Below are 144179 nucleotides of genomic sequence, written 5' to 3'. Positions count from 1 at the left end.
TCCTAGTTTGTGCTCCAGTGGATGATGAGAGTCAAACCTTATGTACTGATCAGTATGTGTTGGTTTTGTGGTAAACATCAACAATCAAATGTCCCCAATCACCAACTGCAATTTCACAGTCTAAGAAGGCTAACTTGTTGTTTTTCACATCCTCCCTGGTGAACTTGATGTGGTTGTCCACAGAGTTAATGTGGTCGGTGAAATGTGGTATGTCCTGAGATCTAATTCTAACCCAGGTATCGTCCACAAATCTGAACCAAGTGCTAGGTGGTGTCCCTGGATAGGACATCAGAACCCTCTTTTCCACGAGCTCCATATACAAGTTGGCCACTACAGATGAGACTGGGGAACCCATAGGAAACAGCTTCAGGAACAGACACACTTGGTCAGTTTTAAGGGTCATCCTATTGCTAAGGGTGGGGTCATTTTATAATTTCATACGGACTACCTCCACTGCTTCAACAGGAACACATGCAAAGACAGACATAACATCATATGAAACCATTGTTTTATCCCCTCCATATTTAATTTTGATTGTAAACATTCCAAAATCCTCTGTGAATAGTACGCATGGCCTTGAAACTCTAGTTAATGGTCACGCCTATCGTTGGTTTCGGTCATTATACCACTGTATTGTTTATAAGGGCGGGGATACCTGCAGTCACTTTAGACTGAATAGGTCACTTAGATGAGTGATGAAACATATCTGCCAATAAACTTTGTATCCAGATAAACTGATTCAACTTTCTTTGACTTTCTTACCTGGATCATTGCGCATACATAAATACATATAGAGTGGGTCAGAAGGAGTTACATTGTGTCTTTGTGGATGTAGAGCAAACATATGATGGTGCCGTGAGAGAAAGTGTGGTATTGTATGAGAAAGTCGGGAGTGGCAGAGAAGTATGTAGGAGTGGTGCAGGATATGTATGAGGGCAGTGTGACGGTGGTGAGGTGTGCAGTAGGAATGACAGATGGGTTCAAGGTGGAGGTGGAATTACATCAAGGATGGGCTCTGAGTCTTTTCTTGTTTGCAACGGTGATGGATGAGATCAGGCAGGAGTTTCAGTGGACCATGATGTTCGCAGATGACATTGTGATCTGTAGTGAGAGTAGGGTGCAGGTTGAGAGCCCGGAGAGGTGGAGGTATGAACGTCAGTAGGAGCTAGACAGAATACATATGAGTGAATGAGATGGAAGACAGTGGAATGGTGAGGATGCAAGGAGTAGAGGTGATGAAGGTAGATGAGTTTAAATACTTGAGGTCAACTGTTCAAAATAACGGGGAGTGCAGCAGAGAGGTGAATAAGAGAGTGCAGGCAGGGTGGAGTGGGTGGAGAAGAGTGTCAGGAGTGATTTGCGACAGAATGGTACCAGCAAGAGTTAAAGGGAAGGTTTACAAGATGGTTGTGAGACCAGCTATATTGTATGGTTTGGAGATGGTGGTACTGATGAAAAGACAGGAGGTGGGTCTGGAGGTGGCAGAGTTGAAGATGCTAAGAGTTTCATTAGCAGTGACGAAGACGGACAGAATTAGGAATGAGTAGAGGGACCGCTCCGGTTGGACAGTTTGGAGACAAAACAAGAGAGGCAATATTGAGATGGTTTGGACATGTGCAGAGGAGAGATGCTGGGTATATTGGGAAAAGGATGTTGACGATGGAGCTGCCAGGCAAGAGGAAAAGAGGAAGGCCACAGAGGAGGTTTATGGATGTGGTGAGGGAGGACATGCAGGTGGTTGGTGTGACGGAGGAAGATGCAGAAGACAGGAAGAAATGGAAACGGATGATCCGCAACCCCTAACGGGAGCAGATGGAAGAAGAAGAACACATTTACACACACACACACACACACACACACACACATGCACACACACACACACATGCACACACACACACACACACACACACACACACATACTATATACAGTATATATATGTTTATCAGTCAGTCAGAGCCAGAGTGCAAGTTCCCTATCACTACATTATAAAGTCTATAAACATATATGCAATGTAACACTCACAAGGTGTGACGCACTATGTTGTGCACTACCCCAGCACCCAGAAGACTTTATATAATTATCAGTGAGTGAAAGTCAGCGATTTATGGAAAGCAGCCGATAGTGTCTGTCCGGTAAGTGAATGGACGATGGGTGTAGGCCTATGTGTGTGTTACTACAGCTCTCTGACTGTCTGTGCATTTCGTGTGAGGCGCAGTAGGTTGACAGTAACGTGCAGTCAGCCCATTAAGGGGGAAATGACAAGCGATCACTGGACGACACTACTAGATAGGGTGAGACACCTTGTGGCCTCAAAGTGCAACACAGCAATGTCAAGTCAGCAACGTCCCAGGCCAATTTCCCTCTGGGGCAAAATGCAGTAGGATGCAAGTCTTAATGATCATCAGCTGTCACTATCAGCATCCCCCTGGCCAACCAAACCTTCTCTGGGTATGCATCAGTACTGTGGGTGCTTGCAGAACGGCTCTTCTCCGCATTGGTCCCTGGCAGAGAAATGGCAGGTATGAAAATGTGCCAGCAAATTCTAATCAGAGAGAAAGGCTGCACTTTAATTTGGAGTCCAAAAATAAAAACGGGAAGGGGGAAGAAAAGCTTATGGGTTTAGTTTAGTTTCACCATAGACGCAGAAGGAAACTGCAGAATATGTTCCACCCAGCGGGCTTAGCTTGTAGAGTTCTTCTGTTGTCCAAGTAGGCATGTAGATTACTGAATGCATCACAATGAAACAGCACAAAAGATTTGGTCTGGATAAGATACTGTGACATAATCAGAATCAGAAACAGAAATAATAGCGTCTGGGAAGTAGAAGTAATTACTCTATGTGTGGTGGTGGAGTGGGTGGGTGAGGTAACTGACCCTGGAGGATTTTTTTAAAATGTTTTACATTTTTGATTTTGATATACTCTATTGATCCCTGTGGGGAAATTACGCGCTGCATTTAACCCATCCTAGCTGTATGTGGCTAGGAGCAGTGAGAAGCCACCGTGCAGCACCCGGGGACCAACTCCGGTTCGTCTTGCCATGTCTTGGTCAAGGGTACAGACAGGAGTACTAACCCTAACATGCATGTCTTTTTTGATGGTGGGGGAAACCGGAGCATCCACAGAAAATCCACTGCAGACATGGGGAGAACATGCAAACCCCACACAGAGGACAACCTGAGATGACCCCCACCCCCCAGGTTGGACAACCCCAGGATTTGAACCCAAGATCTTCTTGCTGTGAGGTGACACTGCTAACTACTGTGCCACCCAAAAAATTTGGTGTCCAACGTGGGGCACGAACCCACGTCCCTGAGATTAAAAATCTCATGCGCTACCAGCTGAGCTAACCAGGTGGTTATGATATATGTATCTTAACATCAGACACATAGATACTCTCTTATGACACCAGAAACAGACAAAGACTGGTATCAAGAATAGGTCTCAGATGCATCCATCCACCCATCTATTATTCATACCAGCTCAATTGAAATCAGGGTCACAGGGTTTTAAATACCATCATCAGAATGTATTTAGCCAGATAACTTTGCTGAGATACTTTGCTAATAATTCATGCCCTTGGCAGTAAACAATGTGCTGGTAAAAACCATTAAAAAAAACAGTCTGTAAATTTGCGTCGCCCTGCTGTTACTGTTGCACATGGACTGTTTCTCTTTTAGTCTTTAAGTTGTTTTTACTTTTGGGTCTTTTTAAAAAAATTCTATTTAGGCTGTTAAGACTTTGGAGAACTTTTGTCTCAAACAATCTTCTGTCGAAGTGTGAGACAATAAAGCTTTCTGAAATTTGAAATCTGAAAATAAAAGTAATTGGCATACTTTCACTTATTGGCATACTTTTACCTAATTCCTGAATGGATATTTAGCCTTAAAATGTCTTGCTGAATGAAGAGTTAGTAGAAACATAACCATGCCAGCCCTGGCTGATCCAATAAGAAAGAGTGATTTATATTGTCTCAATTTTAATTCAATGCAGATTGGTGGATGTGTTTACATTCCAGTAAATGCTAGTGTAAGGAGAAAGCCATGCCAAGATAGAAAAGCATTGGGCAGGACTGGGCTGAAAATGTGAAAGGTTGTTTGTCAAAGAGGATGTCAGGCGAAGTAGCCAGTTTGAGCTCCTACCAAGGCCCCTCTGGGACAATGCATTAGGCCACAGTCAGCTGTCTATGCATGACAATGCAATTTAGGGCAAATCTGGAAAATCTGTTACGGGCAATCACACTCTTCATCTGCCTTCATGCCACTCATAATGTACAATCCTCTGATTTGTTACCACATCAGCAGATGACACAGTAATCAAAGCAAAGGGTATCTATCTAAACAGCCACGTTATTTGTGACACCTTATTATATTTTATGCAAAGACTGCCCCACCTCAAGAATCAGGTGGTTTATCACAAGGTTATCACACTGCTGTTAACAGCCAAGGGTGTCCAACTGAAAACACCATAAATGTAATCTTGGGCAAAGAAATATGCCAAAAAAAAAAACAGTTAGGTGTGCATTTGCTCTGCATAAGCTTCAGCCGTTAGCAGTGGTTGAATTGGGACAGGAAGGTGAGGCTGAGCTGCTCTTTTGTAAATTTGAATTCCAATGTAGTGGTTATGGGGATACATAATTCCCCTTATTGAGCTGGTAGGAACGTTTGTTTACAGTTGCTGTTTTCTCAGTTTGGGTTTACAGCTGTACACTTCCGCTGCGCGGGTTTTTTGTTATTGTAATGGTGGAAGGAATAAATGGTGCACGTTGTGTAGCCGAAAGAGAAAGTTGTCACGACTCCTGCTTGAGCTCCTCTACACTGGTGACCCCGACGTTTGTCTCTTGGTAGTTATCAGAGACAATCTGTCAGACGAACATGGTTGACGAAATCAACGCGGTTTCTCTCAAATTGCCAGAGTTCTGGGAGTCATCGGCAACGACATGGTTCGCCCAGGCGGAAGCACAGTTTGCTATCCGCAAAATAACGGATGATGCTACTAAATACTACTACGCGGTATCGGCGCTCGGGTGTTCGACTGCAACTAGAGTGGTGAGTCTCCTTACAAATCCTCCGGCGGCAGACAAATACAAGGGGCTCAAAGATCACCTCTTGCATATTTTTGAACTTTCTGACGCCGAGAGGGCCCACCGTCTCTTTTCTCTGCAAGGCTTGGGTGACAGCAAGCCATCCGAGCTCATGGACAAAATGCTGAATCTGCTGGGACCGGCGCACACACCTGATTTCCTCTTTGTCCAACTGTTTCTGCGACAACTGCCTGCTCAGGTGCGGACCGCTTTGGCTAACACCAGCATTACCGATTGCCGCAAGCTAGCTGAAGAAGCTGACAAGTTCTTCCTGGCCAGCCAACAGCAGCACTGCGCGTCCGTGCTCACCCCTGCCCACCCCCACACGCCACCACCTGGTGACTCAATGGTGGTCGCCGCGGCAACCCCCGGTAGGCGGCAGGAGCCTGGCCTGTGCTTTTACCATGCAAAGGTTGGGGCCAAGGCGAAAAAGTGCAACTCCCCGTGCAATTCAGCTCGTCGGGAAACGCCAAGGCCGGCGCTCACTAGTGGCCATGGGCGTCGGCGTGGAGGACAACAGGCGTTTCCTATGCGATACTGGGGCGCAGAGGAGTGTCGTACCTGCATCGAGGGTGGACGCCCTGTCGGGCGCTCATGGCCCTCCCATGGAAGCTGCTAACGGCAGCTCTATCCGTACGTACGGCACGAGGCGTTTTAACGGACAGCGGTTCAGCTGGGATTTTGTCACTGCCGACGTGGCATTTCCCCTCATCGGTGCAGATTTCCTTTGTGCTCATGGGCTGCTGGTGGACGTCAGGAATCGACGCCTGATTGACGCCGTCACCTTCGCTTCACACGCGTGTGCACTCAGCGATACAGGCTCCGTCAGGCTGTCCAGCATGCTCTCCAACGAGGACGTGTTTCTCCATCTTCTCTCTGAGTTCCCTGACCTCACTCAGCCCACATTCTCGTCATCTACGACCAAACATGGGGTTGAGCACCACATCGTCACCACTGGCCCGCCGGTGCACGCCCGAGCTCGGCGCCTCGACCCGACTAAGCTCTCTGTCGCCAAGGCGGAGTTTGAGAACATGGAGCGCCTCGGCATCATCCGCCGCTCCAGCAGCCGGTGGGCTTCACCCCTCCACATAGTGCCTAAGCCTGGCGGTGGGTGGCGTCCATGTGGTGACTACCGTCGGCTCAATGACGCAACAACACCGGACCGCTACCCGGTCCCTCACATCCAAGATTTCTCCGCCCACCTGGCTGGGAAAGTGATCTTTTCCAAGGTGGACCTCGTCCGTGGATACCACCAGGTGCCCGTCCATCCCGCTGATGTCCCCAAAACGGCTGTGACAACTCCGTTCGGACTGTTCGAGTTCCTGCGCATGCCGTTTGGGCTCAAGAACGCCGCGCAGTCCTTCCAACGCCTCATGGACTCAGTGTTGCGGGACCTGCCTTTCCTCTTTGTGTACCTGGATGACATTCTGGTCGCTAGCACCTCCGTGTCCGAGCACTTGTCCCACCTCAGAGCCCTTTTCGAGAGGCTCAGCCTGCACGGGTTGATAGCTAACCCGGCCAAAAGCCAGTTTGGTCTGAGCACCATCGACTTCCTGGGCCACCGGGTCACCAAGGACGGGGCGGCCCCCCTTACATCTAAGGTGGAGGCCATCGCAGACTTTCCACGCCCGTACACGGCCCAGTCCCTCCGGGAGTTCATTGGCATGGTGTCCTTCTACCACCGGTTCATCCCCCGGGCTGCCGATCTCCTCCGCCCCCTATATGAGGCTCTGAAGGGCACAGCCCCCAAACACGCCGTGGACTGGTCTGCAGAGAGGGACAAGGCTTTTAAAGATGTGAAGGCCGCCCTGGCTGACGCGGCGATGCTGGCACACCCTGTGTCTGGGGCGCCCATCGCCATCACGACAGATGCTTCGGACTACGCTGTCGGCGCGGTTTACGAGCAGTGGGTGAGCGGCGCGTGGCAGCCGCTTGCCTTCTTCAGCCGGCAGTTGAACCCGAGAGAGCGCAAATACAGCACCTTTGATCGTGAGCTGCTTGGCCTTTTCCTCGCTGTTAGGCACTTTCGTTTCCTACTGGAGGGCCGTCAGTTCACGGCTTTCGTCGATCACAAACCGCTGGTGTTCGCGATGGCCAAGGTGGCAGAATCGTGGTCAGCCCGCCAGCAGCGACAGTTGGCCTACATCTCAGAGTTTACTACCGACGTGAGGCATGTCGCTGGGAAGTCCAACCCGGTCGCCGACTGTCTCTCCCGGTCCATCGCTGGTGCCGCCCATTTGGGACTCGACTATAGCCAGATGGCGGCTGACCAGGCCGCCGACCCAGGAGTGCAGGCATGCAGGACCGCCGTCACAGGGCTGCAGTTGGAGGATGTGGCTTTCGACGACGCCGGCGCCACGCTCCTGTGCGACATCTCTACGGGTCAGCCCCGCCCCGTCGTTCCGACTGCTTGGAGGCGGCGGGTCTTCGACGCAGTCCATGGGCTGTCTCATCCTGGCAGAAAGCCTTCACAGAGGTTGGTGGCGGCAAAGTTTGTCTGGCATGGACTCAAAAAGGATGTGAGGGACTGGGCTGACACCTGTGTGGAGTGCCAACGCTCCAAAGTGCTCCGGCACGTCAAAGAGCCCCTGATACCTTTCACGGTACCTGAGAGGAGGTTCGACCACGTGAATGTGGACCTGGTAGGCCCCCTACCCCCCTCCCGTGGTTTCACATACCTGCTCACCATGGTCGACAGGACCACGCGATGGCCAGAGGCCGTCCCACTTTCGTCCACGACAGCGCCTGAGGTTGCCCGAGCGTTCATCGGAACCTGGGTCGCCCGCTTTGGCACCCCATCTGACCTCTCCTCGGACAGAGGGCCGCAATTCACGTCAGCGCTCTGGGAGGAGATCGGGTTTAGGGGTGAGGCTCCATCGCACCACAGTGTATCACCCTCAAGCGAATGGATTGGTCGAGAGGTTCCATCGCTCGATGAAGGCCGCATTGCGGGCTACCCTCAAGGACGACCGCTGGGTCGACAAACTGCCTTGGGTCATGCTTGGGCTCAGGGCGGCCCCCAAGGAGGACCTCCAGTCCTCATCCGCCGAACTGGTCTACGGACAGCCACTTCGGGTCCCGGGGGATTTCCTTCCCACCGCCACAGCTCCCTGGTCCCCACGGAGCTGCGGTCGGCGGAATATGTTTTCATCCGTCACGACGCGCACCGCGGTCCCCTGCAGCCACCCTACGACGGCCCATTTCGGGTACGGGACACTGGAGATAAGCACTTTGTGGTGGAGGTTGGCAGCAGGCTGGAGCGGGTTTCTGTGGACCGCCTCAAGCCTGCTCACCTGGACTTAGACCGCCCTGTTGGTCTTGCCCTGCCCCCACGGCGGGGGCGCCCCCCGGCCCTGCCCCCCTCCCCCAGCGAGCCGCCCCCTGCTTCCCCAGCCCCTCCCTTTCCCCGATCCAGCTGTGAGGACTCTGCTGCTTTGCCTGCGGTTAACCAGCCCCCAGCTCCTGTTCAGAGGAGCCGTTGGGGCAGAGAGATCCGCCCCCCTCGCCACACTGACTTTTCGTATTAAGGCGAATTCTGGGGGGACGTGTAGCGGTTATGGGGATACATAATTCCCCTTATTGAGCTGGTAGGAACGTTTGTTTACAGCTGCTGTTTTCTCGGTTTGGGTTTACAGTGGTACACTTCCGCTGCGCGGGTTTTTTGTTGTTGTTGTAATGGTGGAAGGAATAAATGGTGCACGTTGTGTAGCCCGAAAGAGAAAGTTGTCACGACTCCTGCTTGAGCTCCTCTACACCCCCTTTTTTGTCTTCCCAATTGGCCAGGAGAGGGCTGCAGACTACCACGTGTCTCCTCCAATACATGTGGAGTCGCCAGCCACTTCTAGGCGCTAGTTCAGTGACCAGGACACATACCCACATCCAGCTTCCCACCTGCAGACACGGCCAGTTGTGTCTGTAGGGACGCCCGGCCAAGCCGGAGATAACACGGGGATTTGAACCGGCGATCCCTGTGTTGGTAGGCAATGGAATAGACCACTATGCTACCCAGACGCCTCCTGTGAATATGAATTTTAAGTCAATAAGATTTTATTGGTTCTGTCTGACAAGGGTACAGCTTCTTACACTGATGGTGGCACAGCTCAGCACAGTTTTTGGTGGCGCTTATCCAACTTTACCTCTGGTAATCTAAACCATTTTTTCTATTCATCTCAGTATGTTATAATGTGCTCTGGCACGCTCATCATTTTGTAACACTTCTTATGTTTGCATTCAATTGTCAAGCAAATTTTAACTTGGGAGATCATACACCTCACTGTCATTGGTAGGGCTTCCACAACTCCTGTCACCCATGGCAAACAGGATGGCATGGGTGGGTGTTGTCAGGGGGCAAAGGAAACACTGGGCAACAAACATTTTCAATGTTTTGCTTGCTGAAAAAAAAATAGAGATTATGATAGACAATGTCTGTGATGGCCAGGAGGCCTGTCCAGGGTGTCTCCCCACCTGCTGCCCATTGACTGCAGGGATAGGCTTCAGCATCCCGATGACCCTGGGTAAGGATAGGTGGTTTGGATAATGGCTGGATGATAGATAATGTCAAGCTGAACACAGAAATAATTTTAGATTTGCTGTATGAATTTGGAGAAACATTAAAATAACTTTTATTGAATTTAACATGTTGAATCACATAACGATGCTGACACATTGTGTTAGTTCAACTGAGAGTAAAATGTTTTGCAGCTGATTTTCGTTTGTACTCAGCATCTGGTTCCTCTCGTGTCAGTGTCCAACAACAGTCGGCCAGCATTGGTGGACTCCAATTGACCTGATACCGCTTTTCCATGGACGCAATGTCCTGGTGAAACCTTTCACCATGTTGTAATGTTCTGTTATGTAATAAATCAAGCTGAAAAGTAAATCTTGTCTCCGTGTATTTAATCACGTCTTGTCTGTTCAATGGCTGTAACATGTTCTGACCCTAGGCCACTGTCATTCTGGTTTGAGGAATTCCGTGTCTGACAAAGATGCTTTTCAAGTGAGTAATAACACTGCTTGCAGATGTGCTGTTTAGCTGGGCAATTTCAGGATAGTTTGAGTAATAGTCTATTACTAAGCGAAAGTCCTATCCATTCAGATGGAAGAGATCTGTTCCTACATTTTTGCCATGGCTTGGCTGGCTGTCTTGAATCAGCATCGGCTCTTTGGTTTGCTTGTAACAGTGTCTTTGACATGTGTCACATTTACTAATCAGTGTCTCAATATCTCTATTGGTGTCTCAATATCTCTATTGATACCTGGCCAATAAACAGCTTCCCTAGCCCTTCTTTTGCGCTTTTCAATGCCAAAGTGACCCTTGTGGATCCAGCTGAGCATCTCTTGGCACATAGACTCTGGAATGATAATCCTGTTTTGCCTCAGCAGTAGGCAATTGACCACACTCAGCTCTACCCTGATAGGATAGAATTGTGACAGTTTACCTTTCGTCCACCCATGTTGGAGGTTGGCCATCACTGTCTGCAATGTCACGTCTTTTTCCATTTCTAGTGCAATCTTTTTGTACATCGTGTCTGACACTGGGAGGGAGGTAGCAATCGAGTTAGCACGCATTTCCACATCCACCGAGATGGTGCTGACATGTGTCTTTGTGACTGGTGCAGGTGCTCGGGACAGTCAGTGCATCAGCCAGAATGATGCATTTAACTGGCGTGTACACTAGATCCATATCATATCTTTGCAGCCTCATCATCATCCGCTGGATCTGGGGAGACATGTCGTTCAGGTTTTTTTTCTAAAGATTGAAATAAGTAGTTGGTGATCTGTTTCTGTTGTAAAGGTGGGTAGTCCATAGATATAGCCATGCAACTTCTCAAATCCAAACACTAGCCCTAGGGTCTCCTATTCAATTTGGGCACATCGTGTTTCAGTCTCTGTCATTGCTCTGGACATATATGCCACTGGTCTCCAGTCGTTATCATTGTCAGCCTGGAGATGCTTCTCCAGCCGAATGACGGCTGAATTGGACGGCGCCCAATCCATCTTTGGATGCGTCCTTGGAGATTTTTATTCTGCATGAGGGATCGAAAAAGGTAAGCACTGGCTCTGTGGTAACTGTCTCTTTCCATTCTCTGTCATGTCTGGCAGTCCACTTGAACACTTTGCCTTTGTGTAGCAGATTGCTGATACAGACCGTTTTTGCAGAGATTCGGGATGAACTTGCCTAGGAAGTTTACCACACCCATGGCTTGCAGTGCTCCCTTCTTGTTTGTAGGTGGGGGCATGTCCAGAATGGCCTGTAATTTGGAGCGGTCTGGTTCCACTCCTTCTCCAAACAGCTTGCCACCTAAGAAAGTGATCTCTGTTGCCCCGAACTGACATTTGTTTTTGTTCAGTTTCAGACCACTCAACTGGATTCTCTGCAGGAGGTTCAACAGTCTCTCGTTGTGTTTGTAGTGTAGAGCCCCACAGAACTAAGTCATCAATGTAAACCCTGGTTACTTCTAGACCCTCAATGATCATTTCCATTTCTCTGTGATAGATTTTGGGAGCTGATTTGATTCCAAATGGAAGTCTAAGAAAACAGTATCTGCCAAACGGTGTATTGAATGTGCAGTACTTGCTACTCTCATCCCCCTATTTCAGTTGTCAGAAACCATGAGATGCATCTAGTTTACTGAAAAATTTGTCCCCTGATATTTCACTAGTGATTTCTTCACATTTCGGTATCTGGTAGTGCTCTCTTTTAATGTTCTCATTAAGGTATTTAGGATCTAGGCACACCCTTAACTCACCACGGGGTTTCTTTATATTACACATGTTATGGAGTTCACCGAGTTGACTGATCAATGCCAGCTGTTTCCAGCTTCCGCCTTCGTGAGCGGCGGCTTCGTGAGATCGACAACTTTTATTTTCTTACTAGTTCTTCTCTATATTCTGCCCTGACCTCATTTTGTTCGGATTTAGCTATTTTCTGTGCTTAGTTCGCTTATCGTTAGATTCTCTAGTTTTCTTTCTTATACAAATCTTGTGTTTAGTAGGTAGCTTCTCGTTCCTAGTTTGTTACTAGCATTGAGCTTAGCCTAGTTTAACAGTTAGCTCTATTACATTCGCAGTCAAAGCAGCCTCGTTAAAACGATGGTTTGTGTTGACTGCTCCGTAGTTACAGATAGGTTGTCTCTACTAGAGAGACGTGTCCGTGAGTTAGAGCAGCTGCTTTCGGCTAGGATTACGTTAGATGTGACGGGCACTCCAGATAGCCTTAGCTCCGGGCCTGACAGCAGACCTGCTATTGTTAGCACTAGCTCGCCTTCGTTGGCAGGTGCGGCGGAGTTTGTCTCCGTTTACCGGCGTGGTAAGGCTCACAAGAGCAAGCCATCGGTCATGTGGCCCGGTCTGCAGTCACCTCTCCCGACTGGTTTTCTCCACCCACCAGCCCTGTTGGTAGTTCTACCGGCCATCGTGCTTCTCCCCTCCTGTCGACAGAGTAAAGCAATGCACGCTAGTGATAGGAGACTCCATTACCCGCAATGTTAGATTAACTTCGCCAGCCTTGGTTCACTGTTTACCCGGGGCCAGAGTCTCCGACAGAGAGGATAATCTTAGGGTGCTGGCATCACGGAGGGGGAGTCAGGGAACCCAGGCACAAAGCACCACTACTTTCAGCAACATTGTTATTCATGTCGGCGCCAATAATGCTAGGATGAAGCAATCAGAGATCACAAAAGCCAGCCTAGTCAGAATCCTTGAGTTTGCCAGAAAGATGGGTCGGCATCGATTAATTGTCTCTGGTCCCTTACCTGTGAGAGGTAATGATGAGATGTACAGTAGGCTCACCTCAATGAAATGCTGGCTGGCTCGTTACTTTAATGAGCAGGGATTCGGCTTTGTTGATAACTGGTCTTCTTTCTGGGGCCGCCCTTACCAGCTGAAAGCGGACGGCATTCATCCTACTGGGGACGGCACCGCTCTTTTGTCTAGCAATATAGTACATAGATAGCTGTTTACGGTTAGTTTGACACTAGGGACTTATCATTCAGCAGGTTGCAGGTGATTAGAGAGCCTGCTAGGTTTAAACCTAGTGCAGATGTGGAGCCAAGTAGTTTAATTAATATGATTATTCAGGGAATTTCTCATAGTGTAGATTATCAGTCTGATAGCTTGGTCTATAACATTGAGACTGTCTCCCTACCCTGCTGTATTGCTCCCAAGCTCTCCTCTCCTAAATGTGTGAATCACAATAATCTAGTAATTATTCCTACCACTGGTAGTGGTGAAATGTGCAACAAAGTACCTAATAATCTACAGAACCAAACAGCTAATGTTATGAAGAATGTGACCACATATCGTCCAAAGCGTTGGTTGCCCAAACTGTCAATAAGGTATCTAATTCCAATTAAACTTTCACCTACTGGTAGCGCTAAAGTTCTGCCTACTACTGATCACTTCCACAAAACGCTTAAATTTGGTTTCATAAATATCAGACCACTGTCTACCAAAGCCTTACTAATAAATGATCTGATTCTTGAACATTGTTTCAATATGATTGGGTTATGTGAAAAATGGCTGAAACCAAATGTTTTCCTTCCCTTAAATGAAGCTTTCCCACCTGACTATACTTATGCCCATGTAGCTCGGGCAAATAAACAAGGTGGGGGTGTTTCCTTAATATATAGTAAATCTATTTTCAATCTGACTTCTAGACTCGAGTCTAAATTCCAGTCTTTTGAGGCTCTTGTTCTTGGTCCATCTCCCTCAGCCGTGAATAGACTTGGCTCAGTCCAAATTGTGATACTCGGGCTCCTGGCTGTTGTTATGTCTGCACACATCGACAGTGCTGCATTTGATTTGGTGCTGTTCTATTGCGCTGGGATCGATTGGTGATGCCTGCGGGCTCTGGGTTGTTTGATCGGGTCTGCCTGTGATGCTGTGTCAGTCTAAATAAAGAATGCAACGTAGCGGTTGTGTCGAGCGACAGCGCTGTGTCCTGACGTGATTTTTAAATACAATATTGGCGACGAGGATGGCTGATATCTCTCTCCCACCACCTGCCCCCTTCCTGGCATTACCTGGCGAGCCTCCGGTACCATGGACTCGCTGGCTACATAGTTTTGAAAATTACATCATCGCCTCAAGGCTCGACGACGTGAGCCAGGCTAGGAAGACGGCTCTGTTGCTACACTGCTTGGGAGCAGAGGGTCATCGTGTGCTCGGGACTCTGGGGAACGTCAGAAACTTTGACGAAGCTGTGGGACTTATGAGCACCCATTTCGCTGCTCCACAGAGTGCCCTCCTTCGGCGATTTATATTCCGTCAGCGACACCAACTGCCTGGTGAGTCTGTGCAGCAGTATGTAGCTAATGTGCGAGGGCTAGCTAGCTCATGCAAGTTTGGCGCGCTTCAGGACGAGATGGTTCGCGACCAGCTAATCGAAAACACCAACAACGCAAAGGTGCGTGAGACTCTCCTGCTGGAAAAAGACGATCTGCTGCTGTCCAGAGCAATTACCATCGCACTACAGGTTGAGGGAGCAGCTGAGTGTGCTGCTATGCTAAATACACAGCAAGTGGCCACCTCCAGTCAAGCTGCCAACGACTCCTCCCTCTACTCACGGCTGCCCCTCGGGACGCAACCCAGCCAGAGCGAGGCGGGCGCCGACTCCACTGGGGACGTCTTGCAACTGCAACGACGGCGTTCTCGGCCCCGCCCTCAACAGTCCTGTGGTAACTGTGGATCTCGGTCTCATGTTTCAAGGGCTCAGAACTGCCCTGCCCGTGGCCAGACATGCCGTAGCTGCGGTAAGCAAAATCACTTTGCCAACGTCTGTCGATCTTCCCCGGCTGGGTCAGAGGGCCACACCCCCCAGTCTTCAACCGCCGTCATTCACAAGGTGAGCTCTGGGCCAGTGTCATTCAAATCATGCACAGTCAACATTAATGATGTGTGCATCCCCCTGCTGTTGGACACCGGTGCAGGTGTGTCTCTCCTGAATGTTGATACCTACAGTCAATTTTTCGGTTCACTGCCACTGTCCACACCCTCAGCTGTCCTCTGTGGGTATGGTGACTCCAAAATCGATCTGGTTGGCTCTCTCCAAGTGACTGTCCGCTATGGAACCAAGCTGGTGCCCAATGCAGTTTTTCATGTGGCATGCCGTGGGGCCAACCTGATGGGCCTGGACCTGTTCTCCGCTCTGGGGTTCTCCCTCTTAGACACAAGGGGGGCAGCAATCCTGACTGTTGCCACACCTTGGCAGCAGAAGTGTCCATCGCTGTTTATGGGGCTGGGCTGCCTCTCCGCCTTCGCCCATCAACCTCTCCTCAACCCTGCTGTGAAATCTGTCATCCAACCACTGCGCCGCATCCCGTTGGCTCTCCGTGATGGGGTCTCTGCCGAGCTGCAACAACTGCTGGAAGCTGGCATCATTGAACCGGTGGACGCGTCACCTTGGGTCTCAAACCTCGTGGTGGCTAAGAAGAAGTCGGGGGGCCTGCGTGTCTGCGTCGATCTACGTGCCGTAAATAAGGCAGTGGTCCCTGATAAGTATCCACTGCCCACCTCAGAAGAACTCACTGCTCAGTTCTATGGCTCTGAGGTGTTCTCCAAGCTCGACCTCAGACAGGGGTACTTACAGGTGCCCCTCCACCCCAGCAGCCAAAACCTCACAGCCTTTGTGACACATGCAGGAGTGTTTCGCTACACTAGGATGCCTTTCGGTCTCAGCTCCGCCCCTAGCTGCTTCCAGAAAATCATGGTCTCCGTGCTGGCTGGCATACTGGGCATGGCCATTTATCTGGACGATATAGTGGTACACGGGCCCACCAGTGAAATCCACGACAAGCGCCTCAACATGGTCTTCGCAGCCCTGTCCAAGCACAAGCTAACTCTCAATGCTGAGAAATGTGTCCTCTCTGTGCCAGCCATCGAGTTCGTGGGGTTCCGGCTGTCAGCGAGCGGTGTAACTCCACTACAATCCAACGTGGACGCCATTCAGGCCATCCCTGAGCCCAGCTCGGCCGCCCAGGTCGCCTCCTTCCTGGGTATGACAAGTTACTACCTGAGGTTTCTTCCCCAGTACTCTGCGACCACAGCCCCCCTGCGCCAGCTGCTGCGTAAGGATGAGCCATGGGTGTGGTCAAAGGCATGCAGTGACGCTGTGCGTGATCTCAAGACTCAACTGACTTCACCACCAGTGTTGGCTCACTTCGACATCTCCAGCTCCACCTTTGTCACCTGTGACGCATCAGCCACAGCGGTAGGGGCTGTGCTGTCTCAAACCCAGAATGGTGTGGAGAAGCCCATCGCCTTCACCTCCCGTGGCCTCAAACTGACCGAGCAGCGGTACTCCGTGGGTGAGCGTGAGGCATTAGCCTGTATCTGGGCTTGTGAAAGGTGGCACCTCTACCTCTATGGCCGCTCCTTCACCCTCAGGGCAGATCACCAGGCCCTGACAACGCTGCTGTCCACATCTGGGACAGGCCACAAACCCCTGAGGTTGCACCGCTGGTCTGACCGCCTCCGCCAGTACAACTTCAGCCTGCAGTTCACCCCAGGCAGAGACAATGTTGTCGCCGACCTGCTCTCTCGCTCTGTCTCCGCCCCAGCTCCACAGACGGACACTGACTGTGTGGAAAAGGACATTGTCCAAATGCTACACACACCCCTTCAGGCCACTGTCTCTCTGCAGGAGCTGAGGGCAGCCTCCGAACAGGACCCTGTCCTCTCCCAGCTCCAAACCTACATCCAGAACTCTGGGCTCTGGGTTGTTTGATCGGGTCTGCCTGTGATGCGGTGTCAGTCTAAATAAAGAATGCAACGTAGCGGTTGTGTCGAGCGACAGCGCTGTGTCCTGACGTGATTTAAAAATACAATAAACGGTACGCTAACCGTCTTTTTTTAGAGCGATCTGTATGTACGGCCTCTCATTCATGAAGATCCAGCAAGCCAAACTAGCTAATGGTGTGAGAACACAACCTCACGGAGCTCACAAAGGGTGAAATAATACATTTGCCGTCCGTAATGGTTGGGAAGATGACGTAAAGAAGTGGCCTCGTATCACTTATGGTAGCATTTTTAGCTATTTTGTTGAGTCCATTGCCTGTGATGGTAAGGCGATGAGCAATTTAAAAAGCTTAGAGACGTACCAATATCTACACAGCAAGAAAGTCGGCGGGTGTTATTTAAAGATGTTGGAAACGACCTTGTCTACGTAAAAGCAGGCATAGTGTTATGGCTCGCTCACCCCGCGCCGTGGCCCGCCCACCCCGCGCCGGCAGCCAATCGGCTCGTCAGGGCTGGGCTTAAGTTTGGTGGCCTCCCACGTGCCCGTTGTCAGTTCGTGTTGTAACCTCCCCGCAGTAGCGGCTACTCTCCTCCCACGGTCCTTTTCTCTACGAACTCACCCCAGCCCTTGGTTCATGTTTTTCCCTTGCAAAGTTTCCCCGTGGAAGTATCCTGCCGTGTTCCCGTTTGGATTACCCGCGAGGTTTTCCCCTTGGACTTTCCGTTTTTTCCTTGTCGCTCATTGCCTTCCTATGTTTGACTATTTGTACGCGTGAGGAATGAAGTACGCCAGTTTTCGGCTAACCCCATCTCTGTCTGGTGTCGTGCGCTTGGGGTCTTCCACAAACCCTAACAGTACGAACTGACCATGACGACCCCAGCCGACACAGAGAGCGTACCGGCCAGCCCGCTTCGAGCGGCTCTCATCGAACAGATCCAACTGACTAACTCCCACACCCAGCAGCTAGAGGCGGCCTCCGCCGCAGTGAGAGATCTTCAGACTCGGGTCCCGCCCCTCCCGGCCTGTGTGGGTAACCTAGCGAGCCAGCAGGCGGCGTTGGCGAGCCAACAAGCAGAGATCCTGCGGCAGTTGCAAACCATCACGGCGGCTCTCACCATCCAGCCGCCGGGCCAGCCTGCCCCTGGAGTCGTGGGTAACCCGCCCCCTGGGCCCGCTGCCCCGGTTAACCCTGTGGGGCTCAACCCAGTTCCCCGGGAGCCCTGCCTCTCCAGCCCACGACCGTTTGATGGCGACTTTGAGACCTGTGCCACGTTCATCATGCAGTGTGAGCTGGTCTTCCTGCACCAACCCAGCATGTTCACGTCTGATGCTGCCCGGGTCGCTTACGTGACCAACCTGCTCACAGGCCAAGCAGCTCAGTTGGCCACTGCTTCCTGGTCCATGAAGGCCAGTTTCTGCCTCACCTACGAGGCCTTTGAGGCGGAACTACGGAAGGTTTTCCACCATCCAGTCGGTGGCCAGGACCCTGGTGCTCGGCTGAGCAGTATCCAGCAGGGCAGTGGCAGTGTCACAGACTACTCGTTGGAGTTCAGGCTGGCCGCAGCTGAGAGCGGCTGGAACGACCGGTCACTTCGGGTCACCTTCCGGAGAGGTCTCAGCGAGGCTGTCAAGGACCAGCTAGCCACCCGGGAGGAGCCCACCTCCCTCGAGGACCTGATCAAGCTCGCCATCCGCATCGACGGCGCCTCCGGGAGAGGAGGCGCGAGCGAGCCCTGTGTGGATCCCCGTCCATTCCCCAGTCGTCCAGCACTCCTAACAGGATCCCTACTCCTGTTCGCCCCACTTTCCCTGTGGCCGTTTCTCCCCCCGCGCCCCAGACCACGACGGGGGAGGAACCTATGCAGCTGGGGCGCACGCGCCTTAGTCCGGCCGAACGTGAGGCCCGGTTCAAGGCGGGTCAATGCCTCTACTGTGGCCAGAAGGGACATCTGATCAGCGGCTGCCCCACTCGGCCAAAAGACTAGGCTCACTAGGGCCCCGGGAGATCCTAGTGAGCCGACTTTCCTGTTCCCGCCGTCCTGCCCCACGGAACCATCTAGTTAGCGTTACCTTGGCCTGGGCTGACTAGCGGCTCACGGTGGGTGCACTCCTCGACTCGGGGGCTGATGAGTGTTTCCTGGACTCGGAGTTTGCTGCCCAGGCTAACATCCCGCTAGAGACGCTGGAGAAGCCCATGGAGGCCTTCGCGCTGGACGAGCGCTGCCTGGCCAGCGTCACCCAACGCAGCCACCCTGTCTCTCTCACCATAGCAGGTAACCATGTGGAGAGACTTCGGTTCTACATCATCCAGTCCCCGTTAGTCCCTGTGATCCTAGGGCGCCCCTGGTTCGCGCAGCATGAGCCACACATCGCCTGGGCCTCCAGTACCATCATGGAGTGGAGCTCCTCCTGTCATGCCCAATGTCTCCAGGCTGCTCCCGCCCCATCCCCCCAACGTGCCCCTAGTACCCCGCCTCCCGACCTCTCCTCTGTTCCCCCTGAGTACCACGAGTTAGGTGAGGTTTTCAGCAAGACCCAATCTCTTCCTCCTCATCGGCCTTATGACTGTGCTATCGACCTCCACTCTGGGGCACCCCTTCCCAGCAGTCGTCTGTACAGTCTGACCATCCCCGAGAAAGCTGCGATGGACGAGTACATCTCCGAGTCCTTGGCAGCGGGGCTCATTCGGCCCTCGTCCTCCCAGGTGGCAACTGGATTCTTTTTCGTGAAGAAGGACGGGGGCCTCCGACCCTGCATTGACTATCGCCAACTCAATGAGATAACCATCAAAAACAAGTACCCCCTCCCTCTCATGAGTTCCACCCTTGAGCCCCTCACCCAGGCTACAGTCTTCACTAAGCTGGACCTCCGGTATGCCTATCATCTGGTCCGGATCCGGAAGGGAGACGAGTGGAAGACAGCCTTTAAGACGCCCCGGGGTCATTATGAGTACTTGGTCATGCCGTTCGGCCTCACCAACACCCCGGCGGTATTCCAGGCTCTCATGAATGACATTCTCCGTGACATGCTCGACGAGTTTGTGGGGGTGTACCTCGATGACATCCTCATCTTCTCCAGGACCCTCGAGGAACATGTCCAGCATGTCCGCCGGGTACTCGAACGTCTCCTCCGGAACCGGCTCTTCGTCAAGGCAGAGAAGTGCCGGTTCCATTCCCCTTCCGTTGACAACCTGGGCTTCGTCGTTGAGAGGGGACAGACCCGGGCCGACCCCCGCAAGATCCAGGCTGTGGTGGACTGGCCCGACCCCACATCACGGAAGGAATTACAGAGCTTCCTCAGGTTTGCGAACTTCTATCGGAGGTTCATCCGGATCTACAGCTGCGTGGCAGAACCTCTCACCAGGCTGACCTCCCCCTCCCAGCCGTTCATCTGGTCCCCGGCTGCCCGCTCTGCGTTCCAGTCCCTCAAGGAGAGGTTCACCAGCGCCCCGGTCCTGCTCCACCCCGACCCCAAGAGGCAGTTCATCGTAGAGGTGGACGCTTCGAACACCGGGTTGGGGGCTGTCCTCTCCCAGCGGTCAGCGTCTGACCAGAAGGTCCACCCATGCGCCTTCTTCCCTCGCCGGTTCCTCCCCGCCGAGGAGAACTACGATGTCGGGAACCGGGAGCTGCTGGCAGTGGTGGCTGCTCTGGAGGAGTGGCGCCATTGACTGGAGGGGGCGGAACAGCCGTTCACCATCTGGACGGATCATAAGAACTTGACGTTCATCCGGGCAACCAAGCGCCTCAATGGTCGGCAGGCACGGTGGGCCAGCTTCCTCAGTCGGTTTGACTTCACGCTGACTTATCGCCCCGGGTCCCACAACACGAAGGCAGACTCCCTGTCCCGACAACACCCGAGGAGGGAGCCAGCTACAGAGGAGCCGACTCCCATCCTTCCTGAGACCAGGGTGGTTGGCGTGGTTACCTGGGGCATCGAGACCGTGGTCAGGCAGGCGTTGCGCTCCCATCCCGCCCCGAGCCACGTCCCTCCACGTCGCCTATTCGTCCCCGATGTAGTCCGGCCCCGGGTTCTCCAGTGGGGCCATGCCAGTCAGTTTGCTTGCCACCCGGGTGTCCACCATACCTTCACCTTTCTGGCTCGGCGTTTCTGGTGGCCCACCATGAGGAACGACGTCAGGGACTTCGTAGGGGCCTGCTCCGTCTGTGCTCGCAGCAAGGCCTCTCACCAGGCACCCGCGGGTCTGCTGCAGCCCCTCCCAACTCCAAGCCGGCCCTGGTCCCATGTGGCGTTGGATTTTGTCTCCGGACTGCCTCCCTCCCAGGGTAACACTGTGATCCTGACAGTGGTGGACTGCTTCAGTAAGGGAGTGCACCTGGTGGCCCTCCCCAGACTCCCATCGGCTTCTGAGACGGCGGACCTCCTGACGAGCCACGTGTTCCGTCTCCACGGCCTTCCCCTGGACGTCGTCTCGGACCGAGGGCCCCAGTTCGTCTCCCAGGTATGGCGGGCCATTTGTAAGGGGTTGGGTGCCTCTGTTAGTCTCTCCTCTGGCTATCACCCACAGACTAACGGACAGACAGAGAGGATGAACCAGAGCGTGGAGTCTGCCCTCCGGTGAGTGGCCGCCAAGAAGCCCAGCTCCTGGAGCCGGTTCCTCCCCTGGGTCGAGTATGCCATCAACTCCCTGGTCAGCTCTGCCACCGGCCTCTCACCTTTTGAGGTGTCCCTGGGCTACCAGCCGCCTCTCTTTGCTGCGCAGGAGTCGGAAGTGGCGGTTCCCTCCGTGCAGGCCCATCTGAACCGGTGTCGTCGCGTCTGGGACCAGAGCTGCTCTGCTCCGGGCAGCTGAGCGCGCCAGTCGGGGAGCCAACCAACGCCGGTCCCCAGCACCTACGTACCAACCAGGCCAAAGGGTGTGGCTGTCCTCGAAGGATCTCCCGCTTTAGTCCACCGTGAAGAAGCTGAACCCCCGGTTTGTCGGGCCCTTTGAGATCAGGAAGGTTCTCAGCCCCGCGGCGGTGAGTCTTAAGCTTCCGGCTTCCTTGAAGACCCATCCCGTGTTTCATGTGTCTCGGGTTAAGCCTGTCTCCCACAGTCCTCTGATGCCTCCGGCCCCGGCTCCGCCTCTCCCTGAGATCGTGGATGGGCAACCCCAGTGGAAGGTCCGCCGGCTGCTGGACGTCCGGCGCCGATGACGGGGGTTCCAGTATTTGGTGGACTGGGAGGGCTACGGTCCGGAGGAACGTAGCTGGGACTCCCGCCAGCTCATCCTGGACCCTGGGCTGCTCACTGAGTTCCATCATTCCCATCCCGACAAGCCGGGCAAGTCGCCTAGTGGCTCCCGTGGAGGGGGGGGGTACTGTTATGGCTCGCTCACCCCGCGCCGTGGCCCGTCCACCCCGCGCCGGCAGCCAATCGGCTCGTCAGGGCCGGGCTTAGTCATCAGGGCTGGGCTTAAGTTTGGTGGCCTCCCACGTGCCCGTTGTCAGTTCGTGTTGTAACCTCCCCGCAGTAGCGGCTACTCTCCTCCCACGGTCCTTTTCTCTACGAACTCATCCCAGCCCTTGGTTCATGTTTTTCCCTTGCAAAGTTTCCCCGTGGATGTATCCTGCCGTGTTCCCGTTTGGATTACCCGCGAGTTTTCCCCCTTGGACTTTCCGTTTTTTCCTTGTCGCTCATTGCCTTCCTATGTTTGACTATTTGTACGCGTAAGGAATAAAGTACGCCATTTTTCGACTAACCCAATCTCTGTCTGGTGTCGTGCGCTTGGGGTCTTCCACAAACCCTAACACATAGAGCCGAGTCAGAGCCTGCACACATCTCATCATAAGGGTTGGGTGCTAGCATCAGTGACAGGTGACATACCGACAGCGGGTTGCTCGTGTATTGCAGGGCCAGGACACTCTTGTAGTCATGCAGCAGCAATTCTGTGGAGGGTCCGTAAAGTAATCATATGAAAAGGCATGACAAATGTGATTTTATTGTGATATTTTTACAAATAAATTTACTGAACCGAAAATTGCACTGTACTTCAATTAATTCACCGCTTAATATGTTGTTGTTGTTGTGGCACACAACCTCAAATCTCACAACTAACTATGTACATTTAGTCAAGTACTGTGCTTGAGTACAATTTTGAGGTACTTATACGTTACTTGAGTATTTACATTTTATGCTATACTATAATATACTTAGTGCCACCTCGACCAACTACAACATTAAAGTTGCCTACTGCTTACATATTAATGCATGAATATGATTCATTCATTCATCCATTCATTCATCTTCAGCTGCTTCTCCGGGGTAGGGTCGCGGTGGCAGCAAGCTAAGTAGGGCACTCCAGACTTCCCTCTCCCCAGCAACGCCCTCCAGCTCCTCATCGGGCATCCCAAGGCGTTCCCAGGCCAGATTGGACATGTACCCTCCGGCGAGTTCTGGGTCTACCCTGGGGTCTCCTCCCAATTGGCCGTGCCCGGTAAACCTCCAAAGAAAGGCGCCCAGGAGGGATTCTAATCAGATGCCCGAACCGCCTCAACTGGCTCCTTTTGATGTGAAGGAGCAGCGGCTCTACACCGAGCTCCCTTTGGATGTCCGAGTTCTTCACCCTATCTCTAAGGCTGAGCCCAGACACCCTACAGAGGAAGCTCATTTCAGCCGCTTGTATCCTCAATCTCACCCTTTCGGTCACTACTCAAAGCTCATGACCGTAGGTGAGGGTTGGAACGAAGATTGACAGCTTTGCCTTCCAGCTCAGCTCCCTCTTCACCACCATGGACGGCACAATGTCCGCATTACTGCTAATGCTGCACCAATCTGCCTGTCAATCTCCCATTCCGTCCTCCCCTCACTCGTGAACAAGACCCCGAGATACTTGAACTCCTTCACTTGAGGCAACAACTCATCCCAAACCTGGAGGGAGCAATCCGCCATTTTCTGGTACAGAACCCTGGCCTCAGACTTGGACGTGCTAACTCTCATTCCAGCCATTTCTCACAGCTGCAAACCGACCCAGTGTGCGCTGGAGGTCGCGTTCTGATGAAGCCAACAAAAGCACATCATCTGCGAAGAGCAGAGATGCAATTCTGAGATTCCCAAAACAGACACACTCCTCACCTTGGCTGCGCCTTGAGATCCTGTCCTTGAATATCACAAACAGAATCAGAGACAAGGGACAACCTTGGCGGAGTCCAACCCCCACTGAAAACGTGTTTGACTTTGTGCCGAGAATGCAGACAAAGCTCTCACTTTGGTTATACAAGGACCGGATGGCTTGTAGCAACTGCCCCGGTACCCCATACTCCCGCAGTACCCCCCACAGAGTGTCCTGGGGCACACAGTCATAAGCCTTCTCCAAGTCCACAAAATACATGTAGACTGGCTGGTCAAACTCTCATGACCCTCAGCACTTCCGCAAGGGTAAAGAGTTGGTCTGTTGTTCCACGGCCAGGACGGAATCCACATTGTTCCTCCTGGATCCGAGCTTCGACAATCGGTCGGCGCCTCCTTTCCAGCATCCTAGAGTAGACTTTACCTGGGAGGCTGAGCAATGTGATGCCCCAATAATTGCAGCACACCCTCCAGTCCCCCTTTTTAAATAAGGGAACCACAACCCCAGTCTGTCACTCCACAGGAGATGTCCCCGACCTCCACGCAACACTGAAGAGGCGTGTCAACCAAGACAGCCCAACAATGCCCAGAGCCTTCAGCATCTCAGGGCGAATCTCATCCACACCCAGCGCCTTGCCACTAAGGAAATTTTTAACTACCTCAGACACCTCTGCCAGGGACATGGGTGGGGCTTTCCCTGACTCTTCAGACTCTATCTCCTCCACTGAAGACGTGTTAGCCGGGTTCAGGAGCTCCTCAAAGTGTTCTCTCCACCGCTCGACAATATCCCCAGTCTGTGTCAACAGTTCCCCTCCACAGCTGAACTCAGCTCGAGTCAAGCCCTGCTTCCCCTTCCTGAGTCACCGGATGGTTTGCCAGAACTTCCTTGAGGCCAACCAAAAGTCCTCCTCCATAGCCTTACCGAACTCCTCCCACTCCTCCTCCTTTGCTTCCACGACCACCGAAGCGGCAGCCGTTCTGGCCTCCCAGTACCTGTCTACTGCTTCAGGAGACCCCTGGGCCAACCAAGTCTGAAAGGTTTCCTTCTTCAGCCTGACAACTTCTCTTACCGCCGGTGTCCACCAGCAGGTGCTTAGGTTGCTGCCTCGACAGGCACCGATGACCTTAGGACCACAGCTCTTGCCTGCTGCATCTGCAATAGAGGCTTTGAAATTGGCCCACTCAGACTCCATGTCCCCAGCCTCCCTCGTGTTACATGGGAACTTCTTTTGGAGGTGGGAGTTGAAGACCTCACAAACAGCAGCCTCCACCAGATGTTCCCAGTTCACCCTCACTACACGTTTGGGTTATCCAGGTCTGTCCAGCAGCCTTCCCCGCCATCTGTTTCAACTCACCACCAGGTGGTGATCAGTTGACAGCTCTGCTCCTCTTCACCCGAGTGTCCAAAACATACAGCCGCAGATCTGATGCTATGACCACAAAGTCTATCATTGATCTTCGGCCTAAGGTGTTCTGGTACCAAGTACACTTATGAACTACCTTATGTTCGAACATGGTGTTTGTTATGGCCAATCCATGACTCACAGAGAAGCCCAATAACAAGGCACCGCTCGGGTTCAGATCAGGGAGGCCGTTCCTCCCAATCACGCCCCTCCAGGTTTCTCTATTATTGCCCACATGAAAGTTGAAGTCCCCCAGCAGAACAATAGAGTCCTGAGGCGGAGCCCTATCCAGGACACCACCCAGAGACTCCAAGAAGCCGGATACTCGAAACTGCTGTTTGGTGCGTAAGTACATACAATAGTCAGAGCCTTCCCCCCAGCAACTCGCAGTCGTACAGAGGTGACCATCTCATTCCCCGGGGAGAACTCCAACATGGCGGCGCTCAACCGGGGACTTGCGTGTATCCCCACACCTTCAATAACCATATAATATAATAGAACTGACAGTAGCCACTATGCATTACTGAGTACTTTTACTATTGATTCTTTAAGTACAGTTTGTTGCTGATAATTCTGTGCTTTTATATTTTGAATTTTGAATGCGGAACTTTTACTTGCAACAGGGTATTGTTATACTGTGGTATTGCTACTTTTACTTAAGTAAATGATCTGATTACTTCTTCCCCCACTGTTGGATGATGAACTAAGGTTATTTCATTCAATCTAGTTTGAGGGTACAGTCAGGCAGGGCAAGACAGGAATGTCATGCACTGATGAGCAAAGGAAGTGGAATTCTGGTGTGAGGAAGAATGTAGGGCTGAGGAAGGTGAAACACATCAACTTTAAACACAACCAACCACACTATGCATACCCAGGCCCATCAAGAAATTCAGTGGAAGATTCCTCCCCCCCCGCAACTTTTTAAGAACCATGCAGAGTTCATAAGCAACAGATAGTGAATTCTCAGGGGATGGTGTTGTTGTCAAGCCAGATGTAATGGTTGCTCCTTTGGAGTAGCTGTGGTCCTCCATTGCTGGGTCTGCCCACTGTGTTTGGGCATCATGAAAAGTCTTTGAAATGGGACCTGGCTCCTCAGAAATCTCCATCTCACCAAACTCATCTACAGGTAATACATTAAGTGCATATTTAGGTCACAACATTTAAAAAAAAACAAAAAACTTTATTTATACAGGCAATACCATTGAGACAATGGGGTCTCATTTTCAAGAGAGACCTGTCCTGGAATAAACATAAACAATACAATACAAGACTGAGTTACAAACAGACAGGTTGATCAGTACAAAACACCAAAAAACAAAACAAAACATGAGATGTATTGCTTCAGTAGTTATCAATTCAAGCAGATGGAAAAGTACAAAAAGATTGACAGAAATTAGTTGTACACAAATTTAAAGTACAATGCTCATAATATGAATTCATGATTAGTTCATGATATTATTTGTGAAGGATCTGGAAAGGCAAATAATAATAACAAATTAGCACTACTTTAAATAAACAATTTTAAACACTGTCTTACTTGTAGCTGTTGTCAGACTATTCTCTACTGCAAATAAGTACTCTAAACCCAGTGGTGTTGTGTGAGGGGCTAGGGTTGGCTAATCAGAATCTAACTTGCACACAGACATCAGGATACATAGCCTAGGTTTAATATTTTCAAAATAAATATTCTGTATCTGTTGGTTAAAACAGGGAATGAAATTAGCACCTGCCAAATAAAGGGTAATGTTAAATGTTTGTGGCAAGTAAACACCTCAGGTCACCTGCCTGACACCATGGCAGACAGGTTTTTCTTATACTAATAACATTTTAAAAAACAATGCTTAAGTTAAGAATAGCAGGGATAGTCAGATTCTGAAAACTGAAAATGCGTGGTGTAAACAAAGCTAGCAAACTAATCGACATCACAATAACTTACCTGTTGTTGTGACATGAGGAGTCCTGATGAGTCGGTGTCTCTTCTTCTCAGGTGGCCTCTCATAACCCAGAAAAAGTGTTGGGTAAGAGTTATCCAGCGTTGGCGTCTTATCAACAAAGTCAAACGAGCAAACACAAAGAGTTTAAGGGGCTTTTTAAAGTTTAAGTTCTTTAGCTAATTGACCGTTTGCTAAGCCCCGCCCTAGATTAGCCACTGTCCAATCCTACATTAGTAACCGTTACTAAGCAGGGGGGGCCTGGCCAGCTATCGAGGAAATGCCGAAGCGGTGCGCTTATGGTACCTGAAAATCAGACAGCAGATATCCTAAAAGTTTGGGGGTGGGGTCGTATTTTGGGCTTTTCCTAAGCCTAAAACAAAAGAGGAAAAATTTCGAATGTGGATCAAACAGTGTAAAAGACCTCACTCACAGCTGACTCCATCAAGGATAAACAAAAACACATTTTTTATACAGTTTATAACTGTATAACTGTGTATAATTTGGCCAAGAGGTGTAATGTAAAGAGAGAAAAGTAGAGGGCCAAGTACTGAGCCCTGAGGCAAAACATATTTAATGTCAGAAAATGTTGATATAATATTATCATAGCAGACACAGTGTGTTCTTCCAGATAAGTAGGGCTTAAGCCAAGAGAGAGCTACGCCAGAGACACCAAAATTACAATTTAATCTATCTAAAAGTATACAGTGATCAAGGGTGTCAAAGGCTGCACTGAGGTCCAGTAGTAGAAGCACAGAAGTGGAATCAGAGTCGATAGCCAGTAGAAGATCATTTACCACTCTGGTCAGAGCAGTTTCAGTGGAGTGACAGGGCCTGAAAGTCGACTAAAAAGGTTCATATAGATCGTTTTCTTTTATATGGGTCAAAAGTTGTTGATACACAACTCTCTCTAGTACTTTAGAGAAGAATGGAAGATTAGAGACTGGCTGATAGTTATTAAGAGACCCTGGATCAAGGTGCGGTTTTTTAAGTAGATGTTTAAAACTGCTGGGAACAATGCCAGTAGTAAGAGATAAATTAACGATGTCTTGCATTGGACGTCCAAGAAAAGGCCAGAGGTCTTTAAAAAGTTTTGCTGGTAAGGGATCAAGTAGGCAAGCAGTTGGTTTAGAAGCTGACATGAACTTAGTCAAAGTATCAAGTGAGATGGTCTCAAAAGCTGTAATAACTGGAACTGTCAGTGACTCGTTGTGTAGATATGAATTTAGTATGACAGGATCTGCAGGAGTAGATGGAGTTGAAGAACTAATTTTGTTTAAGATCTCATCAATCTTATTGCAGAAAAAATCTAGAAATTCATGGGCTGTGAATGGTGAGCAGCTAATAGACGACTGCTTTTTAGTAAGTTTAGATACAGTGTCAAAGAGAAATCTGGGGTATGTTTACTAATATTTATTAAGTGAGAGAGATACGATGTTTTTGCAGTAGATAAAGCACGCTTGTATTTCAATAAACACTCGTGCCATGATAGGTAAAAAGCTTCCAATTTTGATTTTCGCCATTTACATTCCAGTCTCCTGCAGGTCCGCTTAAGAGCACGTGTCTCATCATTAAACCAGGGTGTAGGCCTCTTTAGCCGCCTAGCTCTGGTAGTTAGAGGTGCAACTGAAACGAGGAGACTACAGAGGGCCACATTTAAGTCACTAGTGAAATTTTCAACAGAGTCATTTACCGCAGTGAAAGGAGCCAAGACTTAAGGCAGCTGCTGGCCAAATGAAGCTACAGTGGAGGGACCACTATGGCGAGTGGCAATTACATCTGTGCTGACATTAACTGGACAGGCCAATAATGCTTCAAATTTGATGAGAAAATGATCAGACACAGCAAATGTGGTTGGTAAGACAATCAGATCAGAAACAGCTATCCCTTTAGATAAAACCAAATTAAGGGTGTTACCACTGCAATGAGTCGACTCTTGAACAAACTGATTGAACCCAAAAGTATCAACTAGTGCCAGAAAGGCTTTACTTAGAGGATCAGCAGCCTTATTCAGATTAATATTGAAATCACCTAGAATTAGAATCTCATCAGAGTGAGTAACAAGGCCTGAGACAAATTCTCTAAATTCTTCAAGAAATAACGAGTAAAAGCCAGGAGGCCAGTACAGTATCACAATTTGGACTGAGCCGAGTCTATTCATGGCTGAGGGAGATGGACCAAGAACAAGAGCCTCAAAAGACTGGAATTTAGACTCGAGTCTAGAAGTCAGATTGAAAATAGATTTACTATATATTAAGGCAACACCTCCGCCTTGTTTATTTGCCCGATCTACATGGGCATAAGTGTAGTCAGGTGGGGAAGCTTAATTTAAGGGAAGGAAAACATTTGGTTTCAGCCATGTTTCACATAACCCAATCATATCAAACCTATGTTCAAGAATCAAATCATTTATTAGTAAGGCTTTGGTAGACGATGATCTGATATTTATGAAACCAAATGTAAGTGTCTTGTGGAAGTGATCAGTAGTAGGCAGAGCTTTAGAGCTACTAATAGGTGAAAGATTAATTGGAATTAGACACCTTGTTGAGAGTTTTGGCCACCAACGCTTTGGACGATATGTGGTCACATTCTTGATAACATTAGCTGTTTGGTTTTGTAGATTATTAGGTACTTTGTTGCACATCTCACCACTACCAGTGGTAGGAATAATTACTAGATTATTGTGATTCACACATTTAGGAGAGGAGAGCTTGGGAGCAATACAGCAGGGTAGGGAGACAGTCTCAATGTTATAGACCAAGCTATCAGGCTGATAATCTACACTTTGAGAAATTCCCTGACATGTACCTGTCCTATAATACAGATACATGTCCATTACATCCTTTTTCATGTTTCTTTAGTCATATTAGTCCTATGTAATATTGTATGATACTAACCTACTTGAAATTACTTGTACACTATTGCCTATGTAACAAGTGACTTTTGGATACCAAATAAATACTTATGTTGACTCAGTCAAATCCTTTTTCATTTACCTGTTGGCTCAAACCACTTCCAAGGGGTTACTTGTTTTCCCCTATAGTTATATCGATAGGCGGTCTGTTAGCCAAGTAGCTGATGGGTGCTCCCGTCTGCTGTCTCAATAGTGCCAAATCCTCGTCCGTTATTGAGGGGGTCCTTGGAAAATAATATCAAAACATTATTAATATCAATATGGACTATTGCTGAATATGTAAAGTATGTCATTTTGGGGGGAATATGACAGGTCATTCCAGGTAGTCAGTGACAGTCCAGTTAATTTACCTGCTCCTAGTGTAGTGACAGTCAACTGGTCTCCGCTTTCGATCCTGTCTAGCCTTTGCGACCACCACCGATGATATGGGCACAGCCTTTATTTTTCCACCTCTTGGTTTGTGCCATTGTTGTGGCAAACTTGTGCAGGACTTAGCTGACTCTTCTGTTCTTGCCTTTATAAGATCCAGTGTATGGATCAAGCCCACGATGTGTGAGCAATATCCTGGTGCACTTTAAACAAACGGGAAAGTGTATGTGAGCTCCCCTGATCCAGCTGGCTAGCCTGGCTAGCTAAAACATAGCCTAATGTTAGCTAGATCTGAAAGCTAGTTTGTAGGCTATATGGACTCATAACTAAATGTCAGCTTAAAATACAGCTATCTATATTGTCTTACCCTGCTGTACACGAGCATTGTTGTTCATTTATCTCCTTGTCCTTAACGTGAATAGTTAAGACGTGGGGTGCCTGGGTCTTATATTGGGACCTGTAGGCTTTAGCCTCGATTTTAATTTCCCCTTCATTCAGACGCTGACAAATTATATCATGGATGTAGCTTTCAAATGCATATTGCAAGCCTTTCTGTCTACTCCTCTCTGATATGTCCTTGCTTTTCCAGAAATTGGATGTCAATTCACCTGGAATATCTGTCACTGACATGACAGTAAACACCATGTTTAAATTTCGCGGACGGACGATAGCTTGCCAGGCATAGCAACAGTAACCAAGGGGAGCGGGACATCGCGAAGGGTGAATTTCTTTTTGCTTCGTCGCGTCGTCTTGTGGGAGGCAATGGAAAGTGTACCATCGCTGTCAGGAACAGTCTGATTTAGTTTTAGGCATATGATCGAAGCACTCCCATTTAAGCCACTCATTAATTTTCGTCTGGTTGTACGTACAACCACGAACAGCATCCCGAGCTCCGTAACGACATTTTATATGTAGGTTAGCAACTTTTACCGTTTTTTTTTATTTTTCTTAAACACGAACACCAATAGCTAACACTTTCTTTTTTTTTAGCTAACACTTCTTCGGCCAAATCTGCCGCCGGTCTGTGATACCGCTTCTGCCGAACACCGGAAGTATTACCCATAATCGTTTCCCCAGTGACCCCCCCCCCCAGGAAACTTGTGGATAGCCGCAACATACAGCTTGAACTGCTTGAAATTGATCCAGTTTGCGTCTACATTTCCAGTTAACTTTAAAGTCCCCGGTGATTTTATTGCATCCGTTTTACCATGTTCTATTATGTAATAAATCAAGCTGAGAAGTAAATCTTGTCTCTGTATTTAATCACGTCTTGTCTGCTCAATGGGTGTAACATTTTCTGACCCAAGAACGTTCTGTGCATGAACCTTAACCCTCTGAACAAGATATACCAATACTGCCACCTACGGGCCTGGTGGGCACACATCATTACACATGTTCGTCACCGACTGCACCAAGATCAGCAGGGAAGAAGTCCCAAGTGTGAATGCAGAAATTGAAATTTCAATGACATGTTTTTTTGTTTTTGTTTTTTATCATGTACAGTTTCAGTACAGAGGAGACTCAAAGCATAAAAAGTAGTAATTATAGTCTAAATATAATACAATGCAAAAAAGAAAAAAGAAAAGGAACAAAATAAAAATAAATAAATAAACAAGGAAAGGTCAACACAAAAATAAACGTATGAGGTCGATGATCAGATGATGATAATAAGAGCCACTATGTTAGGAGTCTTTCAGAAAGAAACAATGTAAAATTAAGCAGTTTATTTTTCTAATGTGTTTAATATTTTTTTTTCCAAGATGAGAGATGTTTTCGTTGCCTTTTGTCATAAGTTATTTTGGTGAAGGACTTGAAAAAGAATATCAGATCAATGTAAAACAAGCAAATATTGGGCTTGGAGCCCATCACATTGGATTTGTGAATGTGAAATTTACCAAACAAACATGGAATTTTGACAGCATCGTCTATAGGAGATGAGCCAGTGTTGCACTCAAGGAACAATGCCATGCTTTCTTTTATACTAAGTAGTTGGTTAAAAGTATAAAAAATGAGTAATGCAATATCTGTCAATTGCTTAGAGGAATTAAGTTACTGACATTGTCAAGAGATTTAAGAGTAAGAAGTCAACAGACTGCAATGGTATTGAAATGTAACTAATTAAAGATATAATTGAGTGTTTGGTGAAACCTCTTACATACGTATATGCAATCAATCTCTGAAAACTGGTGTTTTTCCATGTAAAATGAAAACAGCTAAAGTCATACCCATATACAAGGCTGAAGATTGACACACACTCTCAAATGACAGACCTGTTTCTTTGCTTTCAAAATTCTCTAAAATACTGGAAAAATATTCTACTCAAGGTTGGATTACTTTATCACAAAACATAATGTACTGTGTGAACAACAGTATGGATTCAGAACCAATAGGACTACATCATCTGCACTCACTGATTTTGTGGAAGAGATAACAACTGCTATAGAAAAGAAAGAATATGCTGTAGGAGTATTATTAGATCTAAAAAAAAGCATTTGATACAGTTGACCATGACTTATTATTAATAAAACTACAAAAATATGGAATCAGAGGAGTAGCTCTTTCTTGGCTATCCAGTTACCTAAATAATAGGAACCAATATGTGCAAATTAATAATCATAAATCACAATTAATGATGGTTAAGTGTGGAGTTCCTCAAGGCTCAGTGTTGGGGCCATTGTTGTTTATTTTGTACATTGTGAGGTTTCAAAAGCACTGAAAATAATTTTATTTGCAGATGACACAAACCTAATTTGCAGTGGGGACAACTTGGAACAACTTTTGGATACAGTGGGAAATGAACTGAAGAAACCAAAGAGTTGGTTTGATTCAAATAAACTAACACTAAATCTAAGCAAAACGAAATTCATAATATTTGGGAATCGGTCAACAAACTCAAACAAGAAGCTCATGATAAATGATGTAGAAATCGAAAAAGTGTCGGAATTCAAATTTCTTGGAGTAATAATAGACAATAAATTATTTTGTAAATCACATATAAAGTATATTAAAGCAAAAATATCAACGTCAATGGCAATACTATATAAAGCCAAAGATCTCCTGCATCAACCAGCACTATACACCTTGTCTGTGAATGTTCCCATTCATCCAGGTCATGGTTATCCAAAGGACTTGAATCAAGTGCAACTGGAGTTGGTATATATCCGTGAAGACGTTTCGCCTCTCATCCAAGAGGCTTCCTCAGTTCGTGCCTTTCTGACTAGACGAAGCTAGTCAGACTGGCTGGTGATGATACTCAGAATTCATCCTCTTGGAGTCATTGTCAGAGCTATAGATGTCCATGGCTCTTTGTGTCCCGATGTTTACCAACGCCCGTCGCTAACAGAGCCATAGATATGAGTGGCTCTTTTGTGTACCGATGTTTGGCCGCGCCCGTCGCCATCGGAGCTATTGATTTGCATTGTTTAGCAGCGACGGTCGTTGGGGGTGTTAGTTTCGACTTCATTATTCAGTGGTCATGAGAGTCGTTGGAGCCGTTAGTGACCGACTGTTGTTCTTGGAGGCTGGGCTTCTTGAGTCTCCTGGGTAGAGATTAAAGGACGGCATTGTAAGTGGGAGATATGTGGTGTCGCAGACCTCCTCCTCTGTTGAGGGATGGTTTTTCCAGTTTCGCATATATGGCTTCCTTCACCCCTCTTTCAAACCATCTATCTTCCCTGTCCAAAATGTGTACGTTGCTGTCCTCGAAGGAGTGTGTCTTCTCCTTTAGGTGTAGATAGACTGCTGAGTCTTTTCCTGAGGAGTTTGATCTTCTGTGTTGGGCCATTCGTTTGTGTAGTGGTTGTTTGGTTTCTCCTATGTATAGGTCAGTGCAATCCTCATTGCATTGTACAGCATACACCAGATTGCTTTTTTGGGTGTGTGGTACACGGTCTTTGGGATGAACCAGTCTTTGTCAGAGTGTGTTGCTAGGTTTGAAGTATACCGGGATGTGGTGTTTGCTGAAAATTCTCCTGAGTTGTTCGGAGACCCCAGAAACATACGGGATGACTGTGCTATTCCCTCTGTTCCTTTTCTCCTCGTCGCTCACCTGGTTGGTCTTTTTGGAACGTGTTGCAGTTTTCACAAAGGTCCAACTGGGGTAGCCGCAGGTTTTTAAAGCTCCCCTCAGGTGTTTGTGTTCTTCTTGTTGGGCCTGAGTGCTGCTGGGCACATTGTCAGTTCTGTGTTGCAAAGTTCTGATGACGCCAGTCTGACTAGCTTCGTCTAGTCAGAAAGGCATGAACTGAGGAAGCCTCTTGGATGAGAGGCGAAACGTCTTCACGGATATATACCAAGTCCAGTTGCACTTGATTCAACTCCTTTGGATCACTATACTCCTTGTACTGCTCTTTCATACTTCCATACATCATCTACTGTGTGGAAGTGTGGGGGAACACATACAAAACAAACACATCCAATTTTCATCCTTCAAAAAAGAGCCATAAGATATATAAAACCACTCACAGAGAGCCTACAAACCCACTCATTATCAAACTGAAAGCACTACAATTTAAGGATTTGGTTGACTTCAAAACAATTCAAATCATGTACAGAGTAAAAAATCAGCAGTTACCAAACAGTGTCCAAAAGTTTTTCCAAAGGACGGAAAGTAAACAAGATCACAGAGGAATATGTATATTAAAAAAACAACTAGTGAGGAAAATGCAAAACTTCTTTGTATATCCATGAAAGGAGTCAATCTATGGAACAACTGTACAAAAGAAATTAAGATTTGCACATCAATAAGTAAGTTTAAATAACTCTTTAAAAACAACATATTGAATTGGTTGAATAGGATGGATGAACAAAGAGGTGGACTGGAATAACATGACATGATACATGACGTGTAAGGTGCCTTGTTTGACTTGTACTGTTTTGTTTATTTTAATCTCTATGTATTGGCATTTCTTTTCTTTTTTTCACTTTTGTTTTGTCTTGAAAGTTTTGTTTTGTTTTGATTTGATTGATTAAGTATAAGAAAGGGGTAGGACCAGAAAAGTTTTTTACTTCATCCTACGCCCTTTTCGAACATGGTCTAGTTATTACTTGTGTTGTTACAGAGAGTTTGCAAAATATGTTCACTATTATTTGCATTTGTAACGTGCATGGATAACAAGACACGCTGGCCACTGGCAGGCGAGTCTGAGGCTTTAGTCGAGCGGTTAGCAATGTCTCCTGCGGTGTGGGCGACACAAGTTCGCTTCCCGGCCGCGGCAGTTCTTGTGGTTGCGTTGTCCCCCGAATTCGCTACACATTGGCCTTGTATTCCTGCCTATGCATTTTATTTTGTTATTTTAGCAAGTTCGAAATGAACGAAACGAAATGAAACGAATAAGGCCAATTAAAGAATAATGTAAAATAATTCTGTGGTACAAAATGAACATTTTGCTGAGATTTCCTCTTTAAATTTGCATAAAATGTGTTACATGGGTAATATTTATGTAGTATCTTGAAGTGAATTTCTTTGACTTTGTTGGGTATGAAAAACTTGTTAGACTCAGACCATATATTTTCACTGACAGACATTGGGAAAGACAGCTTGCAAATATATAATGCTTAAGGAACACAGCTTTCGTCTGACGTAAGTGTCCTCCTGATGTATATATTATTACATTTGCGATCAAGCAAGTTTATGCCCCCTATTTTAATTTTGGGGAGTTCTCCATAAAAAGGGCCATCATGTAAAGGAGCCTTTACAAGATGAATCAGTCCTGTAGATATACTCTTGACAACATTTTTTTTCATATTCCTTCTTAGAAAGGTCTACACCAGTTTTTTTGGATGACATCCTCATAACTGTAAAGTCCACCCTGGGAGTTTATCAGATCCAATACAAATATTATATCATTGTCCACCCAGTTCTTAGAAAATATAGTATTGTTTCTAAATAGCACATACTGGTTGCTCCAAATAGTACAGGTATGGGGGGAGAAAATGTGTTTGAATGCCAATTTCCAGGCTTCAAGAGCTTGTTTGTAAAAGTTTGCTAGTTTATGGGGCAATTTACTGCATTTGACATGTTGCACTTCATGGTTTTGTATGCTTTAAGCATGTTGTCAAGTGGTTCAATGTAGTTTGGTGCTCTGCAGTTGCCAAGAAAATTCTCAACAACATCCTTAAATGCCTCCCATGCTATTTTCTCTGGCCCCACTAGCAGATCTTCTAACTCCTGTCAGTGATGACCCGTCTGATTTGTAGACCAACAAAAATGTCTTCCTTAATCTTGGCATCAGTTATTCTTGGAAACATCTGGCTAAAATAGCAAAATCCATCACCTTCTTTGTTCATTGCTTTCACACAATTTGCCATCAATTTGAGTTTTATATGAAGAGGAGGCAGAAATATCGTTGTTGGATCGACAAGTGGTTTATGCACCACACTTTTCTGCCCTGGAATGAAATGCTTACGGAGCGGCCAGTTCTTTTTAATGTAATGTGACTCTTTAGCACGGCTATCCCATTCACAAAGGAAACAACAGTACTTTGTACCGAGTTGCATTCCTAGTAGCAGTGCCAATACTTTTAGTTCACCACAGATGTTCCAGTCGTAACTGTTGTACTGTATGTGTTTCAACAACAGTTCCATGTTATTGTAGGTTTCTGTCATGTGTACTGCATAGCCATGTTATCAGATTTTCACTTGAAAACATCTACATCGACCTCATGAGGTCAGTGTTGGGATGGGATTCAGCAGCAGGCCCTGAATATCTGTTGTGGAGCCTTTACAACTACCCCAGGACCAATCTGACAGAAAGAGATGCTTTTAGAAATGAGAAGAAAACCAACAGTTAATTTCTAGGTCAGTCATAAAGGAGAGAGAGCATGACACATGCTGAGAGAAAAGTGAGGAGAATGGCCAAAAGTTGTGTGTGGATGTATGAAAAAGATGCCTAGGATATGATAAATTGAAGAAACACAGTTTGGTGTTTGCTTTACTTTACTGTGCCATCATGCCTTCTGCTAAATTCAGAGCTTCTTGACATGATCAAAAAGATAAGGAAACAAAGGAAAGTATGATGTCTTTTCCTATAGTCTCAAACTATTATGATTTTGTCTTTATCTTTTCAAATGATACCAAAAGAAAAAATACACAGAAAGGGAGCGGCCTCTGTGATACCTGAATCTAAAATTGAAATCAAGAAAAGGTTTGCTGAGCATCTTGCAGCATATATGGACATGGTTTCTCTCCACTGTCTTTATAACGGCCAGAATAAGCGAGACTCTGTTTAGTGTTGATTTGTTTCAAGTCATGTTCAGATATGGAAAATCAAGAATGAGGCATCTATTAAGGGAAACATTAGTTGTTGCTTACAATTTAGAGGATGTGATGACGTCTATGTTGATTGCAGCTCATTCGGGACTTATATTAGATTAATGATATAAGATATTGAGTTTAGGGCATCTCTAGATGCAAAAGGAAGTTGGAGAAACAAGTTCAGGACTTTTCAGAAAGGATGAATCAGTGGGGATTGGGGATGAGTCATGGCCTCATGAGTCATTGCCTCAAGTGAAGGAGTTCAAGTATCTCAGGATCCTGTTCACGAGTGAGGGTAGGCTGGAGTGGGAGATTGACAGGCGGATTGGTGCAGCATTAGCAGTAATGCAGACATTGTACACACACACACACACACACACACACACACATAACAAATTAAACTTATATAGCGCTTTTCTAACACTCAAAGTAGCTTTACAATAAACGGGGTGAAACAAGACAACAGATGAACATAGCACAGAGGGTGGATGGGAAGGGGGGGCTACGAGAGGGAGAAGCGGTAACTACACACAACGCCAGTAGTACTCTCCGACTTAAACACATACAAAAGGGCAAGAAAAAACAGCACTGTAGACGTTGATTTTCTGTAGGGGTTTACTCCCGTAGCCTCTCCCGAGGTATCCACTAGGCAGTGGCACTATTTAACCCATAGCTGGGGGCTGGTTCATGGGCATCAGGGAATATCCACACACCGGTGGGCTTGCGTACAGCACGTCTAGGGGCCAGACCTCCTCCGAGTCCCTTGTAGTTCAGCCAGGGTCCAAGGTGTACCCAGTTACCGTGTGTCGCCACGAGGAGGCACTACATAGGGCTTGCTGTTGGAGAGGCTATGTACCGGCAGGTAGAGACTTACGTGCTCAGCTCTCCTGTTTGCATTTCTGCTAGCCAGCGGTGAAGGTTGAGAGTGAGACGTGACAGGTACAGAACACTACAACGACACACTAGACGTTTCACAACAACCCGACTTCTTACACAAGAATGTCAGACACACTAGTACACTAGTTTACACCCACCACTCATATACATGTTCATATGCCTTTTATACATTCTCATACCGTCTTATACATACTGTAGCGAATTCGGGGGGCAACCACAGGAACTGCCGCAACCGGGATGCGAACCCGTATCTCCCGCGCCGCGGGGGACATCGCTGACTGCTCGACTAAAGGGTCCGACCCGTCAGCCAGGGGGCAACCCGTCCTGTGGTTGCCCCCCGAATTCGCTACATTGGTGTCAGAGGTGGGAGGGTGAGACCGTAAGGCCATCGGAAGCGTATGCGCCCAGAGGTGTGAAGGAGCTGATATAATTGCTCCATTTTTATTATTCTGTTCCTAACAGTTACCAATGATATTTTAGAATGTTAACAGTATGCTTCTTCTTATTACTATTCTCATTCCTAGCGATAATGCTTTATGGTATTCAATGCTGATGATACTTTAGAGTGCTTACGGTTATGCACTTATTCTTAATTATTAATTCTATCGCTAGATATGCTAGGTTCTGTTATGGCATAGTATTATCTTTACGTAAAGGGGGACTATGTTGTGTTCTATGCATACGCCAGTAAGTGGCAACAATGTTATGCTGCCCTGTTACGTGTAACGTAAGTCAGAAGAAGAGAATAAGAAACAATTGCTCGTTACTACTGTGTTCCGTGCTTCACTTACTTACTTATACATACTCTGCTTACATAACACACATCCAAACATTATACATACATACATACATACATACATACATACATACATACATACATACATATATATATATATATATATATATATGTACATCTATAGCTATCTATCTATCTATCTATCTATCTATCTATCTATCTATCTATCTATCTATCTATCTATCTATCTATCTATCTATATCAAAACATTTCTATATCAAAGTTATACTTTGATTTATTTATAGCAAATTTATCAAAATTCTGACAGTTCTGTCAAATTCTGTCTGTCTGGGTGGCGCAGTGGTTAGCACTGTCGCCTCACAGCAAGAAGGTCCTGGGTTTAACCACGAGGTCGTCCAATCTTGGGGTCATCCCAGGTCGTCACCTGTGTAGAGTTTGCATGTTCTTCCTGTGTCTGCGGGGGTTTTCTCCGGGTGCTCCGATATCCTCCCACCATCAAAAAGACATGCATGTTAGGGTTTACACTCCTGTTTGTGCCCTTGAGCAAGGCAATAGACAGAACAGCTGGAGTTGGTCCCCGGGCGCTGCACGACGGCTGCCCACTGCTCCTAGCTACACAGCCAGGAGGGATTAAATGCAGAAAAATAATTTCCGTACGGGGTGTAATGCATGGAAATAGGTACCATACAGGACGCAATCACTACTTTTGGGGTTCCTTATTTTTTTGTGTTATCGCTCTAAATTGAATTGAGTAATTATGTTCCACTTTCATGGTTTAGGCAGAAAGATTTCATGAAAAACAAATGCAAACCCCCCCCCCCAAAAAAAACAAAACCTCAAAAACAAATCAAAATACGGCAGTGGGCTTATCACTAAAAGAAAACACATGAAAATGTACAAAATAAACATACATGCCCTCTACCCACTAGCAACCATGAAAAATGTGAGAATTCAACTCAACAGGAATACTTAAAGCACACTCACATTCCATTTCTCTTCACAGGGACCTCCAAGTTGAGCTTCTGGCTTTGTACAAAAATCCTTTTAATATCTATATGAAATAAAGATACATTTATAGAAACATTTGTTCAACTCAACCAAATGAATAATTAGCTATGGAGGCGATACTGTAGGCTTGGTTACCTTCAGTAGTCCACAGGGAACTAAACATTCGACTCATCTTAGCTGACTTCCCCTCACTCAGACAGTGATTTACCAAGTCATGCAGCGGTCCAGCTATCTGAGAGAAGCCCTGTATGAATTTCCTACAGTAGCTGCAAAATCCAAGAAAAGATCTAAGCTCCTTGACAGTGCTTGAGACCTCCCATTCGCTCACGGCTGAAACCTTGTTAGGATCTGTACCAACACTGTCTGCAGACACCTGATGACCTAGAAACCGTACACTCTCCTGCAGAAAGCCACACTTCTGCAACTTCACCTTAAGGCCCGTCTCAGCTAGACACCTCAACACAGTCTCCAGTATATCTAGATGATCCTCAAATGTTTGTGAGTAGACCAAGATGTCGTCTAGATAAACTAACATAATCTGAAAAATAAGGTCACTCATCGTAGCCTGCATGAGCCTTTAAAATGTTTCAGGACCGTTGCAAACCCCGAACGGCATCCGTGAGTACTCAAATAAACCAAACGGTGTGGTAAAGGCTGTCTTTGGTCTATCGCTCTCACGCATGGCCACTTAGTGATAGCCACTTGCCAGATCAATTGTCGAGAAGAACTGGCCCCCTCTCAGCGCATCAAAGCTCTCATCTATTCTAGGCAAGGGAAACACATCGTGTTTTGTCTTAGAGTTTAGTCTCCTGCAATCAGCACATAACCTTAGACTACCATCGGCCTCGCGCACAAGCACCACAGGCAAGGCATATGCACTTGCACTCTATTGAATGACACCCTTTTTCAACAGCTTGGCAATGTGCTCCTTAACCTCCTTACACTGCGTTGGGGGAATTCGTCTGTAAGGTTGTGTCACTCGTACATTCTCAGTCAAGTGTATCTCATGTTGCATGTAAATGACCCTTTATTTTAGTGTCATTTGTTTTGTTTTGGGGGTTTTTTTTAGGTGAATTTTTGTTTGCCTGTAGAGTGTCTGAGAAGACGAAGCCCATGCTGTACCGATTTAGCGCCTCAGTTGGAGCGTGAACAAGGCACAAATGTGAGTTTATTGTCCACCATGTTTTACCTCATGCTTTGTGGCTTCTCATTAAAACTGAATTACCATGTTATCAGCTAGCTTAAAGGCTGCATAGCACTAGCCAAATTTCATGGCTCTATTTGCCCCGTTGACATGCACTGTACACTTTGTTCTCCTTTTATATAGTTATTTATGGTACTTTGCAATTGAACTGATTATACACTGTTTACTATTAATCATTACTGTAAAACCAAGTTAATTTAAGAATGGCTTTACTGTATACTCTGTAAAATTATGATTTTGAAAGAACATTTTTACTGTTTTCTCCACTCAGCTCTTATGTTATGGAAAGGCTGACGACTCCACATGTATCGGAGGAGACATATCTGAAGCCCCCCCCCCCCCCGGATCCGCAGAGGGGGTGGAGCAGCAACCGGGACAACTTGCAAAAGTGGGGTAATTGGCCGGATACAACTGGGGAGAAAAAGGGGGAACCCCCCCCACCTCCCCAAAAAAGTATAGGAGGAACAAACACTCTGTGTTCTGGTGTCATGTGGACAAACTAGTCAGAGGTTTCAAAAAGGCTCCTGGGAAGTGTACGCCAAAAGAGAACGTTTAAGTCAACATATCGATATTATTTGAATGTAACACCCGTCCCATGTAGCTATATAAAAAGCTGCTATGTGTCGTAGTACTGTGGGCAGGGCCTAGGTATGGTTTCAAAATAAATGGCACTGCTCTCTTTTAAACTATAATAACTGGCGGTGCCTCCAAATAAATGTATGATATATAATAACGATATATCACTTAGATTTTGGTTTTGCCTCGTGTCCTAATTTTATCTATCCTTTTAACAGTTATTAAACATGAATTACCTATGAGCTATGACAAGGTTTCTTTAAATGTAATGCCGCATTGTGGTAGGCTATTTATTTACATAAAACAGAATCTATCAAAATCACATTCATGAATAAAGAAAAATCGGACTAAATCCCAAATAAGAATAAAGACAAAAATGATATCAAATAACATCAATCATAGGCCTACACTCACACACACTCACTCGGCAAGGGTCAACCCACTTGTAAACCAAACCCCCGTTGTCTGTGAATGTTCTCATTCATCCAGGTCATGGTTATCCAAAGGAGTTGAATCAAGTGCAACTGGACTTGGTATATATCCGTGAAGACGTTTCGCCTCTCATCCAAGAGGCTTCCTCAGTTCGTGCCTTTCTGACTAGACCAAGCTAGTCTGACTGGCTGGTGATGAGACTCAGAACTTATCCTCTAGGAGTCGTTGTCGGAGCTATTGATATGCGTGGCTCTTTGTGATCCGATGTTTACCAACGCCCGTCACTAACAGAGCCATAGATGTGAGTGGCTCTTTCGTGTACCGATGTTATGGCCGGGCGACGGGCCCGACTGGACATCGGAGCACAGGAGAGCCACGCATATCAATAGCTCCGATTTTTAAACGATTTATATCGTAAATGAATTTTAACCAAATGTCTAAATGCATTTTAGCTAGGGCTACATGAATTAGAAGCTTCACTACAACCAACATCCCAATAAAATGACATCTATTGACCACATTGTTTTGAAACAGTATCCAAATGTTACACTGTCACATACACTTTGTCATCCTTTACCAGTACTCTTGCACTGTGGAGCTTGTATAAAAGCTGTATGATGGGTATAAGAGCTGGGCTGCATTTTACTGATCACTTTAAATTGATTTTCAATCGAATAAATTTGCATTGCAATGGCTCACACAATTAAGTCAATTTATATAGGAACTGTATCATTTATGACCATTTGCATGTGTAGGCTACCTTTTACTTTGACCTTGTAGCGTCGTATGGGAGGAATCATAGAGATGAATTCAGTGGTGTGAGATGGAATGACGTGCACCTTCCTTTCACAGAGATTAAACGTAATGACAGAGAAAATGCAAGAAGAGTTACCTAAAGTCACGACTGTATCCTATGGATTCTTTGGTTATAAGTCTGTAGGGCTTTAAGAGACATCTCAGAAACAGACACTTACTTTATTTTTAAACTGAAAACATAAAATGAACACAATCAAGTCATTCAAGTCATCATGTCTCAAGTCAAGTCAAGTCCCGAGTCTAACTTCGAAGTCCAAATCGAGTCTCAAGTCTTTTATTTTTTGTCAAGTCACAAGTCATCAAAACAATGACTCAAGTCGACTCGAATCCAAGTCGCAATGACCCAATTCCCCACCTCTGTTAAAGAGACATCTCAAGCTAGATGATTTTGTTTTCATAGGCTTCCTCTGTATCTGAATACCTCTTTGTGTCCTCTTATTCAAACCAGAGAAGGCAATTTCGGGTTTGCTTGCACACAGCAGGAGTAAATTATTTTCTTCTTAGCTTTCCATTAAATGTCAAAGTGTAATGCTATTATACCCTATGACTCTTATAACACGGTTGATAAATGAAATAATTCTGGGAAGGAGTCTACTGTTAAAGGAATGATGAGCAGCCAGTATCACACGGTCACGTCTTTCAGATGCTTGCCCCATCTCGTATTTGCTCCAGTATGAGTTTTAATGAAGGTCTTCAGAACCAGTTTCCTGGTTCGGGGACTTTCGGGCCAATTCACCACCAGTCGGATGAAGTGACTCACATTTCTATCTTGCTTTTCTAGTCCGAGCACAGTAAGGCTGGACTCCATCACATTTCAGTGTGGGTGATACCAATGGGAATCAAACCCCCAACTTTTGGCAGCATTAGTGCCATGCTCAAGGTGTGACAAGGTGCAAATCAAACTGCTGATCATGGTACAAACCTTTGGTGAGTAATTGCAGTTACAATGGCAAATTGGTGTTCAGGTACATTATGGTTAAATGCTGCTTTATTGCCTTTTTTTAAACATTTGCTCCATTTCAAATACATTCAGTTTTCTTTGGGGGTACTGAAACCGGCACACATAACCACATCTATGTTGCTAACCTCTAATAAACCACACACAAAGTATTGTTTTGCCTCCTGGCATTCATTCTCATTTTCAGCTTGGTTGTTGTAGAATATGTTCTTGAATTGCTTTCTTTTGCAGGAAACCCCCCCCCCCCAAAAACAGGTTCTTCAATTCAATCTTGTGGATTTTTTTAATCATATAAAATAACATATAACATATAAATCATATAACATATAATATAACTCATATACAATCTAACATATAATCATATAAAATATAACTCATATAAAATATCATACCCTCATATAAAATAACATCAAGGTTTACAGCTAATGACGATGAGAAAAGCCCACACCCTGCATGCGATATGAACAACAGTAAAATAATTACCCTCTCATGTCCCATGTAGATAGAGAAAACATGTTTCTTTAATTGGAGTGAGGCTGGGAAAAATGTCACAAGACTGGATTGAAGAACCTAATTTTTTTCTGCAAAAGAAAGTAATTCAAGAACATATTGTACAACAACCAAGCTGAAAATTATGAGGGGTGGAAGTAACAAAAATTACTTGATAAAAATGGAGGTGATGAAAATGCACGTGAATTGAAAAATGGAGCGCTAAAAATGGGGTTCCACCCCAAACTTCTACCTTTGATAATTTTAGACTTGGAACACATACGCTGAACCTGTCCCCTCCCTGCACAGCAGCCCGTTCAGCCAGAGGGGGGCAGTAGGGGTTCGCAGGAAAGAAGAGGTGCGTGCACCAGATGAAAGATGACCTGTTCTGGGAGGTTAACGCACCACTCCGAATTATCTCATCCCTCATGAATCGATTCTTCGGAAGAAAACTGAGTACATGGCATGCTAGGAAACTCGCCATACTGCCCATGCTGCATGGCAACACAACTAAACCTGTTTATTCTGCAGCGTGGTTCCTCATTGTAACCTGGAGAACTCAGACAGAAAACAACCAGTCAGCAAGAGGGGAAGCATGTACCATGTGTTTAAATCCAGAGATAAACACAGGCCTCTATTGAATTTAATAGCTCCTTTACATGTCCCTTATTCCTGCCTTACAGGCTGTTGCAAGATCACATCTGCACTTACAGCATGGATACACACAGAAAGAGGTGTAAATGAGCATATAACTGAAATCTCTGAACAGAGGAACAGGAGTCATCCTGTCCTGTCTCAACAGCCGTCCAGCCATTGTACATTAGACATGATGCTGCTGCAGTTTACCGATGTTATAAGACACATGCACTGTATGCAGAGGTTGGTTTTGGGTGTGAGTCGTTGCGGTCGATGCTGTCCACAGTTTACATCTGATCGTAAAATTTAAATCCGTACTGCTCTCATGTCAGTCTTAAAGTCGGTATGACTTTTCTCCCTTGCAAGACAATTCGAAGTAAATCAAAACTACTGCACATGTGCACATATAACCTCTAGGAATATGCTAAATAAGCTCAAATGCAATACAGAGTATGTGCCAACACGGGCTAACACATAGTGTGCTCCTGACTCTGTGGGCACGTTGTGTTGATGGGGGGGGGGGGGGGGGGCGTGGCCAGGGAAAGTAGCCTGGCGGAGTTTCAGGGAGGGTTGCGCTGGGCAGGCTGGGCTGCTTCACTCAGCCGGCGGTGCCGTGACCGTGGGAACGGAGCGCTGCGTGTCGGACCAGTGAGGACAGCCGGACGTGATCATAGCCACTAGCGCTGCATGCCTTTTCTTTCTTCCTTTTTTTTTTTTGGTTTTTTTTTTCTCCTCTCATTACATTTGCCCTCAAACGTCACCGCTTACCGGATGGTAAGCGATACCTGCCTCCGCGTGAAACACCGATTCTGAGGGACGACATGGACAGTCAAGGCAGCCGCTGTAAGATCGTGGTGGTCGGGGACACGCAATGTGGGAAAACTGCGCTGTTGCACGTTTTCGCGAAGGACTGTTATCCGGAGGTAGGTGTCCCGCTGCGACGCAGAAGTCGTGACCAAGAATCTTTTCAGTGACCCAAGAGTTTGAGAACTGTCTGAAAGCCTTTTCTGATAGGCACCAACCAATTAACTCGGGGTTAAACTCGGACATTTTTATCAGGTCAAGCATCCCGCTTGCCTTTAAACTGGATGACAGTGCAGTGTTTCAGACACATCACCGCCATCACTGTATTCCTGTAACACCAGTGACCCTTTAATCGCGAGCCATTTTAACCCAACGCCTTCACTGAGCAAACCCATATTGCTTCCCTTTACAGAACTATGTGCCCACTGTCTTTGAAAACTACACAGCCAGTTTTGAAATAGACAAGCAGCGGATCGAGCTGAATATGTGGGACACGTCAGGTAAGACACTTTGCTCTCTGATCCTCATCTCTGCGTGATCCGCATCTCTGTACGGCTGATGTCAAATCAATGCCCTTCATGCACAGCTGTAGTGGACATCCTGGCTGCTGCCTGCCCCCGTGGGAGGGTTGTACTGATCTTCCCCTCTAAAACTTCTCCACCAAGTCATCTCGTTGACAAATGGTTTTGACCTTGCCAACTTATGATGGACATAGTTTTGCTGAGGGCAACTGCTATTTATGATTGTTGTCTTTGTTGGAAACCCCGGGGCCGTCCATGTCTCTGAGCACACTGTCTGCATTCCTGATGCTCTCTCTCTCTCTCTCTCTCTCTCTCTCTCTCTCTCTCTCTCTCTCTCTCTCTCTCTCTCTCTCTCTCTCTCTCTCTCTCTCTCTCTCTCTCTCTCTCTCTCTCTCTCTCTCTCTCTCTCTCTCTCTCTCTCTCTCTCTGTGCGTGTGCATGTGTGCGTGCGTGCGTGGCTGGACGGCTGTTCCCATGATCCTGTCCAGGGTCAGGCGACTGGGGAAATGGAGGCTAAATCAGATGAGATGTCCCTACAGTATACTCGTCATTTATTAAGATAGTCTCATTGAGTTCAAAATGTCTTGACGAGAAACCTGAACATGTAACATCCCTAAAAAGAGCATCTCAGTTTCACTTGTAATTTGACTGTTATTTCCTATAATAACATCTACCTTGTGGCTTAGATACATACTCCTCTGGTAAGGGGACCAGCTCCCTCTCTTTCATCGCTTTACCATGGTTGCGTAGCATGAAAAGATTTAGGAACATAGCTGTGCTTCTTGCTGGAAAAGCAATTTTGGATATCAGACCGGATGTAACGACCACGGATGACTAGCCTCGCTAGCTCTTGGCTAACGGGTCGGACCTTTAGTTGACTGGTTAGCGCAGTCGCCCGTGGTGCGGACGACCCGGGTTTGTGTACCGGCTTCGGCGGATTCCCGGCTGCCCCCTGAATTCGCTTCATTGGTGAATGTGTGTGTGTGTGTGTGTGTGTGTGTGTGTGTGTGTGTGTGTGTGTGTGTGTGTGTGTGTGTGTGTCTGTCTGTCTGTCTGTCTGTCTGTCTGTCTGTCGGCCCTGTGATGGTCTGACTGCCTGTCCAGGGTGTTTCCCGCCTGCCGCCCAGTGATTGCTGAGCTAGGCTCCAGCATCCCCGTGACCCTGAGCAGGATAAGCAGTTTGGATAATGGATGGAGACCAGAAGTAGCATCCTTGGGACTAGCTTCTCTTTACTTGGGCAACGTTCATCTATGTAGAATGCCATGCTCTACTTTCATCCTATGCTTGTCAGAATGAACGAGTTTACTGCTCCCTTCATATTTCTAGCCAGTGGCGGTAGTTGTTTATCTGACCATAGCGATAGCTGGCCAGCCATCCAGTATGTCCATCTCATCATTCAGATCTATGGCCCTGGGGTCGCAGTAGGACGCTTTCCAAAGAGGAATTCCTGCTTTTGACATAAACATCCCCATACCTAAAAGTATTATCTGCAAGACTGCCGGGCTATTTTGATGTTTTATGGTCACTTGGCCAAAGTGTGTTGTTTTCTCCTGGACCTTATGGTGACCCTGAGAGTAAATCCACTTGAGCTTGTCAGTCAGGGGTCGGGGTCCTCAGAAGCTCGGAGCCACAGCATGAAACTTTCTTATCTCTTCGCTACGAGGGCCGAATTTCGCTGTGGGAGTGTTTTGCTTCTGTCCATCTCTTAACCCCAAAACTACCCCAGGCAATGTTGGTCCTTTATCTGCAGCCAAAATCCCCCGCCCCCTCTGCAAACATGGCACCACCCTGCCCATGGGGCAACTGCGTGTGTGTGTGTGTGTGTGTGTGTGTGTGTGTGTGTGTGTGTGTGTGTGTGTGTGTGGTAAACATAGTATGTGCCCGAGTGTATGACAACTTTCCCATGCTATTATTCGTTCATACATGACAAACACAGATGTTGCTATTTTCTGTTGGCATTGGCTCACATTTAAATGGAAAACTGCCATCTAAATCCAAAAGCCTAATGTTTCTTCTCGGCGGCATCTTTTTTTTAAAATCTCCCTTAACTCTCCCTTACCTTCTTTTTTCCTCTGTCTGCCTTGCTCATGTATCCCGGCAGCAATTTACTGCCAACGGTCGAGTGTCTGCTCCACCCCAGCCGCTGGTTGTTTATGTAAAGATGCTGATGTAAGCAATGACAGCACTCAGCATCCTCATCTTATACCCCGAAGGATCTCTCGCTTTTGACTTTGGACTTGCTCGTGATGTCCGCTTCCTGTGGGCTACCTTCATTTACACAACCTTACTGATGGTTACCTGAGTTGAGACTAGTTTAGCAACTCATTCCCAGCTTCAATCACAGCTCTCTAGTGTGATAGATGTACTATGCTGCCATTAGCAATTCTCCCGGCATTCATTGTTGCAGTGTGGCAGGATACCATTGATTAGCTTAGGCTCATCGATTCTCTTCCAGAAGGTCTAGTCCCTCCTGGTTGAGCCAGAACAGAGGTGAGGTGTTTCTCTAATTGAGGGCATAACTGAGCTTTAGTGTGTGTTTGTGTGTGTGTGTGTGTGTGTGTGTGTGTGTGTGTGTGTGTGTGTGTGTGTGTGTGTGTGTGTGTGTGTGTGTTGCAGGTCTGAATGAATGGGATGTTTATTTTAATGAGCATTAACAAATACACAGTTGCCTCATGGCTCTCAGGGACCAGAGGGCAACATGCAGCTCTGCTTTGTATGCTGTCCTGCATTCAGCTTTGGACCATCTGGAGAATTAAGTCAATTAGGAACTGATCGAATGGAATTCTAATGAGGGGAGGAAAAAAAGTGAGCATGCGCATGTCTGACTTTCTGTGCGGGTGTTTGAAAAGAGGTAGCGTGGGGCGTCCGGGTAGTGTAGCGGTCTATTTCCGTTGCGTACCAACACGGGGATCGGCGGTTCGAGTCCCTGTGTTACCTCCGGCTTGGTCGGGCGTCCCTACAGACACAATTGGCCATGTCTGCGGGTGGTAAGCCGGGAGTGGGTATTGAAGTAATACTTGGGGTAGTATTGGTCGAGGATCAATGACCACACCGGGTTACAGAACTCAGGTTTAACCGCGGCTCAGTAGGCAGACGTAATAACCATACATGGTAGCGGTGTAACCATAATAACAGTCCGGGTAGTACATAACACCTAGTGTAGTTCCAGTGGATATACATGGCATTATATCACTACAGGTATGTGTCCTGGTCGCTGCACTAACGCCTCCTCTGGTCGGTCGGGCCGCCTGTTCGTGGGGAGGGGGAACAGGGGGGAATAGCATGATCTTCCCACGCGCTACGTCCCCCTGGTGAAACTCCTCACTGTCAGGTGATAGAAGCGGCTGGGGACTCCACATGTATCGGAGGGGGCATGTAGTAGTCTGCATCCCTCCCCGGATCAGCAGAGGGGATGGACCGGGAGAGCTCAGAAGAGTGGGGTAATTGGCCGGATACAATTGGTGACCCCCCCCCCCCCAAAAAAAAAAGAAAAGGGGAAGTGTTTTTCAGCGGTGACTGTAAGTGGGCCGTACCTGAGATAACGTGGGGCATCCAGCAGGACCGCGCCCCTGCACGCCAGCAGCCAGCCAGGCGGTTCATATGGAGACACTGATGCTGTTTGTCTCTTCCCAATATGGCAGTGCTGCTTGAAAAAGATTTGCTCCAACCTTGGCCCTAGCTTATTACCCCGCCGACAGGACGGAGGACTGTTTCTTACAACGTCTTAGTCCTGACAGTCTGCTGTCCCCCCTGCTCCTCCAGCTCTCCGGTCACGTCCCTTTCTGTTCTGCTTCTCTTGTCTGCTTGTAAACTGCCCTAAAAAGCAAAAAGGTGGTTTGTCGTACTGGAATGTGCTCTGAAGAGATTCTTAAATTCAATTACAAATCACAAGGATGGTGAGAGGCTCCTTTTCTGTTTAGTCCTGTTGTGGGACAGGTTATTATATGTCAGTCAACTCTCACAATGAACACACACGTGTCCTCCTGGCTATGGGTGAGATTGTTATTAGTTTTAGAAATGCTCCGGGTAATACTGCAGACATGCTACCAGCCATTCATTTCACAGCTAGTACTGTCTCACAATCATGACCTGTCTGTCTGTCTGTTTCTGTCTGTCTGTCTGTCTGTCTGTCTGTCTGTCTGTCTGTCTGTCTGTCTGTCTGTATTGGCCTTCCCCCTCATCATTTTTGGTGCATGTCTTTTTTTCTGTCTGTTGGTTGGTGGTCAGTTAAACTAGTTGTGTGTCTTTGTTGGCCTCTCTTTCGCTCTCTCTCTCTCTCTTGCTCTCTCTCTCTAAAACACACATCCACCCCCCCCACACACACACAATCACACAGAGAAACAATGACTCTCAGCATTCCTGGTGTCCATGTGCTCTTCCTGCTCCACATTCTCGGTGCAGTGGACCGGCGGGCGTCCACAGGCCTGTGTAAACACCGGTTCAGAGGATCCTTCAATCCCTGACACGTTACGTTTGATTAATCTTTAATACAGAGTCACTGCTTTTTACAACCTCAACACAGAGATGAAGTAAAACCAACCGACCATCTCTCCATCCCCTGCCTTTAACCTGCCTGTTGCTGAAGCTGCGGCTCACTCACGGAGCCCTGACAGATGTGATGTGAGCAGCGGCTGGGCCGATCACAGGAGATGATGTAGGATTATGAGATTTTTGAACGGCTGCAGCAATTGCCCCCCCCTTTTTTTTGTTGCCCACACTGATTCCCTACTATGACTCTATTTTTCACATTTAACCCTTACACGAAAAACATTAAAACCTTTTGTTTTGTTTTTTGTTTTTTTTTAGTAATTTCTCTCTGTGCAAATAATTTCATTGTAAGACTCTGCAGTTCAAGACTGTACTCACGGAAACGGCAAACATTTATTTAACCACAGACTACAAATATTCCTTGTTTATTTTTTCGTCAGCATCCTGAAAGGCGGGTGAGAACATCTTGTGAGCTGCTGTTCACAAGCATTCGTATTTGCTCAGAGCCCAAATCTCCACAAACACAGCAGGTACTGGGATGGGCCCAGGGCGGTAACTGTCTAAACCATCAGACCGGTTGTGATGGTGCACATCGGGCTCACATATAGCAGCAAACCACCTGAGTAGGTCATGTAATTAGCAAGCAGAAAAAAAGGAGATTGCACAAGCATTGTGTAATAATGTAGAAGAAGAGTTTTTTCTGGCCTCTAGACTTGATAGAACAAAATTATATTTCCTTACAGAGGAACGCAGACAAATGCCTCCTCAACCCACTACATCTAATTCAGCTGCTCGCATTATGTCTGTTATAGAATGAGCCCATACTAAATATGTGCACATGAATGCATTGTATTGTAATGTGGCTTAATAGCTATCGCCTCCATTTAGATTAATGTGAGTTCTTCTGGTGCTTCTTGTGTGGGAAGATGGCGGCTCTAATTCACGTTTGCAGTGCCCTCACCCAGTACCGTCCATGCAGTGTCTTTGTCCACATCTACATCTAAGTTTTGTCTTCGTTTGATGGCTGGGAGAACTGGTGCTGGATCGGCTGGGAGAGCTTGGCCTGCTGCATCCTGTGGGCCCAGGGACCACGGTCTTGCCTGGAGCTGCGCCTGAGCAGGTAACACTGGGGGTGGTCAGACAGGACAAGGAAGCAGGGCAGGCTAAGATAACTGCTAGCCCATGCAGACCGGCAGCTCCAATAACACCGAGGGTGGTCTGGTGGTGGCCTCGCCTGGCGTTGACTGGTGTTTTTAGTGTCTTAATGTGGAGTGCGGGGAGGTGTGTTATGGTAGTGTGGTTTGGAGAGATAGCGTTGGATCGGCTGAGGGAGCCTGGTCTGCTTGTCTGGTGAGCCCAGGGACCACGGCCCTACCTGGAGCTGCACCTGAAGAGGAAACACCGAGGGTGGTCTGACAGGATGCGGAAGCGGGGCAGGCTAAGCTAACTGCTAGCCCATTCAGACTGGCAGTTCCGACAGTCATTCTGGCTGGTGTCCGTTCCCTTGGACATTGATTTTTTTTTCAATTTGAATATATGTGTTAGTTTGGATATATGTTTTAGTTTGGATTTGTGTGTTCTTGTAGTTCTTGTAGTTCTCGAATATTGCACTGCTGTGGGCTGAGGGACGCGACATTTCGTTTCATTCCATGTACGCAAGTACATGAAATGAAATGACAAATAAAGTGTTCCTGATTCCTGATTTCCAATTTTAGGGAGTATTTTATATGATGAATACCTATTTCCAAGTATTTGAACTAAGAAAGGCTGAAGTCAGAGGAGGGTCACAAATAATGCAATTTTACAATTTTACATAATGTAACGTAACATAACTTGAGTCACTGTTGTGTTGGATTTTCGTGGCATCTGGAAATAAACCTGTGCCCTTTATGACAGCTCCTCAGTCTCAATGGACAATATTTAAATGCTATTTTGAATGTTTGGGATATCTTCGGTGTCCCCTTGTGCTCCACAGGGGTGGCCTTCCTCAGCTCTCAGCTGAGCTGGTTTGGGATGAGCCTGTAGCCTAACTGGCAGGCTGCGCCTCATAATCCCATGGATTACTTTCAGCGCTTGGCATCTGCATAGTGCTTTCTACATATTAGAAGTCAAATGGCAAATACTGCTAGTGGTAGCGGTTGATGTACAGTATTTGTGGATAGATGGACTACACATGGCAGACAGATGTCAGCAATTTACAGCCCACTGAGATTAGACATTGTATGAACTACAGTTAAACTGTATTTATTCAAAATGTGGAATTCTGAACTGACCGGTCTCATGAGAGAAATGACGAAGCCATGTAAGTTCCCCCCCCCTTTTTTTTTTTGATAAAGGGTATTTCTGTTGATTTGGACTAGCTCTGTATATTTTGCTAGACCTTGCACCTCTGAGTGGTCCTGAGAAGAGTCATGGTCCAGACTGCTGACCCAGATCTCTTGCTCAGGCAAATAACATCCATCTCTGCAGTTAATGGGCCTCTGAATCAGAGTCATAGACTATTACAAAGAACATTTCTCAAAAACCCATCTGCCTACAAACTAACAATTTTAGGGCTACCCCATGGAAGCCAGAATTGAATCTCGTCTCAAGAGCTCATCAATATAACTTGCCTGGTGTTATGAGGTCTATCCTAGTAGTAAGGAGGGTGACCATGGTTACTTCAGACTAAGTCCTCTACTGCAGCTCACCTATGAGCACTTGGGTTGCAGTAGATGGATGTATCCTTTTGGCTATCTTGGCTTCATCTCACCTCATCATGTACTCTCAGTTTACTGCTCAGAAGCATGTCCATTGCTGAACAAGCCTACATGCAACATGCTCTCACTTGTTTGGAATGCTGATAGAATAATTGCATCAATTATCTATTTGGGATTAAGCATTAAGTGACCAGAATTGTAAGGAGGGCTGGTATTTAAGGTTGCACCTTTAATGAGCTCTTATTGACACTTATTACTGGCTCTGCATTAAGCCTTGGTACATTGTACCTCTAGCCAAGTGTAATAACACTGTCATAATAACTGTCACAACAGAGACCCACTAGCAATTTTTTCTCCTTACGGACACAAGTTTTCCTTTCCTTTTTTTTGTTTTGAAAATATTTGCTCTTTTTCTCCCAATTTTACCCGTCCAATTACTCCACTCTTCCAAGCCGCCCTGGTCGCTATTCCACCCCCTCTTCTGATCCGGGGAGGGCTGAAGACTACCACATGTCTCCTCCGATACATGTGGAGACGCCAGCTGCTTCTTTCACCTGGCAGGAGTTTCACCAGGGGGACGTAGCAAGTGGGAGGATCACGCTATTCCCCTCCCCCCTGAACAGGTGCCCTGACCGTCCAGAAGAGGTGCTAGTGCAGCGACCAGGACACATATCCACATCCGGCCTCCCACCTGCAGACACGGCCAATTGTGTCTGTAGGGATGCCTGAACAAGCTGGAGGTAACACAGGGATTTGAACTGGCAATCCCTGTGTTGTTAGGCAACGGAATAGACTGACACGCCACCAGTCATTTCTTTTTTTATTGCAATTCACTATTATGTCCCATTCCATGTTTCATGTGAGTGCCTTGTCAAGTCAAAGTCCTGTGACGAGTAAACGTTAAGAGGAGATAACAGCAAAAGATTGATTAAAGAAATGCAATGATTTGCACAATTGTTCATTTTTACCTTTACTTATCAAGGGAACATTAACCGAACTTGAATACACTATAAAGGCACTAGGGTGGCAGGGTGGCCCAGTGGATAGCGCTGTTGCCTTACAGCAAGAAGGTCCTGGGTTTGAACCCCAGGCTTTCCCAGGTCCTTTCTGTGTGGAGTTTGTATGTTCTCCCCGTGTCTGCGTGGGTTTCCTCCAGGTTCTCCGGTTTCCTCCCACCATCAAAAAGACATGCATGTTAGGGTATTAACCCTAACAACTTGTTAGTGTATTAACATGCATTAATACCCTAAAATGCATGTTATGGTGTGTCTTGGAGTGGTCCCTTAGCATCACAACCATTAATATGCGGTAATGCTAAGGGACCGCTCCAAAACACATGTCTGTTAGCATACGCTTCTTTGCTTGAACAAAAGTCATCCCAGGTGGTGTGTCCTATCACCTGCAAGCTGGTGCTTGACGAGGATGAAGAGACCCAGAAGCCAGTGGTTCAGGTGCACAGGAACCTGGTCACCAAGCTCAAACCTCACCAGGTGGACAGGGTGCAGTTTATGTGGGACTGCTGCTGTGAGTCTGTGAGAAAGACAGAAAAGTCTGTGCCCTTGATCAAGGCAATGGAAAGAAGAACTGGAGTTGGTCCCCAAGCACTGCAGCTGCCCACTGCTCCTATACAATAGATTAGATATTAGATTAGATTAGATTAGATTGTTTTATTAGCTACACGACCAAGGCCAGTGGAATTTGTTTTTCATACACAAACTCTGCAGCATGATACCTACATGGACAACAACAGACACTTCACACATTATCACGAACAATACAGTTACACATTAACAGAACTAAACATATCACACATAACAATTAGGTGAATGGTGGTATTTATGCCAGTGGTGTGTGAGGAGGGGACTATAGGGAGGAATTCAGAGTCCTGATGGCTAGGGGGAAAAAAAACAACTATAGGATGAGTTAAATGCAGAGAATGAATTTCATTGTAAGAATACAAAGTCGAATAAAATGACTTTCTTTTTTTCCCCCGACAATACCCGGACATACACATTCATCTCCATTGGAACAGCCTGGAGTTTTGCTTTGTTCAAGGGACACTTTCACAGTATTAGTTGGTCCTGGAACTTAAAATGGTGACCCTCTGATTGCAAGCCTGCATTTCTAACCTCCGAGTTTCTGGTCCCCCTTTCAAGAATGAAGGAAGCAAGAGTCTAATATTGGATTAGATAGATATAGAGCAAAGTGTAGGTTTAAAGATGTATGCTGGGGTTTATGTGTCTGAATGGGCTATTCATTCATTCATTCCTCCATTGATTCCCCAATTTAATCTAATTTAGGGTCATGGGGAATGGGGCTGTGTTCTAGCAGGTGTTAGGTACAAAGCAGGGCGCTATCCTGGACAGCATGCCTGTCCTCTGCCAGAAACACACAGCCATGAGGCATTTTAGAGGCCCCAATCCAACTAACCTGCATACCACTGGACTAAAGGCGAATTCCCACAAGACAAGGGGAGAACATGCAAACCTCACACAAGAAGGTTGGGGTTGGGCTGAGGAACCCTTTCGCTGTGAAGAAACAGTGCTAACGCCCTCAATCACCATCCCAACCTTGAACGGGTCAGTGTATGGGAATCTCAGCCATCGTGACCCTGTCACCACTCCCATTGTGTCTCAGTTTACCGGAGGCAGGATGGGGGCGGATGTAGGACCTCGGGGGCACAATGATGCTGAGAAGCCCAGCAGCTGCCTCAGCTAATAGACTACAAGGTGGGGGGGAGGGGCAAAGGGGAAGGGGGAGGATAGTCCCCGGGCATGTAAGGGGTGCCAAATGCTCACTTCACTGATAAGTAGGAAAGAGGACAGAAGGAGGAAACAGGAGGAGATGTGTACATCTGTGCCTGTTTCCTTACAGCCCAACCCCTTAGTCTTTTTGTGGGTCTTGTGGGTCAGGTTGGTGGCACCCCAGGGACCTGACCTCCTCAGTCCTCAGGGATCCAGCTGCACAAACACTGGCATTGTCACACTGTTTAATACAGAAGCGCTCGCATACTACGTCTCATGCGCCTGCAGGGCCTTAGGCTGTACATACGTGCAGTCATGCCTACCCTTCATACAATGTAATGCATTTGCTTTGTATAATGAACTGCAAGTTTCTACATCTGTGACCTCTGTCTTCATTAACCCGCAGTAATGTGATCATTATGCGATTAAATCTAGTGACACGGGAAGTTATTGATCCAAAATGGAGGGAGTCCTTCCAAAGGGCACATGGACTTAAAGTTGTGATCACAGTACTTTTCCTTTGCCTTACTTGGATTTTTGAAGCTATTTGATGTAATGGGAAGACATTTTTCATCATTAAATTTTCCCCTAATTTTATGTTCTTTAATGTCAGTGCCTCTATTAATTTGATTTTAACCAAACAAAAAACAGTCACACAACAGTACTGACACTCGAGCATTTGTTCCCATCTGGCAGCAGCCACTGGAATGATCCATTCAGGCAGAGAGAATGTTTCTTTCTCTCTCTCTCTCTCTCTCTCTCTCTCTCTCTCTCTCTCTCTCTCTCTCTCTCTCTCTCTCTCTCTCTCTCTCTCTCTCTCTCTCTCTCTCTCTCTCTCTCTCTCTCTCTCTCCCTGTTCTTGGCTCAGTCCCCGTGGCGAGTGCAACAGAATCCAACGAGGGCGCCAGCTTTGATCAGCCCACTTCAAACAGTCACACCGACGGACTCTGCCCCGCATGGCTCCTGGGGACCCAAAACTTCCCACCTCCACCTGAACGGAGTGCTCTCGGCATCCGCACATGACTCAGTTGGGCCCAAGAGGATATGGGGGCTGGTTTGGGTGGGATGAGATGGGGGGGGGTGTGCTGTCTTTCACCTCCTTTATTTGTTTATTTATTTAGGATCTTCCCCCCTGTTTCTCCCCAGTTGTGCTTGGCCAATTACCCCACTCTTCCGAGCCGTCCCGGTCGCTGCCTCCACCCCCTCTGCCGACCCGGGGAGGGCTGCAGACTACCACATGCCTCCTCCAATACATGTGGAGTCGCCAGCCACTTCTTTTCACCTGACTGAGGAGTTTCGCAAGGGGACGTAGCGCGTGGGAGGATCACACTATTTCCCCCCAGTTCCCATTCCTCCCCGAACAGGCACATAAACTGACCAGAGGAGGAGCTAGTGCGGCGACCAGGACACGTACCGACATCCGGCTTCCCACCCGCAGACCCGGCCAATTGTGTCTGTAGGGACGCCGGACTAAGCCGGAGGTAACACGGGGATTCCAACCGACAATCCCCGTGTTGGGAGGCAACGGAATAGACCACCATGCTACCCAGACTCCCACTTCCTTTTTCAACCCCCTCCTCAGACACACACACACACACACACACACACACACACAAATTTGTGGTCCGCCTCCATCCTCCATATCCATGCCACAGAGCTCCCATCATTTATGGATGACTATTTATAAACAGGATCCAATACTCTCTCTCTATCACTATCTCTCTGCTTCTGCCGACTGCTTTTGTGGAAGAGAAATGGTACTTGAAGTAGATGCATCACTCTCTGATGGGCTCCCCAGGGTGCTGTAAGGTGGGCCGGGGGGGGGGGGGGGAGGGGGGGAGATAGGGTCATGATAGAGATGCGTCTGGATAGTTTGGAAGGGGAGTTGAGAGGAAAGGATGGAGGAAACGATTTCTTTCCTTCAACTCACATTTTCTTTCGTCTACCCATAACTGCCAGGATATTCACGACCCCCCCCCCCCTTTTCACATTTGACAGAAAGCTGTAGGCAGAAAAACAGATTTCGATGTTATTACTACATTGTAATTGAATTTACTGAGCAGAAATTAGGAGCGCGTGCCAAGGCTAGGGTGAAGGGCTTAGGAACAAATGTAGCCAATGGGGGGGGTCCCCACAAAGGTAGGTGTGTGTGTGTGTGTGTGTGTGTGTGTGTGTGTGTGTGTGTGTGTGTGTGTGTGTGTGTGTGTGTGTGTGTGTGTGTGTGTGTCCAACAGTGACCCAACCTTTTTCTGTGGTATCCCTATACAGCCTCGGTCCCTTCACCACCAGGGAAGGGGGTCCACAAACCTTTTGTCTGATCTGATCAGCACACAAGCTCTCAGGGAGTGCAACAGGATATTCCAACTGATTTTCTTGATTACCGAATAGCCCCCCTCCCCCCATGCCCACCCAACTCCTCCGCCCTTCCCTCCCTCCACCCTCCGCTCTTATGGCCACTTGCAATGCTTTCACATGCTTAATTTCAGCAACAAGAGAACAACAAAAAAAAATTGAAAAAATAAAAACAGAACACTTGGAACTTGCATTGAGCAGATTGGGATGAACCAGTGTCCCACATCGACAGGTCAAAGGGGCAAAGGAGGTTCTGCAAAAGAATTAACCCCCCCCCAAATAAAACCCCGCACATCTGGTGCCCCTCAACTCGCTCTTATCTTTATTTTTCCCCTTCTTCTTCTTCTTCTTGTTCTGTTATTGTTCCTGGATGGTTTTATTTGGTGCGTCTTGTGTAAACAGCCCGCCGCTGCTTCGGCGCCGCTCGGTTGCGATGCGCGTCGCGCTGCGCCGGGGGGGACGCAGACGCGCCGAGCGTAAAGGAAACAGGATCTGCGCGTGCTCCCTCTTTACAGATAGCCTGTCACGGCTCGCTGATCTGATCGCACAAGCATATACAAGCGTGTGTTTTGAGGGTTTTTTTTTCTCTCCCTCTCCATATAAACAGACAAAGCCTCTCCGGAGGGAAGAAAAACATACAGGGACTCACCCATACGCAATGTCAAAATAGATCTTCGTGAAGGAGAGAGCAAATAGTTTAAAGTATATACAGAAGCTGGGAGGGGGAACCCAAAGCAGAGGCAAAAGTGCTTCTTTTTATTCCCGGCCCTCGAGTCTGAGCTGGGAGTTCATGCACTGACAGAAGCATCAAAAGCATGTGATGTTTAAAGAAAAGTAAGTAAAGCAAGCCATAAACTAAGAGTGCATTCAGCGCAGGTCCCCGTCATGCCTTATCGCCTCTTCTCTGGTGCTTGGACTTCGGAAGAGTGAGCACTCAGTTGTGGCATAAAACAGGTTTATTAAAGGTTTTGAAACACTGCAACCTGCAGGTCCTTGATCATAACTGTGCACAAATATTATTAGGCTGACAGGACCAGTAGTATGAAGATTAGCGGTGGACACACACACACACAGAGAGAGAGAGAGAGAGAGAGAGAGAGAGAGAGAGAGAGAGAGAGAGAGAGAGAGAGAGAGAGAGAGAGAGAGAGAGAGAGAGAGAGAGAGAGAGAGAGAGAAACAGTGTTTTACTGCCATTATAAGACTTTTGTGCAGCGCCCAACTTAAATGAACAGGAAATATGAGGGGAAAAGGTGTTTTATATTGTAACGTGCATGGATAAGTAGACACGCTGGCCATTGTTGGCGCGTCTGACCCTTTAGTCGAGCGGTTAGCGATGTCTCCTGCGGTGCGGGCGATACAGGTTCGCTTCCCGGCCGCGGCAGTTCCCGTGGTTGCGTTGTCCCCCGAATTCGCTACAATATGCAGAACTCAAGCTAAAAAGAAAAAAGCTACCTGATGAAACCGACTTATCTGTTAGTCTGTGGACGTGCAGCCTCCTGGGTACCAGCCTAATATGAACTTGCACTTTCCAAAAAGAAAACGTTTGCTATGTGATCATTTCGGTCTAACTCTGTCTTTATTTTCATAATATAATAAAGCTGGGTAAACTGTTTACTCATACACTCGCACATCCATGACTCACATCTACGGTTGACTCAGATCGGCCAGCCACAAGAATATGCATCACTTCCTGTTTTGACTGCAACCTACAGGAAGTTGTTCTTTTATAAGGTTCGCTTTTTATGAATTAACAAAATTCTTTTAGTAACGTTTGATCACGTCACTGCCCGATCTGAGTCAACCGTAGATGTGAGTCATGCATGTTCGAGCATACATGGTTTACCCAGCTTTGTTATATAATGAAAATAAAGACATGGTACCCCCGTGCACTCTGCGGGGGTTACTGCGGCAGTATGGGGTACCGGGGCAGTTGCTACACACCATCCGGTCCTTGTATAACCAACGTGAGAGCTGTGTCCGCATTCTCGGCAAGAAGTCAAACACGTTTTCAGTGGGTGTCGGACTCCGCCAAGGTTGTCCCTTGTCTCCGATTCTGTTCATGAACAGGATCTCAAGGCGCAGTCAAGGTGAGGAGTGTGTCCGCTTTGGGAACCTCAGAATTGCATCTCTGCTCTTCGCAGATGATGTGGTTTTGTTGGATCCATCAGAACGCGACCTCCAGCAAACGCGGGGGCGGTTGCTGCTGAGTGTGAAATGGCTGGGATGAGAGTCTGCACCATCAACTCTGAGGCCATGGTTCTCTACCGGAAAATGGTGCATTGCTCCCTTCGGGTTGGGGCTGAGTTGTTGCCTCAAGTGAAGGAGTTCAAGTACCTCGGAGTCTTGTTCACTAGTGAGGGTAAGATGGAGCGGGAGATTGACAGGCGGATTGGTGCAGCATCAGCAGTAATGCGGATGGTGAAGAGGGAGCTGAGCCGGAAGGCAAAGCTCTCAGTTTACCAGTCAATCTTCATTCCAATCCTCACCTATGGTCATGAGCTTTGGGTAGTGACCGAAAGGGTGAGCTCGGGAATACAAGCGGCTGAAATTAGTATCCTCCGAAGGGTGTCTGTGCTAAGCCTTGGAGATAGGGTGAGGAGCTCGGACATCCGGAGGGAGCTCGGAGTAGACCCGCTGCTCCTTCGCGTCGAAAGGAGCCAGTTGAGGTGATTCGGGCATCTGATTAGGATGCCTGCTGGGCGCCTACCTTCGGAGGTTTTCCAAGCACCTCCAACTGGGAGGAGACCCCGGTATAGACCCAGAACTCGCTGGAGGGACTACATATCCAGTCTAGCCTGGGAATGCCTTAGGATACCCCAGGAGGAGCTGGAGGGCGTTGCTGGGGAGAGGAACGTCTGGAGTGCCCTACTTAGCTTGCTGCCACCGCGACCCAACCCCAGAGAAGCGGCTGATGATGAGATGAGAATAAAGCTGTGTAAACCGCTTACGTTTACACTCGCACATGCACGAATCACGTCTACAGTTGACTCAGATCGGGCAGCCACAAGAATATTCAACACTTCCTTTTATGACTGCAACCTAGAGGAAGTTGTTCCGCTTCCCGATCTGAGTCAACCGCATATGTGAGTCATGCATGCGCGAACATAAACGGTTTACCCACCTTTGTTATATTATGCAAAAAAGGCAGGGGCTATTACAGTTGGTCCTTCTTTATTTTTATTTTGATTTACTATATTAATCCCCGTGGGGAAATTATTATCTGCATTTAACCCATCCTAGCTGTGTAGAAGCAGTGGGAAGCTATCATGCAGCACTCGCGGGACCAACTCCAGTTCATCTTTCCATTGCCTTGCTCAGGGGCACAGACAGGAGCATTAACCCTAATGTCTTTTTGATGGTGGGGAAAATTGGAGCACATGGAGAAAACCCACCACAGACACGGGGAGAACTTGCAAACTCCGCACAAAAAGGACCTGGGCTGACCCCCAAGGTTAGACAACCCCGGGGTTCGAACCGATGACCTTCTTGCTGTGAGACGTCATCGCTAACCACTGCGCCACCGTGCCGCCCGCATTGCCCGTTCATCCAGTGTTCCTCCAGTTCTGCTGAGATCTGCAGCTAATGATTTGCCGACTTGCAGATTATGGTCGACTTCTCGTTTACTTTCAACACTTATACCTGAATACATAATGTTTTGTTTTTGACACTGTCGCTGCCCCGATCTAAGACACCCGTGCGCATGTTTGTGGTTGACTCAGTGCGGACAGCGACAGAGAGCAACGTTGGTCGAGCGAGCTAGAGAGTGAATGAAGAGAGGGAGCGGCGATAGCGAAAACAAACGTTTTACAAAGGTTTTCAATCATCGCAACCCCGAAAGGTTCTTGATCATACACTCATAACTGCAAAAAAAAGTATGCTGATAGGTCCAGTATTATGCGAGATTAGCCGTGGACAGACAAACCCACACACAACCCCCCCCCACCACACACACACACACACACACACACACACATATGCTCATTTCACCTGAGAGAATAGCTGCGCATTTCATCTCCTGTTGTTTGATGTCTGCGTCTGTCTTGGGCTCTGAATATCCCCCCCAGGCGGTAACCTGGAGGGGATATTGTGTTTGTTCGTGTGTGTGTGTGTGTGTGTGTGTGTCTGTCTGTCTGAGCGAGAGAGAGAGAGAGAGAGAGAGAGAGAGAGAGAGAGAGAGAGAGAGAGAGAGAGAGAGAGAGAGAGAGAGAGAGAGAGAATGTTGGGATTATAAAGGGGATGAAGAAGAAATAGAAAGGGGACACACACACACACACACACACACACACACACACACACACACACACACACACACACACACACACACACACACACACACACACACACACACACACACACACACACACACACACACCATCATCATATCCCCGGTGGGGTGGCGGGTCGACAGCAATGCTGCTCGCTGTCTGTCGGTTTCTGCGGCCAGCCTCGTTTTTCAGTCTGTGAGCTGGAAGACAGATGCAGGCGTTCTCCACCAGCCACTGTAGTAATGTTGAGCCAATCCATACAAGTTGCTCAGCGCCTCTCAAAGGCCGCATTTCCTCCCGAGGGAAAGCAAAAGGATCTTTGATCAATATCCCTGGTGAGGAGATGGCAGACACGGGAGGTTAATGGCCATTTAACCTACTGTCACCTCCACTGTCCCCAGCCTTTGAAAAGCTGACAGTCATCCCTGTTACAGATCAAGAGTGTTTTACACATGCCACTGTTTGTGTTTGTGTGTGTGCATGTGTATACACATGGCAAAAACATGTGCATATTTGTCTGCAGTGTCATCTAAGACTGACAACCCCATAAGTCCAGGATAGTGGCCTCACTGCCTACCTATGTTTTCATTTACAAGCTCATGGATAGGAGTTTGTTTAGTGCATTTATCTTTCTTGTCATCAAAGATTTATATTTTTATATTGTCTGTATCCATTGGTTGAAAAGTTTGTCTCACCACCACACTACCCGGACACCCCCGGGTAGTGTGGTGGTCAATTCCGTCGCCTACCAACATGGGATCACCGGTTCGAATCCCTGTGTTACCTCCAGATTGGTTGGGCGTCCGTACAAACACAATTGGCCGTGTTTGCGGGTGGGAAGCGAGATGTGGGTATGTGTCCTGGTCGGTCGGTCGGGGAGGGGGAATAGCGTGATCCTCCCACGCGCTATGCCTCCCTGGCGAAACTCCTCACTGTCAGGTGAAAAGAAGCGACTGGTGACTCCACATGTATCGGAGGAGACGTGGTAGTCTGCAGCCCCCCCCCCCCCCCCCCCAGATCGGCAGAAGGGGTGGAGCAGCGACCGCGAGGCTCTGAAGAGTGGGGTAATTGGATGGATGGATGAATGGATGGATGGATACAATTGGGGGGGTTGCATGTATTTTAAATGACAGTGAAATTAATGGATAATTTAAAAAAAATGCTGAGAAATTATATCCAGCTGGTAAATTCTGTTTATCAAAGCATGATAATATGGCGCCATAGTGGAGGAGGTATGTGTGCTGGAATAGATAAGTGGCCCTCCATATGGTGCTGTGAAAAACGTGGAGCCTGCCTCGGAGTTAATCCTGACAATCAACTCCCACTCACAGGCAGGTTAATTATTGGGGAATGGCTCTGCCTCCATTTCAGCGATGTGATCAGCTGTTTGGCCTTTACTGCCGAGATGCTGGGGATTAGAAGTGCCTTTCAGAGACCACGCTCCGCCCCTGCACTCTGGACAAAGCTGCACTTTCCTGCTATTTTCAACCACCCTGCTCAACACGGTCACCCTGGTCATCTTACCACCTAACCGCCACAGCCGGCATCATCTACACAGGAAGTGGAGACATTCCTCTGAGAATTTCTCAGTATGCAGACACTGTGAATGTATATGTTTTTCCGCAGACGTGGTGGTGGTGCTGGTGGGGGCCGCAGGGGACCAATTGACTGACTGGGTGATAACAGAAAAACGGACCAGCAGAGACAAAGGCATATATCTGAAGAACGACGAGGAGTAAAACAGATGCAGAGATAGCTCTGCATCTGTTTTACTCCTTGTCATTCGGTTTGCATACACATGCACATGCGCACACATGCACACACACACAGAAGGAATGGTAGAGAATGGAAGAGCCCTTGGCCTGCCCCCTTACAAAAGGTTACAAAGCGGCAGCACAAACTGCACAGTCATGAGATGATTGGTAATGAGAAGAAGCGTGTTACCCATGCTGCCCAGACCTTGATATGTGCCCTTGTTTGCAGATGATCGACGTTATTTGGGTCACCTGTAAATGGTCATAATGTTTTGGCTCCTCGGTGTAGCTAGATTCTTATAAATAGAATAAATAGCCACATAATTGTATTTATTGCACAGAGCATATTCTGTGGGTCAATGCAACACTTCCTTGTTGTGTTTCAGCAGCCAGCTTTGTTTGTTTATCTGTGTGTGTGAGCGCAGCCATGAATGAGTAATGGCCAAGCCAATTTTTAGAGCACAAATTCCTTCTGTGTTAGCTGGTTAATGAGAAGTCTGCTTTAGCCTCTTAAGAGATGGAGCCCCAGTCCCATTCTCCTCTCATTTTTGTCACCAATGCACCAGAGTCATTAGCCCACACCTTCTCCTTCCACCTCCCCCACCTCTCTCTCTCTCTATCTCTCTCTCTCTCTTTCTCTCTCTCTCGCTCTCGCTCCCTTCTTCTTTACTTCCTTTCAGAGCTTCACAAAGAAGCCATTTGCATCCCTCCAGGTTGCTACGATACTCGGCCGCTCCAACTTGAAATGTTTTGCTTTTGGCTGGTGAAGGTGGATGTTGAAAAGAAAACAGCTGCTCGGAGTGGTAAAAATAAAGCTCTGCTTATGGTATTAAATGTGTTGTATTTATTGGCAGCTACCTACGTTACTGTGTTACCACTCCATCTCTTCATTGTGTTTACTTGACAGAGTTTTTTTCCCCCTGTTTCCTTTCCGGCTGCTTTTGGGGGGCTTTCTGCAGTGTATATAAGGCCTAGTGAGGCCCTCTGCCGCCCGGGACTCCATGTATGTATGAACACCAGAGTGTCTGGACAGAGGCTCATCACGGTCTGTGTGGAGCGTATACATGTTGAGGCAGAAACGCTGTGTTGGTACAAATTAATGAACTAGGAAGTGGAACACTTCATTCTGTTATTAAAGTAGTCTGTTCTGCTTTTGTCTGTCCTGCAACACTTCGTATGCAGTTATCTACAACAAGTGTCACGTTTTTGTGCTTTTCTTTTGGAGGTTGGCGTACAATAGAGCAAGAACGACAAGCGTTGCAGATGCAAAAGCGCTGCTGTTGAGTCCAAGCAAGTGTAACATTATACGACCACCCTTGGCTAACTGGTCGGGCCCTTTAGTTGACTGGTTAGCGTATGGTGCGGGGAACCCAGGTTCGATTCCCGCCTGCCCCCTGAATTCCCACTACATTTGGTGGGATCAGAGCTGGCCCAAGGCTTTATTGGGCCCTAAGCAGAATTCACTTTGGGCCCACGCTAAACCCACCACCGACAATATCATGTCCATGCTTCATCGTTACCATACCATTGTCATGACTTATAACTTATGTTTATCCGCCAGACGGATAAACCCTTTTAGGTGACATACCGTCGTGATGTACTTGCTTACAGTTATAATGCGCATGAACCTGACCCCGGCTCTGACATAGACAGCAGAAATTATTAAACCACTAGCATTAATTTGTCAGTCTGTTAACAACATGATATCAAAATATTTAGTTTTGTTTTTTGGTGATTACTACTGATAGGATATATCACACACACAACAATATATATATTTATCAACATGTCGTGTTTGACATTTCAAGCGCTCTTGGGGGGCCCCTGCTGGCGTGGGGGCCCTAAGCGACCATGCGTCCCACCGTGGGATGCATGTGCGCTCATAAGCGTGAGGGGGCGCTAATATGCAGAAGCTTCCCGAAGGAAGGGGGTAGTGTAAGTTTACGACCACGGATGTGTAGAGTCGCTAGCTCTTGCTTAACGGGTCGGACCCTTTAGCTGACCGGTTTGCGCAGTCGCCCGTGGTGCGGGGAATCCAGGTTCGATTCCTGCCTGTCTCTTGAATTTGCGCTACATTAGCATGGACTTGGGCAAATTGTGTTCAGTAGCCATAGGCCGTGCGTTTGCTAGAGAGCTGTGTTTTTATTTTCTATTGAAAGGTTGTAGTCACAGCGGCGCTCCACCTCTTTCGGTAGATGAAATAATTTCACTTTTGCTGAAGCGTACAGCTCATCAGTGTCACTTCTAGTTTCGCCAAACTATAATGATGAAGGAGGGATGGGACTAGAGAGGAAATCTAGATATACTTTGTCAAAACAAAGAGGAGAAATGATAATAAGGCTTCCTCAGTTTGTGCCTTTCTGACTAGACCAGGCTAGTCAGAAAGGCACAAACTGATGAAGCCTCTTGGATGAGAGGCGAAACATCTTCACGGATATATACCAAGTCCAGTTGCACTTGATTCAATTCTTTTGGATAACCATGACCTGGACGAATGAGAACATTCACAGACACCTTTCTAGATGTCTTTTTCTATCAAACAGTGGGAGTTTTAGCATAACGTGACTGATGGGCCGAGTTGGGTTTACATTGCTTTCTATGCAATGTGAGTATTGCACATGTGTGTGTCGTGATGTCAGTTCTGAAACAACATATTGTTCAGCGCTACTATTGCATGTCTATCCATCCTGGAAGAGGGGTCCCTCCGCTTATGCACTTACTGAGGTTTCCAAAAAAAAAAAAATCCTGACAAGGTTTTTTTTTTCCTGCAGTTTTGCTTCATTTGAATCGAGGGTCTAAGGATAGGGGGTGTCACACACTGCACAAAATGTAATATGATTTGGTAAACCCACTGTGACTAAATTCTGATTTACAGCTTTACAAATTAAGATTGACTTGACTTGACTCGACATGCTCTGTGGGGTAGTCGATATGTTGGGACTAGAGGCGTAGACAAAGGCATACCACAGACCGTTAAATCTTATTAGAGTACATAGAGGACACGGCAGCACGGTGGCACAGTGGTTAGCGCGGTCATCTCACAGCAAGAAGGTCCTGGGTTCGAGCTCCGGGTTTATCCAACCTAGGGGGTCGTTCTGGGTCGTCCTCTGTGTGGAGTTTTCTCCCCGTGCCTGAATGGGTTTCCTCCGGGTGCTCCGGTTTCCTCCCACAATCAAAAGACATGCAGGTTAGGTGAATCGGCTGTACTAAATTGTCCCTAGGTGTGTGTGTGTGTGTGTGTGTGTGTGTGTGTGTGTGTGTGTGTGTGTGTGTGTGTGTGTGTGTGTGTGTGTGTGTCGGCCCTGTGATGGTCTGGCGGCCTGTCCAGGGTGTCTCCCCGCCTGCCGCCCTATGACTGCTGGGATAGGCTCCAGCATCCCGCGACCCGAATTCGGATAAGCTGTTTGGATAATGGAATGGAATAGAGTACATTAGTGCTCGGCGAAGGTCCCGTCTACCTCAGCGTCCTCTGGGTTATTTGTTGCCTTTGACAAAGCTGGACCGTTGGCCATTTCCCCTCGCACCTGTCACCTCTGAGCGACTTTCCTCCACGATGCTTTGGCTCTAATTAGCCCTGTGGAAATAAAGACAGCAATCTACCTTCTGTGTTACAGAGAGCCAGTGCTAAAGCTTGAGGTTTGGATAATGGATGGATGGATGGCTGTTTTATGCCTGTCCTTGGCACAACAGGCCAGTTGTCAGTTGTCCCCGCACCTCAGCAAGTTGGAAAGAGCTAGGTGTGAGTTTTCTTTTTGTTTGGTTTTTCTCTTTCTTTTTTTGTTCTTTTTTTTTTTATAGCTTGCCTGCCAGGCTGCCTCTGCTCCCATCAATGTCTCCCTGTCCTGTCCAATCCATCTCTTCTGCTCTCTGCTGGGAGCAGAAGGGGCCCTCAACAGGCCGGCCCCACTGGCAGCCATCCCACAGTTCTCATATGTCTTTATTTGATTTTTCCTGCCGCGTCCAGCATCTTTAATGACATGCATAAACACCCACTGCCTACCCTTTCCACTTCGCTCCTCCGTCTCATCTCCGTCCACCTACAGCCAGGCAGTATAGTGATCTAATGTCCATGTAATGATACCAGACTAGCTATCATCTGGATTGTGGTTCTGGTAATATGGTGATATAGTAACTTAAATAATGTCATTCCCTGGTCTTAAAGGCCGCAATACAGTAAAGTGAGACAATTTCCTGAAATAATTTGACTGAATTATCTGAGTGAAATGAATAATGACTAACTCTACCTGCTTGGTCATCATATCCACATTACTACTACCACTAATAATAATAATAATTATAATAATAATAATAATAATAATAATAAAAATCATTACATTTATATAGCATTTTTCTAGACACCCAAAGCGCTTCACAGTGAAGGGGGTAACTCACTTCAACCATCACCAGTGTGTAGCACCACCTGGGTGATGCACGGCAGCCATTTTGCACCAGAACGCTCACCACACATCAGCTTGAGGTGGAGAGGGAGGAATCATTAAGCCAGTTACATGGACCGCACGGTGGCGCAGTGGTTAGCGCTGTTGCCACACAGCAAGAAGTTCCTGGGTTCGAACCTCGGGGTTGTCCAAACATGGGGGTCATCCTCTATGTGGAGTTTGCATGTTCTCCCCGTGTCTGTGGTGGGTTTTCTCAGGGTGCTCCATTTTCCCCCACCATCAAAAAGACATACATGTTAGAGTTAATACTACTGCTAATGACCATTAGCAACATTACTTGTGTATAAATCAGTGGCGGCTGCTCACCAACATTTTTTGGTGAAGCAACCACCCAAGCAACCCCCTCCCCCTATTGTATTCTTAAAACATCCCGCACTGATGTCAAATAAGCAGCCAGAACATCATCATAGCGGGAAAACAGTTCTACCGTCTCTCTGTAGTTTCCTTTATTATCGGACTTTTCACTCTTATCATGCCCCCCAAATGCTACTCCTAACGACCCAATAATGACACTGAATCAATCAACCTTTTCAGAATGTCACGTTTTTTCCGGACCGTGCCGTTATGCTTTGCCAACCGGAGACGCCTTCATCAATCAGAGTATCAGTCCTCACATTTGCATGGCTGCACTGACATGCTCCTTTGATTTTTCATGAAGCTTAACAGATCTGTCAAAATTTCGTAGATCCTCAAATCCATCTCTCGCAAACTTTGAAAAACACCCATCTCCTGCAGCAGCGCACTTAAACATCATGCAAGGCCAGCAATACCAGCGGTTTGGTAACACACCCTGCCACTCCACCTTGTCATGCCTAGAACACTTAAAACTCCGACTTACCGAGCCCACTCTCTTCACCAGCTTGATGGGGGGCTTTGGTCTCTCCTGTGCCTTCACGCCTAGTTTTTCCTCATAGGAGAAAGTGTGACAAGATTCCTGTAGGATCCAGTCCACGATGTTTGCATCCATCATAATTCTTCTTTGCAAAAATTGCGAGACAGGACAGGAGCTAGCTAAGCTAGCAGCTAGCTAGCTAAGCTAGTTAGAACAACTAACGTTAGCCTACAGTACAGGGATACTACACGAGGTCAAGATAAAAAATGCAAATATAAAGATGAACAATAAAGTTGAACAATAAAGATCTAAACAGATTAATTATTATAATATTTACAATATATACATACAAGAACCACCAAAACTGCTATAGAAATCACTAATTTATCTTGGGCTAATCCCTTTTTCTTATCTTTCTTATCTTATCTTTCACCGCACTTCGAATACCAAAAGGTACGATGAAGATTCGAGAACAAGTCAATATAGGATTGGAAAGACTGAACTGGTGTTCTCTGATTGGTTAGACGGGTGTCGATCATTTTCAGGTCGAGGAAAGACTGGGTAAAGCACTGCTTCACTGGGTAGGCATTAAAACGAGTCACAAACCCTAACTGTTCAATCAACGGCGTAAGGTACTACGTCAACTTAAATTCACGTAAATTGGCTTAGTGAAGCAGAACAATCCCCTGTGTCACCTGAAGATGGCGCTGTATTACACAATACCCACGACACATTTATTTTTTAACAGTGACTTTTTTTTGCTTGATTCACAGAGGAAATAGTGATTCTAATGAAATGTTGGCATCTAAAAAATATGTTTTATGTTTTATGTTTTTGTATGTTTTTTGGTGAAGCACTGCTTCACCTGTTGTCTTATAGAAACCTCCTCTGGTATAAATATTTTACGAAAACATTAATAGTTATCCTCAAAATATTGTTACACTACCAATATCGAAATATTAAATCAAACATATGTTGATATTTGTTTCTGTCGATATTGCCCAGACCAACGTCTGCTGATATGTCGGGCAGGTTTCTCTTCCGATGGGTTGTGGCAGGGGGGGCGTATTTCTGCCATTGTAATTTTACAGTTTGATGAAAAGCTCTTTTTTTGGTCTTTATCTTAAAAGTAGGTTTTCCACTGCTGTGCTAGACAGATATGATGATTGACTGTTATTTATGCCTGCATGGCTTGTTTTACAACCCCCCCCCCCAACACACACACACACACACTTCTCTCCCTTAGAGGACTTTTTCTGACTTTGCAGAAGTGCTGAGCTAGCTTCTCTGTCGCTCAGGGCGGAGGAGCTCAGAATTGCTGTGCTGTGATGGGGCGCGCTGTGCCCCCATGTGGAATGCCAATCATTTTGATCTGCGGGATTTACAAATCGATCCCAAAGGGTTCATTTCATTCCCTAATTACTTCTTCAGTCAAGGCGGCCACATTGTCTCAACTATACATCTTTCTTTTTTTCTGCGTGTCAACTCCCCCCATAAAAAAACCCCATGCCATTCCCAAACTTTTCTGTCCTTTTCCCCTCCTCCTGCGCTGTCACTCTCTTCTCGTTTTTTTTCTTCTTTTTTACCTCCTCAGCTTTAACCTCAGTGAAGGCCTGCTGCACTGTGATATACGTATACTAAAGCCCAACTTCAGCAGTACCGCCACCTCATGTGTGACCGCTTTCTGTTAAACAATGTACTTTGCACTTTGCTGACTGGCGGACCTGGCATCCCTGTGATTGGGTTCTTTAAGGTGTGTGTGTGTGTGTGTGTGTGTGTGTGTGTGTGTGTGTGTGTGTGTGTGTGTGTGTGTGTGTGTGTGTGTGTGTGTGTGTGTGTGTGTGTGTGTGTGTGTGATATCTTGGCACTACTAGCCAGGCCACCTAGGTTCTTTCGAGTTTTTTTTCTAATTAGACAGGGAAGGACATCATTGATTCCTGATTGTTTCCTTGTTTGTTTGGAATTCATTTGACAAGACTGTTTACTGAGGAACTTGCATGTGAGGGGGCTCTTGGATGCTGATTTTAAAGATATGACTGGATACACAGTGCTTGTGGCAATAATAATTATCTTAAGATTTGCAGTTATAACGAGACTAACGCTTTACAATGCACACAAAATCTTCCACATTAGTTTTTTTTCTCTCTCCCCAATTGTTCTTTGCGGTCGCTGCTCCACCCCCTCTGCCGATACGGGGAGGGCTGCAGACTACCACCACATGTCTCCTCCGATACATGTGGAGTCGCCAGCCGCTTCTTTTCACCTGACTGTGAGGAGTTTCACCAGGGGGACGTAGCGCGTGGGAGGATCACGCCATCCCCCCCCGAACAGGCACCCCAACCGACCAGAGGAGGCGCTAGTGCAGCGACCAGGACACATATCTACATCCGGCTTCCCACCCGCAGACAGGGCTAATTGTGTCTGTAGGGACGTCCGACTTTGCCGGAGGTAACACGGGGGTTCGAACCGGCGATCCCCATGCTGGTAGGCAACGGAATAGACTGCCATGCTACCTGGAGGCCCCATAATAGTTAGTATTGTTGTGCCCTCTCAAATAAAGTGGTGCATCATTCTTTGTAACTGCTCAGTATGGTGCACTACTTTAACTACTGTAATCGGGGGGCACAAAATAGAAACTTATATGGACGTTATAAGGAATAAATAATTTGTTAATGTTACGTGTGTTATGTCTGCACACATCGACAGTGCTGCATTTTATTTGGTGCTGTTCTATTGTGCTGGGATCGATTGGTGATGCCTGCGGGCTCTGGGTTGTTTGATCGGGTCTGCCTTTGATGCTGTGTCAGTCTAAATAAAGAATGCCACGGAGAGGTTGTGTCGAGCGACAGCGCTGTGTCCTGACGTGATTTAAAAATACAATATTGGCGACGAGGATGGCTGATATCTCTCTCCCACCACCTGCCCCCTTCCTGATATTACCTGTCGAGCCTCCGGTACCATGGACTCGCTGGCTACATAGTTTTGAAAATTACATCATCGCCTCAGGGCTCGACGACGTGAGCCAGGCTAGGAAGACGGCTCTGTTGCTACACTGCTTGGGAGCAGAGGGTCATCGTGTGCTCGGGACTCTGGGGAACGTCACAAGCTTTGCCGAAGCTGTGGGACTTATGAGCACCCATTTCGCTGCTCCACAGAGTGCCCTCCTTCGGCGATTTATATTCCGTCAGCGACACCAACTGCCTGGTGAGTCTGTGCGGCAGTACGTAGCTAATTTGCGAGGACTAGCTAGCTCATGCAAGTTTGGCGCGCTTCAGGACGAGATTGTTCGCGACCAGCTAATCGAACACACCAACAACGCAAAGGTGCGTGAGACTCTCCTGCTGGAAAAAGACGATCTGCTGCTGTCCAGAGCAATTACCATCGCACTACAGGTTGAGGGAGCAGCTGAGTGTGCTGCTATGCTAAATACACAGCAAGTGGCCACCTCCAGTCAAGCTGCCAACGACTCCTCCCTCTACTCACGGCTGCCCCTCGGGACGCAACCCAACCAGAGCGAGGCGGGCGCCGACTCCACTGGGGACGTCTTGCAACTGCAACGACGGCGTTCTCGGCCCCGCCCTCAACAGTCCTGTGGTAACTGTGGATCTCGGTCTCATGTTTCAAGGGCTCAGAACTGCCCTGCCCGTGGCCAGACATGCCGTAGCTGCGGTAGCACAATCACTTTGCCAACGTCTGTCGATCTTCCCCGGCTGGGTCAGAGGGCCACACCCCCCAGTCTTCAACCGCCGTCATTCACAAGGTGAGCTCTGGGCCAGTGTCATTCAAATCATGCACAGTCAACATTAATGATGTGTGCATCCCCCTGCTGTTGGACACCGGTGCAAGTGTGTCTCTCCTGAATGTTGATACCTACAGTCAATTTTTCGGTTCACTGCCACTGTCCGCACCCTCAGCTGTCCTCTGTGGGTATGGTGACTCCAAAATCGATCTGGTTGGCTCTCTCCAAGTGACTGTCCGCTATGGAACCAAGCTGGTGCCCAATGCAGTTTTCCATGTGGCACGCCGTGGGGCCAACCTGATGGGCCTGGACCTGTTCTCCGCTCTGAGGTTCTCCTTCTTAGACACAAGGGGGGCAGCAATCCTGACTGTCGCCACACCTTGGCAGCAGAAGTGGCCATCGCTGTTTATGGGGCTGGGCTGCCTCTCCGCCTTCACCCATCAACCTCTCCTCAACCCTGCTGTGAAATCTGTCATCCAACCACTGCGCCGCATCCCGTTGGCTCTCCGTGATGGGGTCTCCGCCGAGCTGCAACAACTGCTGGAAGCTGGCATCATTGAACCGGTGGACGCGTCACCTTGGGTCTCAAACCTCGTGGTGGCTAAGAAGAAGTCGGGGGGCCTGCGTGTCTGCGTCGATCTACGTGCAGTAAATAAGGCAGTGGTCCCTGATAAGTATCCACTGCCCACCTCAGAAGAACTCACTGCTCAGTTCTATGGCTCTGAGGCAGCGGTCGGGAACCTATGGCTCGCGAGCCATATATGGCTCTTCCGGTGACGGCATATGGCTCCCAGACAATTTTGAGTTGAAAATTATTTTTTTTTCAAAAAAAACCTGTTTGGAACTGATTTTAAAATACTTGTGATATTTCTTAATAATACTGTGTCATTTTAAAGTAAACAGAAATTAGTTTTGAAGATAAATTTCACGGGTCACCCGTGGGTCGGGTCGGGAACCAATGGCTCGCGAGCATGTCCGGGTCATTGTAAAGGTGAAGAAATCAATTTTATCAGATAGCCAACTAGTTTATCCGCTTCAACCCTTGTAACGGAAAAGATGGCGAAAAGAAAAAAAGACGATGATTACCGTGCATTCCAGGCTGCGTGGACAGAGGAATTTGCATTTGTGGAGAGAGCAGGATCTGCGGTATGTCTAATATGCAATGATAAAATTGCATCGATGAAACGGTCAAATATAAAGCGGCACTTCGATACGCACCATGCTTCATTTGCATCGAAATATCCAGCGGGGGACAGCAGGAAAAGGGCATGCGAGGAGCTACAGCGGAGAGTGCAGACGAGTCAGCAGCAACTACGTGTGTGGACCAAGCAAGGTGACGGGAATTCCGCTAGCTTTGCGGGGGCTTTGGCAATAGTAAGGAATGGAAAGTCATTCACAGATGGCGAGTATGCCAAAACATTCATGCTTGATGTGGCCAATGAACTGTTTGATGACTTCCCAAATAAAGACAAGATAATCAAACGAATAAAAGACATGCCCCTGTCAGCAAGAACTGTGCACGATCGTAGCATCATGATGGCAAATCAAGTCGAGGAAACACAAATTAAGGACATAAACGCCGGGACATACTTTTCTCTCGCGTTAGATGAGTCAACAGACGTTAGCCATCTATCTCAGTGCAGTATCATTGCCAGGTATGCTGCAGGTGACACACTGCGTGAGGAAAGCTTGGCTGTTTTGCCAATGAAAGGGACAACAAGAGGAGAGGATTTATTCATGTCTTTCATGGAGTTTGCTAAAGAAAAAAAACTACCGATGGATAAACTTATTTCTGTCTGTACTGATGGTGCACCCTGTATGTTGGGGAAGAACAAAGGATTTGTAGCGCTTCTCCGTGAACATGAAAAGAGAGCCATCCTAAGTTTTCATTGCATCCTGCACCAGGAGGCGCTTTGCGCTCAGACGTGTGGCCAGGAGCTTGGCGAGGTGATGTCTCTGGTCATTCGAGTGGTCAACTTTATTGTTGCCCGAGCTTTAAATGATCGCCAGTTTAAAGCACTGTTAGAAGAAGTTGGGAATCATTATCCCGGTCTGCTTTTACACAGCAACGTGCGTTGGTTGTCAAGGGGGAAGGTGCTCAGCCGTTTTGCAGCTTGCCTGAGTGAAATCCGGACTTTTCTTGAAATGAAAGGCGTCAAGCATCCTGAGCTAGACAACACTGACTGGCTCCTGCAGTTTCACTATCTCGTGGACATAACTGGCCATCTGAACCAGCTCAATGTGAAAATGCAAGGTATTGGAAATACAATCTCATCCCTTCAACAAGCAGTGTTTGCATTTGAAAGCAAGCTGGAAGTCTTTCTCAGGGACATTGAAACAGGTCGTCTTCTGCACTTTGAAAGACTGCAACAATTTAGAGATGCATGCTTAGCAAGTGACTCCACTCAACATCTGGATCTCCAGCAGCTAGCTGGCTTTACGTTCAATCTCCTGCAGTCATTCAAAGCACGTTTTGGAGAATTTCGTGCGCGCACTGGTCTTTTCAAGTTCATCACTCATCCACATGAGTGTGCAGTGGACAAAATCGACCTGACATGCATCCCCGGGGTCTCTATCGGAGACTTTGAGCTGGAAGTTGCTGACCTGAAGGCATCAGACATGTGGATGAGTAAGTTCAAGTCACTTAATGGAGAGTTGGAAAGTCTTGCGCGACAGCGAGCAGAGCTGGCGAAGGAACACAAGTGGACAGAAATTAAAAATCTTCAACCTGAAGACCAGCTGATTCTTAAAACTTGGAACGAGCTTCCTGTGACATACCACACAATGCAGCGTGTGAGTATTGCCGTATTGACCATGTTTGGCTCTACATATGCATGTGAACAGTCTTTCTCGCATATGAGGAACATTAAGACCAACCTACGCTCACGTTTAACTGATGGAAGCCTCAACGCCTGCATGAAGGTCAACCTCACCACGTATGAACCAGACTACAAGGCCATCAGCAAAACCATGCAGCACCAGAAGTCGCATTAAAAGTAAGACATATTTAATTTATTATACGTTAAAAATACTATATGGCTCTCAATGAAATATATTTAGAAATATTTGACTTTTATGGCTCTCCCAGTCAAAAAGGTTCCCGACCCCTGCTCTGAGGTGTTCTCCAAGCTTGACCTCAGACAGGGGTACTTACAGGTGCCCCTCCACCCCAGCAGCCGAAACCTCACAGCCTTTGTGACACATGCAGGAGTGTTTCGCTACACCAGGATGCCTTTCGGTCTCAGCTCCGCCCCTAGCTGCTTCCAGAAAATCATGGTCTCCGTGCTGGCTGGCATACTGGGCGTGGCCATTTATCTGGACGATATAGTGGTACACGGGCCCACCAGTGAAATCCACGACAAGCGCCTTAACGTGGTCTTCGCAGCCCTGTCCAAGCACAAGCTAACTCTCAATGCTGAGAAATGTGTCCTCTCTGTGCCAGCCATCGACTTCGTGGGGTTCCGGCTGTCAGCGAGCGGTGTAACTCCACTACAATCCAACGTGGACGCCATTCAGGCCATCCCTGAGCCCAGCTCGGCCGTCCAGGTCGCCTCCTTCCTGGGTATGACAAGTTACTACCTGAGGTTTCTTCCCCAGTACTCTGCGACCACAGCCCCCCTGCGCCAGCTGCTGCGTAAGGACGAGCCATGGGTGTGGTCAAAGGCATGCAGTGACGCTGTGCGTGATCTCAAGACTCAACTGACTTCACCACCAGTGTTGGCTCACTTCGACATCTCCAGCTCCACCTTTGTGACCTGTGACGCATCAGCCACAGCGATTGGGGCTGTGCTGTCTCAAACCCAGAACGGTGTGGAGAAGCCCATTGCCTTCGCCTCCCGTGGCCTCAACCTGACCGAGCAGCGGTACTCCGTGGTTGAGCGTGAGGCGTTAGCCTGTATCTGGGCTTGTGAAAGGTGGCATCTCTACCTCTATGGCCGCTCCTTCACCCTCAGGACAGATCACCAGGCCCTGACAGCGCTGCTGTCCACATCTGGGACAGGCCACAAACCCCTGAGGCTGCACCGCTGGTCTGACCGCCTCCGCCAGTACAACTTCAGCCTGCAGTTCACCCCAGGCAGAGACAATGTTGTCGCCGACCTGCTCTCTCGCTCTGTCTCCACCCCAGCTCCACAGACGGACACTGACTGTGTGGAAAAGGACATTGTCCAAATGCTACACACACCCCTCCAGGCCACTGTCTCTCTGCAGGAGCTGAGGGCAGCCTCCGAACAGGACCCTGTCCTCTCCCAGCTCCGCACCTACATCCAGAACGGCTGGCCTCACAAGGTCCCAGAGGAGCTGGCTGCGTTCGCCCGAGTCAGACAGGAGCTCTCCTGTCGGAACGACACCTGCATGGCACGTGGGTTTTGCACAGTGGTCCCAGCTGCTCTCCGTGCACGTGTTTTGAATACGGCGCATGAAGGCCACCTGGGTATTGTGAAACTGAAACAGCGCTGCCGAGACCTGGTGTGGTGGCCGGGGATAGACAGAGATATTGAGGCTCTGGTGAAGGACGGTTCTGCCTGCCTTGTGAGTGGCAAGACTGGCCACCAGGCTCCCCCACCCCTGCAACCTCTCGCCTGGCCCTCTCAGCCCTGGGAACACCTGCAGTTGGACATTTGTGGTGAGATCCATGGAGTTCCCCACCACCAACGCTTCATGGTGGTCGCCTACGATCTACACTCAAAATGGCCTGAACTCACCACTTCCGGCACTGTGACCTCACAGATCATCATCGACTTCCTGGACTCTCTTTTCTCTCGCTGGGGCCTCCCAAAGGCCATCACCACTGACAACGGCCCTCAGCTGGTCTCTGCTGAGTTCACTGCTTATCTCGAAAGCAAGGGCATCCGTCATATACGCACTGCGTACTACCACCCCCAGGCCAATGGCGGCGTTCAACGTTTTCACCAGTCACTGAAGAACGGCCTCAGAGCACACATGGCCCAAGGGTGCTCTTTCACGCAGGCCATCCGTCACACTCTGCTGCACTATCGGGCCACACAGCACTCGACCACAGGCGTCTCCCCAGCCTCTCTCATGCTTGGCCGGGAACTGTGCATGCCCCTTGACAGGCTCCGCCCCTCCACACCTCAGGCACCTCCCTCTGGGGTCAGAGCCTCAGTCACTCGTCAGCAGACGCGGATGAAGCAACGGTTTGACCAGTCAAAACGAACCAGGGTGCCAGACATCAATGTGTCAGACTGGGTCAGGGTCCGCAGGCCCCACAGGGACAATAAAATGGCTTCATACTGGTCCTCTCCTCTCCAAGTCACCCGTCAGCTGGGCCCAGCCACTTACCTCCTCAGCGATGGCACTCGGTGGCACTCCAGTCGTCTACGGAAGGTGTCAGCTCCGCCACACACAGCTGGTGACACAACCATAGCCATTCCCTCAGCATGGCGAGACGCCCCGGGGCTTCATGCAGCTCCTACACGGGCCCCAGACATTTCTGGGCCTCAGCTTCCCCTGCCATCTCCCTCCCCACCTGCCCAGCCTCAGGCCGCCCCGCGACCTTTTCGCACACGTTTACGCCCTGGCCACCTAGAGGACTTTGTGTCAACCTTTCATGTTTGAAATCCTGCCGGGGGGTGGGGGGGTGGGAATGTTATGTCTGCACACATCGACAATGCTGCATTTTATTTGGTGCTGTTCTATTGTGCTGGGATCGATTGGTGATGCCTGCGGGCTCTGGGTTGTTTGATCGGGTCTGCCTTTGATGCTGTGTCAGTCTAAATAAAGAATGCCACGGAGAGGTTGTGTCGAGCGACAGCGCTGTGTCCTGACGTGATTTAAAAATACAATAACGTGCCATTTATTAAGTAAACGGTACGGGTTCACTGACATGGTATCTGCCTGTTTTAAGTAACTTGTTAACCAAACAGCTTGTTCCGGGTGGATTCACTGCCGGTTCTCTCATTGTTGCACATTCTCTATATAGGATCATTTCCTGTGAATTAAACCATTTTGAAACAAAACTATAGATCCACAAACCTCATTTTGAGATTGTGTTTTGCAGAGTATGTCAGGGCCACTTCTGTTTCTTCAACTCCATTCCACTGGGAAAGAGATATAAGTTGTTGTTTTTTTAAATTTCATTTGAAATATAACTTTACACTTATTAAAACAACGCAACTTTCGAGCTGCTCGACGGTTTTGAGAAATAACCTCAAACATTTTACTTCTCTCAATCCTAGTGACGTTTTTGTTGAACAATGAAGAAGGGGTTGATACTAGAAGTAGGACAACGATGAAGGTGATGGTGGAAAATGATCCCAAAGTGAGGCAAGGCAGCCGAAGCAGAAGACTTGGTTCTTGTTTTATGTTCGTTCCCTGGAAGAGATATTTTTGTTGTACAAATCTAATGCCAGTAGAGACATCGGAGAGATGTATTTGTGGTAATCGATATAGGAGACTATGTATAAGCAAGTCCTTAAAGTTATTTAATTTAACATGAATGGGATTTTAAACCCAGCTAAGAGAAGTCAAATACTGTCAAAAATGAAAAGGGAAAATGCACAGATAGTGCTCCTGCAAGAGACACATCTCACTTCATCAGAACACGTAAAACTAAAGAGAATGGGGGTTTCAAGGGTGTATTGTTCATGCTGTAAATCAGGTCATACAAAGGCGTAGCAATTTTAATATCACAAAAAATACCATTTGAACGACTTTCGGAGGTCTCGGACAAGGAAGAGATATATATATTAGTCTCAGGAAAAATAGATGACACTATCATAACACTGGATAGTATTTATATCCCCCCTGGAAGTGATTTTGCTTTTTACAGAGAAATATTTGATTTGATGATAGGGGACACAGGAATATGCGATGGAGACTGGAACATACACTATATATACAAAAGTATTAGGACGCATGGCCATTACACCTACATGAGCTTTTATGACATCCCAATCTAAATCCATAGGCATTAATATGGAGTTGTTCCCCCTTTGCAGCTATAATAGCTTCCACTCTTCTGAGAAGGCTTTTCACAAGATTTTGGAGTGTGTCTTTGGGAATTTTTGCCCATTCAACCAGAAGAACATTTGTGAGGTCAGGCACTGATGTTGGTCGAGAAGACCTGGCTCGCAATCTCCATTCTAGTTCATCCGAAAGGTGTTCGATGTGCGGGCCAGTCGAGTTCTCCCACTCAAAACTCACCCAACCATGTCTTAATGGATCTTGCTTTGTGCACTGGGGCACAGTCATGCTGGAACAGAAAAGGGCCCTCCCCAAAACTGTCCCCACAAAAGTGGAAGCATAAAATTGTCCAAAATGACTTGGTATGCAGAAGCATTAGGATTTCCCTTCACTGGAACTAAGGGGCCTAGCCCAACCCCTGAAAAACAACCCCATACCATTATCTCTCCTCCACCAAACTTTACAGTTGGCACAATGCAGTCAGGCAGGTAACGTTCTCCTGGCATCCGCCAAACCCAGACTCGTCCATCAGACTGCCAGACAGAGAAGTGTGATTCGTCACCCCACATAACATGTTTGTACTGCTCCAGAGTCCAGTGGCAACTTGCTTTACACTCCATCCGACGTTTGGCATTGTGCTTGGTGATGTAAGGCTTGCATGCATCTGCTCGGCCATGGAAACCCATTCCATGAAGCTCCCGGCGCACAGTTTTTGTGCTGATGTTAATGCCAGAGGAAGTTTGGAACTCTGCAGTTATTGAGTCAATGGAGCATTGGTGACTTTTACACACTATTCGTCTCAGGACTCTTGGATCCCGCTCTGTGACTTTATGTGGTCTGCCACTTCGTGGCTGAGTTGCTGTTGTTCCTAAACGCTTCCACTTTTCAATAATACCAGTTACAGATGACCGTGGAATATCTAGCAGGGAAGACATTTCACGAACTGACTTATTGCAAAGGTGGCATCCTATGACAGTATACGATGCTTGAATTCACTGAGCTCTTCAGAACGACCCATTCTTTCACAAATGTTTGTAAATGCAGCCTGCATGGTTAGCTGCTTGATTTTATACACCTGTGGCAATGGGTCTGAATGAAACACCTGAATTTAATGATTAAGAGGTGTGTCCAAATACTTTTGTACGTATAGTATACATCTCAACCCAAAACTAGATTAATCAAAAAACTCAACCGCTACATTATTACATAGGAAAATTAACATTCTAATGGCAGAATTGGGCATATTAGATCTTTGGAGAGATTTTTATCCATCAGGCTGTGATTATACTTTTTATTCATGCCCCCATGATGTATACTCAAGGATAGATTATTTTTTGTGCTAAAGAGAGACCGACATAGAATGCATAGCTGCGATACTGGAAGTATTGACTTATCTGATCATGCACCTCTCTCTTGCACTACACATATCAGAGATAACCCGGGGAGAACATTGTGGAGGCTAAATACAAGTATCATAAACAACCCACGATTTAAGAATCAAATGAGAGAGGAAATAAAAATGTTTCTACAAGAGAATGATAAGAGAGAGGTTGATTTGGCTATAGTATGGGAGGCCTTAAAAGCGGTCGTTAGGGGGGAAATTATATCTTTCTGTGCCCATGAAAAGAAAGAAAAACAATTGAGACTAATGTTTAATTCTTAATAAAGAATTAAAAGATCTTGAGACACAACATATAGGGGAACAAAACCTGAATCTGATGACAAAAATAAAGAAAATCAGAAATTAAATAAATATATTGTATTCACAGGAATATAAAAAAAATCATTTATAAAACAGAAATACTACGAGTCAGGCTCAAAATCAACTAAGCTTTTAGCAAGGAAGCTACAAAAACAACAAGCAGATAACACAATATACAAAATAAGGGACCCAGACTCTAAGACTATACATTATAAACAAGATGAAATACAAAAAACGTTTAAAAAGTACTACAAGTCCTTGTACACAAAACCCCGCTTAGAGAGCGAGCAACAAATTGGAAGGTTCCTTGATTTTCTCAATTTACCTGTTCTATCAGAGGAACAAAATCAAACATTAACAGCTGCAGTAACCGAGACAGAGCTAAAAAGCGCAATCTCCAGGCTCAAAGCAAATAAGTCACCAGCTCCGGATGGCTTTCCGTCAAGAGTGGTGTAAGGCTTTTCGACTCGAGTTAATACCAAACCTTTTTGGGGCTTGCAATACATGTTTAACGGATGCTAAAATGCCTCCATCATGGAGCGAGGCAGTGATCTCAGTTATCCCAAAGGGGGGAAAGGACAGATTAGAATGTGGATCATACAGACAGATTTCAGTGCTGAATGTTGATTACAAATTATATACAGCCATCCTTGCCGAAAGACGGGAAAAGATCCTTTCCCATCTTATACATAATGACCAGACTGGACTGGGTTTATCCCACAAAGACAAGCTCACAATAGTATTAGACGATCGTTGCACGTTTTAAACCATATTCAACAGAATAAATTGGAAGCCCTCTTAGTTAGTCTGGATGCTGAGAAGGCTTTTGATTCAGTGAGTTGGCCGTTCGTATACAACGTTCTTAGATTTGACCTGCACAAAAACTTTGTAAAGGGCATCCGTATGTTAAATAATAAACCATTAGCCCGAATAAAAATAAATGGGTACCTTTCAGACACTATTATATTAGAGCGTGGTTCGAGACAAGGGTGCCCAATCTCACCGTTACTCTTTGCGCTTTATATTGAGCCTCTTGCACAGTGGATAAGGCAGACTGAAAGTATCAAAGGCATCTGCATAAATGGAGAAGACCACAAACTGGCATTGTATGCTGATGATATTTTGATTTATTTAAGTAAATCCCCGAACTCATTTTCTTAATTAATGAAACTTCTATAGAAACATTTGGCAGACATGCAGGATACAAACTAAATGTAAAGAAAACACATAAAGAACATATTGATGGGGGGGGGGGGGGACACCAAATGTTGGAGACAGTGTGGACTTCAGGAAGCCAACCACTGGCACATATTCTGGGAGTGCCCAGTGATAAGACCTTTCTGGGCAGAGCTTCACAAAGCATTGAAAAGCATACGTAACAATGATCTGCCCTTGCAATTTTCCACAATATATGAAATGCCATTTTCCAGGCAGGGTGGCTGGATGAATATTTATTTTGTATTTTGACATCTGCTGGTAAAAAAGCACTCACAAGGCATTGGTTACTTCCTGAAACCCCCCACAATACAGGAGTGGATAGATATAGTAAGTGACATTTATGTTATGGAAAAGATTACTTTTTCCTTCCGTCTTCAGAAAAATCAGTTTGTTAAATTCTGGACAAAGTGGGTCAAATATGTAAAGCCCTTAAGGCCAGATTGTCTGGCGATATTGAATAAATTACATTATATTACACCCTGTCTTTGCCCTCACACTCCTTGTCCCTACCACGCATTGGGAACCTTCACACTCCCTTACCACAAACTGAGAATCCTCATATCACCTCTCTCCCGTATTACAGTCTTATGTACACACTTTACCTCTCCCAAATTGCATAAAGTTCTTCAAGTTTCCTTTTTTTTTACGTTTTGTTTTTTGTTTTTTTAATTTAATTTCTCTTGTAAGTTAAAAAAAATCCACCCCTGAATAGCAGAGGAAAATGAAACTGTTTTTGTTTTGATGTAAATTTTGTTATACTGCTGTGAAAAATAAAGAATTAAAAAAAACACAACTAACATATTGCTCTGGTCAGAGAAGGTAAACACGCAAGCGATGTAATGTAGTTTTTGTGAGGGACTTCATTAGACTCTTACCAGAGCTTAATTGCAATGCAATGCAATGCAATTGCAATGACAGACTATTTTACTCAAATCAAGGCCTTCAGTCCTTCATATGCCGGCTGCAGTGCTGCAACAGGCTGTTACTGCATTGTTGTCGGTGAGCTGGGGGCTGGGACGGGTCAGGGTAGGACAGCTGGCTGAATGATGAGGACTGTGGGCCACGTGCAGCTATTGTGGCAGTCTTATACCATCATTAACAAAGAGAACTTAGTAATGCTAAAGCAGGCTGTGCAGCCATTGTGTGGACTCCATTATGTCTGCCAGATAAGGCATGTAGCTCTCCAACAGGCCAGGAGGGCCTTTATGTCACATCTGATCATGGTAGTAGTTAGTAAAGAGAATCATCTATAACCATCATGGTCACTTGACATGCATTCACCTAGAAGACTATCTATCTATCTATCTATCTATCTATCTATCTATCTATCTATCTATCTATCTATCTATCTATCTATCTATCTATCTATCTATCGATCGATCGATGGATGCTGCCGGTGTGGGAAGATGGTGGCGCGAATTAACGTTTGCGGTGGCCTCACCCAATATCGACCATGCAGTGTCTTTGCCCATTTCTGCATCTAAGTTTTGTCTTCATTTGATGGCTGGGAGAACTGGCGCTGGATCGGCTGGGAGAGCTTGGTCTGCTGCATCATGTGGGCCCAGGGACCATGGCCCTGCCTGGAGCTGCGACTGAGGTGTGTGACAACCCTTCCGCCCCACAAGGGGCGCCTGTGATTTTGCGTTCTTCTTTGTCTTGCAGGATCCTGGTGAGGAGCGGAGGCTCGTCATAATCTTGGTCAGGGGCGGAGGCTCGTCCTTTCTGCTCATGAGCTGAGTGCGGACTACCACGTTATTTCGTTGCTCTTTGTCGTTTTGTAAATAAATGTGCTTGGGCAAAATTGCAAACCCGTCTGGTCTCCCATCTTTGTCGCAGCCTACAAGCCGGGTTGTGACAGGAGGTTACACCGGGGGCGGTCTGACAGGGCACGGAAGTGAGGCAGGCTAAGCTAACTGCTAGCTCATGCAGACCGGCAGTTCCAATAACACGGAGGGTGTTCTGGCGGCGGCCTCACCTGGTGTTGACTGTGGTGTTTTTGGTGTTGTCTTGTGGAGTGTGGGGTTGTGTGTCGAGGGTGTCTGGCTGGGAGAGCTGGCGCTGAATCAGCTGGGGGAGCCTGGTCTGCTGCCTCTGGTGGGCCCAGGGACCACGGCCCTGCCCAGAGCTGCGTCTGAAGAGGAAACACCGTGGGTGATCTAACAGGATGCGGAAGTGAGGCAGGCTAAGCTAACTGCTAGCCCATGCAGACCGGCAGTTCTGACAGTCATCCAGGCTGGCGTTCGTTCCTTTGGACAGTCATTTTTTTTTTTGTTTAGTTTGGATATACGTATGTGTTAGTATGTGTGCTCTTGTAGATATTGTGGTTTTTGGATATGTGTTTTTGTCTTTGTGTTGCACTGCTGTGGGCTGGGGGAAACGATATTTCATTTCATGTACTTCTGTGCATGAAATGAAACGACAAAGTGTCCCTGATTCCTGATCTATCTATCTGATTCATATATGTTTTGCTGCTCAAGGCAGTTTTTTAGAATCTGTGCGTTGTCTTTTTTCATGTTGGATTTTGTGCCGTCAGTCTGCCACATTCTGAGTGTTGTTCTTATGCAACTCCGCATCAGCCCTCAAGGAGAGGCGAGAAGGTGCCAATAGCCACCTTTCCTCAGAGAGCCCAGATATTTTTACAAGCCTCCTAATGAGAGCAGGGGAAGCGTAACAGGAGGCCTGTGTATGTGCGGCGGCGCCACTCTGCCTTCAAATTTGATCAAGGTGCAGAAATGAAAGCAAAGGAACAGGAGAGATGTGTGGGTACATGTGATCGGAATATATTTTAGAAAATGATTCTTTTTCTTTTTTTTTCTACAGAAAGGACCATTTGAAAGAAAAACAACAAGATGGAAGTGGGGGAGAAAGTTAGGAGTTCAACCTTTAATTTGGCCTTTTCACTGGCATTCACTGTCGTTTGAGATCATTATGGATTGGGAGCACAACTCCTCCAATCCTCAGCCCACTATAATTTGTGTGTGTGTGTGTGTGTGTGTGTGTGTGTGTGTGCACTTCTCTTGATAACCCATTTTCTAGTCCTCTTAAGCTCTGTGATAAAGAATTGCTGCAGCTGTGTGCATGTGGAAGCCCACGAGACATGAGGTTGGGCAACATCTGCACACAGCTGTTGAGATCATCACTTGTTAGCAGAAATTGCATGTAAGCATGCACATTCAAGCTGCTACATGCGCTTGTCCCCATTTTAATTGCTTGCCTGTATCCTAATGACCCTCAGATCATTATCCAGGGATGTTTTCAATTGACAGAATTACCCATATGGTGAGGGTAAAGAATCTCACGGGGAGGAATTAGGTTAAAGCAAAGCTTTACACAGAGAAATATGTTAGAGGAGAAGATGACCTCATGCTATATGTTGTGGATCTTACCAGCGTCCATGTTTCTTTTCAGTGAAACATTCAATGCGTGAATACAACATAGAATATAGAGACGCATGATCTACTGATTTTTCGCTTTGCTATTTGCGCATTGGCCGAAGACGCATACATCCTGTGAATTTGTTTGTCCTCTTGCTGACCAAACCGAGATATTTTGCAATCTTCAATTTCAAACTGGATAATCTTTATAATTCTCTGCCATTTCTTTAGTTTACTTTCCCAGCAAGGCAAATTTAGTGCATGCCAAACTCTTTTTATTTATTCTTTGTTCATAGGTTCCTCTTACTATGACAATGTTCGGCCACTGGCGTATCCCGATTCAGACGCGGTGCTCATCTGTTTCGACATCAGCCGCCCAGAGACTCTGGATAGTGTCATGAAGAAGGTCAGTGCTAAACTTCTCTGTGCATTTACTTCCAAAGCACTGCATCAGCATTTATGTTTTTTTTGGTATTTTTCCCCCTTTTTCTCCCCAATGGTACTTGGCTAATTACCCCACTCTTCTGAGCCGTCCCGGTCAGTGCTCCACCCCCTCTGCTGATCTGGGGAGGGCTGCAGACTACCACATGCCTCCTCCGATAAATGTGGAGTCGCCCGCCGCTTTTTTTTTTCACCTGACAGTGAGGAGTTTCACCAGGGGGACGTAGCGTGTGGGTGGATCACGCTATTCCCTCCCAGTTCCCCCTCCCCCCTGAACAGGCACCCCGACTGACCAGAGGAGGCACTAGTGCAATGACCAGGACACATACCCACATCCGGCTTCCCACCTGCAGACACGGGCAATTGTGTCTGTAGGGATGCCTGAACAAGCTGGAGGTAACACAGGGATTCGAATTGGCGATCCCCATGTTGGTCGGCAACGGAATAGGCCACTACACTACCTGGACGCATTGCATCAGCATTTTAACATTTGCATCCATAACTGATGACAAGCCGACACAATTTATCCTCGGCAGCATCTTAAACTCACTCAGGTTTCTGTGCCGGCCTCATACGCTGATACAGCTCATCCTCAGAGCTCAATAATAGAGCAAATCGGCACAGTGGTTAAACCCTCACAAGCGCCTTTATCCCATCAAGTATCCATGGGCCTTGACCCCTGGCTGGTTAGGGAGTCGAGGGTCAGAGGGGAGGATGAGAAGCGAGGCCATGGTTCCCGGTTGGGCTCATGCCGAAGACAAATATCAGATATGGTAAATTAGCCATGCTAAGCCAAAGAGCAGCAGCTGCAGGGCCTGTTCACAGAGAACTAGACCTTGTACTCCTTCTGTCTGTATGAGCTCATCTATTTAGAATTTAAAGTGCCAGTTTCAGGTACAATAAGAAGGCCAGACTCTTGGCATTAACATTTGCATTGTAGCCCAACATTGTAATGTAGTGATACTTGAGTTGGGAAATACGGTGACAGCCAGAGTGTGGTTAGGTATGGGTGGGGTGGTTGAATGTGGTCTTTTTTTTTTTTACAGCTATTCAGCATACAGTGAGTGTGCTTATATTATTTTGTCTATTTATTTATTTTTGTGTGTGCGCTTGTGGCAAACATGATGTGATACCCATTGTACATTTGGGAGACACACCTGGCTTAATGGGTTTGTTTGTGTGCATGTGTGTCATGTAAAACAGGCCTGCACTCCTCTGTGGTGCCCTATATTGAGGCCATGTGTGGCACTTCCTTTGAACTGCTGCTCTTGTGAGCTTAAGACGTTCCCATGGCTGGCCCGTTGAGGTGTTTAGTGGTCTGAGGGAAGGCTGCTAAAATGGTCCCACAACCCTTTTAGATCAAACCTAAGGCACCTTTTTTTTAACCCACAAGACTTTTGCAAGCCTCACTGCACCCTGTCAACAGGGGGAAGTGAGGGCCACCTTCAAGCTTGAGGTTTTCCCATGAATCCCCTGGCATGGGGTTGCCATGACCTCTGACCTCTAGCTGTCACTGTGGTAATTTCTGAAGCCCGGGGCACATGGAAAACCTGTTGCACAATCACCGTCCCAAATTAGACTCTTGACCTCCAGGGGCTGTGGTGTCACCAAGGTCACTAGTTGACAGCTAGGGGGGTTCAGAATGGAGGGCTAAACAATCACAGCTTGCGACTGGACAGAAATGGAGAGAATAGGGGTGGGCTTGAAAGGTTAAAGGTTGTTCTTAACTTGGGGGTTGATGCACACTCTACATTGGGCACATGGCATGTGGAATATGTGAACCGTCCACAGCTAGCATTCGCAACTGCACGTCTGTGTCATAGCGAAAACGTGGAGTGTTGGTTCAGCTGAGTTTCAGCTATGACATGCAATCTCAGCTGGTGATGTTTGAAGGTGGGGGCCTAAAATAGAACTGCTGACTGTGGCCATGGACAAAAAGTAGATCAAATCAGTGTGTCTAAGTGGCATAGTGGTCTATTCCGTTGCCCACCAACACAGGGATCGCTGGTTCAAATCCCCGCATTACCTCCGGCTTGGTCGAGCATCCCTACAGACACAATTGGCCACGTCTGTGAGTGGGAAGCTGGTTGTGGGTATGTGTCCTGGTCGCTGCACTAGTGCCTCCTTTGGTCAGTCGGGGTGCCTGTTCGGGGGTGGGGGAACTGGGGGGGGGATAGCGTGATCCTCCCACACGCTACGTCCCCCTGGCGAATCTCCTCAGTCAGGTGAAAAGAAGAGGCTGGTGACTCCACATGTATCGGAGGAGACATGTGGTGGTATTCTGCAGCCCCCACCCCGGATCGGCAGAGGGGGTGGAGCAGCGACCGGGATGGCTCGGAAGAGTAGGGTAATTGGCCAAGTACAATTGGGGAGAATAAGGGGGGGGGTAGATTAAATCAGATACATTAACCTGAACTAAAGTACTGCAAATAAATTGGTAATATTTTACATTATTTCACCTGTGTAATAAGAATGTATATACCCTATCATCTTGTTGTTTAACATAATGCATGTTAGTAATTACAGTGTTACTACACAACATGGTAGTTGGGTAAAGCCTTAAAATCCTAATCATACATAAACCCATTTTAATGTCACTGACCAGTCAGCTGATTAGCTAATGTCTTTTTAGAAAGCAGCTCTAGCTGAAGCAAAGTGAACATTAATCTCCATCGGCTGAGACATTTCGGATACCCAGTCAGGGGTTTTCATGGTCGAGGGAGGGCAAAGACAGCCTCCTTTGCGTAACTCATTTGACTCGTCGATACAAGCGCTGCAGGCGGGGGACTTTGTGGTATTTAGCATAACTGCTGATGGGTAACCGTTAATGTCCCTCCGTATGTTCCTATGTCCCCAGTGGCAGGGGGAGACACAGGAGTTTTGTCCCAACGCCAAGATCGTCCTGGTGGGCTGCAAGCTGGACATGAGGACGGACGTCGGCACTCTGAGGGAGCTCTCCAAGCAGCGCCTTATCCCTGTCACACACGAGCAGGTGAGAGGAAGAGGATGATGGGTATCAGGAGGGAGAGAGAGAGAGCGAGAGAGAGAGAGATTGAAGATGGAAGATGGAAATGGAAGGAGCAGTGGGGAAAGGGTTTGAAACAACAGCGGGGCCCAGGAAACAGAAATTAGAAAACCAATTCTGCCATAATATGCAATTTTTCCATCTAGGATCAGCAAAGCCATTGCCTCCCTCGTGAGGTCCCACAGGAGAGACTTGTGAGAGGAGGCAAGCTCAACACAATCAACTCCTGTAAAGTAAGAGTTGCGCGAGCCCCCAACACGCGCCCCCAAACCCTCCTCGGACATGCTGCCGGGGTTGGTGTTTTGATCGTAATTTGCTGACAGCGATGCGAGGTTCCTAACCGTGAGGGCCATGGAAGAGGCAGCGGCGGCTGCTGGGGTTCATGTCCAGGGACCGTTTTTGTTTTTTTATTTGTTTTTTGTCCTACCTGAAATTAAACATTCATGCAGATTTAGGGATTTTCAAAACGTGGGATGAATAGAAAACCAGACATTGATAAATGAGTGAGCCCTTTTATCGCACGCCACCATGACCTGTGAGCCGAGGGGGCGGGGGCCGATAAACTGCTCTGTAAACCCACCAGTTTTTATCAGCTTTCTGTGTGTTCATTTTGTGCTCTTCCGTGTTAGACATACAAAAAAAGGAGAAGCCCCCCCCCAAACACACACACACACACAACAAAAGCCTCCAGAACAAAGAGGCCTTTTTCCTCATTGCTGTGTGGAGACGGAGGCTGTCCTCTGTCCAAAAAGCGGTATCTGTAAAAAGAAAATTCATTTAGATAAAATGCATAAACAAAGGATAGGGAAGCAAAGTACAGGGCTGATGCTGAATAGCGTGGGCCATTGGTGGCAAGCTGTATTACATTAACACACCATGTGTGGTGTGTTTTGGTGTGAGGCAAGCGGCTGTGTGTCAGACATGGCGAGGAGAACGTGTCACACTGCAGATTTTGGAACACAGTAGAAATTATTTGAATATCCCAGTTCAGTAGCTGCCGTTGTGTTGTTGCTGTTAAGGTGAATTGGGACTGACCTGAGGGGGTCGCAGGTTCAATTGGTCCTGCATGAACGTCCTGCACACATTTTACACATAATTTTTTTGGGCCCCCCCCCCTTTTCTCCCCAATTTACTTGGCCAATTACCCCACTCTTCCGAGCCATCGTGGTTGCTGCTCCATCCCCTCTGCTTATGTAGGGAGGGCTGCAGACTACCACATGCCTCCTCCGATACATGTGGAGTTGCCAGCCGCTTCTTTTCACCTGGCAGTGAGGAGTTTCACCAAGGGGACGTAGCATGTGGAAGGATCATGCTATTCCCCCCAGTTCCCCCTCACCCCTGAACAGGCGCCTTAGCTGACCAGAGAAGGAGCTAGAGCAGCGACCAGGACACACACCCACATCCGGCTACCCACCTGCAGACACGGCCAATTGTGTCTGTAGGGACGCCGGACCAAGCCGGAGGTAACACAGGGATCGAACGGGCGATCCCCGTGTTGGTAGGCAACGGAATAGACCGCCATGCCACCCGGGTGCTCCACCCATTTTACACATTAACCTGCCTGACATCTGATAGAGCTTTTCCATTTATCACGACATTTTACCTCTCTAACTGCTACATCGCCACATCTCCATGTCATTCTGCAAAAAAAAACAACCAAAAAAACAAGTTTTTTAATCTAGTAGTGAGAGGTTGGATGAGTTATTACTGACAGCTTTGAGTGTATCTCAGTTTGTTTGAAGAATTGTCTTGAATGCAGAGACGTGTGTTTCATACCAGTGTTGTGATTTGCCTTTATTCCACTTTGATGGAAACCGCATTACAAACCAGTGCAGTGGTCTTGCCTCATCGGTGGAGTATTAAACACAGGAGTTTAAGACTATCAGTCTAAATGGCCCTGGGTTTTTAATTCTGGCTTGTCCAACCTTGGGGATCGTCTCAGGTCGTCCTCTGTGCGGAGTTTGCATGTTCTCTTCGTGTCTGTGTGGGTTTCCTCTGGGTGCTCCGGTCTCCTCCCACAGTCCAAAGACATGTCGGTCAGGCAAATCGGCCGTACTAAATTGTCCCTAGGTGTGAATGTGTATATGTGTGTGTCGTGGCGCATTTGGAGGGCAGCCCTGGAACTGTCGCAGCTGGGACGCGATCCCGGGTCTCCCACACCACGGGCGACTACGTTAACAATTCGACTAAAGTGTCCGACTCGTTAGCCAAGGGCTAGCGAGTCTAGTCATCTGTGTTCGTTACACTACCTTCCTTCGGGAAGCGCGTCCCCATGCTTCAGCCTATCAGTTCCCTCACGCTTCTGGCCGCACGTGCTTCCGATGGCCTCACGGTCTCACCATCCCACTTCTTACACCAATGTAGTGAATTCGGGGGCACTGCCTGGAACCACCGCAGCTGGTGCACAGACCTGGATCTCCCGCACCACGGGCGACTACATCAACCAGTCGACTAAAGGGTCTGACCCATTAGCCAAGGCTACGAGTCTAGTCATCCAACTTCGTTACAGAGTGTGTGTGTGTGTGTGTGTGTGTGTGTGTGTGTTGGTCCTGTGATGGCCTGTTGGCCTGTCCAGGGTGTCTCGTGTCTCCCTGCCTGCCGCCGAATGACTGCTGGGATAGGCTCCAGCATCCCTGCGACCCTGAGAGCAGAATAAGCGTTTTTGATAATGGATGGGATGGATGGATAATGGATGGATGGAGTCTAAATGACTTGTTAGTATGGACAAGTAGGAAATGTTGAAATCTTGCATCCCACTTAACAAAGACTTTGGCTCTCATATGTATTCGCGGCTTGGTGCACGGCCCTGATAAAATCAAAGGGGGCCGATGGGTATGAAAAGCTCCACGTCATGGGAAATGCATCCTGTCTCATCTGTCGCTGCGTTATTCTGCATTGATCCTGTGTGGATATGGGCTTGGAGTCAAACAGACGGAAACCATATTGATGAGATGAGAGAAGGTGGGGGGCGGGGGGTGTTAAAATGAATTTTGGTTCTCTGATTTGATGTTAGGCAAACAATTTTCAACCCTGATGAGCTGGGTATTGTGACATTACCCTGCAGTCATCTCAGTTTTGTTTTTTGTTTTGTTTTTTTCCTGCTCTCTAAATGGGTTTACTGTATGTAGACAGTATCCCCGCTGGTTTCTGAGCCCCTCTGTTTCCCACTCCAGCGCCGTAGATTCAGTCAGCACCAGACTGATTGAGACAGAGGATCTGCATTATTCATGTCTCAGATGGAGGTGCTTCATTTGTCTCCAGTCATGTAAAGATTAACATCTCTGTCTCTGGGCCGCTGCCTTCCTCTTCACAGTCCTCGGTCTTCTTGCTGCAGTCATTTTTGTCTGTGCTTGCTGGAAGGAATGTGGCGAGGGACATACAGCATCTTCCAATCTCGTGTTCCTTACAAAGCGCTCGCCCTGCCACCTTCACATGGAGGCACAGTGCTTTGTGTGATATGAGCGCTAAAAGCCCGGGGACAGGACACCAACATCAACACGACAGCATCACAGTGGAATCGGTGGCAGCGGGTGGACATGGTCCAGCTGAGGTCAGGGACTCCAGCTGAGGTGAAGACCAAGGAGCAGAAGACTTACACACAGGACACAACCGCTAACAACACGGTGTACAAGAAGGGCTGGCATGGCTCAGGGGGTAGAGCATGTCGTCTAGTAATCACAAGGTCGCTGGTTTGATCCGCGGCTCCTGCAGAAAGCATATCAAAGTGTCCTTGAGCAAGATAGTGAGCCCCCACTGCTCCTGATGAGCAGGTTGGCGCCTTGGATGGCAGCCTCCACCATCAGTGTGTGAATGTGAGGCATACGCTGTAGAGCGCTTCGAGTTGTTGGTAGATGAGAAAAGTGCCATTTAAAAAAAAATGATGAAAGTATTGTTAAGTCTGATGACGGCTATTTATTTATATTTGTTTTTGTTTTTTGTTTTTTTTACTTAACTGTCTTGTTGCGTCCGGGTAGCGTAATGGTCTATTCCGTTGCCAACCAACACGGGATCGCTGGTTCGAATCCGCGTGTTACCTCCGGTTTGGTCGGGCATTCCTACTGACACAAATGGCCGTGTCTGCGGGTGGGAAGGCAGATGTGGGTATGTGTCCTAGTCGCTACATTAGCGCCTCCTCTGGTCGGTCGGGGAGCCTGTTCCGGGGGGGGGGTATAGCGTGATCCTCCCACACGCTACGTCCTCCTGGTGAAACTCCTCACTGTCAGGTGATATATGTGGCGACTCCACATATATCAGAGGAGGCATGTGGCAGTCTGCAGCCCTCCCTGGATCGGCAGAGGGGATGGAGCAGTGACCGGGATGGAAGAGTGGGGTAATTGGCCGGGTACAATTGGGGGGGGGGGGGAATGGAAAAAAAAAAACCACCCCAAAAAAACCCAATCTGTCTTGTCAAGATACCTTTCCCCACTGGCGTTTTTGGAGCAACAGCCATTTAAATATGTACGGTTTTGTTTTCACTACTCCGTATGCTATTTGTCATTGGAGCTGCCAGTCGCCTGTTATTCAAATGTAATGAAGCCCAGACAGGAAATGCATCAAGTCAGCCACGAAATGAAGAGAAGAAGATGAGGTGTCGAACATTGAAGAGAAAGAGATAGACACTAAAGTAGACAGCGTGTTTAATTAAGTTCTATTTGTAGCCCGTGGAATTAGATACCACACAGGACACAATTACTTCCGGGGTTCTTGTAGCTTTAATTTTATTGTTTGAACCTTCGAATGCAGATCGTTTTACTGAGTGCATAAATTCCTGTGTCTTTCGAGCAAACAGCTCATAAATGTTCACAGATGTGGCAAGTTTAACAGAAAAGTTTTTAAAAGGAAAATAAATACGACATACAACATACGGTGCAAAATACGGCAGTGGACTATGTATGTTAAACAGGGTTTAACAAAGACATGTGGAACTTCCTGAAGATCGCGCAACTTCTCACTCTGTCAGTTACCTTTAAACAGAATTAAAATGCATATAAAACCTTTACATCCCAAATACAATGGCATGGTGTGGCTTTATTCACGCCAACATTACCTTGTCATGCCTGCAATGGCGAACAGTGGTCGACGGCTCGCGCCCAAAATCACCGAACATTAACTCCAGTAGCGTCTAAATCAAACCATCTTGTCAAATTACCGACATACAATATTGTTTGGAATAATGTTACAGGTATATTTCACAAGATATTTACCCTTACTTACTGCGGAGTCAGAGCACCGTCACACCGCAATCTTCAGGTGCTCCACACAAGAAAAAAAGAAAGAATACCCAAGATGCACTTGGATAACTTGCACGGAGTTACAATAAAAGTCCGCAACACTGCCACTTACTGGTCAAAACATGCAATGACAACCAAAACTATAAAAATACACTCACAATCTGCTTCACAATTTAACTACATCAAATGACATTTTAAATGGCTTGACAGTGTAACAATTACATATATTAACAGTTAAACTATACTAAATTTAAGTGGAAAATCATTTAACATATTTAACAGATTTACCACCCGGCTACATATTGAATGTTTGATATGTCGCTCAATATTACTGTGTCAGATGACATTGTTGATGAGTCTGTTGTTGATCAGTATATTGTCTCCAAAATACATACACTATCGCTGGATTATATTGTCAATGTTGCACCAAAATCTGCAACCGTTGGAATTCTGACCTGTGCATGGACACTTTCTGCACATTCCCGATCACATTCATTTCAAATGGAAAGCTGGGGTTTGCGGTCTTGAAAATGAACTATTGAATAAATTAGGTGTAGCGAATTCGGGGGCCAGCCAGGAACCGCCGCAGCCGGGTTCGCGTCCCAGCTGCCCCCCGAATTCGCTACATTGGTGTCAGAAGTGGGATGGTGAGACCATGAGGCCATCGGAAGCGCGTGCGCCCAGAGGCGTGAGGGAGCTGGTATGTGTTGTGTTCTGTTAATATTGGCATTCATGTTACCCTCTTGCACCACTACGTGGTGCTATGTTAATGTGCTGTGTCCTCTTTTGTCGTGAAGAAGAGAATGTAATGATGGCTGCCTATACGATCCTTGAGGTAAGTAAACGTCCGTTCTAGTCCGACCTGCCTCCTCGTGATTGTGCACTATCCAACACTACAGTAAGCTGAAGCGCAGGGACGCGCTTCCCGAAAGAGGCGGGTAGTGTAACGACCACGGATGAATAGACTCACTAGCCCTTGGCTAGCGGGTCGGACCCTTTAACAAACTGGTTAGCGCATTCGCCCGTAGGGCGGAAGACCCGGGTTCTCTTCCCGGTTGTCTCCTGAATGCGCTATATAGATATAATCACTTTAAAAATTGTAGTATTTCTGATAAATAGTGTAGCGAATTAGGGGGGCAGCCCGGGAACCGTTACCACAGCCGGGACGCGAACCCGTATTTCCCACTCCGCAAGCGACAACGTTAACCAGTCGATTACAGGGTCCGACCCATTAGTCAAGGACCAACGTGACTACTTATCCATGCACGTTACACTACCCCCCCTCCTTCGGGGAGCGCGCCCCTCACACCTCTGGGCGCACGCGCTCCCGATGACCTCACCATCCCACTTCTGACACCTACTACTACTACTTTCGGCTGCTCCCGTTAGGGGTCGCCACAGCGGATCATCCGTTTCCATTTCTTCCTGTCTTCTGCGTCTTCCTCTGTCACACCAGCCACCTGCATGTCTTCCCTCACCACATCCATAAACCTCCTCTTTGGCCTTCCTCTTCTCCTCTTCCCTGGCAGCTCCATATTTAGCATCCTTCTCCCAATATACTCAGCATCTCTCCTCCACACATGTCCAAGCCATCTCCATCTTGCCTCTCTTGCTTTGTCTCCAAACCGTCCAACCTGAGCGGTCCCTCTAACATAATCGCTCCTAATCCTGTCCTTCTTCGTTACTCCCAGTGAAAATCTTAGCATCTTCAACTCTGCCACCTCCAGCTCCGCCTCCTGTCTTTTCGTCAGTGCCACTGTCTCCAAACCATATACCATAGCTGGTCTCACAACCATCTTGTAAACTTTCCCTTTAACTCTTGCTGGTACCCTTCTGTCGCAAATCACTCCCGACACACTTCTCCACCCACTCCAACCTGCCTGCACTCTCTTTTTCACCTCTCTACTGCACTCCCCGTTACTTTGGACAGTTGACCCCAAGTATTTAAACTCAAATGCCTTTGTCACCTCCAGTGGCGTAACCAGGAGTATTTTTTTAGGTGGGCCTGAGTGAAAATGGGTGAACCAAAATTTTCCAGCAATAATTCTTCAAACAAGACGCAAATTCGAACACATTACAGCAGTAATGTGTTGCGGGGAACACTAATTTAGGCTGCGAGGGTGGCTCATCCACAGCAGACAAATCTGGCGGTGGCATGGTCAAGGGAATCGTCTCACCGTCGTCAGAGGGGGGAGGGGAAGCTGCCTGCAACGGAGAAGCTGTAGCCTCCTCTGTCGTTCTCTCCGGCGGTATCTCACTCTCATTGGGCGGCTCAGTCGGTGCTGGAGCAGGTATGCTTTCCTCCTCCTCCATCCGTGGCTTTTTAAAAAAGCGGAAGATTGAACTTTGTTTCGCCATTCCATAAGTTATGGCTAACTGTTGGCTATTGGCTAGTTAGCAGCAGTGAGAAATACAGAGCGTGATGGTATGCGCGCTCAGATTTTGCAGTTCTACGTACGTAAAAGGGGCCGGCCTACGTGCTTGAAATGGGTGGTCCTGTGACAGGCCAGGCCCACCCCTGGTTACGCCCCTGGTCACCTCCACTCCTTGCATCCTGACCATTCCACTGTCCTCTCTCTCATTCACGCATTGGTATTCCGTCTTGCTCCTACTGACTTTCATTCCTCTTCTCTCCAGTGCATACCTCCACCTCTCCAGGCTCTCCTCAACCTGCACCCTACTCTCGCTACAGATCACAATGTCATCCGCGAACATCATCGTCCATGGAGACTCCTGCCTGATCTTGTCCGTCAACCTGTCCATCACCATTGCAAACAAGAAAGGGCTCAGAGCCGATCCTTGATGTAATCCCACCTCCACCTTGAACCCATCTGTCATTCCAACCGCACACCTCACCATTGTCACACTTCCCTCATACGTATCCTGCACCACTCCTACATACTTCTCTGCAACTCCTGACTTCCTCATACAGTACCACACCTCCTCTCTCGGCACTCTGTCATAAGCTTTCTCTAAATCTACAAAGACACAATGCAACTCTTTCTGGCCTTCTCTATACTTCTCAATCAACATTCTCAAAGCAAACATCGCATCTGTGGTGCTCTTTCGTGGCATGAACCCATACTGCTGCTCGCTGATCATCACCTCTCCTCTTAACCTAGCTTCTATTACTCTTTCCCAAATCTTCATGCTGTGGCTGGTCAACTTTATACCACTGTAGTTGTTACAGTTCTGCACATCGCCCTTGTTCTTGAAAATCGGTACCAGTATGCTTCTTCTCCACTCCTCAGGCATCCTCTCACTTTCCAGGATTGTGTTAAACAATCTAGTTAAAAACTCCACTGCCATCTCTCCTAAACATCTCCATGCCTCCACAGGTATGTCATCAGGACCAACTGCCTTTCCACTCTTCATCCTCTTCATAGCTGCCCTCACTTCCTCCTTGCTAATCTGCTGAACTTCCTGATTCACTATCCCTACATCATCCAACCTTATCTCTCTCTCATTTTCTTCATTCATCAGCCCCTCAAAGTATTCCTTCCACCTTCTTAGCACACTCTCCTCGCTTGTCAGCACATTTCCATCTCTATCCTTGATCGCCCTAACTTGCTGCACATCCTTTGCAGCTTGGTCCCTCTGTCTAGCCAATCGGTACAAGTCCTTTTCTCCTTCCTTAGTGTCTAATCTGTCATACAACTCACCATACGCCTTTTCCTTTGCCACCTCTCTCTTTGCTTTACGCTGCATCTCCTTGTACTCCTGTCTACTTTCTTCATCTCTCTTACTATCCCACTTCTTCTTTGCCAACCTTTTCCTCTGTATAATTTGCTGTACTTCCTCATTCCACCACCAAGTCTCCTTGTCTTCCTTCCTCTGTCCTGATGACACACCAAGTACCTTCCTAGCTGTCTCCCTCACTATTTCTGCAGTGGTTGTCCAGCCATCTGGCAACTCTTAACTACCACCCAGTGCCTGTCTTAACTCCTGCCTGAACTCCACACAACAGTCTTCCTTCTTCAACTTCCACCATTTGATCTTCGGCTGTGTCTTCACTCGCTTCCTCTTCTTGGTCTCCAAAGTCATCCTACAGACCACCATCCGATGCTGCCTAGCTACGTTCTCCCCTGTCACCACCTTGCAGTCTCCAATCCCTTTTAGATGGCGCCTTCAACATAAGATATAGTCCACCTGTGTGCACTTTCCTCCATTCTTGTATGTCACCCTGTGTTCCTCCCTCTTCTTGAAATATGTATTCACCACAGCCATTTCCATCCTTTTCGCAAAATCGACCACCATCTGTCCTTCCACATTTCTCTTCTTGACTCCATACCTTCCCATCACCTCCTCATCACCTCTGTTCCCTTCACCAACATGTCCATTGAAGTCCGCTCCAATCACCACTCTCTCCTCCTTGGGTACCCTCTCCACCATGTCGTCCAACTCACTCCAGAATTCTTCTTTTTCATCCATCTCACACCCAACTTGCGGGGCATATGCGCTGATAACATTCAGCAATAAACCTTCAATTTCCAGCTTCATACTCATCACTCTGTCTGACACTCTCTTCACCTCCAGCATGCTCTTGACATACTCTTCCTTCAGAATTTCCCCTACCCCATTACTCCTCCCATTCACACCATGGTAGAAGAGTTTGAACCCACCTCCGATACTCCTGGCCTTACTCCCCTTCCACCTAGTCTCTTGCACACACAGTATGCATACCTTTCTTCTTTCCATCATGTCAGCCAGCTCTCTCCCTTTACCAGTCATAGTGCCAACATTCAAAGTTCCAACTCTTACCTCCACATGCCTACCCTTCCTCCTCTCTAGCTGCCTCTGGACATGCTTTCCCCCTCTCCTTCTCCTTCGCCCAACAGTAGCATAGTTTCCACCGACACCCTGCTGGTTAACAGTACCGGTGGCGGTCGTTGGTAACCCGGGCCTCGACCGATCCGGTATGTAAGTCTTATTTATGATCCGCATATTTGATTTGGCAAAGATTTTACGCCGGATGCCCTTCCTGACGCAACCCTCCCCATTTGTCCGGGCTTGGGACCGGCACTAAGGATGCACTGGCTTGTGCATCCTCAGTGGCTGGGTTCCACTTCTGACACCAATGTAGCGAATTAGTGGGGCAGCCCGGGAACCGTCGCCACAGCCTGGACGCGAACCCGTAATTCCCACTCCGCAAGCGACGACGTTAACCAGTCGACTAAAGGGTCCCACCAGGGTCCCACCCATTAGTCAAGGACCAACGTGTCTACTTATCCATGCACGTTACAATACATTGATGATGATGATTGTGGTGATGATGATGATGATGATAACTGGCGTTGATGACAGTGCCATTAATAAATGATGACAAAGGTTTTGTTGTTGTGTTGTTGTTTACGATGATGGTACGTTGACTACTGAACATGAATATTCTTTGTTTCCCCCGGTTCTCATCTGCTTTTATCTCTTCTCTCTCGGCTGTCACAGGGAAGCACAATAGCCAGACAGATCGGAGCGGTGGCCTATGTCGAGTGCACCTCCAAGGTTTCGGAGAACAGCGTCAGGGACGTGTTCCACGTCACCACGCTGGCGTCGGTGCGGCGGCCACACAAGCCGCAGCTAAAACGCAGCAGCTCCCGCAAGGGCTTGAAGAGGGCGTCACAGCTGCCCCTCCCCCCCTTACCGGGCCGGACTGAGCAAATGGACCCCGCCCCTGCCATGAGGAAGGACCGAGCCAAGAGTTGTGCGCTAATGTAGAGACCTTTAGTTTGAATATGAATATAAATATATACATGAACGCAGAAACATATAACAGAGGAACTCTATTTATTATTTTTGTTGTTTTGTTTAAAAAAACAAACCTGTTTTTGCACTGCTGAGGAAAAAGGAAAAAAACTGCTTCGCGAAAACAAATGCTTTGGATTTCTTTTTGGGTGTACGCTTGTGTGTATGTGTGTGGGCGCGTGTGTGTGTGTGTGTGTGTGTGTACACGCGCACATATTTTTTTAAGTTGTTTACATATTTGTGTTGTTTCTAAACGCTGGCAAGTTGAGCTAAGCCTCGTGACAGGAAGAAGCGGTGATACAGGAAGTGCAGTGTTCTGGGTGTTGAAGGTGAAACGTCCTGGAACGTCTTCTACGAGACGGTGGCGCAGTGGCCATGTTGAAATAAGCAAAGCGGAAATGGAGACTGGCGAATCAAAAGGACGTTTTTCTCTAAAGACAACTGCTGTGCAGACACGGAGCTTGTTGCCAGGCGTTACTGAGGAGTGACTTCCTACTGCCACGTGTGAGAGGGAGGCCAGCACGTGCAGCCATGCTGGAAATGGATTTTCACAAATAGGTTTTGTGATCTGACGGAAGTGAACTATTAAAGCCAATGTAGAGGATTGGAATCACATACTATGACGGTGTGCGAGTTATTACACAGATAGTATTACAACCACAAGTGCATTCGTTCAAAAAAGTCACTACAAATGTTTTTTTTCTTGTTTTTTTTTTAATTTAGCACTTTTCTTATCAATTCTAATCATATCAACTTGATTCACTGAAGTTACTGCTGTTGTCATTATTTTAAGTTGTTTCTTTGTGGGGGAAATGACAGTAAAATGTTAGGGCTATTTTGCTGTATTTTGACTTAATAAATCTTAAATAAAGCAACAGCTTGACTGCATAGGAAGAGGAGGATTCCTCTGTTTTTTTATTTTTTATTTTTCAATGTGATTTAAAGATCCACTGTGATGTCATTTACATGAACAAAGTGAATGTCTGTACCGGTGTATTTTCTTGCAACAGCTCAATAAAGATGTCCATCTTCCACTGAGTATCTGCCCACACCGCTACAAATATCAGCCAGCCATTTCTGGGGACTGAACCAGCCCTGTGGCCTCGCTGTTGCCCTGCCTCTTATTTTGAAATGATCCATGGCTTTTACAAGGTTATGTGCAGATCTGGGTTGTCAAAAATGACTTAAATGCATCACTGCCAAGCAATAACAAAAATTTGATGTTTCTTGTGCTGCTGCTTTCCTCTTTGTGACTACCTACTATTACATCAGCTTCAATGACTGTCTGACAGATGACATGTAAGCTATAGCCTGGCAGGAGGATGTTTTGTTGTCAGCTTGACCCTGGGACTCTGAACATGTCTTTGCTGTTGTTTTTTCCCCCTTTGCTGCACCCATTAAATATTGTATTGGTCTCAGAAAGTTGAGTCAGTTCATCTGGACACAACATTTATTGAGAGAAACGTTTCATCACTCATCTAAGTGACCTCTTCAGTCTAAACTGACTGCATGTATCCCCACCCTTATAAACAATACTGTGGCATAATGACCGTAAACATCGATTGGTTTCATATGCAAATATGGGCGTGACCATTAACTAGAGTTACAACGACAATGTGCACTAAACCAAACACACTGGCTAAGAGGATGGCACAACACAGGGGAGCTAACGCGCCAGGCCAGGACTCTACAGTCTACACCCATCTACAGGCCAGTGGCCACTCTTTCAAGGATGAGGATGTGCACATCCTTGATAGGGAGGAACGCTTGTTTGAACGGGGAGTCAAAGAGGCCATCTATGTGATGAGGGAATGACCATCCCTGAACCGTGGAGGGGGGGGGGGCTAAGAGTACATCTGTCACCATCTTACAATGCTGTGATTGCAAACATTCCCCAATCCTCTGTGAATAGTACACATGGCCATTGTAACTCTAGTTCATGGTCATGATAATTTGCATATGAAACCGATCGTTGGTTTCCATCATTATGCAAGTGTATTGTTTATAAGGGTGAGATACCTGCAGTCAGTTGAAGCTGAAGAGGTCGCTTATGCCCCTTTTCCACTACATGGTACCGGCTCAACTTGACTTGACTTTTTTGTTTTCCATTACTGGAAAGTACTGGCATTTTAGTAACCGTTACCATTTTTCTTGTACCACCGTTGTCGAGGTTCCAAAAAACTGGAGCGGGTACCAAAATCAATGCAGACCAGCTACACTGAGGGGCTACTGTTACAGTAATGGAAAACGACATTCTGCAAGTCGAGTCCAGTTGAGCCGGTACGATGGAGTGGAAATGGGGCATTAGATGAGTGATGAAATGTTTCTCGCTCAATAAACGTGTCCAGATGAACTGATTCGACTTTCTGTGATTTGCTTACCTGGATTATTGAGCATGCATCAAAGCATCCTATTGGTCTATCATTATGCAGCCGGTCTGTATGTGTGGCAGCCAATCTGTGTTTCACATCACAGCTTTGTGTGTGTGTGTGTGTGTGTGTGTGTGTGTGTGTGTGTGTGTGTGTGTGTGTGTGTGTGTGTGTGTGTGTGTGTGTGTGTGTGTGTGTGTGTGTTTTGCAGTCGATAAGCTCCAAACTGAGTGAATTGCAGTTTGAACCATCAGTGCTTTCAGTTTGTGTTTTCCCATAGCTTTGTTGTCAAAAAGATGCACAAATAATTACTAAAATGACAAAGAGCTTAGTTAACATGAAGAAATGGTGATGGGCTTTTTTTTTTGGGTGGACACAGGACTAAGAGGTCAGAAGATGTAACCAGGGGCAGGAAATAAGCATCAGAGATGGAAGCTGGCCTGCACAGCATGAGCAAAACTGACCTGCTGTATAGTCAACACTGATGCTTGAAAGGATTACTCTCATGGCACCACTCTTTCTGTGCATGCATTTAGCTGGGAGGTTTATCTCTGTCAAATTGCCTCGCATTTCCTCCATCGGATTTCCAATCCGTCAAATGAAGCAGTCCTCCATAAGCATACGTGGACAATTTATGAAGATGGAGATTACACGGATGAGCCGATACATTATGACCCCATGCCTAATATGCTGTTGGTCCTTCATGTGCCGCCAAAACAGTGCCGAACCACCAAGACATGAACTTGACAAGATCCCCGTAGGTGTCCTGTAGTGTCTGGCACCAAAACAGCTGCATATCCTTCAACTCCTGTAAGTTGCGAGGTGGAGCCACCGTAGATCAGACTTGTTGCTCCAGCACATCCCACAGATGCTCAATCGGATTGAGATCTGGAGAATTTGGAGGCCAAGGCAACACCTTGAACTTCTTTTCATGTTCCTCAAACCAATCCTGAACAATGTGTGCAGTGTGGCAGAGCGCATTATCCTGCTGAAAGAGGCCACTGCCATCAGGGAATACCATTGTCATGAAGGGGTGTACCTGGTCTGCAACAATGTTTAGGTAGGTGGTACATGTCAAATTTATGTCCACGTGAATGGCCAGACTCAGGGTTTCCCAGCAGAACATTGCCCAGAGCATCACACTCCCTCCACCGGCTTGTTATCGTCCCACATCCTGGTGCCATCACTTCCCCGGGTAAATGATGCACACCTACACAGCCATCCAAATGATCTGAAAGAAAGCGCGACTCATTGGACAGGGCGACCTTCTTCTACTGTTCCAAGGTCCAGTTCTGATGTTCACATGCCCATTATAGGCATTTTCGATGGTGGACAGGGGTCATCATGAGCACTCTGATTGGTCCGCGGCTACACAGCCCCATATGCAATAGGGTGTGATGCGCTGTGTACTGTGACACATTCCTCCTGTAACCTAACATTTTCTGTGATTTGTGCTGCAGTAGACCTTCTGTCAGTTCAGACCAGATGGGATAACCTTCATTGCCCTTGCGCATCAATGAGCCTTGGGTGCCCAACACCCTGTTGCCAGTTTGTGGTTTGTCCCTCCTTGGACCACAGTCAGTAGGTACTCACCACTGCTGACCGGGAGCACCCCACAAGCCTTGCTATTTCAGAAATACTCTGATCCAGTAGTCTGGCCCTAAAAATTTTGTCCTTGTCAAAGTCATTTGGGTCTTTAACTCCTGCCCATTTCTCCTGTATCCAACACATTGACTAGAAGAACTGATTGTTCGCTTACCATCTAATCTACCCTGACCTTGACATGTGCCCTTGTTTCGGGATGTTCAGCGTTATTCGGGTTCAGTTGTGAGTGGTGGCAATGTTTTAGCTCATCAGTGTAAGTGGCCCTCCATGTGGTGGTGTGAAAAACGTGGAGCCTGCCTCTCAGTTAATCCTGACAATCAACTCCCACTCACAGGCAGGTTCATTTTTGGAGAATGGCTCTGACTCCATTTCAGCGATGTGATCAGCCATTTGGCCTTTACTGCCGAGACGCTGGGATTAGAAGTGCCTTTAAGAGATCACGCTCCGCTCCTGCACTCTGGACAAACCTGCACTTCCCTGCTATTTTTCAGCCACCCAACATGGTCACTCTGGTCATCTTATCACTTAACTGCCACAGCCGGCATCATCGACACAGGAGGCGGGACATTCCTCAGAGAATTCCCGAGTATGCCGATATATGTTTTTCATGAAAAGTGTGTTATCAAATTCAAACACACGCGCGCACACACACACGTTCACACAGGCAGGTAGGTACACATAGTTGTATAGGTGGACACACCCATGCATCCCACATTTGTGGTCTGGAAATTGATAATCAGTGCACTGCACAGCCAAATGACTCCAACTGCATATTAATCCGAGGACTTTCCCCCTGATACATTTTAAGATTTTCAACTTTATTGTTTCCCGTTTCCCAGCAGATAAACTCAACAAAGTGAAGATGAACCTGGGCCCCTCCCTTGGGTGGTTAAGCAATGAAAACACAGACTGTGGAGACTAATCATCCCACAGTTTACTGTTTTCTCCACTATGGAATAGAGCTGCTAATTAGAATGTGAGTGTGTGCTTTCATATAGTCTGTGTTTGAGTGTGTGTGTGTGTGTGTGTGTGTGTGTTCGTGTTGGATAGTGTTTTCACACACACTTCTGAGGCCCGCATGTTATTACAGAGAGAAGATCCTCTTATCTTTCTCACCATCAAAAGGAGGTCAGGGAAAGATTGAGGGGAGGGGGAAGTTATTGATATTGCTGGGGGTCTTTTTTTCCCCTACTCATCTGTTTTCGGAAGGATGCACACACGTTCCAGCACCGGTACAGGAGGTTGTACATGAAGTGATTGAATGGCTGAGCTGTACGGCAGTCATTGAATTCACTGATAAGGTTTAAAAAGAGGACATTCAATAGATATTCAGTGTGCAACCCAGAGTCCTGAACTTGTTGTCCACAGCCTAATAGACACTTTCTTATTGATTATTTATTTACACATATGAAAAATTTTAAAAAGCTACATATAGAATTGGAAATATATGTATATTATTGTTAATATACTATGTATATTAATATAATTGGAAAATGGATGTGGTGAGGGAGGACATGCGCAGTAGTAGTAGTAGTAGTAGTAGTAGTAGTAGATTCTGTTATAAATCTACTACTACTACTTTCAGCGGCTCCCGTTAGGGGTCGCCACAGAGGATCATCTGTTTCCATCTCTTCCTGTCCTCTGCATCTTCCTCTGTCACACCAACCACCTGCATGTCCTCCCTCACCACATCCATAAACCTCCTCTTTGGCCTTCCTTTTTTCCTCTTCCCTGGCAGCTCCATATTCAGCATCCTTCTCCCAATATACCCAACATCTCTCCTCCACACATGTCCAAGCCATCTCCATCTTGCCTCTCTTGCTTTGTCTCCAAACCATCCAACCTGAGCGGTCCCTCTAATATACTCGTTCTTAATCCTGTTCTTCTTCGTCACTCCCAATGAAAATCTTAGCATCTTCAACTATACCACCTCCAGCTCTTTCGTCAGTGCCACTGTCTTCAAACCATATAACATAGCTGGTCTCATTACCAACTTGTAAACCTTCCCTTTAACTCTTGCTGGTACCCTTCTGTCGCAAATCTCTCCTGACACTCTTCCCCACCCACTCCACCCTGCCTGCATGCTCTTCTTCACCTCTCTCCTGCATTCCCCATTACTTTGGACAATTGACCCCAAGTACTTAAACTCATATGCCTTCGTCACCTCTACTCCTTGCATCCTCGCCATTTCACTGTCCTCCCTCTCATTCAGACATAGGTATTCCGTCTTGCTCCGACTAACTTTCATTCCTCTTATCTCCAGTGGATACCGCCACCTCTCCAGGCTCTCCTCAACCTGCACCCTACTCTCACTACAGATCACAAAGTCATCTGCAAACATCATAGTCCACAGAGGCTCCTAATAATAATAATTGGAAACAGAATGTGAAGTAGAATTGCCTAAAAACCCTCAAGGGGTGTGAAAAGTGGCATTCTCCAGGCAGCATACTACAGGAAACAATTACAGCAACGTGGTATGAACAATTGGTATGCATCTATCAATAATTCCAGATATAGCAAAAGACACAAATAATGTTGAGGGACAACACTGGGGTTCATGGACGCTGAATCAATGTCAACAAAGACTAGAGAGGACTGACAAGGTTTCAGTGTTTGGGTGTATTTATTCATTCCTGTACCTTGAAGGATCCAATCAGGCTTCCAGAGTTCTGGCGTCCAGCTCAACTGGCATCAGGCACAAAGTCAGTGTTAAATGTGCAAACTTGCAAGTCTTAAACTTAAACAACAAAGATATCCTGAGCATTATGTGAGGTCCATCGCAGGACATGCACAGATACATGTTCTGCAAACTCACACTGGGGAGTAATTTAGAGTCTCTAACTCCCTTAGTCCACATGTCTTGGACTGGGAGGAGGAATCTGAGTACCCAGAGGACACTCACAAAAAACACTGGGACAACATGCAAACTCCTTAATGAAGGGCTGTATTCAAACCCCAGACTCTCTCTCTGTGAGCCAGCAGTGCTGAACCACTCAGACAGGGTGCTGCTCACAATGGGCTGCAAACCACTGTACCTGAGAGAGGGCAACAGTCACGAGTTTCAACATCCATCCACTATTCAAACTGCTTATCCTGCTCTCAGGGTCGCAGAGATGCTGGAGCCTATCCCAGCAGTCATTGGGCGGCAAGCAGGGAGACACCCTGGACAGGCCGCCATTCCATCACAGAGCCCACACACACACACAGACACACACACACCCACACACCTAGGGATAATATAGTACAGCTGATTCGCCTGACCTGCATGTCTTTGGACTTTGAGGGGAAATCGGAGCACCCAGAGGAAACCTACACAGACACAGGGAGAACATGCAAACTCCACATAGAGGACGACCTGAGATGACCCCCAAGGTTGGACTACCCCAGGGCTCGAACCCAGGACCTTCTTGCTGTGAGGCGACCACGCTAACCACTCTGCCACCAAGAGTTTCAACATAATCTCTCTATATATGCTCAGTATCATGGTTGCTCATGTGTCTTTGAAACGCTGACACTTTTTCGCAGACTTGGTGGATAGAATTGTGTACAGATGGACAGACAAATGAGTGTTGTTGTGGCTACGAAGCAGCATTGAAGGAGGGGGAGCAAGCCCATGCTCAAGTGCACTTCAGCACCAGCTGTTGAGAAAAGGGAAAGCATTATTCTCAAAAGAACACACACACATTTTTTTCCTGTTAGTCAGGGGATTAAAATCACAATCTTGCAGTCACGAGCCTGTTTCTTTTGCCTTCCACATACAACTAACCAACAAATCTAATCAGCTAATGCTGCCCTGCACAGGGGAGTGACTCAGCCTCATAATAAGAATTGGTTCATTACAAATTTCTTGCAGTTAATATTACATATCTTCAGGGGAACGTCACCATTGAGTACCACTGATACTGTTGCTGCATCTTTCAATATGAAAATAATTGACAGAGACAGCCAAAAACACCATCACAAAGGCCATTATCATCTGGGAGGGGGAGGCATTCAGGAGGGCTTTCTGTCTGCAGGGTCTCTTGACTGGCTTATTGTGCAAATTCCCAGGGAGGCAGTCTTTCAAGAACTCCATGTCTCAATAAAGGTTATTATGGCTTTAAAGGATAATTCCGTTTTTTTCCACCTTTTTTTGTTTTGTTTTTTTGTTTGTTTGTTTTTGGCAGGGGGGGAGATTTTTTTCTCCACCTTTTGCTCCCCAAATGTATCTGGCCAATTACCCCACTCTTCTGAGCCTTCCCGGTTGCTACTCCACCCCCTCTGCTGATACCGGGAGGGCTGCAGCGTACCACATGCCTCCTCCAATACATGCTGAGTCGCCAGCCACTTCTTTTCACCTGACATTTAGGATTTTCGCCAAGGGGACGTAGCGCGTGGGAGGATCACTGATCAGTTCCCCCTCCCCCCTCGAACAAGCACCCTGACTGACCAGAGGAGGCGCTAGTGCAGCGACCAGGACACATACCCACATCTGGCTTCCCACCTGCAGACACGGCCAATTGTGTCTGTAGGGATGCTCGACCAAGCCGGAGGCAACATGGGGATTCGAACCAGAATCCCCATGTTGGTAGGCAACGGAATGGACCGTTACGCTACCTGGATGCCCTTGTTTGTGTTATGTTTTACCATCATGCATGTCAGTTAAGTAATTATTTTACTCACTGGCTTCATTGTCAAGTTTGGACTCAAGGCCACACACAGCTGGACTAAGCTTTACAATAACTTACTGGCCACCAGAACACAAATATCAAACAAGTTCCAACAAGTTCCGGTCATTTTAACAGTTTTGGATTTTCAAAGTTTGATACTTTGCGGAAAAAAAAATACAGACCTGCCGCTCCCTGAATGCTCTTAAAATTGTATACATATTTGCATTAAAATGAGTCTTAGATCAATTGCACAAAAAAAGTTATAAGACCTACATAAAACAACCATGAGCGGTCAAAATGACCTCGCATAATTTGCATGTAATCATGTGCGTCATGTCAATATTTATGACGTGTTGGTCGCGTTATTTTCTTTGCAACGTTCATTGCTCTGTCGAAGAAACACACTAGCGTTCTCCAGTACAGAGTAATAGTCTAAACTTGATTTTTGATTATTGCCAGCATGTCTGGTTACAGACGCCGTTTAGACACACCATGACTACCACCGAGGCGTTGCAGTATTTACAGGCCTTGGACAGCGGTGACTTTAAATTGTTTGAAAAATAGTATTAACGTTGTTAAAATGTTAATTATGGTGTCAGTCGTTTTTTAACAGACACACTAACACATGCAATGCATTAATATCTCAACTGGGTATTTATCTTGACAGAATATAGAGTTTGAAAACTGTGGGCGTTCGTTTTTAAGTTCCGGTCGTTGTTTGGGACTGTTTCAGCGGTTATTTTCAGTTTTTTTTTTTTTACATTTCACATTTTTACATTTCACGGCCTTGTTACGTTTGTTAGATTAGCAATAAGTGTTTTCCATTATGTTTTACGGTAATATTTTCACTTTTTCAATTTTGCTATTCAAGTTTGACCATCTCTCTCCATCAATCCATTATCCAAACCGCTTATCCGAATTCGAGTCGCGGGGATGCCGAAGCCTAGCTGTTAAAATGCTGATTTTGGTGTCAGTCGTTTTTTAACAGACACACTAACATGTGCAGTGCATTAATCTTTCAATTGAGTATTTATCTTGACAGAATAAAGAGTTTAAAAACCGGTGGTATTTTGAATGGTCATTTTAGGTAGGAGTGAAATCCCGATCATTCCAAATAACTTAAACCACATATTTCAAAGTGAATGTTTAAAGTTATTACCGGAAATGTCCAACATCATCAGTGTTCGATGGCATTGCTGAGCTACTTCCTGGTTCAACTTGCAGGAATAAGCAGCCTACACCAATATGCAGCAGCAAGCATCGATACACTATCCGGTAAACGCAACTGAAAAACCAGTGATAATGATAAATCATGCACTAGTTTTTTGTTGTTTTATTTTTGGTCATCATTGTTGTTGAAAGGACATATTTAAGGTTGGTGCTTTGATGTCCTGTGAAACATAAAGCTCCATAAAGCTGTGTCTAGCAGTGGTCCCATGTCCAATATCTCCAAAATGAAGCTGGTGAGTAAAATGATATCATGAACAATATGCACAATGGCAGAAACTATGAAAATAAAATGCAGGTTGGAAAAAAAAAATATCCCTTTAACAAAAGCCATGCTCACTTGTGTATCCCAGAAGAGCCCATTCTCACTCCCAACTCGTCACATGTGGACGCTTGTTGAGGACGACCTCTTCATCACTGTTCAACGCTCTAGGTACCCCTTTAACATCAACTTTCAATGTGGAGGGACTGACATCACTCATAGGCACACAAAAAACAAACAACCCTAACACTAACCCTAACCTCATTACATCAAAATGAGTTATATCACACACAATTCAGTGTTTTTAAGAGAACAAAAAAATCGTCCCTGGTGCCGGCACGTAATTATAACACAACATAATACGTGCCACAACCACATAATGCGATTGTTAAGAGGCCGTGGTCATTTCACGTACTTCTGTGAGATCATGTTGATGAATGCACACAGATATAAGACAGATTTAGACTCTGTACTTCTATAACAAAAAACAGTCGGGATAATCTCAAATATTTTTTGTTTTGTTTTGTTTTGTTTTGTTTTGTGCCTTCAATTACCCTCCATGTTGAAAGCTGACATTAAAGGGGTACCTAGAGCGTTGAACAGCGACGAAGAGGTCGTCCTCAACAAGCGTCCATATGTGACGAGCTGGGAGGGAGAATGTGTACCCCAGAACAAGCTTGTCTGATGAACCTGTCACTGAAATCTGCCTTGGCTCACAGGTACTGGAAGGGTCTTTGATACTAAATGAGCTATGACAGGACTGGCCAATCAAACACACATTAGAAAACGAATATGCTGTTTAGTCTCTTCTCACAGCTGTTGCCATTTTTCACTTCATGATGCAGCTCACAGTATTTACAATCAATGGCAAGTACCAAGAATACAACTAGTGAATGTTTGTTACAGCCATAATGGGAAGAGAAAAAATACAAAATATTCAGCAGTGTATTCAAAGGCTACTGCCTGACAAATAGATGGGATGAAGAGTGAGCACCAGGCAGAATGTGAATCTGACCCTGATCCCAAATGAGTTTCCACAGAAACACTGACATCATGGCAACCGTTGCAGGGATGCTCCAGAATGTTAATGAACTTGGCACTGTCCAAAACCTGCTGTCAGTTACCTGGCCAAGGAGAGTCAATCACAAAGCACACAATGCACCAAGACTCTCAACATCAACAGCAACAGCGACTCAGAAAGACATGACAGCAGATGGAGAGGGTAAAAAACAAACAAACAAACAAACAAAATAACAGAGCGAAAAAGAGGAGAGAAAGATGAGAGGCTCATAGGAAACGGGGAAGGTGGGTTGTTTATCGCTACAGAAGAGCCACTGAGTCATTTCTAATCAGACCTTGGTGTCAGTGAGCACACACCAATGTGATGCAAAGGCATGAGTGTTTACCTGGCTGCATACCTTCCAGCCACCTCAGCCTGCCTCCTGTGGCCCCGCGTGATGAGGTCACACGTGTTGTCCTTATCTCGCCACTGCTATTCAGAACAATCTCATGCCAATAGGCAAAGTCCTCACACTAAGAAATGCAATAGCACACAGACTCAGTGGAGCACCAGAAAACCTTGCTTAGCTCACAATAACTCACCAAAAATGTATGTATGTGGGCGTGTTCATGTTTAGCTATATGTGTGGACAAATTTGACTTTTCTTCCCCCCTCCCCCTTTTTCTCCCCAATGCATTGCACCCTATGCATTGCACCCTACCCCAATGCTCATCCCCGTGTGCAGTGGGTCCACGGGGCGGTGGCTTCACGTTGTTTTTCTGGGCCGGGCCTGACTGGGCCCATGGGCCAAGGCCCGGCCACCAGACGCTCGCCGGTGAGCTCCCTTCTCAGGTCTGGCTTCAGGAGGGGACCCCACTTTCCCTTTTCCGGGTGAGGTGTTGTAGCTCTGCTAGTGTACTTTCATTGGGTTTCTTGGGAATCGCTCTTAATCTGGCCCCTCCCCTTGGACCAATTTGCCATGGAAGACCCTACGAGGAGCTATTGCCCTTGACAACACAGCTCCCAGGATCATCGGGACACCCAAACCCTTCCACCACGTTAAGGTGGTGATTCTCAGAGGGAATTGAGGGAGGTTTGGTGCAGCATCAGCAGTAATGCGAACATTGTACTGGACCGTAGTGGTTAAGAGGGAGCTGAGCCAGAAGGCAAAGCTCTCAATTTACCAGTCAATCTTCATTCCAACCCTCACCTATGGTCATGAGCTTTGGGTAGTGACCGAAAGGGCAAGATCGCGAATACAAGTGGCTGAAATGAGTTTCCTTCGTAGGGTGTCTGGGCTCAGCCTTAGAGATAGGGTGAGGAGCTCAAACATCTGGAGGGAGCTCGGAGTAGAGCTGCTGCTGCTTCGCGTTGAAAGGAGCCAGTTGAGGTGGGTTGGGATGCCTCCTGGGCGCCTTCCTTCAGAGATTTTCCGAGCACGTCCAACTGGGAGGAGACGCCAGGGTAGACCCGAACTTGCTGGAGGGACTACATGTCCAATCTGGCCTGGGAACACCATGGGATCCACCAGGAAGAGCTGGAGGGCGTTGCTGCGGAGAGGGACGCGACCCGACCCCGGAGAAGCGGCTGATGATGATGTAACGGGTAAACTGTGCTCATGTATTGGGGGTGTTGCATTTTGTGTGCTGGTGTAGGCCTAAGTGAATGTGTACCCACCTCACAGCTTCTCACCCCTTTCTCTCTAGCTAGCAGACAGAAAGGTAGAATGGTGAACTGGAACAATAACACATTTATTTCAACTTAACCCAACAGTTAGTTTCCAGGAAAAAAAACCAAAAAAGAAACCTTCACCGTGTCTCTAAACACCGTCAAACAGTATAAACTCAAATCAATAAATGCGCTCTTTTCTCACACCGGTTGAGTTTATTTTAAGCGTCCTGGGACAATAAAATAACCTTATTCATATTTCCAGTATGAAATTCCTTCCTAACCTGCTTTACTCTGCTATTGAAGGGGGGGGAAAGTGAAGGCTGCACTTCCAGGATGTAACCCTAATGCCCTCATTACCCCTGAAAACCAGACTTTGAATGTTACGTCAAACCCGGGCTGCAACCTCACTCAACCTGCTGTTCCAGCAATAACAACTTCTCACAACAATACACGTCACCATGGTATCGCACAGTCATCATACATTCCGTTGCACAGTTCGTATATAAAGTCCGTAAACTTCCACTCATTTAAACCGTCAACAGTGTCCGTTCCGCGCGCCGAACAATGGCCGAGATCCTTGTTTTAAGACGAATTCCTCCTTAAACCCAGTGTTAAAGTGGACGACGCTAAGCGGCAGGGAATACTCACAGGAGGGAGGTGGGAGAAAAGCGGGGCAGAAACATCCAAACTCGCCGAACACATTCTGATGATGCCGCTCCTACTGCAGCGCGGCCCGTTCACCTCAAACACGGCAGCCGTCGTTCATTTCCTTGTGTCTCGACAGCCTACCCGAACTCACACAACTCCGCTTTGCAGCTGCTAACCTTTTGGTGACGTTATCACAATCAGACATCAACTTCTCATCTACACTTCAACAGTCTTCGTCAGTTAGCCGCCATCTTCTTCTTCTCGCCATAGTCACACAAGTCCCGCCCTCTGCCGCCGTTCCTCTCCTTCCGCTAGGCCCACAGTTCCTGAAAGTCACTGATCGGCCAATGAAGTGTCCACCCATCACCAGAGGCATTCAACCCTCTACAAGCCAGTCAGTCGCATGTGGCTCCCCACAATGAGATGGGAGATGAGATGAGATGAACAGGTCTCCCAACTCAACCCTGAACCCTGAACCGAGGGGGGTGGGGGCTAAGAGTACGTCTGTCGTCATTTTACAGTGTTGTGATTGCAATTATTCCCCAGTCCTCTGTGAATAGTACACATGTCCATTGTAACTCGGTAATTTGCATATTGTAGCGAATTCGGGGGGCAACCACAGGAACTGCCGCGGCCGGGAAGCGAACCCGTATCGCCCGCACCGCGGGAGACATCGCTAACCGCTCGACTAAAGGGTCAGACCCGCCAGCCAGCGGCCAGCGTGTCTACTAATCCATGCACGTTACAATATGAAACTGATTGTTGGTTTTGGTCATTATGCAACTGTATTGTTGAGAAGGGTTTATACAGAGGACGATGCAGAAGACAGGAAGAAATGGAAACGGATGATCCACTGTAGCGACCCCTAACGGGAGCAGCCGAAAGTAGTAGTAGTAGTAGTGGTAGTAGTAGTAGTCGTAGTAGATTGCTTATAAGGGTGGGGATACCTGCAGTCAGTTTTGACTGAACAGGTCACTTAGATGAGTGACGAAACATATCTGTCAATAAACGGTGTATCCAGATGAACTGATTCAACTTTCTGTGATTTCTTTACCTGGATTATTGAGTATGCATAAAGACATCCAGGGTTGTATTCACCTAAAACAGATCTGATGGAAACTCAGATGATTCAGATTTCACTTTTTGCTACATCAGGTAAGTTTGCTCAAAATTAGCTATCAAATTGGATGGAAACATAGCTAACGAGGGTCCTCACAAGCACAGAAAAATAAGTGTGTGTGTGTGTGTGTGTGTGTGTGTGTGTGTGTGTGTGTGTGTGCATTTTTATGTGTTTGCTGAGTAACTTAGACCGTGCCCTGGGTTTACAAGCACAGCTGTGTCTTGTTCTATGGGATTGTGTGGTTCAAGTAGGGGAAGGCTCTGGCCGTGATCCAGGCCTAGTTGTGGATGGCATATCACCAAGTTGGCAGCAACTGCTTTGAAGCGCGGGGGCCAGACAAAGAAGCAGAATGGGAACTTTTGTTGTTTGGACTGCTGTTGCCACGCATGTCACCTCTGCAGCTGTGAGAGAGAAGCATCTTAGGCAGCCCGTTTAAAATGAACCAACAACATCCGTCATTTCCCTGTAATCAGTCTAGGGCTGTGCAATAATTAAATATTATCATTTATCGGCTTTCAGTTGTATCTCATTGAGATGGAATGTGGATATTCAGAATAAGAATCAGAAACACTTTAGTCATTTCATTTCATGCACTTGCGCACATGAAATGAAATGAAACATCGTTTCCTCCAGCCCACAACAGTGCAACACAAAGACAAACACAAATATCCAAAAACTACAAGAAAGAAGAAGAACACATATATCCAAACTAACACATATATCTAAACAAAAAAGAAAAGAAAAAAAAAAAAAAAAAACACTGTCCAAGCCCAAGGGAGTAAACGCCAACCAGGATGGCTGTCGGAACTGCCGGTCTGCATGGGCTAGCAGTTAGCCTAGCCTGCCCCATTTCTGCATCCTGTCAGAACGCCCTCGGTGTTACCTCTTCGGGCACAGCTTCAGGCAGGGGCGTGATCCCTGAGCCCACAGGTCACAGCAGACCAAGCTCTCCCAGCCATCAAATGAAGGCAAACTTACACTCAGACGTGGACAAAAATACTGCATGGACAGTACTGGGTGAGACTGCTGCAAACGTGAACATAAACCTCGCCATATATATATATATTATACTGTGATATCGTGATACACAATTGTGTTGTCTAAAATCGATAAGGACAATTATTGCTTAAAATTTCTCACGAAATAGTGTTCTACATTATTAGAGGGTTTATTTTTGAAAACTAGTTTTGGTTTTATATTGTAGCGAATTCAGGGGCAGCCCGGGCAGTATGCGAATCCGGATCTCCCACACCACGGGCGACAACGTTAAACAGTCGACTAAAGGGTCTGACCCACTAGCCAAGGGCTAGCAAGTCTGTTTATCCGTGCACGTTACAATATCATACTTTACCAAACAGCTCGCTTAAGGGGGATTCTTTGACATGGTATTCATGCATATGTATAAAGATGTCGTGATATGTATTAATATTAGGCCTGGGCGATAGCGGTATGTACCAGCGATAGACACTTCATCAATAGCCATGAGACAATTGTTCGATAAATGCAAACTGCCATGAAAGCACATCGTGTATGAGCGTGCATAAGCCGTGTATGTTATCGGTTTATAACCTCCTTGAAAGATGGCTATGATTGGTTGAGCGTGAATACTGTCGTCATACAGAAGAGACGGAGAGACCGTCCGTCAGTATTCTACTCAACCAATCATAACACAGACAGACGAATATGAATTAGATCTTTCAAAGGGGTTTTGCCCGCTCTGGCTCATTAACAGCCAATCATATGCTCTGATAGTGAAGCGTGCTATGAGTGACATGCAAACAGCCAATCATTTAACATGTGTTGTTCGGTTGCGTCATCCACATGTGACACAACAGCAGAAACAACGTGACGTGAGAAACGACGGCGGGGACATTGTTAATAAAAAGGACGGTGCAGGTCCAGTATGGCAGGTTTTTGTTTTTGTTGTTTGTTTTTTTTAAGTCTGACCTATATTAGAAAACACCGTGATGGTTAAATTCAAAATAAGCTGGTTGAATTCAAAATAAAGTGGTTAAATTCAACCCCCCCTCCTGATCGTTTTCAAAAATAGGTCATTAAAATGGATCAATATATAGCGATAGCGACTGAAATGAAACATGTTATTGTGGTACATTTTTCAGCTATATCGCCCAGCCCTAAATCTGTCCTTCAAAACAAGAGACTGCCGTCATTTCGAGCCTGTGGCCACGTATTCAGGCAACATTACCACACGCTCGCATGCACGAACACAAGGACCGTCTTCATTCAGCTGCGTTTACGATGTTTTGGTGCGACAATTCATTCCATCAGCCTGCTTCTTCCTGATAAGCAGCGGTATTGGCCTCATTAATTCACCATAAGAAAATGGCCACAAACAATCCGCTGATTACTAATAAAAATATTGTTAATTATTATTTTCCCTGCCAGCAGGGTGGAAATTGGCTTGTGGATAATTTTCTATAAACTTGGGGGTGTTCATATGGGCGTTTACAGCATGCTCGTGTGTGTTTAAAATATGAATATGACGAAAGTATGTTTATTTGTGGACTTGTCTGTATGACTGTGCGTGTGTGTGCGTGTGTGTGTGTTGACAGGTTTATGTTTGTTCATAGTTGTTTTGTTTTTTTCCTGGGCACTGAACAAGTGATGAAGAAATAATGAAGAAAGGGGGACCTATTAGGAGGTTTGTGCCTGCACATGTACATGCATACAGTGTGTGTGTGTGTGTGTGTGTGTGTGTGTGTGTGTGTGTGTGTGTGTGTGTGTGTGTGTGTGTGTCTATTCTGTCTCTGAGAGTGTGTGTGTGTGTGTATCTGTGTTCCAGTCGGTGTGTCTATTCTGTCTCTTGAGTGTGTGCGTGTGTGTGTGTGTGTATTCCAGTCAGTGTGTCTATTCTGTGTGTGTGTGTGTGTGTGTGTGTGTGTGTGTGTATCTGTGTTCCAGTCGGTGTTTCTATTCTGTCTCTGAGTGTGTGTGTGTGTGTGTGTGTGTGTGTGTGTGTGTGTGTGTGTGTGTGTGTGTGTGTGTGTGTGTGTGTGTGTGTGTGTGTGTGCTTACTATCTGTGAGTCGTAGGTTATACCAGTATGTGTGTGTGTGTGTGTGTGTGTGTGTGTGTGTGTGTGTGTGTGTGTGTGTGTGTGTGTGTGTGTGTGTGTGTGTGTGTGTGTGCTCTTGTTTGTGGTCAAGTACAAACCCATATGTGTGTGTGCATTTGTGGTGATTGACCCAAGTCCAGTATGCGCCTTGCTTTGGACCATCTTCCAAATACGTAAGAATTGTGTTTGAGCTAACATCACTGCTGTCCATTGGGGACAGGCAGGAAGATGCGCAGCCACTTTTCAGCACAACCCATCAGTCACTGCCACCTCCTCCAAGTAAAGAGGTTTAAAGCCGCACAAACCAAATTTTTCCAAACGCGTCACAATATCATGGATTGTGTTTGTTTTGTTTTGTTTTTCAGATTCACTTTCTCAAGAGTGAGCTGTTTTTTGCCCTTTTTATACATCTTTTTTTCTTTCTTTTTTGCAGCTCCCACTGATAACTATCTTAATATTGTCCAGTGTTGCTGTTATGTCAGTAAATGTGTACATATAAATTTGGTGTGGTTCCCAAACGGTGTGCCATGAGGCAAGTCCAGGTGCGCCATGGGATTTTGTGACAACCATACATTATTATTGCAATATACAATTATGCAAAAAGTTGTGGCTGAATTTTTAATATACTATATCAGAACTTTGTACGCACTCATTTGCTGATACAGAGGCAAATTCCCTTGCTGTATGTTCCCACAGGGGGCACATTGAATTTGCTGAACACCTTCAGACAGTAAAAAATGGCTGAGCCGACGTCGAAGATTTGGATTCGAGACCCATTCGATCAGAAATCCTCAACAGAAAAGCAGAAGAGAGAGAGGAATGTGCAGATGGATCGCACAATGAAACTCAAATTTAGTGACTTTATGCATGCTCAAATTTAATATTCAAACAAAAAAAAACCAAACGAACAAATAACATATTTCAAACTAAATATTTAAAAATGGGGGGGACTGGAGGTTGTGCTCTAATTATCAGGGCATTACACTGCTCAGCCTCCCTGGGAAAGTCTACTCTAGGGTGCTGGAAAGGAGGCTCCGACCGATTATCGAACCTCGGATCCAGGAGGAACAATGCTGATTCCATCCTGACCGTGGAACACCAGACCAACTCTTTACCATTGCGGAAGTGCTGAAGCAGGCATTGGCGTTTGACCAGCCTGTCTACATGTGTTTTGTGGACTTGGAGAAGGCTTATGACAGTGTACCCCGGGCACTCTGTGGGGGGTACTGCAAGAGTATGGGGTGCTGGGGCAGTTGCTATAAGCCATTCAATCCTTGTATAACCAAACTGAGAGTTGTGTCCGCATTCTCTGCACAAAGTCAAACACGTTTTCGGTGGGTGTTGGACTCCGCCAAGGTTGTCCCTTGTCTCCGATTCTGTTTGTGATATTCATGGACAGGATCTCAAGGCGCAGCTAAGGTTAAGAATTGCATCTCTGCTCTTCGCAGATGATGTGGTTTTGTTGGCTTCATCAGAACGCGACCTCCAACATGCATTGGGGTGATTTGCAGCTGAGTGTGAAATGGCCAGGATGTGAGTCAGCACCTCCAAGTCCGAGACCATGGTTCTCTACCGGAAAATGGTGGATTGCTCCCTCCAGGTTGGGGATGAGTTGCTGCCTCAAGTGAAGGAGTTCAAGTATCTATAATATGACTTCCAATCAGTTGCATTACCCGACTTCATTGACTCAGTTTTCATTTTATCCCTCTGGGCCATCAAGGCTTTCAGTTCCTCATCAATCCAAGCTGCTTTTCTTTTCCTTACTGTGAATTTCCTAATGGGAGTATGTTTGTTAGCCATTTCTAAAAACATATTTGTAAAAAGTTCAAGTGTTGCATCCACATCATGTATTTTACACACATTATCCCATTGCACCTTATTTATGTCCCTAATTAAATCATTCTCACAAAAAGATTTAAAAGATCTTTGAACAACAACTTTAGGTCCTACTTTTGGAATTCTAGCTTTCCTAATAATTGCCACCAAATTGTGAGCACTGAAGCCAATTGGTGTTGGTATAGCCTTTGAGCACATTTCTTTAGCATTAGTGAAAATGTGATCAGTACAGGTTGCTGATTTCTGTCCTGCACAGTTTGTATACACCCGAGTAGGTACATTCACCACCTGAAATAAATTACACACCTTTGCAATATCACTCATCTTCCTTTTCAATGAACATTTTGCAGAGAGCCAGTCTATATTAAAATCCCCTAGAAAACGCATCTCTCTATCCCACTCTGTAGCTTTCTGCAACATGTAACATACGTACATATATCTTCTAAGTACTGAGCGTTTGCACTTGGTGGTCTATAACAACACCCTAAGAGAAATGGTTTGGTGTGAGGTACATGTATTTGAATCCATAGGGCCTCAATAGCTGAAGGCAAAAGATCCCCTCTTATCCTGACAGGTATATGGTTCTGGATATATATTGCCACACCACCACCATAGCTGTTTCTATCATTTCTAAAAACACTATATCCTGACACCGCAATTTCATTTACATCTACCGATGGATCTAAGTGAGCAGCTCAGCATGCTTCTTGTGCAGTTGATCTGCACCCCGTACTGTGGGAAACGTGGTTGCACATATAATTGAATGATTGTTTTATGTATATTGTAGCGAATTCGGGGGACAACGCAACCACAGGAACTGCCGCAGCGTGAACCCGTATCTCCCGCAGCGTGTCTACTTATCCATGCACGTTACACTACCCCCCTCCTTCAGGAAGCGCGTCCCCACGCTTAAGCATATCAGCTCCTTCACGCCTCAGGGCGCCTACGCTTCCGATGGCCTTACGGTCGCTCCATCCCACTTCTGACACCAATGTAGCGAATTCGGGGGACAACGCAACCACAGGAACTGCTGCCGCCGGGAAGCGAACCCGTATCGCCCGCACCGCAGGAGACATCGCTAACCGCTCGACTAAAGGATCAGACCCGCGAGCCAGCGGCCAGCGTGTCTTCTTATCCATGCACGTTACAATATGCGTTCAGCTCTTACGGTGGTTCTATAGTGTGTCTACGGTGTGACTAGTAAAATGCTGCAATAAATGGTCTGATACCGCACCATGGACCCATCAGTCGTTATTAGAGTGCATCGTCTGAATAAAGTCCGGCTGGAATGCTACAGTAAGAGCTAACCCCTTCATCAACCCTGCCGCCACGCTGCACCGAGAGGTCTACGACGACGAATCACGGGGCCAAGTTGCTACTACGTCTGGTGTTGCTGACAACGGACACTTCGTCGAGCAACTCGGCGCCATTGTATGGGTCTTCTAGACAAAGAGACTTTACGGTCATCAGGCAGCTGGCTAAAGGTTTGGTGCGACGGTCAGACTCTAAAGGTTTGGAACATTTCATTGATTGATAAGGAACAATTCATCTTCACTGAGAACATTGATAAACATATGGTTTGAGAAGAAAAGGTTTAAGAAGAAAAAGACATCAACAACAATGGACATTTATTGAATTTGATGTTTCTCAATGTGAAGCTGATGGGACTTTATAGAACAAATAAGTTCACACAAAGTAACAAGTGAATCAAGTGACTTTGTTTATTGACTGTTATTATTATTACTATCCATTTACTGATCATCCTTCCTGTTGACTGTAAAAAAAAGGGGAACAATGTTTAATGCATGATTTATACAGTCTGAATGGTAACTGAATGTTGTATTCAGTGGAGAGATTTATATTATAACCTTGCAGTCAGTAATATAACAGTCAGCCTACAGTAATAGGCTCTAGTCCTCTAAGCAGTCTGTAGCTATACCAGGTTCTCTGCTCCTCTCTTCGGGTAGTCTATGGGCTATAGTAAAGGCAAACAATTCATTACATCACATTTATCATGGCAGAATTGAATATGACCGAAACAGAGAATCCTGCCCCACAGTCAGAGCTAGAGAATCAGATAAATAGACTACAGTTTAAAATTAGGAAGCTACAAGAGGCTCTCAACGAAACGCTAGAGACTACCGAGATAGAACACTTAGAGAAGGAAATTCAAACTAAGGAAGAAACACTAAGTAGCCTCCAAAGTCAACTTGAAGAACAAAATGGGGATAGCCTCCGACGCTCGACTCGAGTGAAGATCTCGACTCCTAAAATGCTTGAACTGCAACAAGAGGAGGTGAGGAAGAAGGAGAGAAAGCTCCTCTCAGCGTACGAAAAATGGAAGAGTCGAGCTCGTGAGTCAAGAGAGCGGCTAAAGAAAGACCTCAAGGAAACTGAGCTGGCATCTCTGCTTGATACTTTGGAGAAGGATAAAGAGGCTGTGTTGAACACCTATAATGACATACGAGGTCACTTCACACCCTCAGCCGAAATGAGAAGCCGTGTTGATGCATGTGAGGCAGCTACAACAGAGATTAAGAAAATCGCCTACGAGAGGATTGTAGACATCGATATAGATTTTGATGCAGAACAAGCACAACGACGTCTCAAGGAGCTACTCAAGGGCGGCTATGCGCGCTCAATCTATGGATCCACTGTCTCAAGAGTGTCAAAGTCAGTCCACAGCCATGAAGGCAGCACTTTAACAGTCAAACGTGTGGACGCGGCAGCAGAGCTTGCAGCAAAGGAAGCGGAGTTCAAAGGGTTGCTTGAAGAAGATAAGCAAAGGGAGAAGATACAACGTTTGGAGGAGCAACAAAGGACACTAGAGGAGCAACGAAGGTGGCAGCTTGAAGTTGAAAAACGCGCTCTTGAACGTCTACAGGCAGAAAAGGACTTAAGGGCTGCACGGGCCAGACTTCAAGTCTATAACCAGGGAACATCACAGGGCGGCAGTGTCCACTCTAATGATCCCGAAAGAAATCTTCACGGCTCCCCAGCTACCGGCAACCAAACCCTCAATATAACGGCATCGTCACCTGACGTAAACGTGTCGTCCCTCGCCCGGGCCCTCCAAGATAGTATAGCCCTGAATAGACTTCCAGTGCCAGAGCCATCGCTATTTAATGGCGACCCCATTCAGTTCATTGAGTGGAGAACTTCATTCATGTCACTCATTGACTGAAAGGCCATCTCCTCAGCAGACAAGCTTTACTACTTGAGGAAATATGTAGGCGGCCCAGCTCGTAAGACACTGGAAGGGACCTTCTACAGAAAGGACGGCGAGTCTTACAAGGACTCATGGAGTGAACTGAATCACCGATACGGACAGGCCTTCGTCATACAGAGAGCCTTCAGAGACAGGCTCACAAAGTGGCCAAAAATCCAACCAAGGGATGCAGAGGGACTTAGAGACTTTTCCGACTTCTTGAACGCCTGCCAAGACGCAATGTCTCATGTGAAGAGCCTCGAAATATTGAACGACTGTGAAGAGAACATGAAGCTGTTCCACAAACTGCCAGACTGGGCAGCATCTCGATGGAACAGGAAGGCTACGGAAGCCTTGGACAGGAATCAAGAATTCCCCAGCTTCAAGGACTTCACCACCTTCATGGCAAAGGAGGCAGCGATCGCATGCAATCCGATCACCTCACCTTATGCCTTACGCAACTCCGAGTCTAGCACAGCAAAACTGAATAACAGGGACCCTAAGAGGAACAAGGCGAGTGTTCTGAGTACACAAACTGAAACGGACAGTGACAAGCAAAAGCCAGCCAGCGGAAAGGAAAACCCCCCCTGTGCATTCTGCCAAGACAGTCAACACGGGCTACATGCATGTCCCAAGTTCATCGCCAAGACTCTGGAGGAGAGAAGATAATTTGTGAAAGAGAACAAGCTCTGCTATGGCTGCACCAAACCCGGCCATTGCGCGAAGGACTGTCGACATAGACATACCTGCAACACCTGCAAAGGCAAACACCCCACCTGTCTCCACAATGACAACCACGTGAAAAGGGAACCGTCTGCAGCTCGGGAAAACACTCCCCCAAGCAACGCTAATGAATCAGAAGCTGCCGCGACTGCAATGTCACATGCCGTCACGACTGGACAGTCTACCAACACATCGATGATTGTGCCCGTATGGGTGTCGTCCAAGAACAACTCAGGAACAGAAAAACTTGTCTACGCCCTGCTGGATACACAGAGTGACACCACATTCGTCGACCAGGAAGTGAGCAGCGCTCTAAAGGCAGAGTCCTGTCCAGTGAAACTGAAGTTAACGACAATGATAGGACGTGACACCATCGTGAAAAGCCAACGAGTCTCGGGGCTTCGTGTGCGCTGTTACAGATCTTCCCTCCACATCGACCTTCCTCCTGCCTACGCTAAGGACGGTATACCGGTGAACCGCGCCCACATTCCTACAAGTGAAACAGCCAGACAATGGAATCATCTCTCCGCAGTCATAGACGAGATTCCACCGCTGCAAGATTGTGATATTGGTATTTTAATAGGATACAACTGTGCGAGGGCAATGGCACCAAGAGACGTAATAGCAGGAGGAAATGAAGAGCCTTACGCAATCCGAACCGACCTTGGATGGAGCATCGTGGGTTGCTCTTCACCGTGCCTTGACACTCCAAGCGTGGCGAGACAGTGTTTCCGGGTAGCTGTGAAGGAGCTCCCGCCAGTCACCCCTGCAGATGCGATTCGCATTCTGGAGTCCGACTTCAAAAATGCCAAGGAGGATGAAAAGACGGTGTCCCAGGAAGATATCTTGTTCCTGGACAAACTCAAAAACGGCATCCAGAAGAACAGTCAAGGTCACTACGAAATGCCCTTACCTTTTAAGGAGAGACCCAACCTACCTGACAACAAACAGCTTGCCATCGTTCGTCTCAGCCATCTGAAGAGGAAGCTGTCAAAGGATGAAAGATACAAAGAACAGTACATCAAGTTCATGGAGGATGTCATAGAAAAGGGTGACGCAGAGGAAGTACATGATGATGGGAAGAAAGGAGAAAAATGGTACATACCTCATCATGGTGTCTACCACGCCAAGAAGCAGACAAACTGCGCGTGGTATTCGACTGCTCTGCCAAATACAAGGGAACCAGTCTAAACGATCATCTGCTCACCGGACCCGACTTGATGAACAATCTCAATGGTGTTCTCCTTCGCTTCCGACTGCTTTCTACTGCGTTGATGTGCGACATAGAAAAGATGTTTCACCAATTCCACGTGAGCGAGACGGATCAGGATTACCCGCGCTTCCTGTGGTGGAAGAAAGGAGATCTCAGCACGCAACCTCAAGAGTACCGAATGAGGGTGCATATCGTCGGTGCTGCCTCATCGCCTGGTTGCGCAAACTACGGCTTGAAGTACCTGGCTACTGAGAACAGAGACCTATACCCCCTAGGTTCACAGTTCATTCTGAGAGACTTTTATGTCGATGACGGTGTCGCAAGTATGGACAGTACAGAGAGGGCTATTCAGCTCGCTCGAGAAGCCAGAGAACTTTGTGCCCTGGGTGGCGTTAGACTCCACAAATTTGTGTCCAACGACAGAGCTGTAATAGAAAGCATACCGTCATCTGAACGTGCATCAGAAATCAAAGATCTTAACCTTACCTTGGATGACGTACCTTCAGAAAGAGCGTTGGGGATCCAATGGCACATCGAGTCAGACTGCTTGAAGTTCAACGTCAATCTCAAGGATCAACCTGCAACACGCCGAGGTATACTGTCTACGGTTGCCTCCTTGTACGACCCCCCAGGTTTTGTCGCCCCATTCTTGCTCATCGGAAAGGGAGTACTGCAGGAAATGTGCAGACATGGAACGGGTTGGGATGATCCTCTGAATGATGAACTTCGCCCACGGTGGGAGAGATGGAAAAATGACCTTACTGTAGCCCGTGGAATTAGATACCACACAGGACACAATTACTTCCGGGGTTCTTGTAGCTTTAATTTTATTGTTTGAACCTTCGAATGCAGATCGTTTTACTGAGTGCATAAATTCCTGTGTCTTTCGAGCAAACAGCTCATAAATGTTCACAGATGTGGCAAGTTTAACAGAAAAGTTTTTAAAAGGAAAATAAATACGACATACAACATACGGTGCAAAATACGGCAGTGGACTATGTATGTTAAACAGGGTTTAACAAAGACATGTGGAACTTCCTGAAGATCGCGCAACTTCTCACTCTGTCAGTTACCTTTAAACAGAATTAAAATGCATATAAAACCTTTACATCCCAAATACAATGGCATGGTGTGGCTTTATTCACGCCAACATTACCTTGTCATGCCTGCAATGGCGAACAGTGGTCGACGGCTCGCGCCCAAAATCACCGAACATCAACTCCAGTAGCGTCTAAATCAAACCATCTTGTCAAATTACCGACATACAATATTGTTTGGAATAATGTTACAGGTATATTTCACAAGATATTTACCCTTACTTACTGCGGAGTCAGAGCACCGTCACACCGCAATCTTCAGGTGCTCCACACAAGAAAAAAAAGAAAGAATACCCAAGATGCACTTGGATAACTTGCACGGAGTTACAATAAAAGTCCGCAACACTGCCACTTACTGAACCCCTCAGTGCAGACTATCCACGCCAAACATGATGATAGCAAGCAGGACGAGATCCAGAACCTGAAAGCCGAGATCAAGGAGCTGAGGTCAATGTTCGCTACCATGTCAACAAAGGGCCCCTCTGTCGCTGATGAGGTTAAAGTCGCCAGACCCAAACAGGAACACTGGCAGGACCTTGAAGTGCCAGCCCTAAATAAGCAAGTCAAGCAGCTGCAGCATAAACTCTCACACCAACCAGTCAGTCCCCTAGAGAACCAAGCAGCAGTTATGACAGTGGAGACGACACGCCCTGTACGTCACAGGCCCCAAGGGCCTCGCAGTGGCTCCGATGAACACTTCTGTTACCGCTGTGGTGAAAGCGGCCACTTCGCTGTTAAATGAGAACCAGAGCAAGGTGATTCAGAAGCTGATCCAGTCACGGAAGAGAGGCCAAGTCACGAGCCAGAAGCCTCCCAGTGATAGTTCTACTGGTAATGTGACTGTCACGTCCAAGAAAAGTGCTGTTGACGTACAGCGAGGCCCAAACCTGCCAACAGGTTTAATCGGAGCCCCATCCTTCGAGCCAGTGAAGGTGAACGGACATCTGTCTACTGCCCTACTAGACAGTGGCTCTCAGGTCACCATAATCTTCGAAGGCTGGTACAAGAAGTACATACCTGATGTACCCATCTACCCAGTAGACGGCCTAGACATCTGGGGTTTGAGTGAGTCCAGCTACCCCTACAGAGGATACGTTGAGGTGGAGATGGAATTCCCCCAGAAAGTCACTGGTGCCCCTGAGACGATCTCTGTGCTCGCCCTGATCTGCCCGACACCGAGAGGCCCAGAGCAAACACCAATCATTGTGGGGACCAACGCCAAGGCCAATCTACCTAAGCGTCTCGCACGTCTGTATGGAGAAACGGTGGGTGTGCACCTCGCCCAAACCATTGGAGTCAAGAAGATGGATGCTGGAACAAAGACCGGACCAAACCTCCCGCTACACGATACGGAAGATGGAGACGAGGGAGTGGGATATGTGAAGTGGCTAGGTCCAGGCTCACTCATTCTACCGCCTGGGGCCAGCCGTGCGGCCAGCTGCAAAGTAGAGTTCACCCAGCCAGTGGAGAAAGAGATCCTGATGATGGATGACTCTCCTACCAAACCCCTCCCTGCCGGCGTGCTACTGACGTCAATAGCAGTGCCCAGCTATGACGTTGACCCCAACCAGTTCACAGTCCTGCTGCGGAATGAGTCACTCAAAGAAGCCATCATACCTGCTGGAGCAGTACTGGGTCACGTGTATGCCACAGATGTCGTTACCTCCACCCACAAAAAAGAACCAAATTCAGTGGAGTGGGATGCCAGCGAGATTGACTTCGGTGACTCGCCACTACCTCAGGAGTGGAAGGAGCGACTCCGTACGAAGCTCACACAACATGCGGATGTCTTCTCCCTACACGAATGGGATGTTGGCTTGGCCAAAGGCGTGGAGCACAGCATCAGGATGTCGGATGAGCGACCCTTCCGTGAGCGGTCCAGACGCCTCGCCCCAGCTGACATTGATGACGTGAGACGACATATGCAAGAGCTGATAGCGGCAGGCATTATCAAGGAGTCCCGAAGCCCCTACGCATCACCCATAGTGATCGCGCGGTAGAAGAATGGGAAAGTGAGGATGTGCATCGACTACCGCACCTTGAACAGTCGAACCATCCCCGATCAGTACACAACCCCTCGTATTGACGACGCACTGGACTGCCTGTCCGGAAGCCAGTGGTTCAGCGTACTGGATCTAAGAAGCGGATACTATCAAATCGCCATGAAGGAGGAAGACAAGGAGAAGACGGCGTTCATCTGCCCACTGGGGTTCTACCAATTCGAGAGAATGCCCCAGGGGATCACCGGAGCTCCAGCCACGTTCCAGCGGCTCATGGAGAAAGCCGTGGGTGACATGAATCTCCTGGAAGTGCTCGTCTACCTCGATGATTTGATAGTCTTCGGAAGGACCTTGGAGGAACATGAGGAGAGGCTCGTCAAAGTCCTCGACAGGCTGCAAGAGGCGGGGCTGAAGATCTCTCTGGACAAGTGTCAGTTTGGCCAGAGCAAAGTCAAGTACGTCGGGCACATCGTATCTGCTAACGGTGTCGCCACTGATCCAGCCAAGATCGAAACAGTCACCACCTGGCCCCAGCCTACTGACCTGAAGACTCTGCGATCCTTCCTCGGCTTCTGCAGATACTACAGATGGTTCATCGCCAACTACTCCTCCATCGTCAGGCCCCTGACCGAGCTGACAAAAGGATACGCCCCAAAACAGCACGGAAAGAGAGCTGCGAAGGACTCCAAGAAAGTCTACCTGAAGGAGTCTGAACCCTTCGGAGAGCGATGGGACCTGGCCTGCACTGCAGCATTCCACCAGATCATCACTTGTCTCACCCACGCGCCCCGTCTTGGCGTTTGCTGATCCCAACAAGCCCTATGTCCTTCATGTGGACGCCAGTCTAATGGGATTGGGAGCCGTCCTGTACCAGGAGTACCCAGAGGGGTTGAGGCCGGTGGCGTTTGCCAGCAGGAAGCTGTCCGCATCTGAGATGAACTATCCCATCCATCAACTGGAGTTCCTGTCCCTCAAATGGGCAGTGGTAAACAAGTTCCATGATTACCTCTACGGAGCCAGATTCACAGTACGAACTGATAACAATCCCCTCACGTACGTACTCACTACAGCCAAGCTCAACGCCACAGGGCATCGGTGGCTGGCCGATCTGTCTACCTATGAGGTCGACATCCGCTACCGACCTGGGAAAAGCAACATCGACGCCGACCTGCTGTCGAGGCAAGAGAGGGGTGAAGAGAGGCAAAGAGACTGGGAGACCATCTCACAAGCTGGAGTGCAGTCAATCTGTCGACGAGTAAGCGTTCTGAGCTCCCCAAAGACATCTCCGAGATATGCTGAACAGCTAGGAGCTCGTCCTGAAAGTGTCCCTGAGCTCTATGCCTTCCCCACGCGCGTGGATGTGAGTGCGCTAGGACAGATGTCCAGGTCCGAGCTTAAAGCCGCACAGAAAGAGGATCCTGTGATAGGACTGACGATCCAAGCTCTGAAACACGGCCAATGGCCAGAGGATCTGGAAGCCAATCCAGATGTGAGCCAGATGAAAAGGGAGCTGGGAAGACTACAACTGAGAGACGGCCTACTCCATCGCATTAGCAAGAGACCATCAGGAGAAGAGTCCTCTCAGCTGGTGCTGCCTGCTGTGTTCAGAGGTGTCGTGCTAAAGTCCTTACACGATGATATGGGACATCTAGGCATCGAGAGAACAACTGACCTGCTGAAGGCAAGATTCTACTGGCCGAGAATGGCAGGAAAGACAGAGCAGTATGTCAAAAACTGCGGGAAGTGTGTCTCACGGAAGAGTCCCTGTCAGAGAGCTGCGCCGCTCCACCAGATCCGGAGCAATGGGCCAATGGACTTAGTCTGTATAGACTTCCTCTCCGTGGAGCCAGACTGCAAGGGTATTGGCAACGTGCAAGTGGTCACTGATCACTTTACCCGCTATGCACAAGCCTACCCAACGAAGAACCAGAAGGCACTCACAGTCGCAAAAGTTCTCAACGAGAAGTTCTTCGTAAACTATGGTCTGCCAGCAAGGATCCATTCAGACCAAGGCCGAGACTTCGAAAGCCAGACAATCAGAGAAATGCTGAAAGTGATGGGGATACGAAAGTCCAGGACCTCTCCCTACCACCCACAAGGAGATCCACAACCAGAACGGTTCAACCGTACCCTGCTGTCCATGCTAGGCACACTGAATCCAGAGAAGAGGAGGTGGTGGAGTGAGCAAGTGCCCCACGTTGTGCATGCCTACAATGCCAGTAGGTCTGATGCAACCGGCTACTCGCCATACTACTTACTATACGGGAGAGAGGCAAGGCTGGCCGTGGATGTGTGTTTCGGGACGTCTCCTGATGGCTATGATGTCGGTCACCACTCACGCTATGTGGCTAGACTCAAAGAAGATCTGCAGAAGGCATACCAACTGGCCTCTGCCACAGCCGACAAAACACACCAGAGGAACAAGAGAGCCTATGACAGCAGGGTGGGATCACAAACCCTGGAACCTGGCAACAGAGTGTTGGTGAAGAATCTCGGACTCAAAGGCAAGCACAAACTCCAAAGCCGATGGAAAGAGATTCCTCATGTGGTTGTGAGTCAGATGCCAAACTTACCTGTCTACAGAGTGAAGCAGGAGGATGGAAACGGAGGAATCAGAACATTGCACCGAGATCATCTCTTACCTATCGGGCAGCAAGTCAGAATGCAAAGAGAAGAGAGCGACCACAGACCACCACCAAAGCCAAAGACAAGAGCCGACACAAGAAAGAAGCAACAAACCAAACAGTCTCAAACAGTCAGTACAGAAGAAGAGGATAGTGAAGAGGGCTCGACCGACTCATCTACAGAGTGAGTACAAGAGACTGATACCAAGACCCTACAGCACTTACATGGAAGATGTCCTGAACAAGCGTAGAGCTGCACGGGAACAAGCAGTTATCCCTCAGGAGGAAGAGGATACCTCCTGGTGCTAGAACTGAAGAGAATAATGACGAAGACCCAAATGATGACAACAATGACGAAGACCAAAGTGAAGAAGAAGAAGAGAGGGAGAATGAGTCTGAAGACGAGTTAGCTCAAGAGTCAGAGTCTGACATAGATGAGGGCCAAGCTAGCAGCGTAGATGAGGAAGCTAGTCCCCAAAAACAACCAGTAGGTAGGCCAAAGAGGTTAGTAAAGCCAGTCGTAAGACTTACCTATGATGAGCCAGGAAAAGTCAGAGATACGCCTATAACTATAGTACACAGAGGTGTCACTATCAGGATAGGAAAGAGTTAGTGCACCACACTTAGTTTATACCCTCAGATGTTCAGAGACCATACTAGTTAGATTTAGGTGAATGAGGGCATTCACACGTTCAGTAGGGGGAGGGTGTAACCCTGTGGTTAAATTATAGGCCTTAGATATATTATATTGCACTATTAGATAAGAGTTTGGCCTATGTTTGTTATTTTGTATACCTTTTGAATATGAATATATTATATTGTTGATATTGTTCTGCAAAACAGTTGTTTACCAATGTGAAATGCATTTGCTTTAGTCTTGAAACTTACCATTGTTGTGATTGGTTGGCTGTGGAGAGAATACCTTACCTTGAATGTGATTGGTTGAGAGGGCAGCGAAAAACGTCAGCACGAGCAGACTGGACGGGGAGAAAGAGGTCTCTCGTCCCTTGTGTGAGCAACGGAGCAGTTTGATGTCGAGTTGTTATATGCTATTTTGCGGTGAGAGAAGTGTAATTGAAGGAGTCGTCTGTTGCCGTGTTGTGCTGCCTGACGTTCGCTGCTGCACTGAGACGAAGAGGAGCATTCATTGTGAGTACAAGCCGGATGTGCGGGCTTCCAAGGGGAGCAAAGAGGGCTGTTTAGGGTCCCAACGTACCCGATAAAGAAACAGGCCTGCAACTGGGGGTTGACTTTCTTTTATTTTATTGCCGGCTTAGTTATAGGGTTATTGAGCTGTATGCTAATGTGTTAGTCTGATTAATTTGTGTATATCTGAATGCAGATGCTTGTTAGCCATTGAGGCTTATCACTTATGGTCATATGCCATATTTGAGCGCCTTAAAGGGGTCGTCAACCTTTTTAGTTGGAGTTACCAGATGACACTGTAAGACATTTAGAGCCTTTAGAACATACTTTAAACACATAAGAAGCGAAGTTAACATACTTCAATAGTTTATTGGATACCAAGTTGTATAGAGAACTCAGGAGCGTTGTCCTTGACAGTTAAAAGGGATAGATAGCGCTACAGAAACATTAATGATTTGGTGGGAGTGTAAATGACCCATATAATTTGTCATAATATTTTTTATTATTATTGATTTGTATGGTGCTCATTATTGATTTGTATTTGGTGCCTAAAGTACAGTCCTGATTGATATTAACAGCGAATTACACTTCCTTTTGTTATGTGACCTTTATTTGAAAAACTCTGGTCTCCCATGATGCTGTGCGCTGCTGCGAGAAAACGGCAGAACAAAACTGAAAGTTGGACACGATGGTCATGTTCGCTATGCACAGAACGAATTCACAACTTATAATTCATTGATCATCATCATTTATTTAGCACCTAGCTGGAAGGCGAACAGGTATGAGTGCCGATTGACTGTTTGATTCGAATTTCGTTATGTTTTTATTTACAATGTGTTCTTTGTGATTTGGAGATCGCTAATGATAAGCTAATGCTAGCTAGTGCTATGCACCCCGTACTGGTGGCTAACTATGGGGGAAACGTGGTTGCACATATAATTGAATGATTGTTTTATGTATATGCTTTTAGCTCTTACGGTGGTTCTATGGTGTGTCTACGGTGTGACTAGTAAAATGCTGCAATAAATGGTCTTATACCGCACCATGGACCCATCAGTCGTTATTGGAGTGCATCGTCTGAATAAAGTCCGGCTGGAATGCTACACTCGGTAGTAGAGAGCCAAGAGGTCTGCTGTATTTGCCTAAATAAATTTGCCTGACGTTAAAGGCTAAAGAGAAAACCGAGTCAAGCTGTGCTTATTCTCCATACGCAAGAAGAAGATTGCGCACCCCAGCTCAACAGGTTATGGGCCCAGGCAGAGTTGGACACAAGCTAGCATTCCGGAAGAAGTTTAACGCGAAGTATTACACGGAACTTTTACAGGCTATGTGGACCAGCTTGGAGATAAGTGAGCATTTATATCACAGAGATTCTTAATCTGTTTATATTCTAGGAAGAAGGTTTACGCGACGTATTTATGCGTTAGCCAACGAAGCTAACAAGCTAGCTTAGCAAAGAAAAAGTATAGCAAGCTACATGTCTGTGAATGTTCTCATTCATCCAGGTCATAGTTATCCAAAGGAAGTGCAACTAGACTTGGTTATATATCCGTGAAGACGTTTCGCCTCTCATCCAAGAGGCTTCATCAGTTCGTGCCTTTCTGACTAGACCAAGCTAGTCTGACTGGCTGGTGATGAAACTCAGATAGTTAGCCTCTTTGGAGTCGTTCTGATGGTCTAAAGCGGTCAGGCAGAAACTGGAATGGTATGTTACATACATGTTTGAGTGAAAATGGTTTTGTACAGAATCCCGCTGATCACTGTGTGTATACCAGAGAAAAACATAACGAAAAGGTAATCTTGATAATATGGGTTGACGATCTGATCATAGCAGCTAGCGACAAGGCTGTACTGAAGTGTAAAGGGGATGCTGACCGAAAGGTTCAAAATGAAAGACCTGGGAAAGTTGAAACATTTCTTGGGGATATATTTTGAGCAAGCATAAGGCCAAGTTAAAATGTCACAGAAGAAATATGTGAGCAAAATACTGGAGAGATTTGAAATGCAGGATTGCAGGTCCAGAGAGACTCCATGTGAGCTAAAACTTGAGTACTCAGAAATGCTGAAAAAATGAAAGAGCCAAAAAAGTACAGAGAGGCAGTGGGAAGTTTAATTTACTTGTCCACATGCACTCGACCAGATATAGGTTTCGTGGTCAGTTAACTATCTCATCGCTTTGCTGAACCAACAGAAGAGCACTGGAACACTAAAACACGTGTTCAGATACCTCAAAGGTACAGCAGAACAGGAGTTATGCTTCAAGAGAAATGACACAGAGAGACAACTTTTAAGAGTGTACAGTGATGCTGACTGGGCATCAGATGTACCAGACAGACATAGTACATCAGGCTATTGTGTCAGTCTAAGTGAAGGAAGCTCTTTGATCTCATGGAAGACAAGAAAACAACCGACAGTAGCACTATCTACTTGCGAAGCAGAGTACATGTCCTTAGCATCAGCCATACAGAAATGTATCTACCTAGAACAGCTACTCAGAGGTATAGACAAATACCAATATGCACAAACAAAGGTGTATGAAGACAACCAAGGTACTACAGCCCTAGCCAGAAACCTAGTAAACAGGCAGAGGTGCAAGCACATTGATATTAAGTACCACTTCATTAGGGAAACTGTAAATAATGGAAAGGTAATCTTGGAATACTCTCCTACTGAGCAAATGGTCGCTGATGCAATGACAAAGCCAGCCACCAAGCTAAAGCTTAAGAGGTTTGCTCGAGACATGTTTGGCACTTAGAAGTGCAAAGAGTGTGTTCTCATTGTAAAGGTAAAGAAGAAGCCTTATTTTTTTGTTTTGTTTTCCAGGCAACCCTGTGAGCTAAGAGCAAGTGGGTGTGTTAAGTGTTGTTATTCGATGGCGCCCTTACTCATTGTATTACAGTACCAACCGTATTATTGTTCTGTCTAAGGCTTTACGGTACATTTAGATGTGACGTCGCCACGTTCTCTGTGTGCGACAGTGTTTTGTAAGCTTGTAAGAGTCGGTACTCGGTAGTAGACAGCCAGGAGACCTGCTGTATTTGCCTAAATAAATATGCCTAACGTTAAAGGCTAAAGAGAAAATTGAGTCAAGCTTTGCTTATCCTCCATACGCAAGAAGAAGATTGCGCACCCCAGCTCAACAATTATTATTGTTATTATTATCCATCCATTCGTTATCTGAAACACTTATCCTGCTCTCAGGGTCGCGAGGATGCTGGAGCCTATCCCAGCAGTCATTGGGCGGCAGGCGAGGAGACACCCTGGACAGGCCGCCATGTTCATCACAGGGCCGACACACACACACACACACACACACACACACACACACACACACACACACACACACACACACACACACACACACACACACACACACACACACACACACACACACACACATTCATACCTACGGACAATTTAGTAATATCGATTCACCTGACCCACATGTCTTTGGACTGTGGGAGGAAACTGGAGCCCCCGGAGGAAACCCACGCAGACACGGGGAGAACGTGCAAACTCCACACAGAGGGCGACCCGGGACGACCCCCCAAGGTTGGACTATTCCATATGTCCGTGAGGGTCCAATTTGGTCCGCGTGACGTAAATGTCATCCGCCCATGTCCAAAATGTGCTGAGGAGGTTTTACGACACCCGCGCTGAGATCGCTCGTTTCATGTAAAGCAAACAGAAGGCTGTCCCCGAGCTTGAAGATGAAAAGTGGCTGAGCGACTTGGCGTTTATGTGTGACATCACGGAGCACCTCAGTTCACTGAATCTAAAACTCCAGGGAAGAAAGCAGCTGATCACTGAGATGCGGGACTCCGTGAAGGCATTTGAACTGAAACTGCATCTGTGGGAGGGCCAGATGCACAAAGGTAACTTGACCCACTTTCCTACCTATCAATCAATGAGCGCCACAGTCACCATTCCACTCCTGACCCAAGTGTATGCTGACAAACTGAACACACTCAAAGCGGAATTCAGCAGGAGGTTTGCTGATTTTGAATCACAGAAATTCAACCTTGACCTGTTCACAAATACTTTTGCAACTCATGTCGACACTGCTCCTGAGCACCTGCAATTGGAACTCATTGAACTGCAATGTAGCAGCGCTCTGAAGTCCCAGTACCAGTCAGTCGGGGCTGCTGAGTTTGCACCTCTCCTCCCCGAATCAATGCCAGAGCTCCGTCTTCATGCTGCACGCATCATGTCCATGTTCGGAAGCACTTACTCGTGTGAACAGATGTTCTCCATAATGAACCTGAACAAGACATCCCACAGATCCCGACTCACTGACCAGCATTTGGTCTCGGTATTGAAACTGCCCACAGCCAAGGACATTAAGCCTAGAATAGACGAGATCATCTCTAAGAAAAGGTGCAGAGTGTCTGGTAAGAGTTGAACTACAATGCATTTCAGATAGGCCTTGTTGCACTGACTATTTTGTGTTATCACAGAAAAGATAATTTATTGTGTTGAGAGACACAGTAGTAGGCCTAATGGTTTTGTTTCATTGTGAAACTATTTTGTTAAAAACTGAACCTATTGTAGGCTAGACTGGTAATGAAGCATACGGAGTATTGAAGTGTACTGTACAAAGAGACCAATCAAATATACAATAATCCTCAAAAACTGTCTGTGCTATATAAATAGCATATGGGTTGTAACCATAACAAGAATCACTGTAATGAATGTCATGGCCCCCGATTTTATTCACAATCCTCAGAATGGCCCTCAGTACCTTTGGATTTGACAGGCTATTTTGCACGGACATGAGTACAGGTGTGCCTTGAGATTTTGCCTTGCCCTTTTGGTGTGCCTTGGACATAAAAAGTTTGAAAACTACTGACAAGCCATACAAAACTAACAGCACCTAGTCAAGTCAAGTCATATTAATTTATGTAGCCCATTATCAAAAATTACGAATTTGTCTCCAGGGATTTTACAGCAACACAACATCCTGCTTAGACCCTCACACCAGATAAGGAACAACTCCCTAAAAAAGCCCTTCAACAGGGAGAAAAAAATTAGGAAGAAACCTCAGGGACTGAGGAGGGATCTCTCTCCCAAGCTGGATAGACATACAATGGATGTTGTGTTTAAACAGGTTACAGAATACAACATTGAAAGAGGATAACATAATTATAATGGAATTATAAGATATGTAAAGAATATGATGAGGAGGATGCCAAGCAGTGTCTTGATGCCACTGGAACAGCTCAGGACCCGAGCCACGCGACCAGCATCACCATGTAGTCCTGACAAGAGGACAGACTTCAAATGCACACAGCGGAGACTCGCATCACACCATTCACATACACAGAAGAGAAAGGAGAAGACATCATTCAGAGAGAGAAAACACATGTGAGAGAAGAGAACAGATTGCAGTAGTCAATAATCTATACTCTGTAATCTCATCAGCAAAACAGTGCTTGGTAAATTAATTGAGACAGAAACCGACCTGCCATGCAGTATAGTTTGTGAAGCACTCAACTTAAAGGCAACTAATTGTTGGCTAAAGTAAAAAGATGAGTTTTAAGTTTAGATTAAAAGGACTCAACAAACTCTGGTTGTGTGATGGCAGCAGGCAGGTTATTCCAAAAGAACGGGGTCTGATAGGAAAAGGCCCTGCCACCAGCTGACTTCTTTTTAACTTTTGGTACATGCATGAGCCCGGTATTTTGAAAGTGGAGAGCTTGAGATGGAATTTACAGTTTAAGGAGATCAAACAGGTAAGATGGGGCAAGCCGAGTTAGGATTTTATACGTCAACAGAAGCACCTTGATTTCTGATCTAACATGGATAGGAAGCCAATGAAGGGGGCAAACAACTGGTGTATTAAGGTCAAATTTTCTAGTTTTAGTTAGGATTCTAGCTACAACATTCTGAACCATCTGAAGACTTGACTACTAGTATGTGGCAGACCTGAAAACAACATTGCAGTAATCAAGTCTGGATGAAACAAATGTATATAGTAGAGTCTCTGCATCAGCCATGGACAGAAAAGACTGAATTTTAGCTATGTTACATAAGTGGAAAAAAGACAGTCTTGGTGATTTCTTTAATGCGCTTATCAAAGGAAAGACTGGGATAAAACGTAACACCAAGATTTTTGGCTGCCACACTTGGTGAAATCACAGAGTTGTCGATTGTTATTAATCAAATTGGTGTCTGTGTCTAGCAGGGTGAACGACCAGCATCTCAGTTTTATTCGAATTTAAAAGCAGGAAATTTAGTGATACCCAATTTTTCACAGCAACCAAGCAGGCCTCTAAATTAATCATTTGAGTATGATCATCTGCCATTATAGGCACATACAGCTGAGTATGTTCCGCATAGCAATGGAAATGTATTCCATGACTGCGTATGATTTGGCCAAGAGGTGAAATATAAAGAGGTAAAAGTAGAGGGCCAAGAACCGAGCCCTGAGGTATGCCATATCTAACGGCAGAGAATTTTGATGTAATATTGTTATGGCAGACATAATGTGACTTAAGCTAAGAGAGAGCTAAGCCACAGACACCAAAATTACAATTTCCTTCATGCTCTGAGGTCCAGTAGTAGAAGCACAGAAGTGGAATCAGGCTCCATAGCTAGTGTAAGAGCTAGAAAAGAGTATATGTGAATCTTGGAATATTAAGTAAGTAAATAAGTAAAGCTTACTTTATATAGCACTTTTTAAAACAAACTGTTGTAAAGTGCTTCACACACACACACACACACACACACACACACACACACACACACACACACACACACACACAAATATATGTAATCATAAAATAAATTTAACTAAAGTGGCTTCTAAAAACCCATCTGTATAGGCAAGGCTTATACCCCTATCCCTGTCTTTTGTTTTGGGTTGTTTTGTTTTGTTTCGTTTTGCTTTAATTTGTTTTTAGTTGGGTCTGTTTCTCATTGTGCCATATTTTATATTGTAAACAATCCCAAGATTCAGCAAATCTAATAGATTGTGGAGGATTATTCCAGAGGCCTGAGGCTAAAACTGCAAAGACGCGGTCACCTTTTGTTTTGCAGTTGCCATGGGGAAACGGATGAAAGACCAAGGTCTGAGGATTGGAGTGGTGGAGAAATGGACTGAGGAATGAGAAGATCAGAAATGTAGCTGGGGGCAAGATCATGCAGTGCTTTATATATAATCAATAATATCTTGTAGTTTATTCTGAATATTTTATTTCTGAATTTAAAAGCTGGTAAAGAAGTACATGATTTCAAAGAATAATATGATTAACAGTGATCTTCTGTGCAGAACAGTTTCACAAATATAAAAATGTGAGAGAGGCAGAGTTGGGTTGTAATGGAATAAAAGTAAAGGCGTTACTTATTCAGATACAGATGTGAAGTACCTGTAGTCAGCTCAAGTTATGTTTTGAAACACCAGTATTCAGATTACAGATACTTTAAAAGTTTGAGGAAAATACTGTTAGCATACTTCCCTTTTAATGAGTGTCAGGGTTACAGGAATAAATTAAGCCTAGTCCTGGAATGGAGATTTTCTATATATACAGTGCATCCGGAAAGTATTCACACCCCTTCACTTTCCCCACATTTTGTTATGTTACAGCCTTATTCCAAAATGGATTAAATTCATTTTTTTTCTCATCAATCTACATACAATACCCCATAATACCAAAGTGAAAAAGGTTTTGTAGAAATTTTTGCAAATTTATTAAAAATAAAAAACTTAAATATTGCATGTACATAAGTATTCACACCCTTTACTCAGTACTTGGTTGAGGCACCCTTGGCAGCAATTACAGCCTCAAGTCTTCTTGGGTATGAAGCTACAAGCTTGGCACACCTATATTTGGGGTATTTCTCCCATTCTTCTCTGCAGATCCTCTCGAGCTCTGTAAGGTTAGATGGGGAGCGTCGCTGCACAGCTATTTTCAGGTCTTTCCAGAGATGTTCAATGGGGTTCAAGTCTGGGCTCTGGCTGGGCCACTCAAGGACATTCACAGACTTGTCCCGAAGCCACTCCTTCGTTGTCTTGGCTGTGTGCTTAGGGTCGTTGTCGTGTTGAAAGGTAAACCTTCACCCCAGTCTGAGGTCCTGAGCGCTCTGGAGCAGGTTTTCATCAAGGATCTCTCTGTACTTTGCTCCATTCCTCTTTCTCTCGATCCTGACTTGTCTCCCAGTTCCTGCCGCTGAAAAACATCCCCACAGCATGATGCTGCCACCACCATGCTTCACTGTAGGGATGGTATTAGCAAGGTGATGAGAGGTGCCTGGTTTCCTCCAGACGTGACGTTTGGCGTTCAGGCCAAAGAGTTCAATCTTGGTTTCATCAGACCAGAGAATCTTGTTTCTCATGGTCTGAGAGTCCTTTAGGTGCTTTCTGACAAACTCCAAGTGGGCTGTCATGTGCCTTTTACTGAGCAGAGGCTGCCGTCTGGCCACTCTACCGTAAAGGCCTGATTGGTGCAGTGCTGCAGAGATGGTTGTCCTTCTGGAAGTTCTCCCATCTCCACGGAGGAACACTGGAGCTCTGTCAAAGTGACCATCGGGTTCTTGGTCACCCCCCTGACCAAGTCCCTTCTCCCCCGATTACTCAGTTTGGCTGGGCGGCCAGCTCTAGGAAGAATCCTGGTGGATCCAAACTTCTTCCATTTACGAATGATGGAGACCACTGTGCTGTTCGGGACCTTCAAAGCTGTAGAAAAAAATTGTGTCCCCTTCCCCAGATCTGTGCCTCAATACAATCTTGTCTCGGAGGTCCACAGACAATTCCTTTGACTTCATGGCTTGGTTTCTGGTCTGACATGCACTGTCAACAGTGGGACATTATATGGACAGGTGTTTGTTTGAATTTACTACAGGTGGACTCCAATCAAGATGTAGAAACATCTCAAGGATGATCAGTGGAAACAGGATTGACCTGAGCTCAATTTTGAGTGTCATAGCAAAGGGTGTGAATACTTATGTACGTGCAATATTTCAGTTTTTTATTTTTAATAAATTTGCAAAAATTTCTACAAAACCTTTTTCACTTTGTCATTATGAGGTATTGTGTGTAGATTGATGAGAAAAAAAAGGAATTTAATCCATTTTGGAATAAGGCTGTAACATAACAAAATGTTGGGAAAGTGAAGGGGTGTGAATATTTTCCGGATGCACTGTAAGTGAGTTAAGTCCAGGACTATGCTTAAACTGTGTCAGGGAAACCGGACATAGTTTGTTTCCAACTTCACATGCAAATTGAAAACCGAATGGAAGGAAATTGTCTTTTAAAAGTTAGTCTTAGGCTGCAGTCCGCAGCTCAGAAAATATAAAACATATGGAAAACTTGGAACTTGATGCAATAGATTTACTTCATCATAGGTGTTTTCTACACATTATCTGAATAAGTAACTCTTTTTGAGTATTGTTACTGATATTTAGGAAAGTGTATTCAGTATTCAGGCACTATATATTTTTTCAAAGTATTCTACCCAACCCTGAATAGAGGCACACTGAGTATTGTATTATTACAAAGAGCACTTGCCAGATTTTGTGAGGAATCTGGTCAGGAGACAAGCATTAGGAATCACTAAAGAACAAAGACTGCATATCTGGAGCCATGCAGGGTCAGGGTTTGGCACTTCACAGGGTCTCAGCAGGTAAGGGAGCTAGTCAGAATGCCTCCAGCATGCCTCCAGCATGGCCGAGCAGTCATCATAAGCACATCTCACTCTGGGAGATTACCTATGGTGAAACAACTGTGTATTTGCCTTTATTTTATTTTATTTTTTCTTCCGTACATCAGCTTCATGTGCATCAAAGGAAGCAAAAGTGAGATATTACTGATGCTGACAATCTGAGCTCTGGAGATGAGACTGTTTGAGAAACAGGTGTGTAGCAATTGGATTTATGCTGACATAATTCCAATTTACTGATGTGAATTAAGTGTAAGCTACAGTTCTTGATGAATAAAAATATCTTTCCATGGTAACAGTGGCATTTTCTCTTTTCCCCATATCAAATATGAGTCAAAATGAACGTTTCACTTTTGCTTCCATCAAAGGAAGCAAAAGTGAAACGTTACTGATGCTGACACTCTGAGCTCTGGAGATGAGACTGTTTGAGAAACAGGTGTGTAGCAAGCCCCTTACAATTATCATTATTTTCAAATGTTCTGGTATATTTCTCTTATCCAGGTACAGACGGCTGACTAAGTAGATTTTGTCTTATATTTAATATGGACATTGGGACAGGGAGCATTGAGGTAGGGTGCAATGCAAAAGGCAGGCAAAGGCATGGACCGGGGCGTGCCGACTTCCGGCATCTCAGATTCGCCCTCGGGACGTGGAATGTCCCCTCTCTGGCAGGGAAGAAGCCTGAGCTGGTGTGGGAGGTGGAGCGGTACCAGCTAGATATACACTGCTCAAAAAAATAAAGGGAACACCTAAAAACACAATATAGACCTCGATGAATGAAATATTTCAGCTGAAAATCTTTATTTATTAGACAGAGGAATGTGTTTAGAGCAAAATAACCTAAGAATGATCAATGGAAATCAAAATCATTAGCCCATTAAGGTCTGGATTCAGAATCATACTCAAAATCAAAGTGGAAAATGAGAACATAGGCTGATCCAACTTCTGTGGAAATTCTTCAAGACGATTCAAAATGAGGCTCAGTAGTGTGTGTGGCCTCCACGTGCCTGTATGCACTCCCTACAACGTCTGGGCATGCTCCTGATGAGACGACGGATGGTCTCCTGAGGGATCTCCTCCCAGACCTGGATCAGGGCATCGGTCAACTCCTGGACAGTCTGTGGTGCAACATCGCGTTGGCGGATGGTACGAGACATGATGTCCCAGAGCTGCTCGATTGGATTCAGGTCTGGGGAACGTGCAGG

The 144179-nt window shown here is 46.7% G+C and overlaps 1 protein-coding gene across 1 annotated transcript; it reads left to right on the top strand.

The window, feature by feature from the left end:
* Window positions 1–46132: 46132 nt before the first annotated feature.
* On the top strand, window positions 46133–102874 carry rnd2 (Rho family GTPase 2). The gene is made up of 5 exons (XM_056287613.1): window positions 46133–46458; window positions 46752–46839; window positions 87706–87815; window positions 90708–90842; window positions 101549–102874. Exons 1-5 carry the CDS (start codon window positions 46357–46359, stop codon window positions 101816–101818), a joined length of 705 nt encoding a protein of 234 aa, XP_056143588.1. The 5' UTR covers window positions 46133–46356; the 3' UTR covers window positions 101819–102874.
* The last annotated feature ends 41305 nt before the right edge of the window (window positions 102875–144179 follow it).

The sequence above is a fragment of the Lampris incognitus genome, chromosome 10, assembly GCF_029633865.1.
Source record: "Lampris incognitus isolate fLamInc1 chromosome 10, fLamInc1.hap2, whole genome shotgun sequence".
NCBI lineage: Eukaryota > Metazoa > Chordata > Actinopteri > Lampriformes > Lampridae > Lampris > Lampris incognitus.
This window is presented reverse-complemented; position numbering and strand designations above follow the sequence as displayed.

Coding starts and splice junctions, on each gene's coding strand:
- rnd2 (XM_056287613.1), top strand. CDS start 46,357: ATGGACAGTCAAGGCAGCCGCTGTAAGATCGTGGTGGTCGGGGACACG. Junction 46,840..87,705: donor GAATATGTGGGACACGTCAG/GTAAGACACTTT, acceptor CTTTGTTCATAG/GTTCCTCTTACTATGACAAT. Junction 90,843..101,548: donor TCCCTGTCACACACGAGCAG/GTGAGAGGAAGA, acceptor CGGCTGTCACAG/GGAAGCACAATAGCCAGACA.